Source organism: Myiozetetes cayanensis, unplaced genomic scaffold (genome assembly GCF_022539395.1).
Source record: "Myiozetetes cayanensis isolate MyiCay16 unplaced genomic scaffold, myiCay2020 scf30, whole genome shotgun sequence".
In the NCBI taxonomy this organism is placed as follows: Eukaryota; Metazoa; Chordata; class Aves; order Passeriformes; family Tyrannidae; genus Myiozetetes; species Myiozetetes cayanensis.
The window spans coordinates 1,633,740-1,756,049 of NW_026087522.1; the positions used below are offsets into that span (position 1 = coordinate 1,633,740).

The following is a 122,310-nucleotide window of genomic DNA, read 5'->3' on the forward strand; positions in this document are numbered from 1 at the left end:
TTTAAGTGTTAATTCTTCAGGTTGGAGGGCAGTGGTAACAGTGAACAGGGCTTTTAAATCCCAAACCAGACCCATTCATTCAGCACCCCTGGAATACTGAGCACTTCAGAGAGTAGAAACATGGAATCATGGAATGGTTCGGGTTGGAAGGGGCCTCAAAGCTCATCTCATGTCCCTGGGCAGGGACACCTTCCTCTAGACCAGGTTGCTCAGAGCTCCATCCAACCTTGGCCTTCTCAACCCACTGCAACTTCACTCCCTTCTCCAGATTGCAGCCACCCCATTCCTTGGGTTTTTATGGCACCTGGAAAATGAGTCCCTGCCCTCTGCCTTTCCATGGCACCGTGAAAACCCAGGAAAAGCTGCAGGGAACCAGCAAACATGATCCTCTTGCCCCTTATCCCCGTGGTTCACATTTCTGGGGGTGCTCTGGGCTCCTGAGTGGTCTGGTTTAGGGTTGCCCTCAGCCCTGTTCCCTCTGGCAGCACAGGCTCTCTGCAGGAACGGGCACATCACGGGGCTGGCACCTTGAGGGGAGCACAGAACTGCCCTGTCCCCTCCTGCAAGGACAAGGGACACAGGGAGGAGGCTTCAGGGAGTGCTGCAGTCTGCTCAGTCACGCTGCAGGGGCAGGGATTGCTTCCCCTGAAGCCTGGAACAATCAGTGCTGAGTCTTGTGATGGGGATAAAAGGGATCTTTCGGAGCAGTTTGGAGTAAATACGCTCTGGAACTGGAGAGCAAACAGGGTGAGCTGCAGTGCCAGGCCTTGGCTGGTCGTGGCAAACCCCTCAGCTCCTCTGGGGTGGCTGCTTGGCTTGGCCTGGAAGCACCCCAAGCCTCCAGACCCGTCCTAGGACAGGTGTGCCAGTGATAAACAGATGTTACATCTCTGCCCAGCACGGATTTATCCACAGAACCACAGAATATCCTGAGCTGGAAGGGGCACACGAGGACCACTGAAGTCCTTGTCCTGTTGTACAAAACTCTACTGCAGAGATTAAATCCAGAAAATGGCACAAAATTAAACTGGGGGGAGGTAAAAATGACATTTATGTGTCTTTCCCCAGGCAAAGTTGGGAGGGGTTTGCTTTGGTGTTCCCTGAGGGCCGGGACAAGGAACATTCCCAGGTTGAGCTGATGGGTTGTGGAGTTAAATTGATGACTTGTAGAGTTAAATTGATGACTTGTAGAGTTAAATTGATGGCTTGTAGAGTTAAATTGATGAATTTTAGAGTTAAACAGCCCTTGGTGGGGCTGGAGTGGGGTTGGGGTGAAGAGGGGACACTTGGGCAGTGCTGGGGATGTTCCTCCCAGAGGACCAGGCCAGGACTGGATCTGCCCAGGAGGAGGAGGGAACTCCTCTCCCACAGCTGCCAACCCCTGCCAGAGCCAGAGGATATTATGACATGTTGAGTAACAAAAGCAGCAGGATTTCCCAGCTAATAGTTTACGTTGAGGGCTCCTAAAGCATCCTGCTTTCCCAGCCCCTGTCCCAACATAGCCACGGAATAAGAATGTGCCACTTGGCCTGGGCTGCTGGGAGGAAGTAGTTAAAGGTCATAGCACCTTCCTGTGATTTAATCTCGTGGCAGGAGCAGCAGGAGAGGAAAGTCCTGCTGCCTCTGCCTCACAGCTGAGCTGCTGAAGGCACTGCCAAGCTCTGGGATTGCAGCTCCAGCCGTGGAAAGCACCAGGCTGGCTGGGATGTGCCCCTGCTGTCCCGTTAGGCTGGCGCTGATTTAAGCTGGAGTGTGGCTGGTTGGGCCATCACTGCTGTGCTCCCTTTAAACCTCCAGCCCAGCCCTGCTGGGCTGTGCTCACGCTGAGCCAAAGCCTGGTCCTTTTGTGCTTGAAGTGCAGCACAAACTTTGACCTCAGCTGACCTCCCCTGGCTGCTCCACAGGCCGGAGCTGAGAGTTGGGAAAGGAGTTTGGATGCGAGCTCTCATTTCCCTCTTCCTTCCCCTCCTCCACCTGCAGGTTATTCTCTTCTCTGCTCCCGTGGAAAAATGTCACAGTGACCTTAAAGGCTTAAAATAAGTTCCCCAGCGGCCTTTCAGGCAGCAAATGTGGGGCTGCTCCTCTTTTTCCCAGCTCTTTCTCCCTGGGAAGGTGTTCCCTGGTACAGAGAGGTGCCAGCTCTGCTGTGCCAGCCCCTGCTCGTGGGGCTGTGCTGGCTCTGCCTTCCCCCCTCCATGGAGGATCATTCCTGGGATCACTGCTCTCACAGGGCTGGGAAAACGGATCAGCACAATTTCCTGGCTCCTCCTTGAGCGAGGAATACGTGCTCAGGGCTGCTGCAAGAGGAAAATGAAGCTTTGGGGAGCCAGGCTCACACCAGGGGGAAGCACAAGGTCCTCACTTGGGATTTAATGCGTGGCCAGCTCGGGGGTGACAACTGTGTGTCCCTAAGGATCTGTCCCGAGGGAATATGTGCGTGCCTCAGGCTTGGAGGGACTGGCTGCTCCCTCTTGTGGTCCCCTGGAAAGGCTGTGCATGGAGGGGAAGGGAGAGGGACAAGAGGGGATGGAGCCTCAGGGATGGGTCCGTTCCCAGTCTGGGATCCTGGCTGGGGATGGGCAGCACCTGCTGGTAGAAAGAGCAATCATTTTTCTTCCTGAAGCTCCAGAAACTTGGATTCTTTAGTGGAGAGTAAAACACACCCTTAAGCCAATTAGTACAGCCCTTAGCTCCTGGGTTTTACCTTCTTCCCAATCCACCAGGATAACACCAAACCCACTCTGCTTATACCCCCACCTTCCAGCGCTGCAGCAGCTCTGGATGGATTTGGAACTGACCTGGTTGATCCTGATTTTTTGGCTCATCAGAGCCTGGCCAGGGGACTGTGGGAGCAGGTTTAGGACAATTAAATCAGATTTTTGGTGTTTGTGATCCACTCTCGCATCACAGGCACAGCATCTCCACATCCAAGAGATTTTTTTAGCTGCAGTGACAGCAAGGCTGGTCTTGATCTCAGAGTTCTCTTCCCAACCTTAACAACCTCATGGTGACCTGTACATTTTGCACTGCCAGGCTGAGTTTTTTTTTCATTTTTAAACAAAAACGAGGGGGCTTCAAAAACTCCCGATTCCCTCGGTTTTGTCTCTGGGGCCGCCCTCGCCTTGTTGAATTTGCTCCTTGCCGGGGTGGGGTAACGAGGGTGTGCCTCTGGTGCAGATACTACAACAAGCTGGTGAGGAGCCTGCTGGAGTGCGACGAGGACACCGTGAGCACCATCAAGGACAGCCTGATGGAGAAGATCGGGCCCAACATGGCCAGCCTCTTCCACCTGCTGCAGGCCGACCACTGCGCCCAGGGCCACCCCCGCGCCGACCTCAGCAGGAGGAGGATCTCGGAGCCCCAGAAGCTCAAGCTCTACTTCAGGAACCTGCGAGGTGAGGGCTCGGCCCCGGCCCACGCCAAGCGCAGCTCGGCCGAGAGCGCGTGACGGCCGCCCCGGGCGGGGGCTCCGAGGGGGATGCCAAGCACTACCAAAGCTCCAGAGAGAATGCACCCGGGCCCAAGTGCACTGTAGCTTGTTCTAAACACACCCAGGGACCCGGGGTTAGGTTTAGTCCTTGGTGTTTTCTGTCCCTTTTCCCCCAGCCCCTCGGTGGGTCAGCGTTCGGTGTCTCGGCTTTTCCCGCCGGTAAAATGTCTCCACCTCGTTTTCTTCCCACCCCCCAAAAAAAAAAAAAAAAAATGATGTCCCAAAAGGTCTCGGTCTTAAGTGGTCAGGCCTTCAGACACCAAACCCTAAACGTACTGTAGTGCTGACACCACTGGAGTCTGAAGATCTGGGCCCCTGTCTGAGCTGGGGCGACAAGAGATGCACTAAAATCCGCTGCACACCCCTAAAGGTGCCAGAGGAGTTCGTGTTATGAATCTGTGCTGGCCATGGACGAATATGAATGTCATGTTCCTGGTCTCTTATCGTGTCCTGCAGTCCTAACCACTCTGTTAAAACCCCCCTGGCTTTACCAAACTGGCCGTGGGTGAGCTCAGTCACCGTGACCTGGCACCACGGGGCAAACTGAGTTAAAACCAACCCCCCCCTTCCCACCACCATCACCACCACCCCCCAAAAATCAGGAAAGGGACGTTTTGTACCCCAGACGTGATCAAAAGAGGTGCCAGCCTGAGGCTGAAGCTGGTCAGGAGGTTCCATAATCTTGCATTGTATTTAAAAGCTAACATCTATGTACTGTATTTAACTGTCTAAAGCTTTAAAAGAAAACCTAACAGAAACAAACCCTGTCTTAAGACTAGAGTATTAAAGGTCTTGCTCTAACTGTGGTATAAATAGTTTTAAAATCTGTCATGTACTGTACATAAATTCCATGAGAGTCTGCTTGAAAGGAGCAGAATATAATAACTTTATTGCCTAAACTTAGTTTTGTAATTTAGCTCTTTCTTTTCTTGTTCTTTTTTTTATTTCTCTTTTTGCTTTTCCTGGAAACAGTGTCTCTGTCATATTTAAGAGCTCTACTCCGTGGCCTTTTTTAATAATGGAAGAGGGGGAAAAAAATGGTTTAGGATGGGAATTGCAGGGCCAGAAACAAGCTTTTCACGGCTAAAATGGAGGGGGAAAAAAAACCCCAAACCCTAAAACAAAGCGGAGTTCAGCCTGGCCAGTCCTATCCCCTCTCCCAGAGCTGCTGTGAGACACCCTCACACCCGAGCGACTGCTGGGGGAGCTGCTGTAGGAATCACCAGGTGCTTTGGGATAAAACTGCCCTCAGAACGCTGATTTCTAGGGAAAGGCAGGGGAAAAAAAATCCTGCAATTCTCTGAGGTGAAGCTGAGGGCACAGGGACTCACGCCCTGGGAGCTGCCTTTGCTCCCATCCTCCTCCTCAGCAGGCTCTGGGAAGAGGAGCAGAGGGTCCCGTGCTGGGGGTCACCCCCAAAACCCACTCCCAAGTCACCTATCCAGGTTCTGGTGAGCCAAAAAAAAAGCAGGATCACCCAGGCCAGGTCCAAATCCATCCCCTCAGAGTCCCTCTGCAGAGTGGATGACTCTTCCTCAGCTGCTCAGCGAGCTAATAAAGGAGGGATCTATTTTCCTTTTCGAAACCTAAAGCAATATAACTTTTTGTTTGTTTGTTTTGGTTTGTTTTTTCTTTTTAATAAAAAAAAAAGAAAAACAACAACAACAACAAAAACCCAAACCATGAAGCCTTTAAACAATAACTTGCTGCTAATATATTGAAACCAGATGCAGTGGCAGCGTTTCTGATGTTGCTGTCTTCGTTCAGTGTAGCCCAAAAGTGCTGTCAGAAAATTGGAAGCAGCAAACAAACAAATAAACAAAAAACAACAACAACAAAAATGTTGCTGACGGTAGAGGGTTGTTCTTTTAATTTTTATTTTGAATTGTAGGGCGAGGAAGATGCAATATTGCTCCTTCTTCGGGCAGTCAGGGATAGAGAGGCCAACGAGAAGAAGTTTTGCAAGGTGGAAAAAAAAAAAACCAAAGGCTCCTCGAAGATCCCGACCCTAAAAGTTGGTGGGGGAAGAGAAGGGGTCGATCTGGAACTTCGATGCCAGGCTGTGGGATTCCCACCCCCACGGCATCATCACAGCTGACACTGCCCTGCTGGGAGACAGGGAATTCTCCCTGGGAGGGGGGAAATAATTCCAAGAAAAGGTTCAAACAACCCCCTGGGGGGCTGTGCTGGTGCTCCAGAGCTCCTAGAGGGGCTTCCCAAAACCTCTCCCACCCGGGACACCTGGCAGCCACCCCCTTCCGTGGGGATGTTCCTCGTGGAAACATGTTGTTCCTTCCCCATTCCCTAGGAAACCCCAGAAAAGGTGGATAAAGCCAATTTGGGGCTGGGGATGAGCGTGAGATCCATCCCCTCCCTCCTTCCCCCCAAATCTGATGTTTTCTGGGGGGGTCAGTCACGACGAAATTCCTCTCTCCCGGCAGCGATTTCGACTCGTGCCCTTAACAGGGGTGGGAAGAACGAGTAGGAAAATCATCCCCACCCCGAGCAGGCTTAGGGGTCACCTTGCCCAACCAACCTCGGCCTAAGCTGGGCTCTTAAACTCGAGCTTAACCAGGGGAGGGCTCCTGGAGGTGGTGGAGGAGCCTCCCTTGCCCTGGCAGCGGAGTTTGGGATGAGGTGGGAGAGATTCACACCCCAGGGGCAGCGATGCTCGATCTCGAGTCCAGCAATTTCACTGCTTCGCCTCTGGGGCTTTGTGTTTGTTTTTTTTTGTTTGTTTAATCTCATGGTTTTGATGGCAAAGTGAGTTTTTGGGTTTGTGTTTATTATTTTTATTTTATTTTATTCTTCTCTCGGGGGCGGGGAGGGGCTTCTCTAGAAACGTTTGCATGAGTCTCGTTGTGATTTGTTTGCACTTTAGAAGGTTTTCGTGCCATTATAAATTTGCCTTTTATTGTATTTATAATTTAAAGATGCCTAGAAGGGGAGAGAGACTTTGGGTTCTTCGTTTTGGTTTTGTTTTGGTTTATTTTGTTTTCTTTTTTTTGCTGAGTACTGGAATAAACAGTGAGCATATCTGGTATATGTCATTATTTATTGTTTAAATTACATTTTTAAAGCTCAGTGTGTTCATATAAAAGGTTATTTGAGACATATCATAGTAATGAGAAAGATGCAAGTTATTTTCTTTGCTTATTTTTATAATTAAAGATGCATAACATAATGAGGCCTATGTTGGATTTTTCTTCTGCAATGAAATAAAATGTCAAATTTAAGGGTTTGTAGTGTCTGAGTCTTTCATTAAACCCGACTGTGAACTGGTTCTGGTACCACCAGCAAGAAAGATGTTGGACTTACCTCAGATGAGCCTCCATAAATCTTATATAAAGATTTATTAAATATCCTCTGGTGTTAATAATGATGTTGATAAATGATGATAATCAATGATGATGTTGATAAACCCCAGTGCTAACGAAGCTCTGGAGATTGGCAGTGGCCTGACCTTGTAATGGTAATTTATTTACCCCCATAATTCATGCAGAATTCATGGACACCACTGCAGGAAGAAGAAAACACATTGATTTCTTATTTGGTGTACATGTGCATTTCAGTCAGGAAAACTCTGATTTCCAGTGGAAGATCAAAAATGAAGTTTAATAATACCAGAGGAAGTTAATCCTGACTTAGTGCTCCCAAAGCTGCTGCAAAGTTTACAAATCACTTCCCCCATTAAACAACATTTGTCAAAGAGACCCAAAGAACAAATATTAGAAACACAATTGGATTAATGTAGGATCTCTCACATTCATCTCTCTTGCAGCAGAGAGATTTTGCTGAACCCCCCCCTTATCTCAGCCAGGGAGAGGTTGGAGAACCTTGGGCAGAAAATACCTGGGAGAGACACAGGAGTTTTATTCCAGACACCAGCTGGAAAAACCAGTAAAACCTGTATGAGCTCATGTGGGGGGAATGCCATTATTTTCACACAGACAGGATTTTTTTCTCCCTCCTTTTTTTTCTTTTTTTTTCCCTCTTTGGTTTTTATTTTTAAGCAGAGTGAAACTCCAGCATAACCCAGGATGATCCTTGTTACCTGCCCCTTCCCAATTCCCCCTCCAGCCTTTCCCCTGCTCTGGATGGGCTGATTTGAGTCCAAACACACAAACCCACACTGGCCCTACTGGTTATTTTGAGAGAAAAATCTTTTTTTTTTATGGAGAATACTGTTCCCTGTATTCTCCAGCTGGGAGAAAATCCCACTTGCTTCCATTGGATTTCCTTCAGGGCTATTTTTCAGCTGCGGGCTTGGAGGGGTTTGTGCTTGCAAAAACAAATCCCCTGCTCTCTCCTGGCTGGGCTGTTTGGCTTGGAGGAACCAACCAGCTCCATAAAATCATCAGCCATCCCCAGCTTGGGGCCCAAACCCCAGCAGGGCTCTGCTCTCCCGTGGGGAATTCCGAGTGTCCCATCCAGCAGGAAAGAGCCCAGCTATTTAGTTCGGTTGGTTATAATTAATCCTGGAACCTTTTTTCAGAACTTAAATAAATAAATAAATAAATAAATAAATAAATAAATAAATAAAGGCCTATTTTCTGAGCTGTTTTTTTGCTGAAGTGCCTCACATGTTGTTTCTTAGAATCCCTTGGAATCATCTCCACGATTTCCATGGGGATGAGGAGGCGTCCGGTTGGTCCTCCAGGTGCCTTCCAACCCAAACCTTTCCATGAAAATCAAGAAAATCCAATTAATGTGAGCAGGCAGAGAAGAGCACAGATGTTTCCTTGGGTAAATTGTGCTCGGTGTGACCTCAAGTTTCCACCAGCACCACTCAGCTCCCTGCCCCAAAAACCTTCCTGCCGGAGCATCCACGAGTCTTTCCTGCCTGAGGGGAATCTTTCCTTCCTCTGGGCGAAGCCACTGCCCTCAGGAGGAAGGAAGGAGGAGGCTGAGAGTCCTGGATGAGGCTCCAGACACCTCCTGGAGAGGTGGAGCTGCCACTGGTGAGTCAAACACATCCCAAACGACGCAGGAGCGTTTTCCTCCTCGTCACCGGGGTGGTGGGAATGGCCAGCCCATCCCTGATCCCACTGACACAGGACATCAGGAAGGGCCATCCCAGCCCCGTTCCCGCTCTCACAGGACAGCAGGAATGGCCATCCCAGTCCTGCTGGCACAGGATTGTTTGATGGGGCTGAAGAGGGCAGAGGTTTTGTCGCTGCATCGGAGGAAAGGGCAGATCCACCCGGAGCTGCATTCCCAGGTCAAGGAGCAAACTTCCCTTAAGGGTGGGTAGTGGTACTTCTGGCCTTAAAAATGAGCTTACCAGAAGGCCAGTGTTGGTGTTCTTTTTTCCTCTGGGCTGGGCAGGAGTTCTGCCCTGCTCCCAGCACTGTGTGCCTTCGTTCTTCCCAGGGCCGGATTTGGGAGCTGAGCTCACCCACCCTTCACTAATCAGAGTCCAGTGCCAGGGACCTTTGCTGGAAGCCCTCAGTGCTCCAGGGAACATCAGCATCCAGAGGAATATTCCTCAAACACCTGGGATTTTCCTTTTGGGGTTGCTCAGGTCATTGAAAAAGCAGCTGGACACCACGGGGACAATCCCAGCCCCAAACATCACCCCTTTGTCCAGCCCAGCGGGTCAGAGCCATCACCACAGCCCATTTATCTGGAACTGAGTTCCCAGGAGCATCTGGCTGTGACAGCTTCCACATTTCACATCCAGGAACAGCCAAAAATGTCACTTTAGTGCCATAAAAATCCTGCATGTGTCAGTGCCCGGCTCAGCTTTACCACCTCCCACTCAGGATTCACAGAATCCTGGGATGGTTTGGGTAGGAAGGGACATTAAACTCTTCCCATTCCACCCCCTGCCACGGGCAGGGACACCTTCCACCAGCCCAGGTTGCTCCAACCTGGCCTTGGACACTCCCAGGGATGGAGCAGCCACAGCTTCTCTGGGCAACCTGTGCCAGGGCCTCCCCATCCTCCCAGGGAAGGATTTCTCCCTAATATATCCCATTTTCTCCTTAATATCCCACCTAAACCTACTGCCTTTCAGTTTAAAGCCATTTTGCTCAGGGTTCCATCTGCCATCCAAACAGCAAACAACCCTCTGCTCAGATATTTCTTCTAGAAACAGCTCCTCTATTTCCCTTATATCCTGCATTTCCAGGAATTTGCTCAGCAGGCACCAACAAAAGCCTGGGAGCAGCACACCCCATGGAGATTTTTTCAGTTGGGTGAATAATACAGTGATTTTCCCAAATTCCAAGTGCTCTGGCTGCCTGTCACGGTCCCTCACCGAGGCTGCAAATGTTGTTTTAATGCTGTAACAAGTTTCCCTCGCATCCCATTCGTCGCCCCACCTGGAATTCCCACCTGGCTGGGCTGCTGGGAACGGGCTTAGAGCATCGCCCCCCGCCAGGATTTCTGCCCCGCAGGATTTCTCAGGCAGCTCCGGGGCTGCCAGGAAGTGATTAAGAAAGCAAAGGAAACAAAAGCAAGCCCAAAAAAAGCCCCGATGCCGCTCCCTCTTCCCCCCACGGCGATTACTCAGGGTCCCCTTGGAAGCCGCTCTGGCGTCAAAGGATGGCACCTGAAAAAGGGGGGAATCGCCCGGATCCCAGCCCGGATTGCAGGAATTGCCTTGATCCCAGGAGACAGGGATCAAACCAGGAAGGGCTGGGGGTGATTTGGGGCAGAGCCTCTGCCGACCCCTGTGAGCTTTGCTCAGTCACAGGGACCCCAGTGCAGCCCCATCTCCCCCCTGTGCTCCCCAGTGCTGCTACTGGGATGGCACTGGGGGCTGCCAGAAACACCCAGCTGGGCCATAACACCCCCCTCCCCAAAAAAAAAGAGCTTGGGATGCTTCAAAGCTCGTCCTGACCAGCCAGGGTTGGACTCACCCCTCCCCAAAAAAAAACCCACCCTCCAGTGTCGCAAAAACTCCGCGTTTGGAGCAACCCAAAGGTTGGTTTCTCCCAGTCCTCCCAAAAAGCTGGATTGATTATCTGCTCCCCTCCCTGCTCTGCTCCTCCTGGAAGCTTTCAGTGTGTTCTCAGCTGGTCCCTTCGCCCCCAGGCAGGGGCACAGCCCAACATCACCCCGGGCTGGCCCCCCCTCCAGCTCCCAGTGCTGCTGGCAGAGCTCTAAAGATAGATCCCAGCAGAGATTATCAGCCCTCCTGTATTAATAGGAGGCAGCTGCTTCTTGAAAGTGGCTTTTAAATAAAGAGAGAGAAACTTTGGTGTATTTTTAAAAGCCTTTTAAGTGAGGAGAGCTCCCCCTGGGGGTCTGTGGGGTTGTCCTGGGGTTTTCCACACTGACATTCCCCCCCAGACCCTCAGCCCACGGTGGCAGGAGCCAGCTGTGCAGATGCTGACCTCACATCTGGGCAGCTTGGCACAGGCAGGGCCTGCTGGGAGAGGTGCCCAAGGTGTGTTTTTACTTCTAAACCCCAAAAAACAGGGCAAAATCTATTGCTGTGCCATGAAAACCAGCCAGGGAGAGCAAGAAGCGCTGTTCCCTGTGGAAATAGAGGCAGGGTGGGTGAAAACACCGGGATTTGTGCCTGGGGAAGGAGGAGTGGGGCGTGGGCACGGCCCACAGCCTGATGGAATCTCATCCATCTCCATCGGGGACAGGGAGACCAAGTGTGGGGCTGGGATTGGGATAATCCCTCTCTCCCAGGCACCAGGGGGACGTTCCCAACCCTCAACACACACACACAACCCACACACTCGTGTGCTGAAGGAGGTTATTCCTCTTGGCAGCCCTTCAGCTGGAAGCGGAAAATCCTGTGGCACTCGGCAGGAGTTTTTGTTTTTATTTTTTTTTTAGATTAAACTCCTCAAAAAAAAAAAAAAAAAAAAAAAAAAGAAAGAGAAGAAAAGGACGTCACAACCCCCAGAACCGAAAGGGGGCTGCTCTGGGTGACCTCCAGTTGCTGCTGCACGTCTCCCAGCCCTGCTCAGGAAGTTGCTCACAGCCAGTTTATGTGTTTTAAGGGTGGGGAGATTGACAAATCGGAAATCTAGGACGTGTAATAGCTGATAACAGATGATGCATTTCCCCCTGCCCCGTGAATTATTTGGGGCTGGTTGTTGTTTGAGCGTTGCCGTGCCTGGGATTGCAGCGTGAGGCGTCCGCGGGTGACATCAGAGGGGCAGAAAATTCAGCAATTCTCCTGTTTTTAGGGCCTATTGAAGCCAGATATTTTAAGTTACGTTTTGGGGACGGTGTCCAAGAGATCTCTCTTCAATCTAAATAAACATCTCCTACTTAAAAACAACCAAAAAAAAAAAACCAAACCCCAAAACAAAACAAACCAAAAGCAAACCAAAGCAAAGCCCAAACCCAACAGATGTGGCCGGAGTTCCAAAGCAGAAATTAAACCCCCAAGCACATCTGCCAGTCCCTGGCCTTGCTGTGCACCCTGGAAAAACCAGGAGCACAGAACAACTGGAGCAGGGCTGGATCCCTGGAAACCACGGAGCAGCTGCTGCTGGGGATGCAGGGAGAGAAAGGGGTGCAGGAGGAAACCCTCCTTTTTTTTTTTTTTTTTTTTTTTTTAAGTGAGGATGGTGCAGTTTGGGGTTCAGAGAGGTGGGACTGAAGAGTGGGGGTCTTTAAAAAAAAAAAAAAAACAAACTTCGGAAAGGTTTTATGGGCCCAGATTTTTCCTGTATATCTGAGTCTGGGATGCTCCAACCCTGACAGCAGGAGATATGGCAGCCCCTTATCCCGCTGGGAATGTTTGGGAGCCTCAGGAGAAGCTGGAAGGGCATCTCCAGCTCATCTCCCTGCCAGGTGTTGGGCTGGATTTTTTTTCCTTTCCCGATTATGTCGTTTCCAGCAGCTCTTGTGCCACCTGCTGACCGAGGGCTCCCTCCACATCCAGCACCCCTCGCCTTCCAGAGGGTGGAATGAGGTCAGAACATCCAGGGATGGGATCACAGGATGTTCCAGGCTGGAAAAGGCCTTTAAATCACCGAACACAAACCCGTTGGATTCCCTCCTTCCCATGGGAAAAGCTCGGGAAGGAGCAGTTGCCTCCTTAAAGCACTGACGGACAAGTACAGAGAACGCGATTTTATTGAGTCCCAATCCATCCCCTCCATCTACCAGCGCCGGGGTGGACACTGAATTATTCATGACGCTCCACCAAAATAATCCCGCCTAAAAATAAAACTCCCCTGCTTCGCTTTTAACCCCCAGCAGTATTTTTATCTGCCGGGTGTGACGCGGCAAAGCCCTAAAAACCCGCGGGGTTCCTGCCCCGCAGCCGTCACTGCCCCGCTGCTCTGGAATTGCGGCGATGAGGGAGCTCAGAGGGGAGGGATTTTCGCACCTTTTCACTCCTCAGCTTTGGAATTCGGAGGAGAAGCGAAGCTGCACATCTCGGCTGTCCAAGCAGAGGGCACTGCTGGCTCACGATTCGAGCCAGGGGTTTAAGTCGATCCTAAAGTCCTTCTGGAGCAGCAAACCCCTGCTGAGAAACCACCTTTCCACTTCATCCCCCTGATCCCAACAGGTCCCCAAAATACCAGGAGTAATAGGTTAAAAATGGTGCTAAAGCCCCGTTGAAGAGAAGAGAAGAGTGACAAAGAGCACCAGAACACCCAGCAGGGCCGTGGCTCCATCCCAGAGCCACAAAGCAGGTTCTCCATGAAAGCTTCCCCAAGTTTAATTTCATATTTTCATTTTTTTAATATATATTTTCATGCCACGGGTTCTGAAACAAAACACATTTTCCTTCTTTTTTCTCCTCCCTATGATTATTAGAGAGCCTTGGAGAGGGAATCTGCTCCCCTCACCCTCCTGCAGTTCACCCTCTGCCACCACTTCCATTTTCCCTGCCTCTTGTTTTGTTTCGCTGATGAAAAAGGACAGAAAGCAGCTAGGGGGAAAAAGCAGAGGATGTAGAAAACCCTTTTAAGTTTAGTTTCATCTGCATCAAAGCATTCACCAGCTCCTCAGAGGTGTCTGCTCTGTGCTTGCAACACCTCCTGCATCCAGCTCGCTCACTGCTCCCCTTATTCCCATTATATCCCAGTTATTCCCAGAGTAAATATTCTCGTTATTTGAGCACTTTAAAAACACTTTAAGAACAAAACCTCCTGGCAGGACAGGAGTCCTGGAGGAGGGGAGGAGGGGGGGGCTGGCAGGCAGAATCGGGTTTCCAGGGCTTCGGATGCTCATCCGACATCTCATCGGGATCTTGATGCATCCCAGAAATCAGATACCCCGCCACAGAAATCCCGCCGGTGGCTGGGAGCAGTGGCTTTCTCCTGATTTCCCCTAACCCGGTTAGCAGGAGCAGTAATGTCCCCGCCGAGCTGTAACGACATTAACTCCCCTCTCCCAGAGATGCCGCTGATTGATGCGGGCTCGCCACTGATCCTCTCAGTCTCCCTCCCGGGAATTCCCCAGGGGCAGCTCCCTGCCAAAATGTGTCCATCCCCTGCGCAGCAGGAAGGGTCTGAGCCCTCCTGGGTGCCTGGAAAAGCTCCGGGACACAGGGCAGGGAGCAGAGCTGAGGCTCTGGGCAGCAGGTTTAGGCAGGGGAGAAGCTGTGGGGGTGATTTAGGAGCCTCATCCAGGCCTCTGGGTGCCAGGAGGGTTGGGTGAGACCCAGGATGATCACTAATCTGAATTAATTCTTTCGTTTTATTCATTAACAATTTATCTATTCTATAATATATTGTTCTATATCATTGGGATGTTATAGATTATTGAGATATTAAAATATAGACTATAATAATTATTAATTAATGGTAAGTGTAATTAGTAGAAAATCATTATATAAAGACTCGAAAATAATAAGCTAAACCAATCCTGCCCCTCTCCCAGCTACTAAAATCCATTTCCCTTCGCTCTCCCACACAACCCACCCCGCACCGGTCCCTCCGCAGGTCCTGAGAGCCAAATCCAGCCCTCCCCATTAATCTCGGAGTCATTAGGGGCGGATAAATGTACTTACCCCAATTCCTTCCTGCTCGTCTCGATCGCAGCCAAGCATTTCGCGTCGGCGCCGCCGCCTCCCGCCGGCGACGAGGTGTAAAGTTACCGCCTGTTTGCCCCTGCCTTTCGGTGCTCCCAGCCCCAAACGAGCCGTTTAGACGTGGCAATGAATCCAGCCGGGAATTGGGAAGGCGCTTGGGAGGGTGGGACGCAGCCCCGGGCTTGGAGGAGGTGATTTGGTTATATAATAATACCCTAAGAAATCAAATGCAGTAATATATAGAAAAAAAATAAGTAACGTGCCAAAATACTTAAAATAATAATTATTATAAATAACAATGTGCTCCCCCAAACAGCCCAGTTAACACTTTTTTGAAGGACTTCACTTGAAGTGAAGGGAAAACCCGTGTTCCAGTGCTGGGATTCCTGATCCTGGGCTGGAGGGTCCTCCTGGCATTTCCTCCTTCATCTGGGGCTCAATTTTTAAGCACTTGGGTGAGAAAGGAAAGCCCCAACCCGGGCTTTGCAGGGTTTCCAATAGGGTTTGTTGTGTTTCAGGCCGTGGTTTGTCAGGGAGGGAAATGCCAGGGAACACCGGGAAGGGCCCTGTGGGCAGGAGGCTCCAGCCCGGGCTGCTTTCACGAGCTGCAGGGTCTCCTCTGCAGGATTGGGAATTTTGGGGTCTGGACAGCAAGTGCAACAACCCAAAAAAGGTCAAAAAAGCCATCTTGGAGGAGAGTGGGTGCTCTCCAGGAGGGAAGAACCTCCTGATCAGGGCCTGGGCTTTCCCCACTGAAGGGATCCCATGGATGCTGAAGGGATGCTGCACCTCGAGCCCGTGTGTTCCACAGGAATCAGGGCCCACCTGTGGAGCTCTGAACCACGGAATCACTGAGGCTGGAAAAGACCTCTGGGATCATCGAGTCCAAGCTGTGACCCAACCCCACCTTGTCACCCAGCCCATGGCACTGATGCCACATCCAGGCCCTGCTTAAACCCCTCCAGGGACGGGGACTCCACCCCCTCCCTGGGCAGCCCCTTCCAGTGTCTGATCACTCCCTCCGGAACGAGTTTCCTCCTAAAAGCAGCGCTTCTGAGCCCTTTCCTCGCCGAGCCACTGTATTTATTTTCCCTGCCGTCGCAGCCCCTCACTTCCTTGCCTGCTTTTGGGTGGTTTATTTATTCAGCCCCAACCTCCCCTCCCCTCCCAGCCCGGTTTGGCTATTTCGGTGCTGCGGGAGATGCCGACCCAGCCCAGACACAAACGAGCCCGGCTCTGTCAGGGCTGTCAGCAAACACCAGCGCCTGAGGCCGGCCAGGAATTTTAATTGAAATCGCCGGTCCCCGGGGCTCAGATAAGGCCCGGCATCACCCCACGGGGGACCGCGACCCCAGCCCACTCCCCAAACTCACGAGGGGTGCCCTGGTACCCACTCCACGCCCTGGCACGGGTGTGCCGGCTCAGTGCCCGCCCGCCAAGGCGGCACTGGGACATCCTGGGAGGGAAGTGGGGCCCGGAGCTGTCCCCACGTCGCGAGGGCTCCTCCGGCATCCCCCCCTCCATCGCCCGCAGGAGCTTGGTGGTCTGCGCTCTTTATCAGCCCTTATCTCCCGAAGCCGCTCGCTAATGTGACCTTAATGGAGCTAAATCGACTCGATTTGTTTTATTGCGGCTTAGCCCAAACCCCAACAGCCCTTCCCAGCCCCAACCCCCCTCACCCCCTTCCCGCTTCCCTTGTTTTGGAAACACGCAGGGAAGGAGCTCGACGGGGGGGGCAGCGCATGGGGAGCCGGAGCATCCCGGGCTGCAGGGAGAGCCATCAGGGGGACTGTCCCTCCTTCCCCTGCTCCCCGCGACCCCCGGGGACCCCCCCGAGCCCGGTGGGCCGGCGGGGGTCGGGGGTGGTGCCCGGCCCGGCGGCTGCGGGAGGGTCCGAGGCGGGAGCGGCGTTGGGAGCGCTCGGTGGCTCCGGCACCCCCGCGCCCCCCGGCCCCGGGAGATGCTGCCCACCCCCTTCTCGGTGAAGGACATCCTCAACCTGGAGCGGCCGGAGGGTCCCCGCACCCCCTCCGGTGCCCGCAGCGCCCGCAGCCCCGACGGGGAGGACGAGCCGCAACCGCGTGAGTGACCCTCGGGGCCGGGGGGCGGCGGGGTGGGAGGGACCCCACTAAAAAGAGAGACAGAAAGACCAGGGGGACCCCAGGGAGCTGCTTTCGTTCCCCTGGAGCGGAAAACCGAGGGCAGCGCAGCCGCTCGTTGCATCCTCGCACGGCCGCTCCCGGTGGTCCCCGCCGCGGGCCACGGCCAGTTTCCTCCTTTCCCCTCCCTTTTCCCCCTTTTTTTCTATATGATATGTTTTTGGGGGGGGTTCTTCAGGGGATTTTCCGGACATCCCGATGATCCCCGGCGCCCCAGCGCATCCCCTGTGCGCCCCCGGCGCTCCGGCTGCCCCGGGGGAACGGAACGGCCCGGGAGGTGAATACAGCTGGGAGGGGTTGGATATAGGATAGAACTGGGGCTTTTCCTGCCCCAAATCGCCCACCACCACTGTTTTCGATGATAAACTTGCCCCCGTGTCGATGCTCCGTGAATTGTCCCCGCTGGGAGCACCGAGGCGTCCCCGAGAATGCTCCGGAGCGGTCCCCGAGAGCGGATCGGACGTGTCCCACTTCTCCCCGCTGCTAAAATCCCGCAAAGCTTCCTTGCCTCGTGTTTCCATAATTCCCGGCGGCTGCGGAGTGGAGGAACGGGGAAACCAGTAGGAGCGGAGCGGGAGCACTGGGAGGCACTGGGATACAGGGGGAGAGAGGGGGAGAGGAACCCGCGGAGGGCTCTGCCCGCTATCTCACCTGCATTCAGAGCCCTCCGACACCCCATTTCCCAGCAGAATCCCCTGGAATTCCCGGAGGAATGCTGTGCCTTCTGGGGAACGCGAGCGCATCCCAAGAGCCGGGAAGCAGCTGCCGGGAATGATCCCGGCTGTTCGTGTGCCACGCGAAATCCCAGCAGATCCAAAAAAACCCCCAGCCATCGACTCCTTCGTGTCTTCTCTCAGAGTCAACAATTTTCCCTCCTTCATTCCCAGCCCCTTCGGGTTTTTTTTTTTGGTTTTGCTTGAATTCGCAGGGATGTGGGATCCCTCTTTCCCTGGATCCTGGAGGTCTGGTTTCCATCCCTCCTGTGCCCCGCTTTCCCTGTACCCCTCAGGCTGGAGCTGCCCAGGCTGGCAGTCCCAAAAATATCCCCAGGCATCCTTAGGAGGCACCAAAAGGAGCCATTATCCAGAATTAAATTATTAAAATTAATCTATCAAAATTAAAATTAATCTATCAAAATTAAAATTAATCTATCAAAAAAAAAGGAGGGGGGGAATTTCCTTAAATTACCCTTAACCATCACAGGGAAATTCATATTAACTTATCGACTATCAATCTCAAATGTATCAATTTATTAATTCATCAGTTTATCAACTATCAGCCTTTAATGTATTAATTTATCAATTTATTGATTTGTCAACTATCAGCCTTATATTTATCGACTACCACCCGTGAATTTGTTAATTCATTGATCTATCAACCTTAAATTTATTAATTTCTTAATTTATCAACTATCAGCCTTAAACATATCAGCCATCAAACTTAAAGTTATTGATTTATTAATTTATCCCCTATCAGCCCCACTTCAATTTATCCCCAAGGGAATAAAGCGAAGTGGGGCTGATAGGGAATAAATTAATAAATTCCATGGAACAGGGATGAATTTGGGTCTCACTTCGCCGTGTTTTTTTGCTTCGTTGCAGGGAAATGTTCGCTCACCCCCCCCTCGGAGGGCGAGGAGAAGAAAAGCCCCCCCTGCCCCCTCCCCAGGCAGCGGCAGAGGAGGAAGCCGCGCGTTTTGTTCTCCCAGGCGCAGGTTTTCCAGCTGGAGCAGCGGTTCCAGCGGCAGAAATACCTGTCGGCCCCGGAGAGGGAGGAGCTGGCGCGGCTGCTCCAGCTCAGCTCCACCCAGGTGAAGATCTGGTTCCAGAACCGGCGCTACAAGAGCAAGCGGCAGCGGCAGGACAAATCCCTGGAATTGGCTGCCCACCCGCCTCCCCCTCGCAGGGTGGCGGTGCCGGTGCTGGTGAGGGATGGCAAACCCTGCCTGGGGCGTTCCCAGCCTTTTCCAGCCTTTCCCGGCCCTTATTCCTACGGCTCCTGCTGCAGCCCCTACGGGGCCGCCTTTGGGGCGGGGTACCCCGCGGTGCCCCCCGGTGCCACCCCCGGCAGCTCGGGCATGGCCAGCCCTGCTCGGGACCCCCCCTCAGCCCCTCGGGTGGCACTCAGGGCTGGCAGGTGGAGGTGAGGACCAGCCGGGAATCCCTCTCCTTCCAGACAGCAGCCGAATTCCAAAGGATTCCCATCAGCCCGGCATCCTTTCAGCACGGGGGGGAAGAGCTTGGGAAAAGCTCCCTGAAAGGCTTGGGAGAGAGGGGGACGCTGCCACCCCAGCACTGAGACTTTGGGGAGCCGAGGACTGAGGGCATTCTGTATTATTTATTATTAAAGCAAAGAGTTTGGAGTTTGGACCCTTCCAGCTCCCAGAGGATTCGCTCCTCTGGGATGCTCCATCAGGAGGGTGTGAGCAGTGGTTTTCTTCCTAAGGACAGCTGGAGAACACACGTCACTGTGCTTTTTTTATGGACAGCATTTAACTCTCTGAGCTCCTCGAATCTTCTGAAATATATTTCTGATTTATGTGTCTTAATATCTCCCAGCACAGCTGTCCAATTCTGTCTTTATTATTATTATTATATATTATATATATTTATATATTATTATAAAATCTCCCCCTCTCCACCCCTGCCCCTGTTCCAGGCTGTTCCCCCCCTCTTCCCACCTCATTCCCAACGGCTCCTTATCCTCCCAGCATTTGGCAAAAAAAGACTTGCAGGAGGCCATTAAGCTTTTATCTGCAATCCCACTCAGCCCCATCACTCCAGCAGTTCCCTCACTTCCCAAATGGGACCTCCCTGACATCCAGATCAAACCACAGAATCCCTGCCAGGGAGATAACTCCTCTTCCAGCTGCTCCGAGGCTTTGGAGCACATGGAGCCCCTGGAAATGCCTGGATCCTGCCCCTTCTCCTCCCCTTCATCCATCCACACTCACTCAGGGGTATCTCCCACTGTCAGCTGGATCTTGGGGCTCTGTCCCAGGACTCCACAGGGTCCTTGCACTGGGAATTGCAGCTGGCACTGGGAAAAGCCCTGGCAAACAGCAGCATCCCAGGGCAGGGGCTTCTCCTGCAAGTCTGAGGGGTTTTCCAAGGAGCTTCAGCAGCAGAATGAGGCAAATCACAGGAAACTCCCCCAAATCAGCACAGAAATCAAGGAAGGAAATTGCTTCCTTCACCAGCTCAGGATGAAAAGGTCTGGAAATGGGAATAATGAGTATGGAGGGAGTGTTTGGACAACTCTCTCAGGCTCGTGGTGGGATGGTTGGGGCTGTCCTGTGCAGGGTCAGGAGCTGCACTGCAGGATCCCTTTGGATCCAACGAAACAGCTCAGGACATTCTGGGAAGGCACCCTTTATTCCCCTGCATTATGGGTTGGGAAATGATAAAGTAGAATGAAATTATGCCTCTGGAAGGAAGGGAATTGCCTGTGGGAAGAGGGGCCCTTCTGCTGGGTCTGGAGCCTGGAATAGCTGTGGATGGACAATGGGATGAGTTCCTGCAGGTGCAGCCTAAGCTGGGCAGGGGAAGGGGCTCTGCAATGGGAAAACTGCCCCCCAAATCCAGCAGGGACCCTTTGGAACACCCCCACCCCCAGCAGCACCTTTCCCAACTCCTAATTCTCTCTCCAGAATCCCAGTTTGGGGGTTGGAGAGTCACAATAAAACTCTTGGGCTCCAGTTCCTCCGTAAATCTTCCCAAATTTCCTTTCTCTGACTGAATGATTGAAGCTGTTGAGGTTTTCCAAGCAATACAGGGGGATGTTTTCCAAGCCAGCAGGTTGAAAAAGGAGGGGAAAAAAGGGCAGGATAAAGCAGAGTTTGGGACACGTTTGCACAACCTGCTCTGGGCTTTGGGCTGCTGTAACCAAACACCCTCCTATAAAATCAACAAAGTCCTCAGGGGACTGCAAGGAAATCTATTGTTTCCCTTTTTAAGGTTTTAAAAAAATACAAAACATGCCCAGGCTTTTCAGCTGAGGGAAAAAGCTGGGCTTGGGCAAAGGTTTTGGGAATAAAAGAGTTGACCAGTGCTCATTCCACCAGAAAAAGGAGTCTGGAGAGCTATGGGAGGTCACAATATATTGAGATATATTGATATATTCCAGACAGAAACTCTGGAAGAGCACCTGCAAATAAAGGAGATCATCGGGAAAACAAATCTGTTATAACACTCGTGGGTTTTCTTGGATTTGGGAAGGGCTTTGATCCCAAAACTCCCATCCCTCTCCTGGTCATAAAAGCAAGGAGGGTGATTTGGCAGGGGGAGGTTGAGGGATCCCTGGGGAAGGATTCGTGTCCGGAGCAAGAGGGAGAAGCCAAGAGCCAAAACTCCGCCGGGAGCCAAGACACGAGGGAAGGGCGTAGACTCCGCCGGGGCTCTCCAATCAGCCCCGGGAGGCTTGGCTGCCTCCAGGATAAATCCAGGGCCGGGAGGGTGGGAAGCTCTGGGCAGGGACTGCAGGAGGAGGAGGAAGAGGAGGATGAGCTCCGGGGCGCTCCCGGGAAGGAGGGAGAGCTCACCCAGCAGCGCCCCGGCAGCGATGAGCTGGACCCCCCCGGCCCCCCAGCAGCCCATCCCGATCTCCTCCAGGCCCAGGACATCCTTCCTCATCCAAGACATCCTCTGGGATGGGGCGGAGCGAGGAGCGCGGCTGGACAGGGGCAGGAGCAGAGGGTTTGGCAGCCCCGGGAATGCGGAGATGGGAGCGGCCCCGGCGGAGGGCAGGGAGGGGAACTCGGCCCCCGGGAACAAGCCCAGGAGCCCCCACCCCACGGGAGCATCCCACGGCACGGGGACACCCCGGGAAGTGGACACAGGTAAGGGCTGGGAGCTCCTGGTGGAGCCGGCTGGCTGGGAATGGGCCAGGGAATGGATCGGGAATGTCTGTGCTGGGATCAGAGAATGGATCAGGAATGTCTGTGCTGGGAGCAGGGAATGGATCAGGAATGTCTGTGCTGGGATCAGGGAATGGATCAGGAATGTCTGTGCTGGGAGCAGGGAATGGATCAGGAGTGTCTGTGCCTGGGTCAGCCCAGGGGCAGGATCCAGCCCTGGCTGCTGGAGCTTGGATCAAACACCCCCAGAGCATCCAAGCCCTGGCAGGGGGAGAGGAGGGGATTTAGTGACTGGGAAAACCTTTCTCCAGGTGCCTCAAACAACTCCAAGGTCTGAACCTGCCTAAAAATGATGTTTAAAAACTCCCAGTCGATGCATTTCTACAATACCTCAGGAAATAAATTCCTTTTTAACGCAGAAGATCCCAGAAAAGGTGCCATGGGGACAAAGCTGCAGATCCAAACATCCCAAAACCCAAGTTTTTGTGCCTGGTGTCCCTGTCCCTGCAGCAGCACGAGCCCATCCAGGGCTGGGGGGGGACACTCAGCCTTTCCCTGCCCAAATTGGCTGAGCTAAAACAGCCAAAAAAGCAATTTTGAACTCCCTGGTGACCAGGTCCTGCTCCCTCCAACAGCCCCTGCCAGGGGAATTTTGGCTTTGCATTTCGATTCTATTAAAAGAAGTTTCTGCATAAAAGCAAGTTCAGAGACAGCCCCTGGGCTGATTAATGAAAAAAAAAAATCACTAAAAGCCACCCCACATCTCCCAGGAAGTGTAAATGAGCCCAGCTCTGGAATTCCAGGGGGACAACCAGGATTTACACCAGCTGGGAGCTGTTCTTTCTACCTCGAGCATTATATTCCCACCTTAAGAAAATACACTAAAAAAATAACCAAAGGCCAAAAACCCTGGCTTGTTTCCATCTTGACAATGCACAGAAAGGAATTAAACTGCACAAATAAAGTGAATTGAGAGGCTTTAAGAGCTCCAGGTGACGCTTCCCAGGAGCTCAGCACCTTCCTGGGCCATGACTCCGGTGATCCACGAGGAATAGTCTGGAGGCAAACACTGGGATCCAGGGCCAGCCCTGCAGTTTTGAGGTGGAAAGCCAGGCCTGAAGGTTTAAAACTGCCTGGGAGTTGAGGGGTAGAAAAGGGAGGGATTGATTTTTCAGTCTGCTCCGAGCTGCTCTGATTCCCCACTCCTGAGCCATCCTCTGGAGCCTGAGGGCTTGTTTTCTTTGGGAATCAGGATTGTCCTGTGGGCACAGGAGGATATTAAAAAAAAAAAAAAAAACAAACCTGAAAATATGAATTCTGCAGTCAAAATCTCAAGAGGCTTTGATACCACACAGGACATAACAGAGGCTTGGGGGTCTGGGGAGAACCTCCAGCAGCACTGAAAAGTATCCCTTTCTGGGGATATGATTCCATCCTATCCTTGTCCTATTCCTAGTCCTATTCCTTGTCCTATCCCTATTTCTTTCCCTATCCCTATCTTGTCCCCAATCCTATCCAATTCCATCCTATCCTGCCCTATCCCTATCCCACCCTACCCTACCCTATCCTTTCCCTATTCCTATCCCATTCCTACCCCTACCCCGCCCCATCCTCCCCATTCCTTGAGTTTCTGGGATGAACTGGCACGAGTCAAACCTCTCTGGCTCAGGAACACACAAACCTCCCTTCCCCGTGACTCCCAAACCCCCTCGTTGAACAAACCAACCAAATCAACCCAAACATCAACCCCTCTGCTCTCAGGTGGGGGGGAAACGAAGGATTTTGGGGGTAACTGTTGATTCTCTCCACAGATTCCACAGTGGAGAGTTACCTGGCGGGGTGTGACCCCCCTTTGCCCACATCCCCTCGCCCCCCCAAGCCCCCCAAGCGCTCCCGGGCCGCCTTCTCCCACAGCCAGGTGATCGAGCTGGAGAGGAAATTCAGCCACCAGAAGTACCTGTCAGCCCCGGAGAGAGCCCACCTGGCCAAGAACCTGCAGCTCACCGAGACCCAGGTGAAGATCTGGTTCCAGAACCGCAGGTACAAGACCAAGAGGAAACAGGTGATGGCCCGGCCGGACTCTGCCCTGGGGGGGCACAAAGGGGCAGAGCTGCCGGGGGCATCGCTGCTGGCCCTCAGGGCAGCCTGGCCCTACCTGCCCTGCCTCTACTACCTGCATGGCTGGAGCCCCTCCTGGTAGCAGCAGCTTTTCTTTCCTTTTTTTTTCTTTTTTTTTTTTGGTGGTTTTGTTTTTTTTTTTAAGCAGAAAACATAATTTTTTTCGCTTTAAATCCCGGGCGTGGTCGTGTCGCCCTTTCTAAGCGCTGATTAGGGGAGGGATTCTCAGTAACGGTGTCTTCTGCACAAACCTCTTGTCACTGACTGTAAAAAAAGCCAAACCAAACCAAACAAACAAAAAAAAAGAAGCCAAAAAAGCCCAAGGTTTTAAGTGTTTGAGCATGAAATTAAAGCATTTTGTTCATCCTGTTTTATTGCAGCTCTGGCTGCCCCATCCCTGGAGGTGTCCAAGGGCCAGCTTGGAGCAACCTGTGCTAGTGGAAGGTGTCCCTGCCCGTGGTAGGAGGTGGAATGGGGTGGTTTAAGGCCCAGTCCAAGCCAAACCATTCCAGGATTCCCAAATCTGCAGCTTTCAGGGGCAGAAAGGGCTGGTCCAGCCCCACAGAGAGACAGCAACTGCCCCTCTCTGCCCCTCCTACCCCCCCTTTGCCAACCACCTGCTGCAAACTGCTGGTGCTGGGCTGGATGAGCTAAAAACCAGGCTTAAAAATGATTAAAAAAGCCCCCCAAATCGCCTTTCTGCCGTCAATAGCACAATTACAATAACCTTAGAGCTGCCCTGTGCCCCGGGGAAGCTCCACAGGGCCGTGAGAAGCCAGAGCAGGGACGGGGACAATGGGGCACTGACAGATGAGTTTTGCATATCCGGGTGTTGGCCCTGCTGGAACATTCCCTGCCTAAAGCAGCAGCAGCAGCAGTTCCAGGAGTTCAGCTCTCCCAGCAGCTGTTTGAATTGAAACAGAATTCCCTGTTTTCAGGTGAAACCTGGGGGTCGGAACCCCACGGGCTTTATGGCCCCTTCCAACCCCAAACCCTTCCAGGGTTATGAGAATCATTCCCAATTCAAGAGGATGATCCCACAAGTCATTTTTAGGGAATCAACTCCTATTTGCACTACCAAAAAAACCCAAATATTTTTATTTTTTAACTTAAAACTCCACCAATTCCATGGGAAAAAATAGAACCTTCTGAAATGAAAACCCAAGGAGGTTTCTTCCCCTGTGAACACCTCCAAAAAAACATTCCTACAGTGCCCCCTTTTTTTTTTTTTTTTTTCCATCAGGGAATTAATAATAATCTCAGTGCTCCTCCTGCAGCAGGGAAATACAGACAATTAAATGACTTTGAGAAACTGCTTGGATTTGTCCCTTTTCAGAGGGTTTTTTTGGGAACTTCTCTGGATCTTGCAGCTCCCAGAGCAAAGGCAAAACTGCTGGGGGGTGGTGGGAGGCAAAATTCCAGGGAAGGGAGTCGAGGGAGAGGAGAGAACACACAAACTGGAGCCCTTTGCAGGAGATACCAATTTTCTCTTGCTATCAAAGCTTCTCTCCGAGTTTGGAGGACACTCAGTGGCTTCCTAATTGCCTCAAAGTAACTCTTAATATCTCCAGATAACATTTTCCTCCCTGCTGCTGCCTGGGTTTTTAGGGGTGGAAGGACATCTCCCCTCTGCTGTTGCAATGTTTCAAACCCTGCTCTTTTATCCACTTACCCACTCCTTGGGACAACAAAAAAGCTCTTTATGGCCTCAAAGCCGGGCACAAGCACCCCCCTGAGAGCACCTCCCGCAGGATTCCCACACCCAGAGCCTTGGGACGCTGCTTAAATCGATGATGTTTGCACTAAATCCACCGGACAACAGCCCTGAGCATCCCCTGGAGGGGGATCCCCGTGTCCTTTGCACAGGCAGGGATGGGAACCTTACACTGGGAAGGGCTCGCCTGGGCTGGGAAAAACGAGATGCAAGCTCTGAAAATGAGATAGAAACCGAAAATCAGATGTAAACTGAATTTCTTGGATGCTTCTTTGGGAAAATGCTTGTGTCAGAGCTCTTTTTTTTATTATTTCTTTTCTCCTCGTGCTCCAGATCCCAACTGCTCCCCCCAAAACTTCGCTGCTCCAGTGCAAATAGTTGCTATTTTTGTATGTATTTTTTTTTAAATACTGTTTTATCTGATGCTGTTTTATTACCCTTTGGAATAAAGAGAGCAGAATGTTGGCTCAAAAACCTCTGAGTGTTTTTATCTCTGTGGTTTTTTTATCTTGGGTTTTGGGGTTTCTTTTCCCCTCCCCCAGCACCATCTCAGGTGGTTCTGCAGGTGGAAAACCATCACCCATCCCTAATTTGAGGTGCTCAGCCCCCAAATCCTGCCCCATCCCTCATCCAGTGCCCTCTGATCCTATTCCAATCCTATTCCAATCCTATTCCAATCCTATTCCAATCCTATTTCCCACCCCTCGGGCACGACACAGGTGAATATTTCCCAAAAAGGAAGAGCTTAGAAGTGAAGTATTTTCTTCATCACCCCCAAAATTGATTATAAATGCCAAAATTTCAGCACAAATCCCAGTGGTCCCCAGGGTTTTGCACCACAAGGACCGGTCCCAGTTGTTCCTGCTCCTGCCTCCCAGTCCTAAAATCCCAGTCAGGGCCATTTGGGCTCTTTGGGATCATAATAAGGGGAATTTATTCTGGGAGCTGCTCCTGGCAGCTCTTCCCAAGTGGAAAGGGAGTTGGAATCGCTGCCACCGTTCCCAGTTTAATTTATTACCATTAATATATATAATAGATATTTTATATATATATATCTCCCTTTCTATATTATAAATTATTGGTATGATTGTTGACTTATTAATAATGTATCATTAATACAATTATTATAACTTTATGGTGATTTATTGTTAATATAATGAATCCTATAGGTTTATTACGTTTTATTATAATAAATAAGTTTAAAATATTTTAAGAGAAAGAAAAACCAAAGCAGGTATCAAATGAGGGGTTTGCATCCCAAAATTCCCAGCGTCAAGTGGGGTTTTTTTTGTGGATACAAGACACGCTTCCAGTTGGTTTTTTTTTATTTTTTTTTTTTTATTTTTTTTTTATTTATCCCCAAGCACAAAAAGCGAGGGGGCTGAACCGTTCGGGGGCACATCAATCCCAGCTCGGGGCGAGCCCGTGGCAGGAGCTTCCCGGCCACAAATACCCCTCTTGATTAATAGAGGAGAGGAAAACGCCACCCCGGAGCTGCGGGGACGTGGAGTTTTAATGGGCATTAACGAGGCAGAACCGCTGTTTGTCCCCCCCTCCAGAGTGGGAACAGAAACAGTCGGTTTAATATCTGTCAATTAGTGTCGCGCTCCGCCGCCAGCGCATCCATCAGGATTAAAGAGTGTCCACAACGCCGCCCGCTGCCAAATCGCTGCGTTAAAGCTCGGAAAGAAAGGTAGGGAAATAAAGCAAAATAAAATAAACTAAAAAAAAGAGAGGGAGAAAGAAGGCTGACAGCGGATAATGTAACTGTTGACTAACATTTGCATGCAATAAAACCGCATTCTTGGCAGGGAAACGGGGGGGTTGGAGCCAAGGAAAAGCTCCTGCTGGACCCACGCGGGGTTTGAAACGCCGAGCGGTGGGAACAGCCGAGCAGGGAGTTCAGGAGGGGGTGGGAAAGGCAAGGACAGCCCCGTGCCCGCAGTAAAGGGGAGGTTTCTTGGAGAGGAGAGCGGGAAAACTCTCGGCGAGGAGCGCTGGGATGAGCCCTTGGGGATGCGTGGATGCTTCCCGAGGAGGGGGAGAGCGAAGCCAAAAGGACGCCCTTTTTGTGGCTCTCCAGAGCCCACTTTGATCGAGCGTTTGCTGCAGGGAGAGCTGAATCCCTCTGGTTCTCCTGCTGCCCCGGGGGAGTTGGGCTCTCCCTCTGCCCCCAGAGCTGGCAGGGACAGCAAGGACACGAGGGAGGCTCCCAGTGCCGCGGGACATTCCCACTGGATGGTGCTGGAGCAGGGGAGGACCAGCAGAGGCAGTGGGGGAGGATGCTCACAGGGCTGGAGTTGTGGGTTTCTTTTTTTCCCAGTGCTGTTCCCACTGAGGGCTTTTCCCAGCACTAATTTTTAGGATTTCCAAGAGGTGCCAGCCTTGCACCGTCTCCCCCAGCAATTCCTTCCATCCAGAGCCTTTGGGGACAACCAGAATTCCAGAAAAGCAGGTGGTGTCACCTCAGAGCGAGGCCTGTCCCCCTTTGACCACACAACCCCTCCCGAGCCTCCCAGAGGGACATTCCAAGATTTTAAGGGTGTTTCCAACACAGTTTGATTTTCCACCCTGTGCAGGGAACAGGTTTGGGTCACCCAAACCTGGCAGGGCTGGGTCAGGGACCTCAGGGGAGGGGAAAGGCATCCTGTCCTGAGGAAGGGATCCCATCCTGAGAAAGGGATCCCATCCTGAGAAAGGAATCCCATCCTGAGAAATGGATCCCATCCTGAGAAAGGGATCCCATCCTGAGAAAGGGACCTTTTCCTAAGGAAGGGATCCCATCCTGAGGAAGGAACACTCCTGAGAAAGGGACCCTGTCCTGGGGAAGGGATCTTGTCCCAGGAAAGGAACGCTCTCCCAGGGAAGTGACCCCGTCCTGCAGAGCCCCTGCTACTGAGAGGAGGTAAAATCAGGGATCTTTGCTCTCTGGAAAAGCCTCCCAAGGTACTTTTCCACCATCCCTGGGCCTCCCAGCCCAGCCCAGCCCCGGGGTCCTGCTCAGAGCAGCCCGGAAAGCGAAGGGATCAGCCCAATCCCTCTGCAAACACGGCCTGGGTGGAGCTCCCAGGGCTCCTCAGCACTCCCAGCAGAACAAATGGCTCCGTTCCCCGGGAAAAGGCACCGGCTGGGCTCTCCCAAAGCCATTTTTCATTCTCCTGGGGGATGGCAGCGCTCCTGGAGCGGGGATTTGGAGGGTTTGCAAAGAGCAGGGGAACCCTGGGGTACACCCAGAGCAGCTTCCCCTGCAGGAGCGTGTCCAGGGGCTCTGCAACATATATTATTATATATTATTTATTTATTACAGAACTCATTTTTAACATAGATTATTATATATTATTTATTTCTTTATTATAGAACCAATTTTTAATGTATATTATTATATGTCATTTATTTATTTATCCTAGAACTCATTTCTAACATAGATTATTACATATAATTTTTTATAGAACTCATTTTTACACATATTATTATATAGAATTGATTTATTTATCTATTATTATAGAACTCATTTTTAGCATAGATTATCATATATCATTTATCTATTTATTATTATAGAACTAATTTTTTACATTTATTACTATATTTTATTGATTTATTACAGAGCTCATTTTTAACATATATATAATTAATTACTTATTTATTAATTGTAGAGCTCCTTTTTACATATATGACTATATTTTATTTATTTATTTAGTTAGTTAGTTAGTTAGTTATTCTAGAACTCATTTTCTTCGGGGCACCAAAATCTACTCATTTTTCACCCATTTTCTCCCCCCCTTGTTTCCACCCCCTCCACCAACAACCTCTGGGTGCCAATTAAAAAAAAAAAAAAAAGCCCAATATTTCCCTTTCCTCCCTGCTGAGCTTTTTTTGCTGGGTGTCAACAGCACCTCAACCCTCCTCACCCTCTATTTGTGCTACTGAAAGGAGGAATTACTGCACTATTTATATATATATTTATATATAACTCCTCTCCTTTGCAAAGCAGCCCCGGGGACATCAATCCCCGAAGGTTTTTTCTCCTTCCCACTTGCTGAAAACACCTCAGGGGCAGAGCTTTAAAGCAAATAAAATAATAGGAAGTTGAAAATGGAGCTGATGGATGTGCTGGATGGGTTCGAGGGTTGGGGCAGGGCTGTGGATCTGCAGCCCTGAGAAGGATTTTTGGAGGGTTCAGCCTCCTCCCAGCAGCTACAAAGGGATTTTTTTGTTGTTGTTGTGCAAATCAAAGGTGAAAAGGAAAACGGGAGGAAATCCTGGCTCTCCTCTTCCCACCAAAAATGTTCATGTTGAGGCCTCTGAGCTGGAAGCAGAACAGGGGGTGAGTGAAGTGAAGCAAAACGATGCTGTGAGGGTGGAGATGATGTATTAGAATGGGGGATTTCCTTAATTCCAGGCCCAAAATGCCCCAAATTGGCACCGTTTCAGGCTGGAATTCCACCCAGCTCCTCCCCAGGCTGGACTTGGCCACGCCAGGACACTCCAGGACAGCTTTACACCTGCAGAAAACACTTACCTGCTCCCCAAACAGATGGCTGGCCTGTTGAAAGGAATTAAATCCCGTGGCTAAATGCAAATGTTTTTATTGCCTTTGTGGCCAATTGTGGCGAGAGTTGAGACAGAGGGGGGAAGGTGTGGCCGGAAAAACCTTTCCCTCCACGGGCTGTGTCGTGTCCTCCAAGGCAAACAGGCAGCTTCAATGAAATTTGGGGAGGGAAAAAGGTGAGATGTTTGTCTTCATGTTCCTTTCCCCCACCCCATGCTTTTAGAGCAGAAACAATATTTGAGGAGAAACAAAAGATAACGATCGGATGCGGTGAACAAACACGGCCCAGATCCTGGATTAACCAAGTGGCTCCCAAATCCCAGCTCCAGGCTTGTGGTGGCACAGGGAGGGCACCCACATCCCACCCTGGGGGCACCCCCTGCAGGGTCCTGGATCCCTGGAAGCGTCCAAGGCCAGGTTGGAGCACCCTGGGATAGTGGAAGGTGTGGAATCAGATCACCTTTAAGGTCCTTTCCCACCCAAACCATTCCAGCATTCCATGATTTCTCCCTCCAAGCCATCACAGTTACCACTTAATTCTTTCCCCTTCCCTTCTTCTGCTTGTCTTGTTCACTTGCAGACCCCCCCAGGAATAAACACCAGGTGGGAATTTTTTTCACTGCAAGGAATCCTGCAAGTTTAAGGAGTCACCAGGGTCTCTACCACAACTAAATCACATTAAAAACACCCCCCCCAAGAGATATTTACACAACAATCTGTCCTGGTGCCAGAGGAACCATCAGTGTCAATTAGAAAACGGGATTCATTCCCAGGGCAGAGACACCACCCAGCCCCGAGGGGACAGAGGTGTCACAGCTCTTGGAAGGGCCACAGGCCAAGGGGTGGCACCTCCAGCAGCTCATTCCTCCTCCTGGCCATCCCCAAAGTTTCATCAAGAATTCCTCAGCAGGATCTTGGGGGGGTTCTTACAGGTCCTTTTCCTCTCTAATCCCTCTTTTTTCCTCCTTCTCACCTCTAATAATCCTGCCAGAACCTCTTGGTCCTGCCTGAGAAATCAGACTTTGAATAGATAAAAAAAAAACCCACCAAACTTGGGCCAAAAAATAACCCCCAAAAAGATGAGGAATTCCTGCTTATGCACCTGTTCCAGCCTTAGGAATGCTGTGGTACAAAGGAGGCTGCTCAGGCACCACAAATCCCTGGGAGGAACCAGGAGTGTTTCCCACCTGGAGCTGAAACATTCCCCCCACAATGGAGATCTCATCATTTCCATGTTCTGGTTAAAATTCCCATTTTTCCCCCTTTAAAGCCCACCATAAGGACCCCCCCACTGGCCCCAAGGAGAGGTTTTATCCCTCAGATTCTCAGGATGCTGCTCAGCCCAGTTCCCAGGGAACTCCTCCTCCCTCAGCACTGAAACCGCACCAAGAAATGTGGTTTATTTTCCCTTTCTATTCAAGTCTTCTGGGGTTTTCCCTTCAAATTCTGCGGGAAAACAAGTGAAACCTCAGCAACTGCAGCTCCTCAGGGCCTTCACTTTATCCAAGAGAGAAGTGGGGAAAAGAAAACCTGCGATTTGGGAATTCCCTGAACAAGCCACAAGTCTGCGGGTTCGGTTTGGGAATCCCAGCAGCGATTCCTTGCCAGGAGCAGGACCGTGTTCCAAAACTCTCCAGCGGCTCCTAGAGGAGGGTGAGCCCTTCAGGGGAGAGTTGGCAGCTCCTGCCAGGCTGGAAAACCCCTCCCTTCCCGAAGGATTTTCCTCCTCCGCTGATGACGCGAGGGATGGAGGAGCTGAGCCTGCCAAGTGCTCGGGCAACACTAGAAGGCACCATTCCCTCAGGGATCAACCTGCCACCCCCTCAGCTCCCAAGGAAAACCAACCCCCGCCTCAAAACACGAGCCCAGCAGCACAAAAATCAGGATATTTTATTTCCTCGAGCTCCAGTGATACAACTGTAGCAGCATTTCACAAAAAAAAAAGAAAAAAAAAAAAACTCCTGCATTGTTAAATACGCCTCGAAGAGAGAACACTTTTTCTCTTTTTGCAAAAAGAAACAAAACACAAAAAAAAAACCCCCAAACAACAACAATAAACAATACAACTTAAGAACTGCCAAGTTCCTCGTCCTCCTCCCCCTTAAATAACGAGTGATGTGCGTTTTTTTTTCTGGCAGAGGAAGAAGCAGCAGCAGCAGCACGGGTTTCACAGACCACAGGCTGAAAGAAAACGTCAGGCTCAAAAAGCTCAGCTTTCAAATGCAAAAAGAAGGGAGGAAGGGGGATCCAGCCTCAGGAAAAGAGACCTCTGGAATTATTATTACACCAGCTGGGCTGGTTTTGTGGGATAGGCAGAAAGGCAGGGAGAGCTTGATAAATGTCCAGGTGCTCCTTATCCATTCCCAGCTTGAGGAAGAGCAAATTCCGCGCCCTCCCCCACCCCAAAAATGGGGTTTAATTAATAACTATTTGTTGATAATTATTAATTATTCATGCTCAACACTCAGGAGGTTCCCATGCTCTCCCCTCCCCAAGGAGATGCTCAGCTGGCCAAAAAAAAAAAAAAAAAAAAACCACTTCAACCAACATCCCAACTTCTCCACAGGCAAATCCAGGCTCTGTGTCCCAGCACTCCAAGCAGGAGCTGAGGCTCTCCCAGGACACCAAAGGTGAAGGCAGAAATATTCAAGCAGCAGCCAGAGGAAGGGGATGATGCAGGAGGGACCAACCACTCCACGTTTGGCTCCTGAACTGGCACTAAAAGCCGCCAATCACCCACATGATGCTACAATTTGCCTCTTTAGCACTCCAGTGACCCCAAAACCTCATCTCCACGGAAACACTCAGTGCAAAACCAGGGGCCTCGAGCTGAACTTCTCCACTTTTAAGACACAGGGTGAGTTTGACACAGTGATTAGTTCAGTTTAAGGCCAAAAAAAAAAAATAAAGCATCGTCAAGAAAAGCTATTTTCACCACCAGTGGTTCATTTACACAAGGCACAGAGAGGAGCTCTTGGATTTACCTTCTCCCCAAAAAAAACCCAAAACAACAGAGCAGAGAGGGATTAGATGGGGTTAGTGTCATCCCAAGGAACACAACTGGCTGGTGGGACGCTCCAGGGGCACATCCCAGTCCTAAAGCTGCTCCCAAAGCCACATCCCAGGGTGCAGAGCAGGGCAGTGATGCTGCAGCTGGCAGGGCAAGTCCCAGAGAGGGTGGAGATGGACCAGCTGGTGCCCTGTAACCTCTATTTACACATCCAGGCTCCTCAAATCCCTCCTGGATCACCCAAGGGGCGGATTTGGGCTTGGAAGAGCCTTTCCCAGGAGGAGCAGGGCACACAGGGAGGCTGCCACAAAGCCCAGCATTCCCAGAGCTGGAAAAACCAAACCCAGGGCACGAGGAACCTCCCCAGGGTGGGGTTTTCTCCCCCTCCCCAACAGAGATGAGCAGCAGATCCTCATCAAACACGGGCTGAGAGGTGGCTTTGGTTCTTCCCCAAGGTTTCTGCTGCTGGTTTGGAGCTGCCAGGATGTGACCCCTGAGACTCAGGGTTCAAACTGTAAACAGAAGCTCCAGGTTCCCCACTCCTTTTCCCAGGAGCAGAGCAGCTCCATGCACCCACCTGGAGCCCAGGGTGGCTGCTGGCAGCAGGGTCAGGGCTTTAGTGAGAAAACTGGGAATAAATTAAGGGAGGATGAAGGTTGTTCAGCTGTCAACACGCCGTAAAAAATGTACCTTTAAAAATAAAGAGCGTCTGCAAAATAAGTACTTTAGAAATCTGCATCTTAAGAGTCTCCTTGTAAAAAAAAAAAAAAAATGGAATCGAGTTTTCCCTTTCAAACCCCCCTCAACCCCAACAAAGTGACCAGGTATTTTGGGGTGCTCCCCCCCAAAATTCCTTCTCTCCCCCATCCCAATGAGTCTCAAGGGGTCACCAAGTACCTGAGGCCCAAGTGAGAATCCAGGCCACCATTTGGGGGTTAAATGCTATAAAATTAAAGCCAATCTGGCTATAAAAATAAATGCTTTTGTTGTCTTCCTCGCACAGGATGGAAGAAATCAGCCCTTTTTTTTTTTTTTAAACAGCTTCACATCCAGCTGTAATAGCTTTTTAAAGAACAACCCAAATGCTTCCATAGAAAAATAAAGGATAAACATTATCCACCTCTTTTATATTTCTATAAAAGTTCTGTGACAGGATTAAAAAAAAAAAAAAAGAACAACAAACAAAAACCAACCCACCCAGCTCAGGTTTGCACAACCCGAGGAAAGGAGTCGACTACACCTTCAAACCTTACCCAGAGAAAAAAAAAAAGAGCAGTTTGCCATTTCCACTCCTCCAAAAATAAAGTTATTAAATATATATATATATATTATTATAAGTCTTTATAAACTTCTTGTTTTAAAGCCACGGGGACCTCCCCTGGGGGATGGGAATCCTCCAGAAACCCGGGCGTGTCCCCTCAGCGGGATGTGCGTCCCAGAGCTGGCTGTGGTGGTGGATGGGGACACACAGAAGGGACACACTGAGGCTCCTGGTCAACCTTCACAAGGATGTTCTCTTCTCCAGCTTGTGCTTTGTGAGGAAGTACTTGAAGAACTCGTACACCGACCAGGCGATGGCCGTCGAGGGCATCTGGTAGATGACGCGGGCCTGCACCCCCCTGAAGAAGCCCGGGAGCCCCCCCAGCCTGTAGACGGTCCTGAAGGCGTTCACCATGCCCGAGAGGTGCCCGCTGATGTTGAGGGAGCTCAGGGCCGTGTTCTCCTGCGTGTTCAGGAGGGTCTTGCAGACGTCCAGGGGGGTGGTGGCGGCGGCGGCCACGGCGCCCGCCACGGCCCCGGCCACGATGTGGGAGCGCGGGTTGTACTCGCGGCGGGGGTTGATGTGCTCCTGCATGAACTCGTAGGTGATGAAGTGGATGGCCTGGAAGGGCACGTTCATGGTCAGCTGGGTGGTGTAGCTGCGGTAGAAGGCCCCGAAGCCCTCGGTCCTCTGCACGGTCCTCACGCAGGACAGCACCGACTTGTACGGGGAGTTGAACATCTGCATGCGCTGCTTCACCACTGGCAGGGCGGGCGTGGGGGGAAAAGAGAGGGCTGTGAGCTCAAACAGAGCTGTGCTGCTCGTCTCAGAGCCCAGACTGAGCCCAGCTCCAGCCACAACCACCCCGACACAGCCTCGCCCTCCGCGGCCAAACTGAGCCACCCAGAGCCAACATCTTCCACACCCCCCAAACTGAGCCACCCAGAGCCACCATCTCCTTCCACACCCCCCAAACTGAGCCACCACCTCCTTCCACACCCCCCAAACTGAGCCACCCAGAGCCAACATCTTCCACACTCCCAAACTGAGCCACCACCTCCTTCCACACCCCCCAAACTGAGCCACCATCTCCTTCCATATCCCCCAAACTCAGCCACCATCTCCTTCCACACCCCCCAAACTCAGCCACCATCTCCTTCCACACCCCCAAATTGAGCCACCATCTCCTTCCACACCCCCCAAACTGAGCCACCACCTCCTTCCACACCCCCCAAACTGAGCCACCCAGAGCCACCATCTCCTTCCACACTCCCAAACTGAGCCACCATCTCCTTCCACACCCCCAAATCGAGCCACCATCTCCTTCCACACCCCCCAAACCGAGCTACTATCTCCTTCCACACCCCCCAAACTGAGTCACCCACACCCAACACCTCCTTCCAAGCCCAAACTGAGCCCCCCAAACTGCCCAGTGCCCCCAAAAATCTCAACACAGTGAGGGAAGCAGGTCAGAGCTCAGCCCCAGCTCTGCACTCCCACGGGCTAATGAACTCCTCTCCTCCAGCTTAATTAATGACCCTTTAGTTCTAGGCAGAAAGGCATTAAGCCAGACTGATGAAGACCCTCAGTGCACAAACACTGGCACACCAAGAGGACAAGGGCAGAAAAGTGAATTAATAACTGTCCCTCACCTGGGAAGTGGAACAGACCTACCTCCAGCCCCACTGACTGGAGCAACTTCCACTCACTCCAGCAAAAGGCCAATTAATTTACTTCATTTCATCAGGGTATAATTAAAAGGATTTGATACGCCAGAGATTTCTTCCCTCAGAAAAACCTGACTCTGGGCCAGCTCAGGAGTGCACTGAGTAGCTGCAGGCCAGATAATTGTCATTTTAGCTGCATTTTACACTGGGAGCCCTCATTTCACTGAGTCCTCTTCAAGCCAGACTTCACCCACCCAGGGAGACACACAGAGAGTCCCTCTGGCTGCTGCACTTGTGCTACAACCACGACAGGAGCTCGGCTTGGTCAGTCCAGAGCTTCAGGAAAAGCAAAACCCACCCCCAAGAAGAAGGGATGGCCCAGGGGGGGTGTCCTGGGTGCTGCCCCAGGCCCAGGGGGTGCAGCCCTGCCCTTCCCAGGGATTTACCTTCGGCAGGGTTCATCACGGCGTCGTGGAGCAGCGTGGCCACGCTCCCAGCTATTCCTGCAAGGCAAGAGCAGCCTTGAGAAAGGGCAGCAGGGCTTGCCCAGGCACTGCCACCCGTGGAGGCAGCTGTGGGAAGCACCCAGTGCCACTGCAGTGACCCCCAGGGACAGGGGAAGCCACCCAGAGCAGCCCCAGGGACACCAGGATCCACTCACAGCCACTATTCCCAACAAATCCCAGGGTTTTGTCCACACCACAACCCCCCTTCCCCAGTGACTGAGACATGAGCAATGTTTGCAACCACCTCAGCACATCCATAATTAGGCCTTTTTTCAGCCCTTTACTCAGCCTGGGTTTAAAACATTAATTGCCCACATTCTGCCAAATCCAACCAGCCATGAAGGATCCTGCAGTTGGCTCCAGGAAGGGCCTCTCCAGCCACACCTTCCCCTTTGATCTGGGTTCCCCACCTCAAATTCCCTCTTGCCCAAATGACTTTTGGTCATTTCTCATTAACCCAGAGCTCCAGTTTTTTTTTTTCCTGCTGGTACCAAAAGCCTGTAGCTACTTGAAAGGCAACCATGGGAAGCCCATTCCTGGCAAGAGGCAGCAAGAAGGAAGATATTCCATTCCCTGAACTCTGGAAGAGAGACCTGCCAAGCGCTCCCAGAATCCCAGGACACGACAGGGGTGTCAGAAGAACGAGGTGACCACCGAGAAGGGCTCAACCCAGGGGCAGGTGCCACCTCTGCCCACCTGCAAAGCTGGCCTTTGCCTCCTGCCTGGAGCAGATATTCCAGGGGCAGAGCACGGGGAAGCAAGAGAAGGACAGGCTGATAGAACCCACAAGCAGGGTGAGAGGGGTGACAAACCTCCCCCCTCCCAAAATACCATTGGCCAGGTGGCTGTTTCCTCCCTGCTGCAGGGTGTCACTGAGGGACTTTTTCATTTTCTCATAGCAGGCAAAGTACATGGCGTGGGCGGGGCCAGCCCCCAGCATGGTGACATTAATCCCACGTAACGGCCTCCAGAGCCCCTCAGTGAGGACAATCCTCTTCAGGGCTTCGTACACGCTCCTGTACTGGGCTTTGGGGTCCGGCTGCAAGCTCTGCATCCTTGTCTGCAACAAAGCACACGGAGGGAGAGGCCTTGGTTACCCGGCTTGCAGGCACGAAATCTGAGAGCTCAGAGACTTCCCAGAGCTTTTGGGGGTCAGTTGGGTCCCCCACGCCAAGGCCAGGGCGCTGCTGATGCCACCAGATCAAGTCCACGCTCCCGTTGCGACACCAGGGGGAGGGAATGTGTGACCTCTGCTCCTGTTTATCCATGGAAAGCCCAAGGAATCAAGCTGGCGTGGTTGTTCCGAGTGAAGAAATAACACAAGTTAGGTCTGTAATTGCCTCTTGCTTCACAACACCCCTGACTCTGCCCCGGCTTGCCTGCCCTGCAGTGGCTCAGCAGCTTGTGACGCTCCTTTGGGCAACAGGGTTCCTAGAAGGGCAACCTGAGGGAGCTGGGAATGCACAGGAACCCCCTCCCAGGAGGGGATAAAGGCAGAGCCAGAGGGTGACAATGTCCCCCAGCAGCCTGGAGGGTCCTCCACCCCATTTCCCCCACTCCAGTAAATCCTGACATTGAGATGCCCAAAAGTCCTTCCCACTGCGACACTGGAAGGGGCTGCCCTGGAGGAGGAGGAGGAAGAGGAGGTGGAGATCCCACCCCCTGGAGGTGTCCAAGGAAGGGCAGGACATGGCACTTGGTGCCAAGGGGCACAGTTTGGGCTGGACGCTCTGGGAGGGCTCTTGTGGCCGATCCACCCCCGTCCCACCGAAACCAGATGAAGGGATACGGCCCTTGGTGCAGCCCTCACACCTGGAAACGCAAACACTGGGCTCCTGGGAAAGCCACAGCCACGGGAAAAGGGTGCTCAGCCACCTGCAGCTCCGTGCACTGGATGATTTTTCCAAGGAGAAGCTGGGGAACTGCAGCAGGAGGTGACGGGGGGGATCCCTGCAGCTCAGCTGGCCAGGCAGGAGGTCACTAAAATCCACCTCAGGTTTGAACTCTCGAGTCTCTAAAACCCACCCCAGGCACTAGAAAGCAACAAGCACTTTCACCCACACCCTGGGAGATCAAGGAAGGGATCAGAGCCGAGTTCAGGACTTTAACCCAGGATAATAAACCCAAGGTGGGTTTACACGAGGCCAAGCCAAGCAAATGGCTGTGTCTGCAGCAAACACTCTGAAACAAAATCCCCCAGGAATTCTCTGCAGAGGGCAGCCAGTGGAATTCCAGACTCCAGCATCAGCTGGCACTCATGAAAGGCATCACCCCACAGCAGGGAATTTGGCAGCCTCCAGCAAAGCTTCCTGTTCCACAGCCCTGGATCCTGTGAACAGCACTGCAAATAAACCCAAAGGCTCCCCAAAAACACTCCTGGGAAGGCAGCAAAGCACTGAGCATCCACCAAGCCATGGATGCTCCTCCTCCTCCTCAGGAAGGGCTGGATTTTTGTGGTGCCCTTGGGGGAAAATCCCCACTGTCAGCATGACTCAGCAGGACCCACCTCTTCCAAGCTGCTTCCACCTGGGATTTGGGCTGGAGTTTTGATTTCTCTGCCAGTTTTGACTTGAAGGCATCGCTGTGAGCCAGCAGGTCCCAGTCTGTCACTGGGATGCCCGGGAAGCAGCAAACACCAGTTCTATCTGGGGGTTTGTTGGGAATTAACCCCAGGTATTTCCACCCCCACTTCAGCCCAGGACCTCCCTGTACCTGCTAAAACCCCACAGAGCCACAGGAAAAAAATCAATTTACAGGCACCCCATGCCCCAGCCTGGTCAGGAGCAGGGCAGGTTTTCATGGGGCAGGGATGTCACATGGGGATAAATATCAATTTAATTTTTGGGGTGAGCTGAGCCACCCTAAAGGGGTTTTCAAAACTCACACCACAGCCCAGAGCAACCCACACACAGGCTGCAGTTTGAATCACCACCAGCACAGCCTGGCCTGCAGCTGGAGCTGTGGAAGAAACAGGACAAACAGCCCAAGGAGAAGCCCAAAACCAGGATTTGACAGGCAAAGAACCCAAAGAGTGGCCAAAGCCAGGATTAAACAGGATGAGCAGCCCAAGGAGCAGGCAAAGGCAGAGCTGGGAGGTGAGAAGGAGCTGCACTTTATCAGGTGTGAAGGCTGAGGATCTGCCCTTGCCCTCCCCAGCTCCTGTCACCTATCTGAAGCCAACAAGCCGCCCCAGGAGCCTCACCCCCTGATAACCAGCCAAGAAATACTTCTCCACCTACTTAAATTAATCCTCCTTGCATAAGGCAGGAGTGCACAGGCAACCAACCACAAGAACCCTGGTAGTCCTGCTTTCCAGCTTGGGCATTAAAAAAACACCAAAAAACCAAACACCTACCACCCAAAAGTGCCAGGTTGTGGGTTCACCCAGTGACCTGCTGTTTTTCTTTCTTCCCTCTTTTTTTTTTCCCCTCTCTCCTCCTGAACACAACACGCTTTTTCCGAGTTCACGTGACGGGAGCAGCCTAACAAAGGCTCAGAGAACACAATATGCCTTCACCAGGAAATCAGCAGCGTTTCTGCAGCAGATCCCTGCTGGCTGGAGAAGGCACCAGCTCCAAATCCCCCCTCATTTTCAGGGGGTTTTTATCAGCTGGAACAGCTGCCAGCTGAGCTTGTGGCACCCAGTTGTGGGTGGAAACACCCACGGGAGGGTCAGTCAAACAGGTCATCTGTGACTTTTGCAGCGCCTCAAACGCCATCTCTGAGCTGGAACAAGAAGAGCTGCTCCTCACCTGGGGTGGGGATGCAGAACCTGCCACCACCAAAAGCCTAAATAACCACAGAGCCCAAAGAAACCGGGGTCACACAGCTCCCTGCTGGGCTCTCAGGACCTTAGGGACAGGCAGGGAAGCTCCAAAGTGTGACTGAGCCACTGAAATCCTCAATCCTCACCCCATCCCCTCCCAACGAGCCCTGAGCTCGTCCTCCATCCCCTTTCTGGCATGGAGGGAGATGTTCCTCCCAACCTTCACCCCAGCAGGTCTGGGACAGCACAGAACCTCCTGTACCTGCTGTCAGCACCACACACACGGGAAAAGTCAGCTTCCAGACATCCTGTGCCCCCAGCTGGGTCAGGAGCAGGTCAGGCTCTCCTGGAGAAGCAGCTTTTTGTCCCCAGTGCCACTGCAAGAAGGGAGGTTCCAGCCCTGCAACGCCTCCAGCTTCTCCCTGAGCTCTGTCCCATCACCAATTACAGTTCCCAGGGGTGGACAACTTTCCTCACATCCTCCAGGGGTGTTTTCACATCCTGTGGGGAACCAGCACCAGCAGAGAAATCACCCCATGGATGATCCTCCCCAAACTCCCCTGCGGAGCCCTCGACACGCTGATCTCCCTCCAGTCAATCTGCAGATGGATCAGCCTTCCCAGGACAGCTTCTTGCAGCAGCTCCAAGCAAAACAAGGCCCAGCACTGTGAGAAACACCATCAGCACCCAGCTGAAAATCCCAAATCCCAGCCAGGGTGGCAACACCCCCGGTGTGTTAAGGGGGCAAAGACAAGAGGCTTACGGGGGTAGGCGAGGCTGGAGCTCCTCAGGCTTTACCTGAGGGTAAAAAAGATGCCATTTACCATTCAACATTTTATCCAATGGTGGAAAAATGGAGTCAATTCAGATGGGATACCGGGGAGAAATTCCTCCCTGCGAGGGTGGGGAGGGGCTGGGATGGAATTCCCAGAGCACCCGTGGCTGCCCTATCCCTGGAAGTGCCACCTGGGATAGTGGAAGGCGTCCCTGCCCATGGAATGGGATGGTTTAAGGTCCCTTCCCACCCACACCACTCCAGGATTCCATGACTCTCCCACCAAATTCCACCGTTTCCAGTTTCCAAGCAGAGGAAATGACTTGCTGGAACCAAAACATTCCCTTTTCCCAGCACGCCTCTCCCTGCAACATCCAACAACCCCCAACCTCCTCCAGACCCTGCTCTGCCATCCCCAAGCCCAGGAACTGTTTTCCACTCACTCCCATCACAAACAGAAAAGCCCTTTTTGGGGTCAAAAAGAAAAGAAAAAGCCATTTTTAAGGGTCGGATCTCACCTTTTCTCCCCAGAGCAGATGGACAGAGCAGCAGTGGGAGCAGGACCCAAGCCTGGAGCTCAGGGTTTTAGTGCCTCACACACACACACAGAGACCTTGGCCGCGCTCCACGGGAGTTTTCCCGCAGCCAGAGCATTTTTATCTGCTCCCAAACACTCCAAGGCACTTTGCTGAGCTGGATGACTCCCAGCCCAGGGCACAGCCAGGGAATTCACAGCCCAGTGCAATCAGGGCTTTGCTTTTCCTCCAAAGCACCTCCTGCTTCAGGAAACGGGGCATCACTTTCGTTTTCTCCCTGCCCTTTCCCCCCCCACCCCCGCAGAGGAAATGCCCTCAAACAGCTTCTTAATTTCCCAAACAGCTCCACAGCCCACTCAAACAGCTCCATAATCCCTCAAACAGCTCCACAGCTCGGCAGGGATGGGGCAGAAAACCCCGGTTTTGTTTGGTGTGAATCGCTGGTGCCACACTCAGAGTGTGTCCCCTCCCTGTCACAACCCAAATTTACCAGCAGGGCCAGACCCAGAGGGATAACACAGAAATAAAAAAAAAAAAAGAAAACAGGGAATATTTTCCTTTGGGTGCTTAGCACTGCAGTGCCCCAAAGCCAAGGCAATTCCTCTCCTCTGCTCTTTCTACTCTTTCAGGGAGCTCTGCGTGGAGAAGAGGAGGAATTAGAGCATCTTCTTGTCTTTCCTGCTGAACACCAGGGATCCATCCACACCAGCACAACACAGGGGGTTTGGTTTTTCCCCAATCTTTCCTCTTTTTTAAGGGCCCAAGAGCAGCAAGCTGGCAGCCCAAGCTGGCAGGGCAGAGGGGGGAATCCCCTTGCTGACGCTTCCTCCCCCACGCTGGGAAGCTTTCCCTGGCAGACTTATCCACACTCCCACCTTTCCCGCACCCCAACATCCCTTGAAACAGTTCCCCCTCTGGGATCCCGACAGTTTTACCCCGCACCCCAAAACCGCCTGGACACTCCTGCCTGTCCTGCTGCACCCCAACACCCCTTACACACTCCCCACCCCTCTTCTTGCACCTCCAACAACCCCTCTGCACCCCCATTTACGCACTCCCTGCACCCCAACGCTGCTCGCACCCCAAACAACCCGCTGCCCCCCGGCACCCCACGCGTGTTCTCCCAGACCCCCATACACGCACCTCCGGAGCATCCTGGACCCCCAGACCCCCCCGCACATCCCTGGTACCCCCCGACTCCATCGCCGGTACCCCGGGCGGGCACCCCCGGAGCATCCCGGGCACCCCCGGAGCATCCCGGGGCACCCCGGCACCCACATTCCCGCTACACCCCGGGCACCCCCGCGGATGCCCCCGCGTCCCCCGCCCCAGCAGGCACCTTGACCGAGTCCACGGGGTACATGACCGTGTGCTCCATGATTCCCGCCACCGCCCCGGCCACCATGTGCGTGCCGAGCGCGGCGCCGCTGGGCAGGCTCTCGTACTCGTCCCCCTCTGCCACGGCGGGGCCGGGGGGCGGCCCCGGCCCCGGGGGCGCTGCGGGGGCGCAGCTCAGCTCCATGTGCGGGGGGAAAAGGGGGGGGGACACAACGCGGGGCCGCGGCGGGGCCGGGCGGGCACAGGGACCGCGCGGAGCCCCCGCCCCGCTTTAAAGCCGCGCCCCGCCCCGCCCCGCCGCGCTCATTGGCTGCTTTTCCTGCACGTCACGAGACTGGCAGCGGAAAGGACGAATGGTAAAGAGAGCTGGCGGAATGAAGAGTAACGATTGGCTGAGCGGTTGGGAGGGGCGGGCTCGGTGAGGGGACGCGCGGTCCTAGAGCCCGGCTGCGGGTTGGCTCGGGGAGGGCGCGGGAATTGCGCTGGAATTGCGCTGGAATTGCGCGGGAATTGCGCGGAAGATGCGGCGCCCCGGCTCCGAAGAGTGCTTTGGGGTGGAAAACGCGCTGTCAAAAGCGTGGGGGATATAGGCGTGGTGTCCTCAGGAGGAAAGAAAGTCATGAAATGGAATGATAAATAAAGGTCGTAAATAAAAATAATAAATAAATAAAACAAAATAATAAGTAAATAAAGATCACAAATAAAAATAATAAATAAGTAAAAATAATAAATAAAATAATGATAAATAAAATAAAGCCATAAATAAATAAAATGAAATAATCATTGACAATAAAAAAAATAAGTTTGACCCTCTCAGAGAGCAGGAGGCAAAGTCTTTGTGGCCCAGGGCGCTGGGAACGGCCCTGACTTTACTTCATTCCTCCTCAAAGGATTATTTGGAATTCGACCTTGCAGGGAAGGAGGTGTTTGTGGCATGAACTGGAATCAAGGTTAACCATTTCCACGATAATGCAAAGCAATTTATTGCTGAGTGAACTTTGGGGAGGAAGCAAAACCATCCTCAGAGCCCAGAAATAAAGCAGGAAAGTGAAGTCCCTTTGACAGCACGCAATTTAACCCAAGAATTGCTAAACCTCCCCTTCCTCTCCCCCTGGCAGAAGGCACGGGATTATCACACCTCTGTTTCTTCCTAAGGAGACTAAATCTGTGCTGCTGACACTGCTGGCACCGTGTTTCCCAGCCCAGGTGACATTTTGGAGCAGCAGAGCTGTGTCCCCACCTGTAACCCCGGCAGACAGCTCGCCCCGTGCCTGCCACACACGAATCAGAAGTGGCCACAAGAAACTTCCCCTCCTGTGACTCAAGGAAATGCCTGAAATAAAACTCGCAGGGGGAGCGTTTTCCACTATTGCTCCACCGAGTTTTTATCTGGGTTTTCTACTCCAGAAGCAAGAATCAAAGGCACTAAATCTCCTCCCCTGTGACAGGGCAGGGAGGGGGAATTAAAGTGTCACTTACCCTAATGAGCCCTTTCCCCTGCAGCCTGAGGTCCTGCTCCCTGATAATGCCGTGAATCAGTGTGGAATTGGTGCTGCTTCCAGATAGGAACAGGTTATATTTTAACCCTGGAGCAGTGCCATGAGGAATCCTTTCTGCTCCCGCTGCCAGGGCAGCTCCTCCAGCTGCAGGTGCCCAAGAGAAAGCCCAGATTGAGGGTTTTCCCTGTGTTCATGGAGAAGGGATGAAATTATTTGTTGTTTGTGTGAGGAAAGCGAGGCAGAGAGGCTGCTGTGGGCTGTGGGTTTGCTGTGTTTTGTGTTTTCAGGAGAAGGGACAGCTCTGTGTGTCTTGGATGGTTCCCTGCCACCCCAACCTGGCAAAAGGGAGTCGTGGACAGAGTGAACTCAGCTTCATCTACAAAACCTTCCCTTTGAAACGCTCCTGTGTGCTGATTCCCTGGGTGTGCCCTTCCCAGGGCACCAGCCCTGCTCGGTGAATCCCATCCTGGAGATCCCTGGGCAGCCCCGGCACGGCACAGACGTGAAGTGAAGACACCGGTGGAAGGCTCCTGCTTCCATCAGTCCCTGCCCACAGCAGGTGCCCATCCCCTGGAGCATCTGCCTGGCACCCACAGCTGATTACAGGGCCCTGGGCTGGCTTATCGTGGTCCCTGCTGGGTCAGGAGCTGCAGGACCCACCGGCTGCACCCCCCCAGATAAGGCAGGAGGGGCCAGCTGGGAGGTGGGCACAGGACCTGGGGCTTATCTGCACCCCCACCCACCGGCATACATTTGAATTCTCCCCCTTCCCCCCCACTTTTCAAACCTACAAGTCCTCTGACACCTTGCTGGAGTTTTATCCTTCCCACGAGGTGCCAAATTGTGAGACAATTTCATTTTAATTGACGGATTCGGCAGCAGATAATTGTGTTTTTATGTCCCTGGGAGGGTGGGCAGGCCCTGGCACAGGTTGGCCAGAGAAGCTGTGGCTGCCCCTGGATCCCTGGAAGTGTCCAAGGCCAGGCTGGAGCACCCTGGACCAGTGGAAGGTGGCCCTGCCCACGGCAGGGGGTGGGATGAGATGGTCTTTAAGTTCCCTTCCAACCCAAATCTCTCTGGGATTCCACGATTTTTAAATGTGGAAAGGAAAAGGCACCAACCAGTTTATGGCCTGGTAGAAAGCCTTTAGGAGAGGGATCAGAACAAATGAACAAATAGATGTGGCTAATATGTTTTTAATCTCATTTGCAGAACAACCAGCCTGAATTTTATACCCCCACAGCCATTATTTTTATTTCTATTTTTTTTTTTGCAAGCTTTGGTGCCAGATCCTTTTGCCGGAGAAAAGAACGGTTTTCATGTGGCAACTGCACATGCCAGGGCACAATTCCCCATCCCACATGGCCCTTCCCACCATATCCCAACCTCATCCTTCCTCAGAGACGCTCAAGGCCTCAAAATACAATTTAAACAGCGAGTTTGGACCTCACTCCCAGAAGCATCCTGAGCTCTGAGGCAGCATCAGCCTCAAGAGATGCCCTGGAAAAGGATCCTCTGGCACCAGCCTGGGTTTTCCTGCCCATCTGGCTGCAATTTGGGATGCTCCTGGGAATGGAGAGCCACGGGGAAACATCATCTGCTTGGAAAGCTGATGCATTCTGGTTATTTTTTTCTCTCCAGCTCAGCAAACCCCAGGAAAGCAAACAAACAAGCCTGTTTTGCCTTCGGGGTGGAGTGACCCACTTATGGGAACACCAGCACGGGGCACCCCCCGGTTTGGAGGTGCTGGAAAATGGAGGAAACATTAATTAGAGCAGGGATTAATTTGGGGGGTCAAAAGCAGGGAAGCCCATTGGGATTAACCGACCTGACTGTTTTTTAGGAGGAGGTGGCAGAGCAGGATCATTCCCAGCTTTGAAACACATTCCTGCCTCCTTTTTGCCATGAATCACCCAGGAGTTGGTTTCACAGCCAGGGCACGGGGTTGATGCCAGGGAGGGCCATCAGCAAGGAAAATTAGGGAGAACTGAGCCCTGCTGGGGCTCCAGAGGGGGTTTATTCCATCCCCAAAACAGCCCAAATGGGAAACCCCAGCACTGCAGCTCCACCAAAGCCACCCAAACAGCTCCTTTTATGCAAGCTCCGAGGTGAAGGTGTGGACTCCAGGAATTTGGCCTCTGGGTTTTATTTCAGTGCTCACATAATCTGACCTAATTTACCATTCCCGGGCTCGCTGGATTCGTGGGACGGGGAGAGGCGATGCCCAGTGTGTGTAATTAAACCTGCTTTGGGATTATTTCCTGGACCAAACTTATTTATTTTATTTTTTTATTTTTTTCCCATCTCCAACTTGCCTTTCTGGTTTGAAGCCCTGAGGAAACAATGGGAAGGCGCAGCACATGCTGGTGGTGCTCCCAGGGTGGACTGGTGGCACTGGGCAGAGCGGGCTGGGAGGAATCCTGGGTTTGGGAATGGGTGTCCTTTTGTTTTATGGCTTTGTTTCTAGCAGTCAGGAAAGATTAGACCCAGAAAAGAGGGGAACTGGGTGATTTTGCAGTCCCTTCCGACCCAAACCGTTCCAGGATTCCAGGATCCTGCTCTGCCACTGCCCCCTCGCACGGCCTTGGTCAAATTGTTCAGTGGTGATGGGCTTCACCACTTCTCGTGGGCAAATAAACGTGATTAAAAGAGGAAAAAGAGGCTGGAACGAGGGCTCTGCAGACGGAGCTGGGACCACTGTGCAGGCAGAGAATTAAAACCAGCTTTATCCACCCTAAAGCCAGAGCTCGGGGAGGGGGGGGGTGTGGGGGGGGGTGGGTTTAGAGTGGGAATCGAGGCCTTTTAGCAAATAATCACAGAAACACGCAGAGGAAAGGCCAGCTGGGAGGCACAGCCCGGCTTTGCCACGTCCCCCCAGCCGCAGCCGGGGCCGTTCCCCGCCATCAGCAGCGGCAGCCGCGGCCGCTCCCGTATCGGAGCATCCCGGTGCCCGCCGATAGCGGGCAGGGCGCGGTGCTCCCCCGAGATAGGGACCACCACCACCACCCCACACACGCACACCTCGCCCGGCCCCTCCGGAGCGTCCCAGGGGTGCATTCCCCTCGGGATTCCCAAAATCCCGCTCTGCGTCCTTCCTGGTTTAATCCCGGATTCCTCCGGAGCGCGCAGGGGATAAACCTTCCTCCCGTGCTACCTCGGAGCATCCCGGCCGCGGTCCGGCAGCCCCTGGGGAAGGTTTTACTCCCGCTGGTGACAGCGTGGATGACGGAACGAAAAAATTCCCCCCAGCCCCTCCCTTTTTCCCCCGGAGCGGAGCGCGGGCAGCTGGAAATAATTAACACCCAAAAACAACGCGCGCATTCCTGCCCGGCTTCCACCCTCTGCCAGCGAGGAGGTTTAGCAGGAGCTCCCAACTTTTCCCTGTTTTCCAACGTTTTTGACCCCCCAGCCCAGCCAGGGAAGGGCTCTGGGGACAAAAAACCAGGCACCTCCCAGGGCAGGGAGAGGGGAGGTCCCTGCAACCCCTACCCAGCTTTTCCAGGAGCTTATTCCCGTTATTTTCCATTATCATTGCCAGGATAAGCTTTCCCTGTCCTCCGAAGGAATCCGTGTGGGCACAAGCTGTGCTGCCACTCAGTGGCAACACACTGAAGGGGTTCCCCTTTGGCCCGAGGATTTCCAGGCAAGGAGAGGCTTTTCCTTTGTTTATTTTTAATCCAAATAATTGATTTATTCCTTATTTAATAAATGTTTGTATGTTTATTCCACCTGCTGCAGCATCACCGTATATTTATAATGACATATTCCGAAATATTGTTGTTTTTATGGCTATAAATTGCTTTTTCTGTGCTTGTGCGGTGGGTTTATATTCATATATACACGTGTGTTTTTTATATATTTATATTGGGTTTACATTTATATATTTTGTAATATTTATATATTAATATTAATATATTATTTATATTAGAAATAATTATATTAAATAAAATTAAAATTAAATAAAATAAAATAATTAATATATTATTGATATTATAAATAATTAGTATATTATTAAATATATTATATATGATAAATGATATAATAATTTATATAATATATTATATTATTAATTATATTATACATATGTATTTTCTATATATTTATATTTAATATAGGGGCTATATTTATACATTTTAAATTTATATATTTATATTTCCACGCTGGTTTTATGGCCGTAAATTCCCATTTCCACGCTTAAATCCCTGTTTTTTACCGATTTTTACTCGTTTTTTTCCCCCAGGAGCCCCTTGGCCACGCCCCCTCAGTGACCACGCCCCGGGTGTGTCCATCGAGGCCACGCCCCCGGGGAATCCCTTTCCCATTCCCGGGGTGACGTCACCGCGCTTGTGCGTCACGTCCGGCCGCGCACCCGGAAGTGGCGCCGGGGAGGTGTCGGTTGCCATGGAAGGGCCCGGGAGGTGACGTGGAGAGGGAAAAACACCGGGAATGGGGGTGGGATTGGGAATGGGGACGGGAACGGGGGCGGGAAAGGGGCTGGGAGCGGGAATGGAGGTGGGAATGGGAATGGGGGGGGTGGGAATGGGATGGGAACGGGAATGGGGGGTGGGAATGGAATTCCTTCCCGGTATCCCACCGAACCCTCATGGTGCTCCAGCGCTCTCATCATCTGGTCCTGTCTGGTCCCGTAGATCCCTGAATTCCCTGTCCTGGGGAGCCCCGAACTGACCCCACGTGCAGCAGCGCTGGGGGGAGGGGGAAGATCCCATCCCGTCCCATCCCATCCCATCCCGTGGGATCTGCCCAGGGAATCACCCCGGCGTGTCTGTCCCGCAGGGCGGAGGCGGCTCCGGGCCCGAAGGATGCGCCGTGTCCCGCCGGGCTCACGGGCTGAGTGAGCCCCGAGCGCTGCCCTGCCCTGCCCCGATCCCAGGATGGGCCGGTGAGAATCCCGCGGGACCTGCCTGGGGTGGCTCCGGAGAGAATTCAGGGCTGGGAGTTGGGGAATCCCGTGGAAATATATAGAAATAGATGGAAAAATATAGACATATATGGGAAAATATAGATATATATAAAGACACATCTATATATATGTATATGTTAACCCTGCAGTGTCAGTTAGCTGTGCTACCACAGGGGCTCTGGGAGAGGCAAAGCCCCAGCTCTGCACAGCACAGCGCTGCGTGAAGATGTGTTGGATATAACATTTTATCAGTTAAGTCAGCCTGGGGCATTTTCCTGCCAGTTAACAGCAGCCTAAAAAGCAGGAAAAAGCGATGGTGAAAACCTGGAAGAGCCGCTGTAGGAGCTGAACGAGAGGGCGGAGGCCGAGGGGTTGCAAACCAAGCAGAGCTGAAGTCGCTGCCATCCGCAGAAGGGACCCCTGAGGCTGCCAGCTCAGGAATCCCAGGGAGAACTGACAGGTTGTCCCTTTTTTTTTTTTTTTGGCACCTGCAGGCTCAGCGTGTCGTGCCTGCTGCCGGCCTCGTGGCACTTCAGCCTGGCCCCCGTGGGGTGCGGGCGGCTCCCGCTGCCCTCGCCGCGCCAGCTGCTGCTGGCGGGGGCCGCGGCCCTGGCGCTGCTCTACTGCTCCCTGCTCCTGCTGCGCTCCCGCTACGCCCGCACAGCGACCTTCCACAGGTGAGCAATCCACACCCCGTGGCCTTCCTTCCACAGGTGAGCAGTCCCCGTGGCGTGGCATCCCTCCCACGGGTGAGCGGTGCCCGCGTCCGGAGCGAGAGCGCGGGGGTTGTGCTGCGGGATGTCGTCATTTGGTTCCTGATTGTGTCGGTGCCTTTGGCTGTTTGGAGGTTGTTTCTTGGTTTGAGCGGGCTTGGAGTGAGTGTTTAGTGAGTGGAATATGGAATATATTGTATGGAATATAATATATGGAATATATTGTATGGAATATATTGTATATTGTATATTATGTGTCATAGGTAATATATAATAGATAATATCTAATAGATAAAATGTGTTTTAATGTATAATACAATAATATGTACTATATATATACTATATATTTATACTATATATAGTATATATATAGTATATATATACTATATATATACTATATATAGTGCATAAGTAATGTATATGACATAATATTAATATTATGTATTCATAGATAATACACAATAGATAATATTAATAGACAAAATATACTTTAATGTATAATATAATGCAATAATATATGCTATATATATTAATATAGTATATAAGTAATGTATATTAATATAGTATATAACTAATGTATATGACACAATGTTAATATGTATTAATAGATAATATACAATAGGTAATATATAATAGATAAAATGTGTTTTAGTGAATAACATAATACAATAATATGTGCTATATATTAATGTAGTATATAACTAATGTATATGACATAATATTAATATTATGTATTAATAGATAATATACAATAGATAATATGTAATAAAGTATGTTTTAATGTATAATATAATACAATAATATATGCTATGTATTAATGTAGTATATAAGTAATGTATATGACATAATGGTAATATTATGTATTAATAGATAATATACAATAGATAACATATAATAGATAAAATATATTTTAATGTATAATACATTAATATATGCACTATATAATGTAAGTGATGGATACTATATATTAATATTATGTGTTAACACATAATGTACGTAGATAATACATAATAGGTTAAATATATTTTAATGTATTCACACATAATACATATTTTCTCTGTAAACTCTGTGATTCCTCTGATGGAAACTGCTGCCCTGGAGTAATTCCCAGTTTTTCCCAGGTACCTTGCCCGGGTGACGGACACAGAAGCCACGGACACGGCCAACCCCAACCTGAACTATGGCATTGTGGTGGACTGTGGCAGCAGCGGCTCCAGGATCTTTGTGTACTGCTGGCCACGGCACAACGGGAACCCCCACGACCTGCTGGACATCAGGCAGATGAGGGACAAGAACAGGAAACCCGTGGTGATGAAAATCAAGCCAGGTACTGGAAAGAAATTCAGTTTATTGGGGTTTTCTACCGAGTTGCCTCTCCTGATTTCTGCTTCTCAGCCCTCACAGGGGCTGGAGGAAGGAGAGTTGCAGGTTTCTTGGGGTTTGGTTTGCTGAGGGTTTTGTTGAGCTTTCAAACCTGAAACAGGGCCGTGGGGAAGAGGTTCCTGCATGGACAGGCCACCTGCTGGTTCAGTTATCGTTTAACTTTATTCCTTTTTATTGAGTGAATTAAAAAATTGGCTTCCTGTAAAGCTGTTTGAACCAGTGATATAAATAATCACAGAAAAAGGTATTATATCTCTATTATTATGTTGTTTAGAGGATGATTAGGGGTGAGTTTCATTTCCTACAGTTGATTTCCCACATTTGACTTGGGGTTTTCACACCGAGCTTGGGCTTTTCATGGATTATACATTTCCCTGCCTACTGGTGCTCAAGATTTCCCAGAGAACGCCCCTAAACTCGAGTTGCTCTCCCTTTCCACGTGGATATTTTTTGCCCCCCAGGCATCTCCGAGTTTGCCAGCTCTCCCGAGAAGGTCAGTGATTACATCTCGCCGCTGCTGAGCTTCGCTGCCGAGCACGTGCCGCGTGCCAAGCACAAGGAGACCCCCCTGTACATCCTCTGCACCGCAGGGATGAGGATCCTGCCAGAGAGGTGGGCTCCTGCCTCATTTTTTTAGGGTTTAGGAGCAGCAATCCTGCTGGCTCTGGCTGGTTTTAACCCTTCCCCCATCGGGATTTTGCAGCCAGCAAAAGGCCATACTCGAAGACCTGCTGACGGATATCCCCGTGCAGTTCGACTTCCTGTTCTCTGACTCGCATGCAGAGGTGATTTCAGGCAAGCAGGAAGGTAAGTGAGCTTTCCCAAGGTTGCCTTTGAAATCTTTACTGCTTTCAAGGTACAACTTGAATAGTTTGGTTGCTTTTTTTCAATTTTGCTTTGCTTGGGAGGCCTTTTTTCCTCAGTAGCAACATATGGAGCGTGGAGCTGCTCAGCTGCTGGGCTCTTCTGACTTGTCTAAATGTTTTCTGATGAACAGTGAAAATAACTTGGCTGGGCTTAGCAGGAATTTAATCCGTTTTTCTCAGGGAGGGAGAAGGAGAAAGCACAAAATTCTTGATGGAAAAAGCTTTGCAGGGTGGAATGATTTCTATGGGAGAGATATTGATGAGAGAGATTTAAGCTCACTGAGAGCTTAAAATCACTTTAAAAGCCAACATGTTTAATTTCTTTTAAAACTGAGACATCAGACTATCTTAGACACATTCAATTAAGATTATTATCACAGCCTTGGAGAGAAGGCTCAGAGTAACCTGTCAGGAATTAAAGATTTCTCAGGAATGTTTAACTTCTAGGTGTTGTATAAAATAAAATGTGAGCAGCAATATAACTTATATAGGGAAAAAAACCTCTTTGCTTTTAAGTTGATATTCCAGCTATTCCTGTAATATCCTGACACCTTTCCTTGTACATGCAGGAGTCTATGCCTGGATTGGCATCAACTTTGTCCTGGGAAGGTTTGAACACACAGATGATGGTGAGTGTCTGAACTGTGAGGGGGGGTGGAGTTTGGGGGGGGACTTGAGGTCAAGCCCTGTGCTTTAGGGGGTGATCTTTTGGCCAGGGGTTGGGGACTGGGGTGTTTTCAGACAGGTGGTGATTTTTGAGGCAGCTGTTTGTCCCTGGGGTGTTCCCAGCCAGCTGTTTGTCCCCGCTCCACGTGCGGGTGCCGCGTCGCCGCCGTTCCCACACGCGCATCTTCCCCGCCCTCCCTCCGAGCGGCTGCCCAGCAGCAGCTCCATCTTTAGCCCCTCCCCAGCTGTTTTCTCCCTGTTCCCTGCAGAGGAGGAGGCCATGGTGGAGGTGCACATCCCGGGCAGCGAGCACCAGGAGTCCATATTCCGTAAGAGGACTGTGGGTATCCTGGACATGGGCGGAGTGTCCACCCAGATCGCGTACGAAGTCCCTAAAACTGTAAGCTTTGCCTCCTCACAGCAGGTTATTATCTGTGCAACTTTCCTCTTTGCCTTTGGAGTTATTTTAATGCATATTCCTCTTTTGTTTTCTTCGTTTTTTGAGTCCTCCATCCCATCCCATTCCCAAAGGGAATCCCAGAGGCCGTGACAGGAGTCCTGCACCAGCTAAGAACTCATTTGTGTTTTGTTCACCCTTCCATTCCCATAATCTGCCACTAATTTGGGAGTTTTATTCTTTGTGTGTGTGTGTGTGTGCATGCTTAGTTTTAAATCTGTTAGGCAGTAAAAAACTGTTATTCTGGAGCTCAGGAACCAAAAATAATGTGGTGGCTCTTATGTAAAACTTACATAAGAGTGACTTTGTCCTTCAGGTTGTGTTGGGAGAAACTGAATTATCAGGACCTGGGGGTGACAGGTTTGTTTAAATATCACCTACACCCTCAGCACAGTTCAGCTCTTGCAGGAGGCAAATTGCTTTGTTACAAGTCTTAAATAGAGTGTGAATTGCTCCAGCTCTGCTGAGTTCCAAGAAATTCCTGAATTTTTGAGGTTGAACCTCCCGTTAAATGAATTGAGAGTTAAAAAGTGACAGCAGCATAAAAGCCCCATGTTTTGGCTCTCAGTGCACTGTTGTAATGATCTGTATATTGATTTTTGTAAGTCTCCCTGTGAAATGATTCATGTTTACAGGTTTTAATAACTACAGAGAGGTGGTGTAACAAAGGACTGGGGCTGTTGAATATTTAGATCCAGAGCAGATTGCCCCAGTCAGAGATGAACTGGCTCTGTCTGAACATAAACTGCTATAAAATGGGTGTTCTGGTCCTTAAACCTGTCCTGGCAATCAATGCAAAGGGGGACTCACTCCGGGGTGGGAACACTGAGTTTAGTGGCCACACCACACATTTTTTTCACGGGATAAGATACTTCAGGGTCTGTGGGAGCTGTTGCTGCTCTTTGGGGTTCCTTGAGTGTCAGGAGTGCCAGCTCTCTGCAATTCACATTTTGCTTTCCCTGTGAAGCAGAGGGTTTTGTGCAAATGATGTGGGAGATGATCAGCCCTGAGGAAAAGCCTGGGAATACTGGGGTTGTGAAGGGTTGTCCAGCCTTGGGGCAGTCCCCGTGCCTGGAAGGGTTAAAAAATGTGTGGATGTGGCACAGTGGGGACAATGCTTAGTGGTGAACATGGTTGATGATCTTAAAGGTCTTTTCCCACCTTAATTCCCTGGGATTCCATGCTGACCTGTGAGGAGCAGAACAGATGAGTGAGGGGTGAAGTTAAAAGGTGTCCAGGACACCCAGTTGTCCAGAGAACTCCTTTTAGGTCCTGGCTTTCGTCCTGTCCACCCCTAATCTTGGCGCTTGTGTTGCTGCAGGAGGAGGTGGCCAAGAACCTCCTGGCAGAATTCAACCTGGGCTGTGATGCCCACCAGACCGAGCACGTGTACAGGGTCTACGTGGCCACATTCCTTGGGTTTGGAGGGAATGCAGCCCGGCAGAGATACGAGGACAGCCTGTTTGCCAGCATGGTGCTTAAAAACAGGTACCTGGGGGGGATTGACCCAGAGGAGCTGTGGCTGCCCCATCCCTGGAAGCGTCCAAGGCCAGCTTGGAGCAACCTGGGCTAATGGAAGTGGGCAGGGGGTGGCACTGGATGATTTTAAGGTCCCTCCCAACCCAAACCATCCTGGGATGAGGGTTCTGTGCTGTCACCCCCTCAGTGACACAACGCTGAGGTGTTGTCACTGATGGGGGGGTTTGGTTGGTGCTGTTGGGTCTCAGAGCTCCACCTTTCTGACCTGCTCTTTGCCCTTTTCCACAGACTGCTGGGCAGACAGACTGGCCTGAGCTCGGAGTCCCCGTTGCTGGATCCCTGCCTGCCCCTGGATGCTCAGGATGAGATCCAGCAGAATGGGCAGACCCTGCACTTGCGGGGAACGGGGGATTTCCATCTGTGCCGGGAGCTGATCCAGCCCTTCATGAACAAGACCAACGAGACCCAGACCTCCCTGAACGGGGTCTACCAGCCCGCTGTGCACTTCCAGAACAGCGAATTCTATGGGTTCTCCGAGTTCTACTACTGCACAGAGGACGTGTTGAGGATGGGAGGAGATTACAATGCTGCTAAATTCGCTAAAGCTGCCAAGGTACAATGTGCTTGGTGGCATTTTCACCTTTTGGAGGCCAGAAGCATTGTTGAAATGTTTATTTTCTTCACCTTTTTTTTTTTTTGTTTTATTTGTTTCCCCCGCAGGATTATTGTGCCACTAAGTGGTCTGTCCTCCGGGAGCGCTTCGACCGTGGTCTCTACGCCTCTCACGCCGATCTGCACAGGCTGAAGTGAGTGTTTGTGTTTGCCCAGCCAAAATCCCTCCTGCAGAGCTGCCGGGCCAGCCATTCAGGGCGATAAATCACCTCAAGTGGCGATAATGCCTTCAAAAAGCCCTGATAATTGCGGGGCTGATTGTGCTCCCCGGTGCCCTGGGGCGGTGTAACTGCTGGCCTGAGCTTATCCCGCTGTTCCCGACCTCATCCCGCTGTTCCGACCTCATCCCGCTGTTCCCGACCTCATCCCGCTGTTCCCGACCTCATCCCCCTCTCCCTGCTGCAGGTACCAGTGCTTCAAGTCAGCCTGGATGTATGAGGTGTTCCACAGTGGCTTCTCCTTCCCTGTGAGTTACAGCAACCTGAAAACAGCCCTGCAGGTTTATGACAAGGAGGTGCAGTGGACCCTGGGGGCCATTCTGTACCGAACACGCTTCCTCCCCTTAAGGTACCTCTTCCTTCCCTCCAATGCCTGGGAAGAGCCCTTTGGGTGGGAGTTCTGGGGTCGGGAAGAGCATGGTGGTACCTCAAATGGTGCTTTATAAACCCTGTTTTGTTAAAATGGGCTCTGATTCCCGTGGTGAGAGAAGTTCTACGTGGAATTTCACCCTCACCCACCCGAGTTATTCCCGTTTGTCCCTTTGCTGCTTTCCAGAGACATCCAGCAGGAAAACTTCCGTGGAAGTCACTCCCACTGGAGGAGCTTCTCCTTTGTTTACAACCACTACCTGTTCTTTGCCTGTTTCCTGGTCGTCCTGCTCTCCATCCTGCTCTACCTGCTCCGGCTCCGGCGCATCCACAGGCGGATGCTCCGCAACGGCTCCTCTCCCTCCCTCTGGATCGAGGAAGGCCTCCCCCCACAGAAGATGGCAGGGCCCTTATGAGGTGCTGGGATGGAGAGAGGCTGTTTTGTTTTGTTTTGTTTTGTTTTGTTTTTTTTCCTCGGACTTGTTACAAAAAGAAGCCATTTTTTGCCTCAGGGTTCCTCCCTTTTTTTTGTCCCTCGAAACCATGGGAGAAGCGGAAGGCCCAGTGTGGGAAAACGGGGCCACGTGGCTTGGGCTCAGCAGACAATCCCTGCCAAAAACCACTCGGATTTGACTATTGCACTTTTGTGTGTGGTGGGACGAGCTCAGGCTTGTTGTCAGCACCTGAAGAGCAGCAGCTGCAGCTCCAGGGCAGAGTGAATGTGAGTCCTCCCCCTCCCGGGTGAGGAAATCCCAGGATGAGCGAGGACTTTTCCAGGCTTGGCTTCTCAATCCTGAGTCTCAGTCGAAGAAAAGGAAGTGCAGGGTTTTCAGGAGCAGAAAGAAAACCCCCTTTTAGGACAATTTCCTCTGATTTTTTCCCCTTCTGGGTTCAGTCCTGTGATGGAGAAGGAAAGCCTCTCGCACCCAAAGCTGTGCTTCCAAAAAAAAAAACACCAAAAAACTGCTTCAATCAGTTCTGTTCCATTGTGACAGTTCCCCCTCCTTGTCTTGGAAGCTTTATCCTCATGGTGGCACGAGCCACTGCTTTTTAATCCTTTATTTCTGTTCCTTAATCATGCAGAAATCTCCCAGAGACTCCAGGAAGGGGAAAGAGAACTGGAAAAACCTTTCGTTCTGTGCACAGTGTCTTTCTTTTTCTGAGTCCTCTGATCTGTTAATTTATATTTTATTTAAAAACCGTTGATTTTACTTGAAAGCAAATTTGTCCCTGATTAAAAGTGGGATTTATATGAGCCTTTGGTGTGGGGGTATTTTATTGCACAGTGTCACTTTTGCATCCAACTCCCTTCTCTGTAACAGGTGGGAATATGCTGGAAAATGTGATATTTTTATTATTAGAGAACTAGGTATGTTGATATATATTTTATCATACTTAACCTGTAAATCTGGATACTTTGAACTGGTTTATTCTCCTTTCAACAGGCTTTTGGAAATTTAGGCTTGAGCTGAACTGCCCTTAAATTTGGGTGTTAAACTCCCTGCTCTTTCCATGCAGTGTCTGTGTGGGAGCCAGAAGGGTGACCTGGATTTGTGGTGGAATTTTGGAGTGGAATCTTTAACTGAAGGTTCGGGGCTGACAAAAGAGCACCTTCCTTTTGTAAGGGATGTTTTTGTAGCTGGAAAACCAAAGCATTTGTAGGATGGGGCAGGGGATCTGGGAGAGGAGGACTAAGTTTGTGGCATCTCCTGAGGAGAAAACAAACCCCCTATTATCCTTGGAGCTCTTTTTTTGGGCTCTTACACGTGTCCCTCTGCTCTTTGTTGGGGTGGTTTTGTGTGGGGGAAGCCTTGAGCAGGGGCACCTCGTCCTGGTCCCATTGTTTGGGCCATTGTTGCTACCAAATAACGCATGAAGCTGATTGAGGGCTGGGCTGATCCTGGGGAGGACCTTGCTGTGTCCCTGTCCCCAGGGTGGCTGTGCAGGGACCTGCTCCTGGGGCAGGCTGGAAGCGGTGCTGGGGATTTTTTGGGACTGGGTTAGTGGTGTCTTCATAAATACTGGGTGATCCTTCCTAAATGCTTCCTAAATACTCGTGGATCCTTCCCAAATACTGGGTGATGCTTCCCAAATGCTTTCTAAACACTGGGTGATCCCACCAACGTGAAAGGTGTGAATGAAATGGTGGGATCAGGCACAAGAGGCCGTGAAGCATCTTCTAGGTGGCTGTTTCCCCCCTGCTGCATCCCACCTCACAATCCCAGGAGATTTAGGGTTGGGAGGGCCCTCTGGGGATCGCCCAGCCCAACCCCCCTGCCCAGGTGACACAGGGACATGTCCAGGTGGGGTTGGGGTGTCTCCAGAGAGGGGAGACTCCACACCCTCCCCGGGCAGCTGTTCCACCTTCATGGAGAGAAGTTCTGCCTCCTGGTGAGGTGGAACTCGTGGGGGTTCACATTTATGGGCGTCACTCCTTGTGCTGTCACTGGGCAGAGTCTGGGACCATCCCCTGACACCCCCTGGAGATGCTGATGTGGATTGATGGGAGACATTTGTATGGCTGTTTGAGATGTTTCCGTGGATTGATGGGATCCCCTCTCAGATGAGACATTTCTGTGGATTGATTCAAGGACTCAGGTTCAGTTCCTCCTCTCTTCTTCCCTTTCTCTTGGATGTGGCTTTCCCAAAGTAAATCCTGAGGGAGTGGAGGGGAGGCCAGATCCCTGCAGGGCCTGAAGCCCTTTCCCTGGCTCTGGATCCCTGGCAGAGCTGGGCTTTAGGAGGGGGACTCTTGCCATCTAGTGGGAAAGGATGGGACCTCCAGGACCTCTGTTATCCCTCAGGATAAGGCAAAATGCCACCCTCTCTCCCAGATTTTTAGTGCTTGATGCAGGATTAGCTCCTCCTGCTTTCCCCCAGTGTTGTCACTGCCTCCAGCTGCCTTTCTCCCTCTTTTCCTTCCTGAAAATCCCACTCTTTTCGTATTTTTAGGAGCAAAACTCAGTTTCCATTGTTGTGTGCTCGTCTCCTGGATGGCTGAGCTGCACAGAGGGAATCTGTCAGGAATCTTCCCTGGAGGGTTGAGGAGGGAAATACAAGGAAGGTTATGAGCCTTTCAGGAGGTGGGGTTAATGAGAGGGTTCCCAGAAAAGCTATGGCTGCCCCATCCCTGGAAATGGGATGTCCAAGGCCAGGTTGGAGCAACCTGGGCTAGTGGAAGGTGTCCCTTCCCGTGGCAGAGGCTGGAATTAGATGAGCTTTAAGGTCCCTTCCAACCCAAACCATTCCATGATTTTTAAGTTGTAGAAATTCCCACGAGGATTAAACACAGGTAAATCAGTTTATTGCTTTTGTTTGTTTGTTTTGAGGGAACCACGGACCTACTCCTCCAAAATTCCTGGGGCTTTTTAACCACCTGGGCCTCTGGAATTCCACATTGCAGGAGCTTCCCACTGGAGCCAAGTGGTGTGAGAAGTGCCACGTGCCAGTGACACCTTTCCAGAGCCCTGGGGGGGTCCTTCCTGCAGCTCTAGGGGTGTCACCAGGTTATCCCCTGGCATCACCAGGTTATCTCTGCATGGAACAACTTTTATGGATCTTGGCTTATCCACTCCAGACCCTTCGAAAGGTCAGGTCATCCCTGTGGCTCCAGAGAGTCTCCAGGGTGCAAACACGAGGTCTGGGCAGGCAATGAGCCTTCCCCTCTTGAAAGGAGTGCAAATTGGAGGGGGGAGATTATGGAAGCAAACAGGCTGTACCTCATTTTGGGGAGCACGGAGCGTGACTGGGGCTCCTGGGTCAGAGCCGGTCGGGACTTGCCCCCGTGGCAAAAGGTGTGTCCTCCAGGCAGAGATGCAGAAGAAACCAGGTGGGAAGGGATGTGACCTGGAATGTGTGTGGGCAGGAGGTGGGTCCAGCTGGAGCTGGGACCTGGACAGGGATTTGGGGGGGAAATAACCCCGTGTGGAGTCACTAGGGGCTGAAAACGGGGGGCCTGCTGTCATGATTCAGGCTCAGGGACATGCCAAGTGGCTCCCCTGGCTGCCTGTCTGTGTGGTCAGACAGTGCCCATCCAGCCTGGGCAGCACTTTATCCCCTGTGTGGCTTTTTCTCTGCGATTTTGAGAAGTTTTCCAGTGCATTCTTTTTTGTATTTTTTCCCCCTTCGGTCTTAACCAGCTGCAGGATGAAGGGGGCAGCAAATCCAGCCTTTTTACCTCGAGGAGCTTCGCTGGATTCCTGCTGAATGTCTCACTTTATGCAAGCAGGGAGCTCTTCCATCAGCTGGAAGCCTCCACGGCATTATCCTCACCCGACCCGGGCCCTCAGCTCAGCATTCCTGGGCCGGGCTCTCCTGTAGCTCCATGCCCTGCCCAGCAGACACTCACACATTCCTTCCCCTGGCCCAGCTCCTTCCAGCTTCCTGTCAGTCTGGGATGGCTCTAGGGAGCTTTTCTGGGACACCTTTTTTGCCCCCCATGATGTCCCTGAGCCAGGTGAGTCCGGCTAGATCCGCCCTCTGGAAGCTGCTCAGGATGCTGATTCCAGGTGTTCCTCCTCTTTCCCAAGCATTCCTGGTGCTGGAAGGGACTCTTAAATCCCATCCATTTCCACCCCCTGGAAGCCCAGAGTGGTTTGGGTGGGAAGAGACCTTAAAATCAAGTCATTCCAGCCCCTTCCACACCTCCCACTGGCCCAGGTTGCTCCAAGCTGGCCTTGGACACTTCCAGGGATGGGGCAGCCACAGCTTCTTTGGGAATTCCATCCCAGCCCCCTTGGAATTCCTTCCACATATCCAATCTATTCCCTTTAATGCTGGTGCATCTGCCCCATCAGGGCCAGAGCAGCTGGAACTCGGAGCAAAACCTGCTTTTCCTGGGGCTGGGAAGGTGGAGTTGGGCTCTGAGCAGGAAGCAGGAATTCCCTGGCGTGGGTGAATTGTGGTTGGGAAGGGATGGAAAAGCTGGGAGAGGTCTGACAATCCTCTTCTTGCAGGATTTGGTGTTGCAGCGCTGGAAATGCATCCAGAGATGTGCATTCAGCCCTGGAATTTTTCAGCAGAATTAACAGAGCTGAGGTGAGATTGGTGTGCAGGACTAACCCAGAAGGGTATTTTTAGGCAGCAGCCTTGTGCTAGGGAAGGGCTTGCTAGAAAATCCCACAAAAATAGGAATACACTGGAACAAATGGGGATATTCCTTCCAAAGTTACCTTTTGGGAACGCTGTTCTTTCCATGCCCATCGACTCCCTGCTGAAGGTGGATTCAAACACCCAAGGTGAGAGAAGTTGGGGCAATACTTGGGAATTTGGGAAATGCTGACGCTTCAGGTTGTGCAAAACTGGGTGAGAAGACAAAATGTCAAGGTTTTCTCTGTGCCAGAGACTCCAAACCTGCCCTTTCCCTGTGATTTTCACACAGCAAATGGAAGTGAGTGGAATTGTTAGGACACATCCAAATCCTGGTTGAGCAGGATAGTGCTGAAAAAAGAAAACCTCCTCTAGCTGAAAAGGTTGCAGAAGTTTACAGAACGATTCCTAAGTGGCTCAGCTGCTGTTGGTTGGTGGAAGAACTGATGGAACCAGCTCAGAGCTTCCCTGCTCCCTGTTCCCAACCACAGATCCCGGGAATTCTCTGGCAGGGGACTTTGGGGGGGTGGTTTTTCCATGAGAAGTTATTTTTAACTGTGTGGTTGGTGCTCAGGAAGTCAAGGAGCAGAGAGCAACTGCAGGTCCAGGTGGTTTTTGGGTGCTTTGGAGTTTTAGGAATACTGAGCAGCTGGAAAAAGGATGCTGAGGGGTTAAAGGTGGAGACACCTTGGATAGCTGGGAATGGGCTGCTGCAAACTCCCCAAACCCTAAAAAAGGGTGTAAATCTGAAGACGCTGTGTAGATTTTTAGCACGAAATCATCTTGGGGGTGCTTAAATAATAATGCAAACAATGATGTCACCAGAGTGGGGTTCACCAGCGGTGGCGATAAAATCCCCAATTATCCCTTTCCTAGGAGCATCCTGGGGAAAACATTAACATTCCCAACTCCCTTTCCCGGCAGCTCTGCCTGGATTTGCTCCCCCCTCCTCCCCTTTATCCCTGCTCTGCCTGCGCTCGGATTTCAGGACGAGCCCGTGATTTCACCGCTGGAGCCGCTGGAGGGGCCGGCTCTTGGGAGGGGTTTGCTCGAGTAACTGCGCTCAAATTGGCCAGGAAGAGGCAGCTCCTCGCAGCATTTTTCCCTGGCTGCGGGATATTTTCCAGCGCAGAGGGGACCACCGAGCCCGGCGGGGAGAGCTCCATATGAAGCAGGACGGGGCAGAGGTTCCCCCCAGCACAGCCGACCACTAATTCCCAGGTAAATCCAACCCTCGGAGCCACAGCTTGCTGTTATTTCTACGGATTTGAAGGGGGCTGATTGATTAATTTAAGCATTTCTAACTCTCTTGCTCCGGGGCTGAAAGTTTGATTTCCCTTCTTATTTTTCTTTATTTTTTTTAATTTATTTTAATGTGGTTTTTTTTAAGCCATAACAGGCTTGGGGGGGGGTGGGAAACAAAATAGATATTTCTTCTAATTCCTGTCCCCTGAGAGTGGATTTGGCAGGGCTGGGATGGCACAGATGATACTCAGCGTCACTTTTTAAAGATGTTGTGGTTTTTCTCCCCTCTTTGCGTGTTCAGATAAAATGAAACAAAACAAACAACCACAAAAAGATGTGTTGCAAAAACTGCCTTGCAAGCCCAGGCGGTGCTGGGTTTTTTTCTGCGATATTCCTCAAATGTGCTGAATTTAGAGCGCAGAGCTCCAGCACATGCCATCACCATTGTGTAAATGTTACCCGGCTAAACCGGGCAGGCAGTTTGAATTCTCCTCTCTCAACAGCTCCGCTCTTTCCGAGGGGAAAAAAAGCTCCAGTGCAGATGTTTCCCATTGGCAGAAGGTGCAAAATATGTCCTTAATTAAAGCACTTCGCTGTCATGGCTTGGGATTCACAGCCCCTTGCAAAGCAGCTCTCAGGCTCCCAGCAGCTTTATTTTTAAGCTGTTTTCTAGTGCAGGGATCGTGGTGGTTTCCAGGAGAACCCCGGGGATGTGCAGGGATATCCACCTGGGAAGCTGCACCACAGAAATGTGGGACGTTTCATCCAGCCCGGGCTGGGTCCTGATCCTTCCCAAAACTACTCCGCTTTTTCTCCGACTGATTTTTGTTGTTTAACTCAACGGATGTTACTACGTGCAGATTGAAAAAAAAAAAAGAGATCTAAAGATAGTTTAGAGCGCTACAGAGAAAGCTCCCGGTTCAGAAGTGTGGGAGTGTAGCAGGAAAACTCTTTATCCTCTCTGGGATCAGCTCTTGGAGATGCCACTGCAGTGCTCTCACATTTGTCCCGAGCACAGGCTGGGGGAAAAAAAAAAAAAAATCGCTTTTAGGCTTCCTCCTCCCCAGTTTTTCCTCTGGATTGAACCATCCGCGGAGGTGGAATTTCCTTGGTTGGAAGGTAGAGAGCAGTTAAAGGAGTTTAAGTGGGATATGAGCACGACCTGAGACACCCCACACACACACCCCTTGCCCGTGGGGTGTTGCTGCAGGAGGGAATTCCGTGTGTTCCAAGGGTAGGATGGTGCTGGGAAGCATCCCCAAAAATGGGTTTAACTAATTAATGTGGTGTTTAATACTTAATAAGTTGATGAGGCTCGAAATCGCTCCCCAGAATGCCTTCCCGGTAACGAGCTCTGGGGTTTTTATCCACTGATTGACTCCCAAGTTCATTGTCTTTACTTCACCGCCAGCTCCCCTCCTGTTCCTGGCTTTGATATTTATTTCAGCCCTTCATCCTTCCTCCTCCTGAACAGTTTCACGCCATTCCCGGGGCAGTTTTACCACCAGAGCTCCCGGGACTGGGGAGGTTTGGGATGATTTCCCAGCTCAGTGGGGTTTGCAGAGCCCTCTCTGAGGCCACGCGTGGGGGGCAGAGCGGTGTTTGCCGTGACCCTCCGCCAAAAAAACACCCTCCGAGGAGGAAAAGTACCGCTCCTAATCCCCTGTGATGCCAGGGGGAGTTTGTTATCCCAAGGGATGTCCCGCAGGAATAACAGCACGCTGGGTTGGAGTCGGTCTGTCCCGCTGGGGGATTAGGGTGCATTAATTAAGACAGCATCACCCAGGGGGTGAGGAATGATCTCCTCCCGCCCGGGGAGATGTTCAAATCCACCTGCAAAGCTCCATTAAAAAATTATTAAAAAAAAAAAGATCTAAATCCTTGGTTGTTCAGACCATTTACAGGGAAAGAGCCTGGTTTAGAAATCTGGGAGTGTAATAGGAAAACTATTTATCACCTCTATAAGGATATTTTTATCCCTATAAGGATGTATTTATTTCTATAAGGTTGTATTTATCTCTCTCAGGATGTATTTCTCTCTGTAAGGGGATATTTATCTCCCTAAGGATATATATTTATCTCCCTAAGGATACTCTCCTTCTTGGAGGATATTTGGGAGTTGCTAATGCTCCTCAGACTTAGATGATGTAGATGTTTTTCTGGTTCTTTGAGTGTGTGCCAGCAGTGGATTTTAATGTAGGGTCTTCATTAATGAAGTAATTCTGTGTGTCATGAACTGTGTGTTTGATGGAAAGAGAATTGAATCATATATATATATATATATTTATATTTGCCATTGCTTGGACATCATAATTACATTTTAATTGAAGAGTTTATGCTGCTCAGATCAAAAAAAAAAAAAAATTCACTTTTTCTGTTTGACTCTCTTGGAAGTGCATTTGGGAATTGGAGAATCCCAGACTGGTTTGGGTTGGAAGGATCCACATCCCTCCTCATCTTCCCTCTCCCACAGATTTATTGCCATTGGTCGGTGCATCTGGTCCTTTAGGGCTCAGGGTTTTTTTGAGGGTGTGAACAAGAAGGGATTTTAATCCAGGGGGGATTTAATCCCTGGAAGGTGCCCGTGGCAGGGCTGAGTCTCTTGGAATGATGGGAGAAGGCACCCAAGCTCTTATCCGAGAGAGTGCTGGGCTCTTTATTCATTTCAGGAATCCTGGAGAGTTTCCCAGCGGGAATTGCTCCCACGGGGGTGGGAAATCTCGTTCTTCCCATGCCAGGCTGTGCTCAGGGAGTGAGCTCTGGGCACTGGAGTGTGGAGCTGGGAATGCAGGGCTGAGGATTCCCAGTTTCAAGCCGCTGAACACCAACTGTCTGGTGCTCCTGGCCCCGGGCCAGAGGGATAATTGTCCCATCCTCCGAGGCATTCCTGGATCTCCAGGCACAAAGGACTCCACTCCAGCCCGGCTCTTTGTTGTCTGGGTGAGGATGTTGCTGGTTCTGTCTGAGCTGCTCTATTGTTTGGGTGATCTGGTGGAGTTAAAAAGGGATTTTTTGGCTGGTAGGAGCCAGATTTTCATTCAGGAGGTGAATGAATGGGCTCTTTGGGTTCACCTGGTGGAGTTCCCTAGGAAGGAAAAGCTCAGGATTATGAGCTTTTGGGGGTTTATAAAAGGAGGGAGAGGGACCCAAGCCTGGAGCCCTGCAAAGGGCTGAGTCAGCATCCATCAAGAATGTGCCTTAAAGCCTTCAATGACACCTCAATGAGGTGATGGAACATCATCTTACAGCCTGGAGTACAGGATGGAGACCTGGAGTATTTCCTGGCTCCTCCACTGACTTTATTCCATAGGTTTTTAATGTTCTGTCTTGGATTCTTTTGAATGAAACATGTGCAGACCTTGGTCACAGCAGCAGAGCAGTGGGTTTGCTTAAATATTTTCCATGTTAAGTTTTGTTGCTGAGGCTGATCTGCTGCCTCCATAAGTGTGTGTGTGTGCAGCTGGCTCCTGTCTGACCCTGCCCCTGCTCTTGAAACGCTCCAAGTGAGCCTGTGGTTGAATCAGCAGCAATGGTTTTGGTTGGTACTGGTGCTGAAAAACATCTTGGAGCTGAGGAGGGAGATTTTAGGAGGAGCCAGGGGAGAATAAATCCTGGATTTGCTTGGCTGTTGTGCTGTGGAGGGAAAGAAGTGGTGTAAAATTTGCTTTATCAATGCTCTGGACCAGTCCTGTGTGACTGCTGGTCTGGGATCCCAGTGAGAGCTGACCTGGATGGTTTGGATCACAGAGCATTCCATCATGGAATGGTTTGGGTGGGAAGGGACCTTAAAGCTCATCCTGTTCCACCCCCTGCCACAGGGACACCTTCCACCAGCCCAGGTTGCTCCAAGGCCCATCCAACCTGGCCTTGGACACTTCCAGGGATGGGGAGCCCACAGGCAGGAGATGCCCAAGCCTCTCCCATGCCAGAACTCCCAGTTATCCCCCTGTGTCCACTCTTGAGATCCCATTTCAGTGCTGCAGCCTTGGGAGGCTCCCCTGGATGCTGCTGAAGTTTGTACCTGGGTGGCTGCTCCTTGTGGAAATACCAGAACGTTCCTGTGCCCAAATCCCTCTGGATTCAGCTTTTCCTGACAACGTGCCTGGCTCTGAACAGTCTCCCTTGAGCACCTCCCCAAACAGGAGCTGTGGGAATGGAAGGTTTTTCTTTCTGGGGCCCTGCAGACACTGTGAAGGCTTTGTCAGCTGGGCAGGGACTGTTTGGAATGCAGATGGTGACATGGCCCGAAGGAAAAGCTGTGTGCTGCCTCCTGAAGCATTCCCTGCTGCCCTGATCTCCTGGGGAATTCCTCCAGGATGCACTTCTGCAGGTGGAAAAGGGTTTGTGATTGGGTTTGCAGTGCCTCCCCCTGGAGGAGCCCCCTCCTGATCCTGGTGTGACCCAAGTCCTTTTCCCTCCTGAAGGTTTGGGAATGTGCTCCTTCTCACAGGCTTGTTAAAATGCCTTTTTGCTGCTCCGGTTTCCCCCCTATGGATCAGGGAATCTTTCCCTCCCTGTCTTCCTCCCCAGGGTTTCTTCAGTTCTGTGCTGAACTGTGGGTTTTCTTAGTCCCAACTCGGGATATTCCACCGTTCCCAAGTCCCTAAGCTTTTAGGGAACAAAAGCAAACCCTCCTGCAGTTTCCTCTTGGCAGTCCTGACTCAGCCAGGCTTTGCCAAGAGGCAGAATTACACCCACAATCTCCCCCACAACCTCAATTAGTGTCTTGCCTGGCTAATCTCCCTGTCAATTAAAACAACCTGGAAGTCTGCTGCCACCTTCCCCTCCCTTCCAGCTGCTCCTGGAGCACGGCATCTCCCAGTGCTGGGACTTTTGGAAAGGCTCTGGCACCTGGCAGTGCTGTGTCTGCTCCACTAATTAACACCTGAGGGAGCGCAGCTCTCAGCTGGGAACCATCACACCCCTGCCCCCAACGGTTCCCCCAAATTGTTGTGTCTCTTGGCTCACGTCCTTGAGTGAAATGACTCGAGGGAAAGTGGAGTTCAGGGCTTTTTAGCTGCTCCTTGGCCCCCCTGATCCCGAGGGACGCCCCCTCACCCGGGGCTGACACCGGGCACTGTTTGCCTTGGCACCAGAGATGGGTGAAACCTGCTGCTTCATTTGCTGTTTGTTCATCCTTTCCCCTCCTCTACCCTGTAAAATATTCTGCTTTAGTTTACACTGAGCTTTCTGGAGGCTCACAAACAAACCCAAACTGTGGCCCAGAGGGGAATTTGGCGTGTTCTGTTAATGAGGTCAATGTGCCACCTTATCTCTGGAGGGACTTCAGGGCTCCACTGGGAGGTTACTCACCAGCTTATCTGCCCTTTTCCTTCCCAAATATCCTTCACGAGGCTGCAGGGCCATCCAGCTGCTCCAGAAGGTCCCAGAAATATAAATACAAATTATATATATATATATATAAACAGAGCTCTGTGCTCTGATGCACGAGGGACAACCCTGGGAAAGCTTTCTTAGGACTTATTTAGGAACCCAACTGTGAGTTTTTGGCTAAACCAGGGCCCTGCTGCTCCTCACCTTGTTTTTTTGGAGGAGAAATTGTCACAGCCCCAGCTCAGTTTTTGATTAGTGCTGTTACAAATACTGGTTATGCAGTAGCAAGGAACAACAACCACAGCAGATGAAGCAGATCAAAACAGATGTTTTAAAGATGAAAACCAAAAAACCAGCTTTTCCTGAGGAGCCACGAGGCTTGTGGTTGTGCTGGGCTGGAAGCTGAACACCTCCCCTTTTGGGGTTTTCCCCTATAAGTAAAGTATGTCCCGATCTGAGGGGATTACTGGAAGTTTTTATACATCCATGACAATCGCTCTGCCCTCCTGTGTTCATCCCTTGGGCTGAAAAATTTTGCTGCATCTTCTCCCCCTCTCCCCCTCTTTGCCCCCATATCCTGATTTATTAGACCTGTTGCAAAGTCTCCTCTTGCTTTTCCCTGCTATCCAGTGCTGGATTTTTAACCCACTGTGCTTCTATTTAATTTACCTACTCCTTGGGCAGATTCCTTTCATTCCCAAAGCATTCCAGCCCCGATTGACACACAGGGGAAACTGAGGCACAGCCCTGGCCCTGACCTGTCTGGGGTCACTGCTGGAGCTGAGATTTGGACTCACAGCTCTGGAATTTTGGGCTACTTGCCCAGGATTTCTGATCCACCTCCCCACCAAGGGCTGGTTGATGTATTTTGCCGTGTCTTTTGTGTCAGGATGTGACTTCCTGGTCGTGGTTTGTCTTTTTTTTCTTTAGGGATAGCTCAGACCTAGCAAGAATTCCGGCGGGTTTTAGTTTCGAGACATCTGGTTGTGCAGCCAAGTCTCCCCCTCTTTCCCCCCTTGAGTGGTTGCCAGGAAATAATGGGAGCTTTGGAGGTCTGGGGAGGCTTTTCCCACTGTTCATTGCTTCATTTGGAAACTATGGAATCCTCACCACCCCCCCTGCATCCACTCCACGTGTGCTCCTTGACCGCTCCACGTGCCTGGATGGAGGCTGGGGAGGGCAGCAGTGGGAAGGAGGCAGGAAAAGACCAGGATTTGAACCCCTGCAGGGGGCCTGGATGCAGTTCCTCCCGGGGAGAAGTTGCCTGTTAGCACCTTAAATGACTGGGCTCATTTAAGGATGACAGTATAAGTGCCTCTCCAGACTTAGCAAGCAAAAACTGGAGGAGTTATCCACTGTTCCACGGGACATGATTATCCAAGGCTTCTGCCAAGTGTCCACTAACATGCTGATTTTCTACACATGAAACTGGGACGTGCAGGAGCAGAAATAAGTCTTTTATCATACTGGGAAAAGCAGGCTTCAGTATAAATCCCTCCCTGCCTCCCATGTCATAATATATTTCCTTCCCCTTCTGTTTTTCTGCTGTTTTAAGGGGTGGGTTTGGCTTCTTTATTGAAGGAGCTGTGGGAGATAAAATAGTTCAGTTGTGTCCCGGTAGGATTTGAAACAAGGTTTCCTGCAAGTTGCTGGAGCCACCGAACTTCTGGATTTGCAGAGAAAGAGGAAAATCAACTGCTGGCGCTTCCAACCCACAGAATTTTACCCTGGGAAAAATGGATTTTTCAGCTGAAACTCTTTGGCAAGCTGAGCTAAACTTACAAATTATTTGAATAGGAGTGGGTTTGGGGTGGGTTTTTTTCCGGTTTGTTTGTCCACCCCACAAGAAATAATTGACAAATAATTTACTTTGGACTTCCGCTGGGTTGGACACGGTCTCTTCCTTCCCTTAACCCCCCAAGAGATATAAGGGTTATATCACCAGCAAGCCTCACTCAAACTCTTTCATTTCCTTCCAGAACAGCCACAACAGCACCTACCTGCCCTGCCTGGGTTGGGCTCTGAGGGCTGTGAGCACTGACAATGGGAAGAGCCCGTGCTTTCCCCCACAACCACTCGTGTCTCCTCCTCGCGCTGCTCCTCGCCTGGCCGAGCTTCGCTCAGTACGAGCACTGGCCCTACCTCCCCGGCTACCCTGAGCCCCCTCCCCAGGTGTACCAGCCCCCCCAGAGACCGCCCAGCGTGCCCAAAATCCAGCTGAGGCTGGCGGGGCAGAAGAGGAAGCACAACGAGGGCAGGGTGGAGGTGTTCTACGGCGGCGAGTGGGGCACCGTGTGCGACGACGACTTCTCCATCCACGCCGCCCACGTGGCCTGCAGGGAGCTGGGCTACGTGGAGGCCGTGTCCTGGCTGCCCAGCTCCAAGTATGGCAAAGGAGAAGGTAAAGGAGGGGCTCCAAGAGCCGCTGGGGGTGTTCCCTGAGCATCCTCCGAGCCTCGGAGGGGTCGGTGCGGTTGAAGGCGCTGTGGATTGCTTTGTGGTCTCGGGGGCAGTTTGGGGGTGAAGGAAATGGTGAAAGGTTATGATGAAGGGACACTTAAGGTGGGGAAGGGTCTGGAGGGGCCATACTGAGGGTGCTTGGTCTGTCCAGCTAGAGGAGACTGAGGGGTCAGCAGCACCCAGGGAATGGCTGGAGCTGTGTCAGGGCAGGCTCAGGGTGGATCTCAGGGAAAGGTTCTTCCCCAAGAGGGTGGTTGGCACTGAACAGGCTCCCCAGGGCAGTGGGCACAGCCCCAAGGCTGCCAGAGCTCCAGAAGGGTTTGGATGATCCCCTCAGGGGCAGGGTGGGATGCTCCTCCTCAGCTGCAGCCAGGGCTGTTGATTCACAGATGGTTCTTCTCCCTATTCACAATTCCGTTGCCTTGCAGCGACTCAAACAGGGCCTCTCAACGCTCCTTCCTCCTTTTTCCCTCTGAGCACTCTAAACACACTACCTGGCTGATGTTATCCAAGCTTTTCTTTTCCCTGTCAGCCTCTCCAGAGCACCCTGCATGGTGTTCTGCAGTGCAGACTGGTCTGTAGCTCCAAAGGGGTCTGCACACCTCATATCCTATACAGGATTATGTTGGGAATAATCATCTTGGATGCTCTCAGGCTGTGGGGGAAAGCTCTTCATCCCCACCCCAAATTGTGCATTATGGAATCGTGGAGGGTTTTGGGTTGGAAGGGACCTTCAGGATCATCCAGTTGTTCCATGGGCACGAGCTGAATTTTGGAGGTGACACCTGCTGAGTTTTGTCTGTTCTTCTTAGAAGGGAGTTCTGAGGGGCCTGATTTTTAAGAAGACATAATTTATTTATATATAAATATATATCTATGCACTGCACACACACTTTTTGCTGGAGGGAAAATGGTAATTACAGGCTGGAAGCCGGACCTGGCATTTCATTTTCCAAGAGCACCCCGATAACAGCAGGTTCCAATCAACAGGGGCTTGCTGAAGACAGAAGCAGAAATTTGCTTTGCAGAAGCCGAGGCATTTGAGCAAACCCTGAGCTGCTCCTGCAGGGGATTTGATGAGGGGTGGTTTGATGAGTGTGATTAGAGGGGGCTAATCAGCCAAATCAAGGGATCTGGTGACACTGTGTGCCCAGAGCTGTCCTCAGGGCAGGGCAGTGAGCAGGGGGGGCTGGTGGTGGGTGTTCCCACGTGGAAAAGGGAAGGGGAAAGCTCTACCCAGGTTTATTTTAGCAGAAATCACAGCCAAAGCCCAGCAGCTTCCCCTGCTTTCAGCACCACCCAGGTTTACCCTCTTTGTGAGTCTCAGCTCTGTTTTCTTTGCCCTGCAGGGAAAATTTGGCTGGACAATGTGCACTGCACTGGCAAGGAGACCACCCTGGCAGCTTGTACTTCCAATGGCTGGGGAGTGAGTGACTGCAAACACACCGAGGACGTGGGAGTGGTCTGCAGTGAAAAGAGAATCCCTGGCTTCAAGTTTGACAACTCACTGATTAATCAAATCGAGGTAAAAAACGCTTAAAAAACCGTGAGCTGCTGATCCAGAGCCTCCTGGGGAACAGGGTTACGAGTTTATCACCTATTTATCACCTATTTTATCTCCTGTTTGTCCCAGCTGAGCTGGGTGGTTAAAGCAAATTCATGGCAGTGCTCCTGGGAGGTGCAAAATTCAGTTCCCAATTTCATCCAGTCAGAATATCATAGATATATATATAGATATATATATAAAATAAGAATTTTTAAGGGGGTTTCTAGTGTAAGAATAAGGGTAAATGATAAATAAGTCGTGATAAATCGCTCCAAGTTCCACAATCAATTTTCAAAATGGAAAAACTGGATTATTGTGTTCGGAAGAAATTATTTAGAGAGGCAAAGTGTGTTCTGTGCACAGAGATTCTGTAGGTTTATAGTATTAAACTGCTGAATTTTCTTTCCCCCTGGTGCTTCCCCCTTGCTACTGGGACCAGTTTGGAGCTCTCTGTCATAACAGGGGGTCAGCAATAGGGTTGGGTTTGGAGGTGAGCAGGATTTACAGCCGTGGCTTGGAATGGGTGGATTTACAGGAAAAAAAATATCCAGATGTTTTTTGCACATTTTGACTCAGCAGTGATGAAGAAACCGTGATAACAGTGTGGAAATATTTGTGGGAATGGGGGATTAGTGGTGGAAGGAAGTCGTGGGTTGGTCACAGTGGGGAAGGTTCTGGGCTGGGGTGGGGTCAGAGTAGGGGGCTGAGGGTGAGACTTGGGGGAAATGACAGACCCTAAGGGCTTGAATCAAACCCCAAGGGTGATTCCTGCAGGATAAGGAGCTGGGGGAATGCTGGGCTGAGCTCTGCAAAGATAAAATAAGGTGGCATTTTTCCTTCAGCTTTTCGGGCTGGAAGGGGCTTGTGGTGACCCAGCCTCGTTTGGGGTGCTCTGCTGCTTCACCTTGTGAACTGACCTTGGCCAAAAATTCATCCAAAGAGCCCAGAACCTCAGTCAGAGCCTCTGTGAAGCAGACAGGGAATGCAGGATGCGTGGTTTCCATGGATTTGTTGAGATGTGAACTGAGGGACCCGGCCTTGCCTGGACCAGCATTCCGTGGAAGGCAGAGGTGCAGGTACAGGATATGAGAGATTAAATTCTCTTCCTTGCCTTGACCTTGCTTCCCCTGGCTGGGCAGGGGATCCCAGGCTGCCTCCATCAATGGCACTGTTGTTTCCCAGGGAATGAGGTGGGATCATGGAACACCAGCCATGGCTTTGGCAGGCTTGTCCTTTCCCCAAAGCCACAGTGAATCCTCCCCAAAAAAAAAAACCTTGGAAGAAAAGCTGCTTCAGTGTCTAGACTGGAGGTCACTTCACTCTGAGCTGCTTCACATATTAATCATGGGAGCCCTGGAGGGCTCTGCCTTTCCATGAGCTCAGCACTGCAGTGTGGATGAGCTGCTGCTCATCCCTGGGCACAGCACTGGGTAAGGATGAGAAGGAAAAATGAATCATGAGCTTGAAGGGGTTTGTGCAGCAGAAGCTTTGGTTCAGCAGCAGGAGAAGTAGATGTGAGCCAGAGGAATAACTGTATTTTTAAGTGCCTGCTCTAAGCAGGTGGTAAAAGTGGTGTGTGTTTTTCTGGGCAGGGGCTGCTCTCACCCCCAGCTTCTCCCCTGCCTGCTTCCAACTCCCAGAGGGTGGGTTTAGGTGGGATATTTGGAAGAAATTGTTCCCTGTGAGGGCTGGGATGGAACTCCCAGAGAAGCTGTGGATCCCTGGAAGTGTCCAAGGCCAGGTTGGAGCAACCTGGTGCAGTGGAAGGTGTTCCTGCCCGTGGCAGGGGGTGGAATGGGACGATCTCTAAGGTCCCTCCCAACCCAAACCATTCTGGAATTCTCTCTCTGCCTGACTTTCAGGAGCAAATTCCTCCCCCACTGTTGCTCCCACTCTGCAAAACCAGGCTGGTTTTGTTTCCCTCTCCCTGCAGGATGAGTGGCAGCTGAAGGGCTCTTTCTCTGCTGCCTTCCTTGCAGCAGGATCAAGGCTAAAGGTGACCTGCTGAAATTTTTAGGATGCCACTGGGGAAGAAGCTTCCTCTCAGTCACAGCTGGCTGTCAAATATTTCAACCCTTTCCCCCCCCCCTCCTCTCTGAGCTTTCCTCCTCTTAATCTCCTCTTTATCTCCTCTGTGACACACTTGGAGCCCGGGATGACTCACAGGGTGACTCACAGGGGTCAGAACCCCCCGAACCAGGCGGGTCAAAAGCCTCCTGTGAAGCCAAGTTGAAAGTCTTTGCCCCTTTCCCTGGGAGTTCTGCCCCTGTCATACCTCACATTCATCAGGGCAAACATCACCACCACCTTGGGAGCTGCTGGGTTCCTCAGCCTGCAGCCCAGAGCTCCTGCAGTGATGTTTGCTGTCTGGAATGAGAGCAGGGGGGTGATGGAGGGGGGCCTGACATTTTCTCTGAGCAGCAATTCCGTGGTCAGGGCTCTCCCCCAGCTCAGCCATTGCACTGACAGAGCTAAACCAGCACGACCCCACTGAGATTCCCAGTGGAATCTGTTCCAGTTTGGGCTTCAGCAGAGGTTAAAAACCAGGCTCTGCTCAAAATAGGCCTGGCTGGAGGTGCTGCACCGGGTTGAGGCGTGGAATTCCACCTAAGGATTCCCAAATGGACCTGACTGTTTGCAGGCTGGTGGGATACAGGCAGTGGATTAACAGGAGCAAGGCTTGACTTTGGGAACCCTGTTACCAGAGGGAACAGCTGGAGCTGTGCAGAAAGAGGGATATTGGGAAAAGGTTTTCCACCTTGGACACTCCCAGGGATGGGACAACCTGTGCCAGGGTCTCCCCACCCTCCCAGGGAGGAATTTCATCCCACTATCCCATCTGAACCTACCCTCTGTTCCATTCCCCCTTGTCCTGTCCCTCCAGACCCTTCTTTTAGGTCTCCCCCATCCTTCTTTTAGCTCCCTTCAGGTCCTGGAAGGCCCCAGTTTGGTCACTCCAAAGCTTCTCTTCTCCAGGCTGAGCAATCCCAATTCCCTCAGCCTTTCCTTGTCATTTAAATCCCCTTCAGTTCAAATTCCCTGGGGCTACCAGAGATTTAATGTGGAAAACCAGCACCTTTAAGGCAACATCTGAATTCATTTTGAGGGGGTTCCAGCTCAGGGGGGGGCTCTGCAAATTGACATTTTGCTCAACTCTGCCCTTGCTTCTCCAAACCTGCCAGGCAGGGAGTTCACACTCTCTTAAAAGCAGCTGGAGAGCCCTTGAGCAGAGTTTATTTTTACTGGACACTCTCCATGCCTCCCCTTCCCAGAAAAAGCTGCAGATAAGTGGTGTAGGCTGAGGTTTTCCACCCCCATAAATCACTTTGGCTCCTCGATGGTCGTGCTCGGGCAGATCTTTTCCTGTCCCAGCTCATATTTTGGGGGTTATGTCACATCTCTTCCTGTCCCTGAGCCTTTCCATTCCCTCTGCTGTTGGGAAGGGGCAGTGCCTGATCCCTTCTCCTGTGACAGACCTTTAGCTCAGTGGCTGCTCTGGGGGTTCTGAGCCAGGAGAGATTTGGGTTTGGGCAGCCCTGGTGGGGAGGGGGAGACATCAGGTGCATTTATTTCACAGAGAGGCTTTTCCCCCTCCTGCTCCTGGAAGTTTGTAGACTAAATAATCAGGCAGTTTCTCATTAATGTGGGGCTATTTTTTTATTATTATTATTATTATTATTATTATTATTATTATTGTTATTATTATTATTGTTATTATTATTACAAAGAGCAGGATAAATCAGTGCAGAAGCACCTCCTGGCTGCTCCTCTCCCCAGTGCCTGGGCAGCACAGCCCTGCCTTCAGGTTCCTTCATCCCCTGCCAAAGCCTGGGGTGTAAATGTGTGCACAGCCCCCAAGTGTTTCCCTGAGCCTTTGCAGGATGCCAGGAGCCCTGAAATCAGATGGTTTAACGTGTGTTCCCAAAGCTGGGAGCAGGGAATGCCAGCCCTGCTTTTCCAAACAGGACATTTAGTCCCTCTGTGTTATCCAAGCTCAGCCCAGACCCACCTGTGACTCCCTTCCTGGGCTGTGCAGCAATTTGAAGACCACAGTAACTCAGTCCCACCTTAATGTATTTTCTTAAATGAATGCACCAGAGGTATTTTATTTAATGTATTCCCCCAAAACATCCTTAACAAAATATTTGTTGTCCGCCTTCTTCCTCTGTGTGCACCCACACGGCCTTCAAATAGGGCACACTCTAAATATATCGAATTTCTGCAGCTTTTGGAGGTTCACAAATAGCTCTGGTACCTGAGACCAGCCCAGGGCTCTGGTCAGACAGTGGCCAGACGAGGTCTGGCTGAACACACCGGGCTTGTGCTGCTATTTCTGGCCTTCATTTCCCTTCTGGGTGTATGTGAAGCATGAAAAAAAACACAAACCCTCACTTCAAAGCCCAGTGGCTCCAAGGCTCTGGTTCTGCCAGGTTAGGAGTGGATTGAACCATCCCTGGAAGTGTCCAAGGCCAGGCTGGAGCAACCTGGGCTGGTGGAAGGTGGCAGGGGGTGGAACTGGGGGAGCTTTAAGGTCCCTTCCGAGCTAATCCATTCCATGATCCTGAGTTTTCATCTCAGCCCTGGGCTGTTTGTCCTGTAGCTCTCAGAAATGTTGGACCATAAAAGGTTTATTTGCCTGTTTGTTATGACAACAGTGTTTTAAAACACTGCATTTCTTTCAGTCAGGCAGGGCTTCTTTCCCCTTGGTGTAAATGTTTGATTCTCTAAACATAAACTCAAGTGCAACAGGAATTCTGCTACCCAGATGGGTCTTTAGCATCTCTTTGCTCCTGAGAAATGTTAATTAAGCTGATTTTTGGGACAATCCACCTGTGTTTTAGTGCTGTGATTGGAAGGTGAGTGTGACAATTTGTACCTGCATCCCTAGGGGGGTGTTCTGTGATGCTTTGTTGCGCCTCAGGGTGCTGTGAGCACACTCAGAGGAGGGTTTGGGTCGGGAGGGACCCCAAAGACCATTTCTCTGTTACAATATTTAACTCATCCCAAGGCCAGAGTGTGATGGTTTAGTTGACAAGGTGGGTGGTGATCCTGGAGGTCTTTCGCAACCTGGTTCTGTGTTCCTGGTGTTCTTCTGTCCTGCTCTCTGGTGCTCAGGCAATAAACTCTCCCAGCTTGCAGTGTCTGATCCAGATTGTCCTTCGACCAGAGTGGGAATGGGGAGTGCCAAAGCTCTGCCCCTTGGGACACCCTCAGAGCCAGAGCAGGTCCTGCCCCAAACTGAGCCTCCAGAGGCTCTCCAGGGCTCAGTGCTCCTGCTCTGCTCCCTCATCCCTTTCCTTTCCCTGCGCTGCTCCATCCCTTTTGCCTTGGCAGTGAGGAGCCTTTCCCAGCTCAGCCTTATGTCATCTCTAAATCTGCCCTGTGTTGATGCCTCCTGGCCCCTAATCCTGAGCTGCACTCCCAGTCCTGGCCCTTTTGTGCTGCTCTGCCCCGGGACAAAACTGCTGGCAGCCCCATCCCCTCCTCCCGTTCCCAGGGGATCGATGTCCTGCAGGGTTTGAGCTGCAGCTTCTCCCTCCCACTGTTTATCCATCAGCTGGTGACTCAGGGGCTCAGCTCCAGATGTCTGAACCCAAACAGATTCCACCCATTCCCATGTGTGTGCAGGGGGATAACTCCAACAGGAGTCATTTTTGGGGGAAAAAAACTCTGTGGGGTTGAGATTTTGGGAGGTTTAAATGCGTGAGAAAGGCTGGGATGAGCAGAACCTGCCTGGGAAGATTTGGTGTTGTGTTAACTGAGGGGAAAAAAATCAATTTATAGCCTGAGTTGCAGCCTTATTTCTCGGTGTTTGGAAGCCAAGGAGTCCTGGAGCTCTGCTGTCAGTGAAAAACTCTGTTGTAAATGTATTTTTTATTGAAGGGGCAGCAGGACAGGTCAGGCCTAAGGAGGGAAAGAGCAGTTTGAGGGGATGGTGGGGAGTCTTAAGGCAGGAGAGCTGTAAATATGGGCTTGTCAGAGACAGAGAAGTGTGGCTTCCAGGAGCTGGTGATTCAGCACCAGGGCAGTGTCTGCAGCCTCGTGGAGCTGCACTCGCATTTCTAGGAATGGGATCTTCTCCCTGGATTGATTCCTGGGCATCCTCGGGGCTCCTGCAGAAGGAGAGGATAGCTCAGGGTCTGGGCAAGGAGAAGGACTCAAACACCCTGGGTTCAGTCCTGTCCCCACAAAACCCAGGGGCAGAAGGTGAAAACAAATATTATGAAAGTTGCGCCGGGTTCTGCCCTCGGATCCGAAGCCGTGGGGGGAGCGTTTGGTTCAGAGGGTGGAAACAAAAGCCGTTTGAGGCTCCTGTGAAAACTTTCCGAGCCTGGAATCCTTTTGTGAGGGCTCCAAAACAACCCCTTTTTTTCTCTGGGCTGTCTCTGGGGGTTGCTGAGGCTCTCAGAGGCAGCGGTTTCATAACCGAGCGGGGAGCTCTGCCCAGCTGCTCTGGGAATTCCATCCCAGCCCCTCCCCACCCTCCCAGGGAGGAATTTCTCCCCAGTATCCCACCTAACCCTGCCCTCTGGCAGTGGGAAGCCATTCCCTGTGTCCTGTCCCTCCAGTGCCATCCCTCCCCATCCCACCTTTGCTTTCCTGGAGCGTTATTCTTTAACCCCCAGCTCCCTCCTGCTCTCAGGGAGGTTTCCCTGTTGCAGCTTTTCCTCTCCACGTGTCCATCAGGGGCATTTCAGGAGCCTGCTTTAGCTATTAAGCGTTGTTTGCTGCTGATTTTCCTCTGGAACCTGTTTTCCCCATCAGCCCAGCCGCTCCACACGTTGGTGCTGGGAGATGAAACCTTCCTGCCTGCATTTGCATTATTGAACGGTCCCAGCGTAACAAAACCTCTCCAGTGAAAGGAAATCGTTCACATCTCAAGGAGTTACTGGGGGAAAAAGCTCCTGGCAGCCCTTTCTCCCTGACAAACCCGCAGTTTTGATCCTTTGTTCTTTCATTTTCCAACATAAAGCTGAGCTCTGCAGTGCCTTGAATTCCTCTCAGAGGTTTTGCTCTGGGTGCAAACCCTGGAGCTGCTCTATCAGTAACTCTCTGCTCTAAACCAGCTCTGGGAGTGGAAAAGGAGACTGGTTGGGGGTTGGTTTTGCTCTCAGACAGATCATGAAAATGCCACTGTGGTCTGCTAGACCTGTCTGGAGATGAATACCCTCCAGGGAATGAATTATGCCTTATTTCTTGCTAGTTTGCTCTTTTTTTCCCCCCCTTTCTTGGCAAATACAGCCCAAAAAACACGACAAAGGAGTTGGATTCACTGAGCAGGGTCCCAGGTCGGAGCAGGATTTCTCTTTTGTGTCTGTGTCAGCACCTCTGGGGGAAGGGAGGGGTGTTGTGGCACCTTTGCAGCAGATCCTGGGGTGTCACGTTGGCCCTGAGAGCGTTTTCTCAAACCAGGGAGCAAGAAATTCTGTTTGCACCTTGTTTTTTCACCGCTGTAAAACGACCAGCAAAGGGCAGCTGATCACTCAGGGGAAAAGACAAGCCCAGACATCGAGCCTGGATATGGGAAATGCAGGAATTTTGAGTCCTAGGGGAGGTCACAGGTACCCCAGCAGGTCAGGGCACCCCGGGGTGCTCTTGCAGTGGCCAGAGCTCTTCTGGAAAAACATGGAACAGCCTGTTTTCACTGGTGGAAAACTCCCTCTCCCACTTTCTCAGCTGTCAGTGCACATTTCCTCCTCGGTTCCTGCCTTTTCATGTGCTTTTCCAGCGTAATTTGAAGCTTTGGCTCTCTGGCCTCTGGGTTAATCCTTTTTATTAAAAACACTTTTAGACCTTCAGCACTCAAAGCTGGCTCCAAGTGGATTTAAGGCTTTGATTGCTCCTTGATTTCCCGGGGAAGAAACCAGAGCAAGGTGGAGGGAGCAGGAAAACAAGGTTCTCCCTGACAGCTCTGGGCTGGAGCTCCAGGTAAAACACACTCTTGTCCACCAAGTGAAAAACTGGGAACATTTCTCAAATTGCAGCAGGGGAAAAGCCAGCTCCAGGTTTTGGAACCCAGCCTGGGGAGGCCTTGAATGCCCCGAGGCTCCAACACCTTCCTGGCAGCACGTAGTCAAAACCCAGGAATATTTGAGGAGGAACTGCCAAATCCAGGAGGATTCAGCCTTGCAAATGGATTTCTCAGGCTGCACAGGAGCTGGTTCGAATTTACCCTCACATCAGACCCTTTCAGCGCCTTGAAGGGTCTCAGATGTAACAAATTTGGGTGTCACAGGGGTTGTTTTTTCCTTCTTGAGGGCTGCAAGGGCTTTCAAAATTGCAGCCCAGGCTGGGAAGCCTGCATGGGTAGCACTGAGCTGCCCAAATCAAATCCCAGTGTCCTGTTTTCCGGAGTTTCTGGGGGTGTTTTGTGGATGGTCCAGCTGGGATGTGCTGGAGGATCAACTCCAAAAGGAGGAATCGGTGATTGTTGTGAAACTGGGTGGTAAATAATACAAACATTTTATAGCTATATAAATATTTTAGATAAATACTATATATATATATAAATATTTATATATTAAGAACAAAAACAGAAAGGGGGGAGGGGGGAAATAAGGAAAAGGAAGACTTGAGTGAGTGGCTTGGGCAGAGCTGTGGGTGAGGAGATGCCAGACCCTTTCCCTGCCCCATTCCCTGCTCCAGGCAGTTTTTTTCCCCTTCCCTGGGCTCTCTTTGCTGCATCAGCAGCTGGTGAAGCATCTGGGGAATGGATGAGCCACGTCATTTGCAGGACTCAGCACGTCCTGCTGTGACCTCCTGGCCTCCACCAGCCCTGGGAGCTGCTGATCCAGAGGCTCGTGGCCCTTTAAAGCTCCGGGCATTTTTTTCCTTTTCCAAGTGATTGAATCGCAGGGAAGGGAGGATTCTTCAGTCCTGATGTAACCCTGAGCCAGACCCACGTGGGTTTGTGCATATTTGACAATTCAGGGCTCCTGGAATGGGCTTTATCCATTTTTCAGTAGCTCTCTTGCCCTGGCCACAGCGGATATTTTCCAGCCAGGCTCCTCTCTGGGCTCGGGGCCCTGCAGGGCTGCTTTGTGCCCTCACTTTTAGGGCTCCACATGTGAAATCCATTCCACCCCCAAGTCCTGCCTCAGCTGGAGGAGGAACCAGAGAAATGCTGGTGTCAGCACAGTGGAATCCCACATTCCACATGAGCTCCGTGAAAACCCCAAAGTTTTCCCTTCCAGGCTCCCAGTTTCCTGCATGTCCCTGGATGATTCCATCTTTAAGATGGCCCTGAGAAAGCTGAGCTTATTTTCACAGCAGCTGGGACTAAATTCAGGTCACTGTGCTGCCGAAACCAGCACTGGGAGGATGGACAAGTGCTTAAGTCCATCCTTAAGTGACAAAGGAGATTCGTTAAGTGGCTACTTATAAAATAAAGTTGGGTTTTGGGGGGTTTGTTTTTAATGAGAAAGAGCATCCTTTGTTTCATGAAATCCCAGGATGGTTTGGGCTGGAAAGTCTGAATCCCTCTGGCAGTTTGAATCCATTCCCCCTCGTCCCGTCCCGAAGCAAAGAGAATCTTTGCTTCCCTGTTGTCCCTCCCTGCACAGCCCACCCTGAAGCTCCACCAGCAGTTTCCCCCCCCAGTCCAGGGTGACTCCTGTGTGTTTTGTGCCTGCAGAACATGAACATCCAGGTGGAGGACATCAGGATCAGGGCCATCCTGGCCACCTACCGCAAGCGGGTCCCCGTCACCGAGGGCTACGTGGAGGTGAAGGATGAGGGCACCTGGAAGCAGATCTGTGACAAGCACTGGACCATGAAGAACTCCCGGGTCGTCTGTGGCATGTTTGGCTTCCCCAGCGAGAGGAAATACAACACCAACGTGTACAAGTAAGAGCAGGGCTCGGGCTGAGCCACAAACACCTCCCTGGGATCGCTCACAAGGGCAGATTGTCAAGAGCAGACCTCAGGCCTGAGGTGGAGAAACCTCCAGCTGCTTCGTTCCTCCACGTGGTGCTTTCCTTCTGTGTAGGTGGTTGAAATGGCAAGATTTTCCTCGTGGCAGGCAGGGGAGAGGGGTTTGATCCTCAGCCCCAGGATCAGCTGGAGTGCTGGATGTCGGGTCTGGAATGGGAGATGGGGGCAGTTGGCCCAAGGGGTGCTTCTGTTTTTTAATTCCAGCCCTAGGGTAGGCATTTCCTCCCCCAGTGATGGCTGTGTGTGCAGGGCAGGGATGTGAATGAGCTGCTCACTGACTGCCCCAGTAAACCCATCAGCTGTGAGAAAATCATGGAATGGTTTGGGTTGGAGGGGATGTCAAACACCATCTTGTTCCACCCCTTGCCATGGACAGGGACACCTCCCACTAGCCCAGGTTGCTCCAACCTGGCCTTGGACACTTCCAGGGATCCAGGGGCAGCCACAGCTTCTCTGGGTAACCTGTGCCAGGGCCTCCCCACCCTCACAGGGAAGGATTCCTTCCCAATATCCCATCTCAAGTGCTCTCTGTCAGTTTGAAGCCATTGCCCCTTGTCCTGTCACTCCAGGCTCTTGCAAATAGTCTCATTCCAGCTGCTCATCCCATCCTCCTGCAGAAAGCCAGCCCTAGGATCAGTTCTGGGTGTGCTGGAAGCTCCAGTCAGGTCATGTCAGAATAAAATGAGCCTTTCTTGTCCTTCATTGCCCTGGTTCCTCCTTCCCACCACTTCCTGCTCTCAAACCCCTCAGGACGTGTTTTTATCCCAGGCTGGAATTGCTGCCACTCATCTCCAGCTTTGCCCATTAAATCAGCTCTGAGCCAAGTGCTGAAAACACCCCTGGTGCCTCCATCCTGCTCTTCCCAAAGTTCCTCCTGCCTGTGCATCCCAGGTGGTGCTGGTGGAGGGACTCAGTGTGGAGCAGTTGTGACCTCAGCGCTGCTTTTTCCTCCTGTATTTGTAGATGCCTTTAAAATGAAGAAACCAGTGACCCACAGGGAGGCTGTTTTGTTTTCCAGGGCTTCAAGCTGAAAGGTTTGGGCTGCATTTCCTCTTCCTTGGAAGTCAGGAGCTCTGCTCTCTTTTTTTTTTGCTGTCACTGCTTCAGCTTCTGTCACCAGGCATGCTTCTTCCCACTCTTGTTCCCTAGGAAAAAAAAAACACACCACCCTAAAGCAGGTGCAAAACAGTTCAGATGAGATTCTGTCTCCTCTCTTTTCTACACTTGTAGGGTAGGAAAAGCATCCACTGGGTGAGGGGAGAGCAGGATTCTCCAGGCAGGAGCTGTGGTTTTCCTGCCTGCTCCTTTTGGCCTGTGGAACTGCTGTTTCTGAAAGCTCTTCCCCCTCCCCTGGACCTGCCTGGCCACGTTTCAGTTCTTTTATTAGCAAAATCCCAAACCATCGGGGCTGGAAGAGTGGAAAGCCACGCCAGGAGTCTGAAATCAGGAATCCAAGAGGAATTTTGTTCTCAGGATTCCCAGGGAGATGAACAGTGAGTTAATAATTGCTCCCAGGCAGGCTCAGACACCAGTTTGAGGAGGGTTTGCTTCCATCAGTCCCTCGAGCTCATCCCTGAGATTCCCACCCCCTGCAGCGGAGCAGGAGCGAGGGATAAATCACCCCTAAGAAAGACAAAGTCGATTTTTTTTCTTTTTTCCTGCTTCCAGTTGTGCTGCTTCCAAGAAAAGCATTAACTTGAGCAGCTGGAGCCATCTGCCTCCAATAAAAGGGTGCTTGGTGCTTGTCCTGTCCCTTGCACACACAGAGATGGAAAATCTGAGGCAGGGCTGTCCAGCATCAATCCAGCAGTGCTGCAAATCCCACTGCTTGGAGCTGGGAATTTGCTGGTGCTTCCAAATCCTCAGGCTTGGAGATCTGCTACTGAAGGCCCCCCAATGCCTCTTTGCTTGTTTTCAGGCTCCTGCACCCACAGATATTTTGGAGAGCACATTGAATGCTATCCCAGGGTGGAAGGAGGATGGGAGGGCGTTTTATTGGGGCTTGTGGAACGTTGGCAGCTGGACAGTTTTGTTTGTTAGCAGAGTGCAAAAGCTGGATTCTTCCCTGGGGCATTGGCCCTTGTGTTGCTGGCAGATCCACTGTGTAAAATCAGTGTTAGGGGTCACCTGGGTGGGCAGGGAAACCTCCCAGTTCTGGGCTGGGAACGGCACAGGTTGACCTTTGCTTCATGGGCAAGGTGCTGGGATGATGAGCCTGGGCCAGGAGAGATCTGCTCCCTGCTTGTCCCTGTTGTTCTGGAGAGGGAAGGGCTCATCCTGGCTGGTCCCTGGAGCTGAACCCCCTCTCCACGAGAGTGTGACCCCTCAGAAACATTCCCCTCCTTCCTCAGGCTTTGCTCTCTCTGATTTGTGAATCCCCTGCTCCCCAGAGTGGATCCTTCCCCCAGAGGTGGGCTGGGAGCAGATTTCTGCTGGGCAAGGCTTGGAGTGCCCCTTCCCACATCCCCCCCCCCCAAAATCCCACTCCCCCCAAAGTCCAGCCCTGCCTGCTGAGCTTGCAGATCCCCTGCTCCTGCACAATGGTGGGAGGTGAAACGATTTGCAGATGGATCTTGCTCGAAAGAAAACAACTTAGTTCATCGTTGTCCCAGTGCCAGGGTTTTATTCCTGAATGTAACTCGGCCTCTGGAGCTGACAGCACGATTTATGGTAGGAAATGAAACCCATCTCAGCGTTGTTTCCCTCTTCTTGTTCATTCTTCAGAGTGGTTTCAGATAGGGGCTGCTGTTCACTCCTCCTCCCGGTTCCTGCTCTGGCTGGGAAAGCAGAGCAGAGTTTAATGGGTTTTGCTGATGGAGAGAGGAGAGATTTGGCATCAGGAGGCAGAAAGATGGACCTGATGCCTTTTTAAGCTTTAAAGCTTTGTGATTTGTCAGAGGAATGGCTGGAAGAGCTCAACAGCTCCAGGGTACTCTGTCCAGTGTCAGTGCAAACAGCACCTCCCAGTTCAACCAGCCTGCCCCTGGCCCTGCACAGACACCCCAAAATCCCACCCTGTCCCTCAGAGCGTTGTCCAAACACTCCCTGAGCTCTGGCAGCCCTGGGGCTGTGACCAGTTCCCTTGGGAACCTATTCCAGTGCCTGAACACCCTCTGGATAAAGGATCCTTCCCCAACATCCAACCTACCCTGCCCTCTCTTACCCAGCCAGGCTCCTTTAGCCAACCCTCAGCCACTTCCCACAGCCCTTGGGCTTCACCTGTGCTTTGTTTCACAGCTTTCATGGGATAAAAGTCCATCTCCCCTCACCAGTAGGGATGGTTTGAAGTCCAGCTTGACCTGGAACTGGCTGGGCTCTCCCAGCCAGACTGTTCACTGCCACCTCTGACCTTGCTCTTGGCTCCCACCAAGGGGTTTGCACCCTTTCTGTGTTTAAAAACTGAAAGACAGCAATGCCTGTAAAGATCATCTGTATTCTGCTTTTTTTATATATATATATATATATATATTCTGTCAGGGGAAAACTGAGGTGGGGTTTTATTTCTTCCCAGCCTACTGAGGGCTGCTAATACCAACCAGATGTTGATGCCTCATGAAATTTCCAGGATGAGGTCATTGTTTGCTATTCTAAGGCATCCCCATCATTATTTCTCCAAGACAGGCTGTTTCTTGTCTGCTTTGGAGTTCATGGAGCTCCCTGGGCCTGTCTGTGGAGGGTGAAAATACTCCTTCAGGTGGCTGGTGCTTTGTGCCTCCCTGGTTTCGGGGGTTTATTTTCTAGATTCTTGTTCTCTGTTCCCATTTCCCATCCCTTTTGCCTCGACTCAGGGTCCCCTGACAGCTTCTGCTTTGTGTTCACAGCCACTTTTGCCCCCCAGGACAGGCAGGATGTCAGCCCTGCTCCATCCCTTCCAGCCTGACACCATGAGTTGCAGTTGCACCTCCATCTCCAGCCTGGCTGTGTCCATCCCCAGCCTCAGCCCAGGGAAGTTTGGCTCCAGAAGGGATTAGTCAGTGGCTGTGAGCCTGGAGAAGTGCTGAGCTGGTCAGCAGAGCTCAGTGAGCAGGAGGGGAGAGGAGAGTCCCTCAAAATCTCTGTGACCCTGCGAATCAGCCCCTGTTGGGGTGGGGGATAAAAACCTCGACCTGGCCACTCGAATCCCAAACCAACCCCCTCTGAAAGGCTCTTTGGCCCTTCCCAGTGCCCTCAGTCCCACAGGGACCTTCTGCAGTTCCCCAGAACTGGTGCTTTTCCTCCCAGAAGTTCCACCCACCCGTTTGTCACAGCCCATCCTCAGATCCCGGGGAGCCCACGGGGATCCCAAAAAGCCACGTTGGGATCCCAGCAGGGCGTTGGCTCCTCTGTGCCTTGCCTGTGTTTTTAACCTCTCCCACCTCCCCTCTGAGGATGATCTGATCCATATTTTGTGTCTCCTTGACTTTTAGCTCTGGTGAAAGTCAGGATGGAGCTGGATTCCTTCCCTTCCCGGTTTATCACACGTGTGCCCCTTTCCTCCTCAGGAGTGCCTGGAGCAGCTCCAGGCAGCTTGGGAGCGAGAAGCAGGAGCTGCTGCCAAGCTCCTCTGCTGTGAACATGTCAGCAAGGGAACTGCTCCTGCTCTCGGAAATTGCTTTCAGGGTCAGGCTTGTTAACACCGAGAGGAGCTGCAGAGCCCTGTTTTGGTTTTTTTTTCCCAATCTGCCAATTCCCAGCTGGAAGCAGCAGAGAGAGAGGATTTTGGGGGCTCTCCAGGCCAAACTCACCCTTGGTTATTTGCACAGGCCCTGTTTGTTCACTGCAGTTTGAACGAGCTGAGCCCTGTGTGATGCTGTGGCTGCACCTTTGATTCATGTTCTGACCTTTAGCTTTTGCAGGTGGCCTGTTTGCTCCCAGGTGGTTGGACTTGATGACCTTGGAGGTCTTTTCCAACCTTAATGATTCCATGATTCTAAGTGCCACCTTAACGAAGAGTCCTGTGTGTGAATGGATCAGCCTCCAAACAACTCCTGCTCCATCCCAGCTTTATTTCAGCCTCCAAACAACTGCTCCATCCCAGCTTTATTTCAGCCTCCAAACAACTGCTCCATCCCAGCTTTATTTCAGCCTCCAAACAACTGCTCCATCCCAGTTTTATTTCAGCCTCCAAACAATTCCTGTTCCATCCCCGCTTTATTTCTAGACATTTTCCCCCAAAAAACACCGCCCCATCAGTGCAGTTTTTATGGATTTTCCCCGTCCTCTTGTACCCCTTCCAGGATGTTTGCCAGCAGGAGGAAGCAGCACTACTGGCCCTACTCCATGGACTGCAGTGGGAACGAGGCTCACATCTCCAGCTGCAAACTGGGGAGCCACCTCACCGTGGATGCGGAGAAGAACGTGACGTGTGAGAACGGGATGCCCGCGGTCGTCAGCTGCGTCCCTGGCCGTGCCTTCGCCCCCAGCAGCCACAGCGGCTTCCGAAAAGCCTTCAGGCAGGAGGTGAGCAGGGAGAAAACCCAGCCTGTCCCAAAATCCCAGCGTGGTTTGGGTTGGAAGGCGCCTTAAAGGTCGTCCAATCCCACCCCACTGCCGTGGGCAGGGACGCCTCCCTCTAGGCCAGGTTGTTACAGCCTTGGACACTTCCACAGCTTCTCTGGGGATTCCATCCCAGTCCCTCCCCACTCTCACAGGGAGGAATTTCTCCCTAATATCCCATCTAAGCCTCTGTGAGTTTGAGCAGGAACACCCTGGGGGTGTTAACTCTCCACCATCAACTCCTCCACTGTAGGACCTGAACACCTCGTGCCATCGTCCCCTCTGAGTATTCCCACCTCCCTGCAAGCCCAGCTAACCCCTATCCCAAGAAACTCCTGCTTCCTTGACTCCTTTGCCAGCCTCTGGAAGGTGGGAGCTGGCAAAGCTGGGAGCAAGGAGTGAGAAAATCCCCGGGTCACGTTCCTGTTGGAGCTGCTCTGTCCGAGCCAGTTGAACTGGTGCCCAGTCGCTGCCGGGCTTTGCTGTTCCACAGCCACTGGAATCCTGCTGGGTTGATTTTCCCTGAGGAGGGACGAGGGAAATCAGTTGGCATTTCCTCTACCTCTGCAAGGAAATGCCCTGGGAGACTGGGAAAACACGGCCTGCAGGAAGGTTGGGGAGCTGTGTTTGTTTAGTCTAGCGAGGAGAGGGCTGTAAAAATCCTGGGATATGCAAAAAGTGTTGTAAAACAACCCTGGAGCTGCTTGTGCTCAGGGTCAGGGGGGTGACTGAATAGGAAAGAACAGCTTAACGTGCAGCAAACATGGCTTAGTGGATGCCAAGGGAAATTTTCCAGCTGCAGCCTTAGGACACAGGGCTGATTTTAGGGAGTCTGGAGGCCCTAAATGCTGGGTCAGGGGGCTTTTCCAAGGGTGCTGTGGGTGGGGTTGGAGCTGCATCCCCCAGCCCTGGATATGTGTGGATTTAGGAGGGTCTCTGGGCTCTTCTTAGGTGTCAGCACCTCCCAAAACCGCTGTGGTGGGAATAGTGCAATCCCTGCCTGGATCCCAGGCCCTTCCCTGCACGAGAGCTTGCAGGATTTAGACCTGAAAGGTGAAAGGTCTTGTAAATCATTACTAATCTCCCGAGCCACACACGCTGCCAAGTCATTCCTTAAGCCTTTGTTTGGGCTTTGCATGTCCCCTGTGTGACCCCAGCCCGCTTCCAGGCAGGAAAAGTTAAGGATTTCTTGGTGTTCCCAAAGCTTCAGCTCCGCTGCCACCGCCACAACCCAGCTCTCAGGTGACACACCCGTGCACACCGTGAGTGCTTGCAGGTAGAGGTTCACTCCCACCCTGTGTCTTCCAGCAACCACTGGTGAGGCTGAAAGGAGGAGCCAACACGGGCGAGGGGCGAGTGGAAGTGCTGAAAAACGGGGAGTGGGGGACGGTTTGCGACGACAACTGGAACCTGGTGTCGGCCAGCGTGGTGTGCCGCGAGCTGGGCTTTGGCAGCGCCAAGGAGGCCATCACAGGAGCGAGGCTTGGCCAAGGTAAGACCTCCAGGGGCTGCTGGGGCCTTGTCCACCTCCAACACCCCCTTAGGATATGAGACAGGGCGTGTTTTTGCTGGATATTTGCTTTGAGGGCCAGAAGTTTCTCCTCTGACCTTAACGAGTCTCTTGAGTCCAGACTGGAATATGTGACTTAAAAAGGTGTTCAAGATTCCTTGAAAGAAGTTTGGGGATGATGATGCTTAACCTTTGCTCAGACAGCTGTTCCAGGAATGAATTCTTCATTATCACATCTGTTGCTCTAAGACTCCCTTTGAGTCCTCTAGAACCACATCATGGTGTCATGCATTACTAGAAGGTTCCTGGCAAAAATGAGTCCTGGATCCAGACTTCAAACGCTCCAATTTAAACCAGAACAGTAATTTATGGAGTCATTTATACGCCCATTATAAATAGAAGGGCATTTGAACAGCTCAGAGCCAGGCTTGGGTTTGGATTTCCTGCATCTGGGAGCTGGTTTAAATCCCAAAAAGTGGGAAATGGCAACTCGAAGGCGAACTTACACCCTCTGAAACCACCTGGGCATTCCCACACCTTGCTCCTGTGGCGGGAAAAGGAGAGCAAATGACACCAAACCCTTACTGTGAGAATAAAGGAAAGGGTGAATCTTCTTTGGAGACTTGGAGAAGGGGAGGGAAGGAAACAACACGTGGTGTCCCGAGTCTGGAGAGCTTTAAAACGTGACCTGTCCGCTGGGTTTGCCAAAACCCTTCTTGTGGTGGGATGAAATCTGCTGGTGTGCTTAACTGCATGGAGGAAACAGCTTAATCATGGCTGTGGGGAGGGAAGGAGAGGCTGCCACGTGAGGGAGGAGAGCGTGGAACGCTCCGTTCCCTGCTGTCTCCCGCAGCCTGGAAACTCTCGGCAGCGGCCGATTCCCACGGGCTTCCCTTTCTCTTCCCGCTCAGCCCCGGCCATCCATCAGTGCTCCCTGTCAGAAGTGTCCTCTGGGATGGCTGAGCTCCCCCCAGCAGTGGGATCATCCCGTTGTGGGAGGAAAAGGAGCTCTTTTGGCCCAAACTCCCCTCCAGGCTCCAGCTGCGGTGACTCTCCCAGTTAACTCCACATCCGTGGTTACACTTGGGTTTGTTCCAGCTGCATCCCGGGGAATTTGGGTGTTGTGAGGCTGCTTTGAAGGACCAGCCTCATCTTGGATGCCACTTGTGCTCCCAGATTATTCCCATTTGCCTCCCAGCACCTCCCTGCAGTATGGAATGGTTGATATTCGCTCCTGTGCTGGAGCCCACACCACCTGGTCCAGATTTATTTCAGTGGCTCCTCATCCATCCCTGTGGTTTTCTGCTTTATTGTCCCAGCAAACGTGTCCATGTCCCAGTTAAATGTCAGGGCTTGACTGGGAGCGGATTCCAGCGCACAGACCCAGCCAAAAGGTCATAATTTGTGAATTCCTACAGCTGAAGTTTGTAAATTATGTAACAGCGGAAACTTGGCTTTTTTCTGGGGCTCTTGCCTGCTGGAGTCCCGGAGAACACTGCAAAGAATTCAACAGTGAAAACACTTAATAACCATATTGCAGCTTTTTGGTTTATTTTCACACGAAATCGGTGGCTTTTTCTTCCAGGTGTTTCGAATGCTGGAGGGCCCCAGCGTGGCATCTGCTGTGGGGCATTTCCTCAACACAGGCAGACATTAAGGGACCCTTTTTCCCTTCTTTTTCCCCCGCCAGGGATGGGCCCGATCCACCTGAACGAAATCGACTGCACGGGCTTTGAGAAGTCGGTCACGGACTGCAAGTTCAACACGGAGTCCCAGGGCTGCAACCACGAGGAAGACGCTGCCGTGAGGTGCAACGTGCCAGCCATGGGCTTCCAGAACCAGGTGAGAGAGAGAAGCCGAGCGATCTGGGTGCCAGGGAATGTGGGATGGGGGTTTCCAGGCTGGGGCATCCCCTGCCAGTGCACAGCGCTGGGAAGGAATCCTTTTCACCCAAGCCATAAGGGTTTTACCCTCGGTGTCGTGTCAGGAGGGAAAATGAAGGTGATGCTCCCTTTTCAGGCCAAGCTTTGAGCTCCTCTGAGCGTGGCAGAGGCTTATAAATGAAGAAAGCAATGATGGAAGGACAGGGCTTGGAGCAGCCTGCTCTGGTGGGAGGTGTCCCAGTCTGTGACAGGGACTGGAATGAGATGATTTTTAAGGTCCCTTCCAACCCAACCATTCCACGACTCTGTGATAGCTGCACGAACCTGCACCGGGTTCCCCTGAGCAAGCGCTCCTTGCAGAGGTCTAAAGGAGCAGGGAAGGGGAGTTTTCACAGGGAATGTGTTATTCCTGCAGCTGCTCCAGGGCTTGGCCTAACTATCCCCTGCCCTGGGTGGGAGGTGACCCCAAACCACATCAATGCCCAAACTGATGATGATCCCCGTGCGAGCTCGGGGACCCCGAGCCCCGAGGAGCCCCCGGGGTGCTGTCCCACGTGCCCTGGTGGGTGGGGTGTGTGTGCAGTGGCCTCACTGCCCCGTGGGTGTCTGTGCCCTGCAGCTGCGCCTGAGCGGAGGCCGCAACCCCTACGAGGGCAGGGTGGAGGTCCTGGCCGAGCGCAACGGCACCCTGAGGTGGGGCACGGTCTGCAGCGACAACTGGGGCACCGTGGAGGCCATGGTGGTGTGCAGGCAGCTGGGGCTGGGCTTCGCCAGCCACGCCTTCCAGGTGAGCCCCTGAGCCCTCCCCCGCCCGGGTTTTGGGGGTCTGGGGGTGGGGTTGGGGATGCTGGAGGAGGGAGGAGGGAGGTTTATCCAAAAAACACCAGATGTAGCACTCGGCTTCCAGGCACGAGCTGGAGGGACCCTGAGGGTTAAAGCTCGTTGCACAAGAGCCACGAGGAGGGAGGTTTGGAGCAGAAGGAGCTGCTGTAGCTCTGGGTAGAGCTGTTGTTTTCCTCCTGCTCCCAGCTCAGGTTTCCCGGGAAGCCTCGCTCCCTGATCCCTGCTTGGGCTGGTGGCCACGTGCAGTCTCTGATCTCTCCCTGGAGTGTGGAAGCCAAGTTCAAACTGGTGTCAAATCCCTTGGGTTTTGCCCCTGTGGTTACTCCAGGGTGATGTGTGCCCCCCCTGAGCAGTGGGGCTGGACTCACTTTGTACTCCTTGCTCCTCTCATGCCAAATGCCCTAAACCCTCCCTGACCAAGACTGACACTTAATTTTTTCCCCATCCCTGGAAGTGTCCAAGGCCAGGTTGGGCAGGGCTTGGAACAACCTGGGCTAATGGAAAGTGTCCCTGCCCTCGGCAAGGGTGGGTAGAACAAGATCTTAAAGAGATCTTTAGGATCCCCTCCCACCCAGCCCATGGCACACACTGGGCTCACGAGCAGATTCCAACCAATTCAACCCCTACCCACGGCCAGGGAGGGGATCTGCCGGTCCCCAGGGGACACCCCAGGGTTGGAAACCCAGCAGGAAGGATTCCCCTGCACAAACTGGCTCCTCCAGCTGCTTCTCCCCCCGTGGCAGATCCCAGGAGCTGAGAACACCCACGTCCCCGAGCGCCGGCCCTGCCGACCGCCTGGCTCTGTTGACACAGCCCCGAGAGTCCAGCGGGGAACAAGACATTTTTTCCTTTAGCTGAGGCTGCTGGAATTCCGAACAGAAAAGGCCCTTATGCTGCCCCAGCTCCAGGAGCATAAAGCCCCAGTGTGCAGAACAGGGCAGGCTGTGTGTGCAGCGCTGCACGCAGGGCTCCCAAACAGCCTCTTGCCGTGGAAGCCACGGCACAGATGGGTTTTCTCTGCCTGCAAACGTGCTGCTGCTTTTTGATCTGATCTGATTTGGGGTTTTTTTTGAGTTCTTTCTTCCTCCCCACCTTCTCCCAAGCTGCGCCATGGCAACTTTGTTGGGGTGTGAGTTTGTGAGTTAATTGGCGTTTCCCGTGGGTTTTGTATAACGGGGTGATGAAGAGGAGCAGTGAGCAAGGAACTTCATCAGGAACTGGAGTGACAGGACACAGGGTGGCTTCCCACTGCAAGAGGGCAGGGTTAGGTGGCATATTGGGATGAAATTCCTCCCTGTGAGAGTAGGGAGGCCCTGGAGAGGATTTACCAGAGGAACTGTGGCTGCCCCATCCCTGGAAGTGTCCAAGGCCAGGCTGGAGCAACCTGGGCTAGTGGAAAGTGTCCCTGCCCGTGGCAGGGGGTGGAACAGGGTGATTTTAAGGTCCATTCCAACCCAAACCAGTCTGGGATTCTGTGATCTCTGAGTCCTCCTTAACACCAAGAGATGCTGCCCCTGGGTCAGCAGATCCTGTTAGTCCTGATACTCCTCAAATTCCTTCTTCCCACTGGCATTTCCAGCATGGCTGTAGCTCTGCCTTCCCCCCCACCTTGTGCAAGCAGAACCTCTGGCATTGCTCGTGGCCCTCCCAAGTGCCCAGATGTCCCAAGGCAGATGTGGTTTAAATGCTGGGCACCTCTCCCAGAGGCACAGCCCCGATGACTTCCAAGAGCCCCGGGATGAACTCGTCAGCTGGACGGGCAGAGCAGGGTGGAATTAAAAACAAGGGGGAGATTTAAACCAGCTCAGAACCGAGGAGAAACATTTGCTGAATGCTGCTGAGATGTTTAGGGCGGGGAACAGGGGACTGGGGTTAAAATCTGGGTTGATCAGCCTTCTGCTTCCCTGAGTTCACCGGCGAGATCCTCCTCCTGCACACCGTGGGCTCTTGGGCTGACCTTCCCTGGAGGGAGTCACAGGGGGATAAATACTCCTCAAGGAGCCCCACTGAACGCTGAGGAGTGTGTGAAATGCCCTCTTTTGTGCCTTTCTGCCCAGGAAACCTGGTACTGGCACGGGGACGTGAGCGCTGACAGCGTGGTGATGAGCGGGGTCAAGTGCTCGGGGACGGAGATGTCGCTGGCGCACTGCCGGCACGACGGAGCCCACGTGTCCTGCCCCAGGGGAGGGGGCAGGTTTGGAGCCGGGGTGTCCTGCTCAGAGAGTGAGTAACATGGGTTTTGCTGCGTCTGGCCACAGGGGTCTGCCCTGAGATTCCCGGAGGGAACGGGGTGAGCTGTGCTGTTCCTTGGATATGGCAAAGCGGTGGTGAATTCTTACAGCCTGGAGAAGCTGTGGCTGCTCCATCCCTGGAAGTGTCCAAGGCCGGGTTGGAGCAACCTGGGCTAGTGGAAGGTGTCCCTGCCCGTGGTAGGGGGTGGCACTGGGTGGTTTTAAAGCCCCTTCCAACCCATGCCCATGGCAGGGGAGTGGGTATTAATGAGCCTAAAGTCCTTTCCAACCCAAACCATTTGATGATTCCATGACTCAAACTGCTGCTGCTGAGGCTGAGGAGTGCAGCGGGAGGAAGGGGCTGACCTTCCCCTCTGGCAGATCCTTGTGGGGTGTCTTTAGCCCATTTAACCCCTTCCTTCCTCTCCCCCAGCTGCCCCCGACCTGGTGCTGAACGCGGAGCTGGTGGAGCAGACAGCCTACCTGGAGGACAGGCCCATGTTCATGCTGCAGTGTGCCCTGGAGGAGAACTGCCTGGCCAGCTCTGCCGCCAACACCTCCATCACCTCGGGGTACCGGCGCCTGCTGCGCTTCTCCTCCCAGATCCACAACAACGGCCAGTCCGACTTCCGCCCCAAGAACGGCCGCCACGCCTGGGTCTGGCACGACTGCCACCGGTGGGTGCCTCAGATGGGGCCTCCCCCCACCCCTTTCTGCTGCCCAGGGCGCTGTCCTGCCGTGGGAGCACGGGGAGGAGGTGCTGGAGGTGTGGGGTGGGGTGTGGGGGGGTCACTGTCACCCTCTGAGAGCAGAGAAGCCACCAGTCGGGATTAGAGTTGAGAAGTGGGGTATAAACGAGGCAAGTGTGGAGCTTTCCTTGGGAGAGGCGTCTGGGCAAGGGCACTGTGTCCGTGCCACGTCCCTGGAAGTGTCCAGGGCCAGGTTGGACAGGGCTTGGAGCAACCTGGTCCAGTGGGAGGTGTCCCTGCCCATGGCAGGGGTGGAACAAAATGAGCTTTAAGGTCCCTTCCCACCCAGATCAGGCTGGGATTCCGTGATCTCTGAATCCCCCTCAACTCTGGCTGGTGCAGGGTTGATTTTTCTCTCCTTGGGGGTAAAAGGGAGCGAAGCAACTCAGTGCACAGCTCTTGTCCTGCCCCTGGTGTAAGAAAATTCTCCAATCTGAGAGTTCCTTGTAGTCTTTATAAAGAGCTGAGTGAGGGGATGAGGGGGCGCTTGGAGCAATCTGGGAGAGCCCTTGGAAGTGAGGTGAGACTGGGAAAGGACGAGGGAAAGGCCACGAGCCGTCTGTGCTTCCAAACTGGATCCTGTTTAGGTGGAGGAGGAGGAGGAGGATGAACTCAATTCCTCTTCAATCTTTCCAGCCTGTAAACAGCAGAATGTAAACACCCCTCTGAGTGGTTCAGACATAGTTCAGAATCTGAGTCAGACTTGGGAGCCTCCAGCTCTGAGCAGAGGCAGCCAAACCTGCCCCAAATCAACAGCCCTGCCCCTCTGCTTTGCCAGTGCCTCCCTCCAGCACTGCGAGCTCCTGTTTGGGTGCCTTTGGATGTGGAAGCAGGACAAAAATGGGAAAGACCCGGAGCAGGGAGTGAGAAGTGATTCACTTCTGGCAGATGGGAATTTATGGATTTTTTTTTTTTTTTTTTTTAAGGCAGGATGAGGTAAAAAGGAAAAACTTCCTCCCTCTCCTTCCTTGCTTCTCCTTTATCTGTAAATCCACGTGCAATTATGGTGATGGGAAGTTTTTAAGCCTTGATTATTTTTTACAGCTGGAAAGGAGAGGATTTATGCACATTTTTCCCCTCTTCTTTTATTAATTTTTTTTGTTTTAATTCTTAAGCAATTGGCTCTGAATTAGGGCTGTCTCAGCACCCCCAGTTGTTCTCCTCTTCCCAACGTGCTCATGCTCCTGATTCCAGGACTGGGATCCAATCCAGGTGTTGCATCAGCATGACCACACTTGTGTGCCCAGCCCTGGCCACGTGGAGCCCACAGCTGGGCTTCAGGCAGGTATTTCTGCCCAATTCCTGCTCTCCAAACCCCATGGACTCCACCTGGCCTGAGGCACAGCCCTCATTTTCGCTGAACCTGCTGTGGGGGCATCCAAAATGTTCCTGAAGTCCAGCATCACCCAAACCCCGCTGGGGACCAACTTTGGTGGTCAGGGATCCACAGTGGGCTCTCTCCTCGCTTTTTGCTGTGCCCAGCAGTGCTGGAATGTCCCCAGTTTAAATTGAGGAAACATCCTGTGGGAGCCCAGCGAGGCAAACTGGGCCCATCTTTGTTTTCTGCCAATTAATTCACCTTCTGCTTCTTGAACAATTACTAAAGGAGAGCAGGCAAGGGCTGGGCTGGGCACACCCAGCTCTGCATGGAATATTCCTTCTTCTGGTAAATGCCAGGGCTGCTACAGGTGATGACTTGGGGGTGTTTTGTGGTTTTTTTTTAACCTTCATGCCATTATAAAACACTGTGATCCCAAAAAAACTGGGGCAAGGCTTTTCCCTGGAACAGCTTTAGCACTTTTAGGAGTTCAAGGCCAGGATGGCTGGGGCTTGGAGCAGCCTGGAATAGTGGAAGGTGGAATGGTCTCATCCCATTCCAAGGGATGGGGGTGGAATGGGATGAGTTTTAAGGTCTCTGCCAACCCAAACCATTCCGTGATTCCATGTAAATAAATAATTCCATGTAAATAAATACCCAGGAGCCAGCATGAAAGCAGGGATGGGTGATGGTGCCAGACAGGATTATCCCCAGGGGAATATTCCCTGGCTGTGGTTTCTCCCACTCCACCTCCTGCAGCCCTTTCAACCTGGGAACTAAGGGGCTGTTTGCCCTTGAATTTCTGTTTAATTCCATTTATAAGGATAATTCTCCCTGTCTATGACCCTCAGGCACTACCACAGCATGGAGGTTTTCACCCACTACGATCTCCTGAACCTCAACGGGACCAAGGTGGCCGAGGGACACAAAGCCAGCTTCTGCCTGGAAGACACGGAATGTGAAGCAGGTGTGTGTGCCAGAGCCCTGGGAGCTGGGAATTCATTCCTGTCCCTCAGGGCTTCCAAAGGGCTAAATGGAGGCCTGGCAGGAGCCAGAAACCAGCCCTGACGGGGTGGATCCCTGCCAATGGAGGAATTCCAAAATGTGCCTCCAGGTGACGAGGTTGGGAGGTGGCAGCTCCCTCTTTTGTGCTACATCTCATCCCAAACACTGCACCGCTGTCCCTGGGAGCTGGGAACACCTGGGAATTCCTGAGGGAATCACCCAGCCCGCCTTGCCGTGGGTGTAACACTTGGCTCCTGGCACTTTTCCCCCCTCAGACGTGCAGAAGCAGTACGAGTGTGCCAACTTTGGGGAGCAGGGGATCACGGTGGGCTGCTGGGACGTGTATCGGCACGACATCGACTGCCAGTGGATCGACATCACCGACGTCCCACCCGGAGATTACCTTTTCCAGGTAAGGAAAAGAGGGCTGGAGAGCACTCCTGTTGCTGTTATCTCACCCGTTCTGATAAGATGTTTATTTGTACACCTCCTGCTTCTGTGAGGGTGGGGAGGGGCTGGGATGGAATTCCCAGAGGAGCTGTGGCTGCCCCATCCCTGGGAGTGTCCAAGGCCAGGCTGGAGCAACCTGGGCTGGTGGAAGGTGTCCCTGCCCACGGCAAGGAGGTAGAACTGGATGATTTTAAGGCGCCTTCCAGCCCAAACCATCCTGGATTCCGTGTCTGACCTGGCTTTAACCAAGCAGTTCCCATTTCCCCGCACCGCGAATTATTTTTTTTCCATTATAAAAACCTCAAGTTGTAACAAAACAGCTGACTCCACGTCCCCTCCAGCCCACCTTTTTTAAACAACCCCACCCCGGGCCTCTCTCCCCGCCCTCCCCAGGTCGTCATCAACCCCAACTACGAGGTTGCCGAGTCGGATTATTCCAACAACGTGATGAAGTGCCGGAGCCGCTACGACGGGCAGCGCATCTGGATGTACAACTGCCACATAGGTGAGACCCTGCCGGCCTCGGGCCAGGCTTAAACCCCTCAGCTCCGGCCTAACAGGAGGAAAATGCTCCAGCTGCACCAAGAAATGAGTGGTTTTCCCTCCCCAGGAAAGCTCCAGTGCAATCCAAGTGCCTGTGTAGGTCCAGCACTGAAACCTCTTGGGTACTTTATAAATGCTTTAAATTTTGTGTATATATATATATATATTTATGTTTAAAAAATTATTTAAATATATATATGTATATAAAAATATTTTTTTTTATTTTTAGAAATGTTTAATTTTATTTTTTAGAATTTTAGCAGTGTTTTAAATTTCGTATTTTTGAACTTTTATAAATATTTTATAAATTTTGGGGTTTTTTTTAATGTTATGTTTAAATTTTAACTTTTAAGATTTTTATAAACGTTTCTATTTTTTAAAATAAAATTTATAAATTCTTTCTTTTTAATTTTATCAATGTTTTAAATCTTGTATTTTTAATTTTTATAAACGTTTTATTTTTGGTGGGATTTTTTTTTTAAATTTTAGAAATGTGATAATTAAAAAAAATTCTAGAAATGGTTTTTAAATTTTAGAAATGTTTTAAATTTTATAATTTTAATTTTTATAAATGCTTTAATTTTTTTTTAATTTTATAAATGGCTTAAATTTTCTTTTTTTTTTTAACATTTCTAAATACTTTTAACAGCTTTATTTTTTAACCAACCAAGCAGTGAATTTGGCTAATTCGCAGCTTTAATCTTCCGAACCCATCAAGGACTAAACCTGGGGCCTCCTGGCTGTTTTGGTCATGGTAAAACTCAATTAAAATTCAAATTTAATTATCCCAGGAGAATCTTCGAGCCCTCCTTCTCGCAGCTCTTTGTGCCCTGAGCCTCCTCTGCCCGCCCTGCTCACCCTGTGCCCCCTTTGTGCCCCCTTTGTGCCCTTTCAGGTGGTTCCTTCAGCGACGAAACGGAGCAGAAGTTCGACCACTTCAGCGGACTCACAAATAACAAAGTGTCCACCCGGTGATGGGACCCCCCCCTCCCCACTATTTAAAGAAGGCAGGACCCCTGCCTCGCTCCTTCCCAAACCACTGCACCACCAGGAAATCAAGGAAACAGCCCGGCTCCGAATCTCCAGGTGAATTATCTCCTGCAGCCGCCTTCGCTCCCCGCCTTCGGTGCTCTCACCTCCTCCAGCCCCGGAGCATCCAACCGTGCCTTCCCCCTTCCAACCTCCCCCTAAAAGGTTCCTCCCTCCCTCACAGCCACCTTTTAGGGTGCCAACGACCCCAAAAAGTGGCTCCACCCTTCGTTCTCCAAGGCATTCATTTGGTATCTTAAAAGCCCCTTTTCGACTCCAGCTTGGACGCCCCAAACGTTTGTGCTGCTGTTTCTTCTCCTCCCTCCTCCTCCTCCTCGGCACTGCCACGACTCCAGCTCAGCAAAGAAATACAAGGAAAGGTAAAAAAAAAACCAAACAAAACAAAAAAGCAAAAAGGAGCAGCTTTTTTTTTTTTCCAAGCAGAACAGTGTAAAGCATAATTTAATACTGCAGTGAAACTCTCGGGTCCAACAGTCCTCTGGAAGCGGAGCAGAACAGATTCCAACAGACCATCGGAGCTCCCTGGAGCTCCCCCCGCCTCGGACACCCAGAACTTCGCAGATTCCCGCTGGACTGTGAATTCCCACCCCAAAATTCCACACCCACCCAGCTCTCGCCTCCCAGGCTGGATGCTCCCTCTCTTTTCCTCAAAGGATGAATTAAGTTTTAAGGCATTGTCTCCTGGCCTTTCCTTACAGAGGGAATTCCTGGCTCTCCTCCCCAGGGATCTGTCCCAGCCCCACTGGAAATTCATGGTGCTACCCCGTGCTCCTCTGTTTGTTTGAGGACACACCCTGCTGCACATCTCCAGGCACAGCTACTTGAATAAAAACGTTTTGACCCAGAAAAAATACACAAAACCAAAAAGAACCCCCCAAAAAATGGTTTAAATGCCATTTGTGGATTTCTACTCCATGAAAGCTCACAATTCCTGGTACTTTAGTGTTGGGTTTTTTTTATCTTTTTTTCCCTCTGTATGGAAGACTTTTACAAGCAGCTGAATTTTAGAGCTGACCAGGGGATTAATCCACAGGGGATTAGAAGTGGCTGCCAAACTTGTGCTCCCCAAAACCTACCTCACAGGGGTGTTGTGAGGCTTAAAGGACGCAGAATTATCTTGCCAATGCCATTCACGGCCTGGCAAAGGTTTTTTTTTTAGCCTCCTCTGGGTTGAAAAAATTCCATCTTTTCCCTCCAGATCTGTAGCACAAGCAGAGCCTGGGATGTGGGGGATGCTCTGCTGCCACACCAAAGGGTTTTTAAGCCCCTCAAAAAAAAAAAGGGCTCTGGGCCCACCAGAACAGGCAAGTTCTGCTTTTTCCTTTTCCTAAGGAGCACACGACAACTTCTCCTTGCTTAACAGGGCAACTTCAGGCTGTGTAAATATGGGGGGGAAAAAAAAACCCCACCCCCTAAACTCACTTGCATCCACTGCCTGGCAGTTTTATGGGATATCTCAACAATAACATCACAACCAGGTAAACACTGAACAGCTTTTGTAACTCCTGTTCTTCTCCCCCCCGCCAACCCCAGCTGGAATTTTGGCCAACCAAACACAATTCCCTTACTCTTAATGACTAATTTTTAATTTTTTTTTTTTTTTTTCTCTCCCAAACCCAGAGGAGGCTTTTCTGGAAAGCCTCAGGGAGGAGTAACTGGTGCTTGGAAAACAAAGAGTCCCCCGAGGAGGGGGCTCAAAAAATCCCATTAACACTAAACTCCCCCCTCTCCTTCCCAACTTTAGGAGGATGGTGCTGACCCCAAGGAGAACCCCCCCAACTCCCTGCTCCACATGCAGTTGAACAGCACAGCCATGCTCATCTTTACAGCATTTTTTTGGGTGGGGGGGTTGAGGGGTGGGGGGGACCAAGAGGTGGTTTTTATTCCTGCTGGTCCGATGCTTCCTGCTGGAAAACTTCAGTTCCTGAGCCTTCCTGCTGCCTGTGCCTCCAGCCCAGGGCGTGGGACACGAGTCTCCTGGCCACGGCCGTGTCCGTCTGGGGCCGCTCCTTCCCGAGCTGGAGGAGTTCTGGGAAAAACAGGGGGAGAAAAAGGATCAGCTCAGGGCTGACCCTCTTTCCTCAGCTCCTCCACACAATCCATCTAACTAACTCCCTGTTTTCCTTTGGAAAGGTCTTTTCTGAGGGAGAAAATCGTTCCTCCCACTTTCTCCTCCGGGGAACTGCTTCCCAAACCATTCCTGGCAAAGTTCCTCTCAGTTTATGCCTGCACAGCAAAGTTTGATTTTGATTTGAAGTAATCAAAGCAGAGTTTGATTTTCATTTTAACTCATCAAAGCCAGCAGCCTAAATCCTCAGAAACCAGGAAGAAAGGAAGAGTCCCTTCTAAATCCTCAGAAACCAGGAAAAAAAGGAAGAATCCTTCCTAAATCCTCAGAAACCAGGAAAAAAAGGAAGAGTCCTTTCTATATCCTCAGAAACCAGGGGGAAAAAAAAATAATCTGCATTTTAAATAATATCTCGGTATTCCAGGTGCTTTGGGACCTCCATTTTTTGCTAGGCACCTGACTTGTTACAGAATGGAAGGGATGAATATTCCAAAATTTGACCCAAGAATCTGGGATTTGGGAATCACCTAAAGCTTTATCAGCAACTGTTTGCAGAGTTATTACCCAGACAGCAAGGGGGGCTTGGCTTGGTTCTTTGTTTGTTGTTTTTTTTTTCAGAAGTTTTGTTAATAAAGTTTAAAAAACAAAACAAAACAAATAAAGAGACACTGTCAGCCAATTAAAATCCAAATTTCCACGTGGCAAAATTCAATTTAAACCAAATGCAGACATGAAGTTCTGACGTTCCCCGGGAGGAGTTTATAACCTGATTCACAATGAAGGGGAGACTGCAGAGAAATCTCATTTTTTGGACGTGTCCTTCGAATCCAGAAGTTCTTAAAAGCTCAGGAACTCATGGCTGTGACAGTGTCCCTTTAGAGCATTAATATTGGAATTGTTTCCACTGCAGTGAACTGGCAAATAACGGGAGTTGGACATTCCAAGTCTCTGCTGCTAAAAAAAAAAAAAAAGTTCCTGGCATTTCTTTACTGCAAATAGAAGTGATCACAATCTGATTTTTGAGGCGATGAAAAATCAGTAAAACAATGTTAATGGCTCAGCTTAACCAGTTTTTGGTCTCCTTCACCTGATGCTGAATAAAATGATTCCAACCACGAGGTGGAACTGGCGTTGGGTTTTTGTCTCAGCTGGGCAGGGAAGAGGGAAGAGAAACTTCCTGGGAATGTTTATGGCATTTGCCTTCAAAATTCCCACAAATCAGCAAATAACACACACACAAAAAACCCCCATTAAATCTGAATATCAGCAAAATGCAACCCTGCAATGCCAATAAAGCCCTAAAAAAAGCATCAGACAAAATATGTAATTCCTCATTTAACTTGTCATCTTGGAGCATTTGTTTTATACATGGCTGGGAAAGCAAGGAATATGATATTAAATTAAGTGTAATATTAAATATAGTAAATATAAAATTAATAATAGTATTAATAATTAATAATAATAATTCCATTTCAGAATGGAAAAAGGTAACATAAAAAACATGAAGTGAGGAAAAAAGGGGGGAAGGGAAAAAGAAAAGGGAAAAAAAAAGAAAAAGGTGAAAAATTAATAAAGAAAAGCAAAGTAAAAATGTAAAATAAAGTAAAATGAAGTATAATAAAGCAAAATGAAATAAAATAAGTAAAGTAAAGCAAAATAAAGGAAAACAAAGGAAAAAAAAAGAGAAAAGGAAAAAAGTGAAAAGTAAAAAAAGATTTAAAAAAAAAAGTAAATAATGTAAAAAAAGGTAAATTTAAAACCCCCATAAAAATATAACCAAAAAACACCATTTAAAAATAATAATAATAATTTCAAAATAATTTCAAAAATTACACAAAAATTAGCACAGAAACATTAAAAAGAACACACCAATCTTAGCTATAAAAATAAATAATCTGAATTTTTAAACCTTGTCTTACTTGGTCGCTGCAGGGCCCTGAGCTTGGACTGTTTCGAGGCGTGGATCAGGGGTCGGATCTTTAAACAGGGGTAACGTCGGCCCAGGGCTTGAGATGCTGCAAAGAACCATCAAAACATCAGGGCATAAAAAAACCCACCCAAGAAAATATCAATGTGCTCTTTAAAAAATGGCCTTTGTCGTTAGCAGATAAATCCCAGCAAAAGCCCAGGGGCTGTTGGGATCCACGTGTGCCAGATGGGAACCTCTCCAGGGCCTCAGGGTGGGGTGTTTGTCCCTAAAAAAAGGTCAGTTTTCCCAAAATTTTGGTGCCACCGCACTCCTGAGGTCCCTGGGAGGTCACTGAGTGTTTGCAGGAATTTTGTCCAGTTACAGGAGGAAAAACACGATGGAAAACCATCAATTTCCAGGAGAGCAGCACCACATTAAGAGGTGTCCTGATTATCATCCAAGCCACTTAAAAACCTGCTGCTCTGGCAAGGCAGAGTTTCCACACCCCACCACAGCAATTCCAGCTTCCCGAGCCTCAAAATCCTTCCCAGCTGGAAGAGAACAGGAAGGAAAATCACGAACCACCCACAAATATACCTGTGGAAGGGCTGGAGAAGATTCCCAGGGCGTGTGTGTCATCCACCCACTGGATTTTGAAACCACTCTCGCTGAAAGGAAATGGAATATTAATTAATATATAGAAAAATGAACCCACAATAGAACCCATCAGCCCCCTGGAGCTACCAGAGCCTCCTCTGAGGCTCAGAAATGGTGTAAGACACCAAGGTGAAACTAAAACTCGGGGTTAATCCAGTTCTGTTGCAGATTCTGGTGTGGATGCTGCTCCTGCTGAGCTCAGGGAGGTACTCACTGGAAATCTGAGAACATTTCCATCAGATCCTCCGTTTTCAGGGATGAGGGGAAGTCGTAGATCTCGGTGACGTGGCCAAAATCCCCCTCGCTGACCTGGGCCTTGCCGTAGCTGGAATAGTCCACGCTGATCCTCTCGATGCTGATGTCCTTCACCGTCAAATTCCCCACAATCTGAGGAGATTCAGGAGGAATAATTACCAAACAATCCGCAGGGTTTCCCTTCAAAACCCAGCCCTCAGCTCGGCCGCTGCAAAGCGCTCTCTGCACCAGGGCAGGCCCAGCACAGGGACCCTCCTTCCCCTCGGCCGCCAGTTTTTACCCCACCAAAATTTGTCTCTCCCCACGCCAAACTCTACCTCTGCCATGAGCTCTGCAGTGCAGTCGTCCTCCAGGCTGCTCTGCTCCTGCCTGCTCCCCCTCTCCTCTCTGTCACCCGCAGACAAGCGCAGCTCCCTCCACAGCGCATCGGACACATCCGAGGGCTCTTCCTCCTCCTCCTCCTCCTCCAGGGGCACCTTCCCACCGCCAGCATCCCCCCAGTGCTCCCCCTGCTCCTCAGGAGCTGATGGGTCACCACCAGCCACCAGCCCAGCTGCAGCCAGAGGCTCCCTCCGGGCTTCCAGGGGGTTCTGGGTGGCACTTGGGCGCTCCCGATCTTGGCTTTCCGGCGCGGAGAAATTCGCGGGGACCTTGCCCTGCTCTTGGGGTGCTGACAGGTTCCCGCTGCTCTCCAGGCTCTTGGCAGCAGCAGCATTGCCCTTATCTTGGTTTTCCAGCCCCAGGGACTCGGCCACAGCCGGGTCTGGGCAGCAGCTGCCACCACGACTTTCCGGCAGGGAGGTTTTCCCGCTCTCCAGCACTCCGGAATCCCGGCTGGTTTGGTCTCCGTCTCGCAGGAATTCGCTGCCTTCTGCTACAACAGCGTTGTCATGCCTCAGATCCTGCTCTTCTGCCTTGGAAGGTGGGTGTTTACTGTGCCCAGAAGAAAAGGAATCAGAGCAGTCTTTATCCCGACTTTCCTGCTCAGAGGAATCGTTGCTATTCCCTAAGGACGGGACGTTTGTACCGCACGGAGGACGCTCAGCGTGGGAGCCAGCGTCAGTTTTTCCCGAAAAACTTCCTTCACCGGGCTCCTGCTGCTTTCCTAGAGCCACAGGGACACCCCCTGGGCCTTCTTCAGACTTGCCCAGCTCCTCCCGGGCGTCCCCCGTGGAATTTTTGGGGCAGATTTCATCTCCTTGCGCCGCATCCCCTCCGGCTTCTCCGGGGCTGTCCCGCTCCCTCCAGTTCGCCTTCTTCCTCACCACCTTGGGCACGTACAGGGCTTTGTCTGGCTTCCTCCTGGGGGGCCTGCTGATCCTGCCAGAGCCCACACAGGCCCGGGAGGTGTCCCCATGGATGTCCCCTCCGTGCCTGGGCCGTGTCCCTCGGCCCCCCCGGCCCCAGGGCTGCGCAGGGCGGTGGGGCCGGGGCGGGTTGGGGCCAGGTTTTTGGTCACTGGTCTCGTTGGGCAGCCTGGGAGCAAAGGGAAAGGTGAGATGTGAGCAGGGGAACACGAAACAACACCCAGGGAAAAGGAGGGAAAAGCAGCTAATCCAACATGGGAAGTCAGCACGCAGGGAAAAATTCCGCTCGTTCCTGAAGGACTGGAAGATGCTGCTGGTAAAGGAGACCCCGTGGAGAAACACCACAGAAACTCAGCCCCTCTCAATGGAACTGGATGAGCTTTAAGGTCCCTTCCAAGCCAAACCATTCCAGGATTCCTGTAAGCTCCCACAAAGCCCCCACCAGCCACAGGCAAAGCACCACCACACACCAACCCCACCAACCTCACGGCCGAGTGGCAGATGACCGTCCTCCTCCTCCAGCCTTCCCCCACCGAGAAGCTGCTCAGCAAATCCATGTTCTCCACGGTCCGATGGATCAGGTACCTGAGGCGACTGGACAGAGGGGGGAACAGGAGCACTCTGGAAACAGAGAGAGAGGCATCAGGGCATCAGCAACTTGCAGGAAGGAAAAGGATGGGGATGAAGCAAAAACGCAACCACCTCTCTCCCAGGTTACTCCCAGTCCAGGGCTTAAAGTGGAGCCCAAAAGCCACACAGGACTTTATGAAAAGAGCCCAAATCCCTTCTCTTTCCCAGATATGGAGCCAGACACACTTTATTTGCATGCAGCACAGGGCAGCTGGGAATGCCTGATCCCAGGTCTTGGCCTGAGACTCTCCTTCCTGCCTGTATCCATGGGGGAAAGGCTGGTTAGGGTTGGGTTCCCATTCCTCCCAGTCCGAGTGTGCTCCAAAAACCAGCAGTAAAATAAAACACGAATGGATAAATCAACAACTCCATTTCGCTGCATTCAGAAGGTCTGCTCCCATTTCAGTCCCCTCCCCGGGTGCTTGACAACTGCACAGGTGATTTCCCTGCCAAAGCTTTCTAAAACAAAGGCAGCGAAACAAATATTTAAAGGTCAGCACAAGCTGGCAGGGAGCTGAACTGAGCAATCCCACCCCTGCTCCTGCCCAGCAGCCTCTTTTTCAGGCCATCTCAAGGGCTTCAAAGGTCGCTGGATCAGGGGGTAGGTCGGGGTAAACCCAGGGTGTAAGAGCCACCAGCATCCACAAGGGCTCTGCCCGAAGGAGGAGGGCACATGGCAGATCCTACACTGATCCCCGGCCCTCAGGGAAGTTCTGAGCCAGATAAACCTTGGAGCCAGGCTGCAAACGCTGCTGCTTTCACCCCAGAAAATGCAAAACACCAGACAAGAGCCACTGCCCCCGGAGGGACACCCGCCCTCGCCCAGGGCAGGCAGAGGGTGGCAGGGAGCGGGTCAGGTCACACCTGTGGTGCTGCCCCTGCTCCATGAAGTGCTCCAGCTCCTCGGAGATCCTGCCCACGAACTCATCCTCGTTGGGGGACAGGAACACGCCGTCCATGGGGCGCAGCGCCAGCGTGGCAGCGGTGGGGAAGGGGGGGGAGTCCTGGGGAGGGACAGGGACACGTGGAGGGGCGGCCACCCCCAGGGGTGTCCAGCACCCCCTGCAAACCTCACCCACCCTCTGTGCCGCCGCATTAACCCACCTGCAGCCCCGGCTCCCACTCGCCCCGTGCGCCCCCCGAAACCTCTGTGCACCCCCAGCACCCCACCCTGCTCTGTTCACCTCATCACCCCCCTTCCCTGTGCGCCTCCCCACCCTCTCCTTTCCCCGGCAACCCCAGCGCCCCATCCCGCACCCTGTACACCCTTTGCACCCCCGACACACCCGTGCACCCCTGCCCTCCCCGTGCCCCCCAGCACCCACCGCTGCCCCCCAAACCTTTCCCCAGCGCCACGTGCTGCCTCCTGCCCCCATCACCCCACTCCTGCACCCCTATCACCCCACTCCTGCCCCCCATCACCTCCATCCCCGCATCCCCCGAGCTCCCTCCCACCCTCCCCGGTCTCCCCGTGACCCCGGGCTCCCCGGCCCCCAAGCCGGGCTCCCCCGCCGCTCTCACCGCCAGGCCGGGCCGGAGCAGCGGATGCCGGTGCGGCGCCTGCGCTCGATCCCGGCTCCTCCCGCTCCATCCAGGCTCCTCCCGCTCCATCCAGGCTCCTCCCGCTCCATCCAGGCTCCTCCCGCTCCATCCAGGCTCCTCCTGCTCCATCCAGGCTCCTCCCGCTCCATCCAGGCTCCTCCCGCTCCATCCAGGCTCCTCCCGCCGGGCATCGCTGCCCCGCACCGCCCCGGGACGGGATGGATGCTCTGGGGATGGACGGGATGGATGCTCTGGGGATGGGCGGGATGAACGCAATTCCAGCTGGGATGCGGAGCGGTGGACGCAACTCCAAATCGTCTGCACCGCCCGACCACCCGCACGTGGTTCATTCCCACAACCTCCCTGCCTGCCGGCCCCCCAGACCTCGAAGATCATCCTCTCCCCCCACCCCCATCTGCTGACTTCCATGTGGATTTGATGCTTTCCCCCCTTTCTTTTGCAAATACCACGTTACTCAGGCTCCTCTGCTCCCTGCCCGAAAAAAAAAACCCCTACCTGTCTTCACTACCTGTCCCCAGTTCACCCGTGGCAAATCCAGAGCTCCAGGAAGCGACCTGGTTTCCCTGGGATTACAGGGCAGGAACAGGGATAGCAACAACAGGCACGAGTCCTGACTCAATCCCTGCTCCAGGATCAGCCCCAGGTAGGAATAACTTCACTCACCTCTGCAACACAGGTAGGGATGGAAGGAGGAGGAGGAGGAGGAGGAGGAAGAAGAGTGGAACTGCAGAGGAGACCTGTGCAGGAAATCAGCAGGGAAAAAAGAGCCCCATTCTAAAGCCAGATAAACGAGGGGTGTCTTTGCCCCAGTCCCACCAGTCTGGAGCTGTTGTTTCCCAGTCTGGCCACAGGAATGTCTGTAACTTCTTCCATAACCTGGAAGTTTTTGGCTTAGCTTTGCCACCACCTTGTCTCTCCTTTGGTGCCAGGAAGGTGCCAGCAGCCTGGTGAGCTGCCAAGCCACAGGTGAGAGGGGCAGGTAAAGGTAACAGTAGTTAAATACAGACAATAACTGGACAAAAGAAAGGGATTTTTTCCTTTGCAGGTTCACCTGCAACTCACGAGAGACAAGAGAGACGCATCGAGCTCTTTGTTTTTCCCCAGTCCCTTTACATGCAGTCACGGATTAAGGCCCAGAACTTTGCCACAGGCATCAGTAAACTCTTCCAAAACAGGCACAGTAGTGCCTTGGGAATAGCTGGGCACTCCAATTCCCTCTTGCCACCAAGCCAGGAGTCCCCAGGTACCACACAACACTCTGCTTTTAGTGTGGGAAATTATAAATATTACAGCAATGCCCAAACTAAATCAGCCATTTGAGGATTTCCAGACGATCGTCCCCACCTCAGGCCAACAATTCCTTCTCTAATTCAGATTGAGAAGCCCCGGGACGGTCTCATTTTGACAGTGGTTGTACACGGACTTGAGCCTTTCCAGTGCTTCCCTAGGAGAATCCAAGCTCCGACCTCGGAGCTGCCTGTGAGCTCCGCTCCCCTCCCACGCCGCTCACGCTGTGGCTGGGCTCTATTTAACAATTACCGTGACTCTGTAATTATCACTTTCTGATTTTCCCCTTTGTTCCCGTTTCCTGGGGAGGGGGAGAGGCTTTTCTGCCGCGCCAGGGAGCTAAAAGATGTCTCGGATCCAAGACGACTGGGAGGGTTTAACCAGGCATGGATCAAAACACCTTCCCAAAGTCACCTGTCACAGCCGGAATGAAATGCTGGGGCTGTTCCTGCCCCCGGTTATCAGACACGAGCTCCCAGAGGCTGATTAGGGAGCACAGGGGAGCAAGGAGGGCTTGTAAGGAGCCTTTGTTATTGAAATGAGGCAGCAAGGGAGGCTGAGCGGATGGATCCTTAATGAAATGAGGGAGGAAGGGAATCAGAGGGAGAATAAAGCACAGGGGGGATGAAACAGTCTAGGAAAAGGAGGATCTGGCTGATGGAAGGTGTGGTGGAGGCACAGCGACCACAGTGGGGTTCTCGCTTTAACATCTGCAAGGCTCAGACTCCCTCGTTCCCAAAGGCTCCGAGCGAACAGCCCAACATCCAGGGAATAAAACACAGTTCATGTCCACCCCAGGCTGCCCCCAGCTGTGCATGCCCCAGCTCAGAGAGGCTGATTCCCACTCCATGGCCAGAGCAGACCCTTGTCCTGCCAAATCCATCCTGCAACACAGACAAGCTGCTCCCAAGCACAGCCCAGGGGCTCCAGGGAAAGTGCCTGTCCAGGCCTGCAGGAGAATCTGCCTTGAGCAACAGGCGCAGTCAGAGATGAGCCAAAGGGAGTTATCCGGGCAAATCCATCCCCTCCTTCCTGCACGGCCCCCTGGGGAAGTGGAGACCATCCCACCGCCCTCCTCCCTTTCCCAGGTCTCAGTGGAAGGCGTTGCTGGTGAGAGGTGGGACCTTCACCAGCGAGATGGCCACGTCACCCCCCACGGGTGTCACCACCGGAGAGGCATCACCGGAGGGTGAGGAGACCTGGGGAACCTTCTCCGAGGAGCCCTCGGTGTCTTCCACCCTCAGAACGGCGTGGGGGAGATGCTGGGGGTAGCTGAGGGTCGCCAGCTCCCTCTGGAAGGCGGTGTCGTGCTGGTAGGACGCCAGCTCGTTGCTGAGGCTCAGCCTCTCCACGGCGCTGCCGGGGCAGCCGCAGCCCAGGAGGGCGGCGAAAGCCCTGCGGAAATCCGCGTTGAAGGCGTAGATGATGGGGTTGAGGGAGGAGTTGGCCCACCCAAGCCAGACAAAGGTGTTGAAGACGCTCTGGCCCACGCAAGGAGGCTCTCCAGGCTCGCAGAAGGGCACCACGCAGTTGAGCACGAAGAAGGGCAGCCAGCAGCAGACAAAGACGCCCATGATGACGGAGAGGGTCTTGAGGACCTTGGTCTCCTTCTTGAAGGAGCTCTTCAGGGAGGCTTCCCGAGGGCTGTGGCAGCTCTGGGTGTGCCCCCTGGCCCTCTCCAGGGAGGAGATCCTGCGGATCTGGCGCCGGGCGATGCAGAAGATGCGGGTGTAGGTCACCAGCATGACGGCAACGGGGATGTAGAAGCTGAAGAGGGACGAGGAGATGGCGTAGGTCCTGTTGAGCCTGGAATCACAGCTCTCCTCCTCCCTGGAGATGTTAAAGCCTGGCTGCTGTTGGCCGAGGAGCCTGTGGTCCCTGTGCCACTGGAGCTGCACGGGGATGAAGGAGATGAGGAGGGACAGCAGCCAAGCCACCCCGATCATGACGAAGGCCACGCGCTGCGTCATCCTCCCCTCGTAGCGGAAGGGGCTGGAAATGGCCCAGTAGCGCTCCACGCTGATGATGCACAGGTTGAGGATGGAGGCTGTGGAGCACATGATGTCAAAGGCCACCCACACATCACAGAAAGCCCCCCCAAAGGGCCAGAACCCCACCAGGTCGGTGGCAGCCCTCCAGGGCATCACCAGCACAGCCACGAGCAGGTCGGACACTGCCAGGGAGACGACGAAGGAATTGGTGACCTTGGAGCGCAGGTGCCTGAACTTGAGCACGGCCACACACACCAGGGTGTTCCCCAGGAGCGTGGAGAGGATGAGGAGGAGGAGTAAGGCAGCTGTCACCACACGGAAGGACAGCTTGGAGCTGCTTTCCTCTGCCCAGCTGGTGTCATTGGTCACGTCCTGCCCCTCTCCTCCCACCGAGGAGTAAAACCCATCCATGGGTACCTTTTTTCCCAGTCCCTAGAGAGGCTCCACAGCTGTTGCAGGTCCCCACCAGCATCCAAACCCCATTCTTACTGCTCCACGGACATCTCAGAAGCACCAGCTGCACTCCAGCTCTCACACCCAGCTCAGGGAGAAGCGTTGGAAGCTCTCACTCCTTCCCAGGTCTCCTGCTGCCAGCGTGGCGTTCGGATTTTCCCTCTTGCCTCCCAGCCCGCTCTCTCCTTTCCCTGCTGCTCCCAGGGAGCTGGCACTCACCTCTGGGAGCTGGAAAGGCTCTGCTGCAAACCTTCCTCCCTCTCAGCTCCTCTTCATCTCCTGGTGATCCTGTGCCTGCTGCAGAATCCCAGCCCTTCCGTGGCCAGGCTGGGACTTGCTGCCAGAAGCCAGAGGGAATCTGAGCTCTCTCTGCTCGTGCAGATGGACCCTCCCTGCTCACAGACCCGGCTGCTCTTCCCTCTGGTGCTTAATTGCCTCTGGATTTCGCTCAGGTGGGATGTGTCTCTGTCCCTGTGAGCTCCGGAGAACCCGTGGTGGACAGGGAGAGTTGCCTGGGAATGAGACCAGATGATTGAAGGGGTAAAATGACATTCAAGAGGGATTTGAGGATCATCAGTGCAAATCAGCACAGAAATTTGGAGTGATCTCTGAATAAAAGGCACCTAAAATCACTGCACAGGCCAAGGGCTCTGCAAGACTCTCCTTTCTTGCCTTAGGAGGAAAACCACAGGATTAGGAGCCAGGTGGGACCTAGTAAGGCACAGTTTAGCCCTGGAACCAAGCACTTTGTAGCTAAAGCTGCTCTGCAGGAGAAAGGGCTCATTTGATCAAGAAATGTCCTTTGATCAAGAAATGTCCTTCCTGAGGCACTCCCTTGAGTGCTGGCTCTGTGAGAGCTGCTTAAACGGGGACCTGCTGCCGAGAGAAGCCTCGCTGGTGACCTGGCCAAGGTGGGAAGGGGCAGCCCAAGGTTTGCAGATGACCCTGGACAGGCAGGGAGGCAGCTCAGCATTGATTCCCCTCCTCATTCAGTAATTCCCTCCCAGCGTGGCCGTGCCCAGTCGATGCCCTGGGCATCTGCCTGTCCCTCCCGCGCTCCCGGAGGGAGCAGCGGCCAAACCACACTCAGGCAGCTCTGCTGCACTTGGATTCCATCCCCTGACCCCTCGACCCTGGAGTCTGCACGAGCCCGGAGGGAGCAGGAGCTGCCCAGGAGCGATTCCCAAACAAGGGCGCGATTATTCCCTGGAAGACGCAGCCCCCCCAGCTCGCTCCCAAAGCAAACACGGCGCTCGGGTGTCCGCGGCGCTCGCTGCCAGCACGTCACGGCATTTACTCGCCGGGGTTTTGTTTAATTAAGCCTCATTAGTTCCACCGTCTGCAGCCCGCGCCTGCCAAAGGGGCCGATCCCGGGCAGAGCGGCTAGGTGGCACCAGGAGCCGGCTCATGGATCAGCGCCTTCCCGTGGGAATTCTGGGGCGGAATTCCTCCCGAGCGTTTCGTCGGAACAGGCACGGAGCTGTGTCAGGGCAGGGTCGGGTTGGATCTCAGGGAGAGATTCCCCCCCAGAGGGTGGCCGGGCACTGAACAGGCTCCCCAGGGTTTGGTCACGGCTCCAAAGCTGCCAGAGCTCCAGGAGGGTTGGATGATCCTCTCAGGGACAGGCTGGGATTGTTGGATCAATGATCCTTGTGGGTCCCTTCCAGCTCAGGCTATTCCATGATTCCATGCCTGCACCAACCCCCAGGGATGCACTGTCCTCTGGGCCCCAAAGGGCATTTTCCTCCTAATCCCTGCACTGGGCACAACGATTTTTGGGATCTCCAGGGTAGGAGGCACAAGTAACAGGGCACTCCCAGTGCTCTCCAAGCCAGCAGCCAAGGCAGCTGACCTGGCACACAGCAGAGGTTTGGAGTGGGAGCTCCTGGCACATTTAGTTGGCACCTGGGAAGCCAGGAGGCATTCCAGGAAATCATTCCTCGAGACACAAGGAGGAAGCTCCTCCTCCTTAGGAGCTCCCAAATATAGAACCGTAACACTGCTAAAGGTTGGGAAACACCTTCAGGACCATCAGGTCCAACTGTGAACTCAGCACTGCCAAGGCCACCACTAAATCATGTCCCCAAGTGCCACATCCAACCCTTTCCATGGATTATCCAATCTAAACCTCCCCTGGCACAACGTGAGGCCGCCCATCTAAGGAAGGCCCTCACACACAACTTGGGCTGGAGCAGAATTCCAGAGCTGGGCTGGTGGGGGAAGGTGGGATGGGAAGGGATCCAATTTATTAACCCAATTCCTGAGCATCTTGGAGTGCACCTAATGCAGAAATCACTGCTAATTCTGCTGTCACAGGCAAACAAACACAGGCTCGTGTTCACAGACAACTCCTCTGCCTGCAGGATCAAATCTTCTCTACAGATAAAACTGTTCACTGCTTTATATCATAATAAACAGTTGCTACATTTCCTTCCCTAAGCAGCTATTTTTTTTTTCTAAGACTCAAGTTAAGTACTATTTTAAACAGCACTCCAATATGATAATATTCCAGTTTGGTGGCAATTCAGCTCTAGGTTTTTATATTTAATTTCCTCACCCAGCACGACGCTGCCCTCGATTTCCTTCCCCTGCTGTCTCACCAAAATACATTTAAAATTCTCCATTCAGCCATCTTGATTACATCCCACTTTGCATCAAAGGAAGAAAATTAACCAGCCACTTGAAATCAAGCAGCAGCTGCTCGGGTTTAACTCCTAAATGCCTCTTCCAGCATGGCAGGCACAGGCAGATGCACCACAGAATCCCAGGAGAGTGGTTATTCCTGCAGGAATGCCTTTGGACTGGCAGAGAAGGGACAAGTCCTGAGAGCAGGGGAGAAATGAGGGATTTTAAAAGCAAAGCTCCAGGTCTGAAGCCAGACCCGAGGCCTGTAAAAAAAAAAACAAACCATGGGAGATCTTGAGAGCCCAACATGCCAGCTCAGGTCAAAGCTGAGCCAGAGGAAACAGGATTAACAGCCTGGAAATTCCAAGCTTCCTTCAGGAATTGTGGTGTCGGAGGGAAGGAGGAGTAATTTGGTTTTACAGGTGCAGCAGCACAGCTGGAACAGGGAAAGCACAGAGGGAACAGGGAAGCAAAGAGGGCCCCACTGGCACTCTGGTTCCTCCCCTCCCCTTTATTTACAAGTAGGCAGAAACACAGAGGTTTTTCTCCTGTTTACTTCCAAAGGAAAGGAATACAGAGTTTCAAGTCATTTTACATAATTCCATGTACAGCCTGGGTGAACTGTGAGCTGGATCCAGGACACCTTCCCTGGCAGAGCCTGCACTCGTGAACAAAGTGACATCGGAGCCCCAGCCAAGGGAGCACCCTGGGGACACCTGCCACCTCCATCCCTGTCCTCTGGGGCTGAAGCTGGGTGGCCAATAAATAACTGAAGGGATGTGGGAATTCCAGCCCTAGTTCCCATTTCCCCCCCCAGGCTGCCATCCCCAGGGCTCAGGACACGGAGCCCGGGACAAGAGGCAGCGTGGGAGTGGCGATGGGGATACATTCCGAGTCAGGGAGAGGTGCAGGGAGAGGAGGGCTGGCTGTCCCTTGAGCAAGCAGCCAGTCCCTCCCCTGCCACACACACAGAGAGCCCAGGGAAGAGCACATTCCCCCTCCTGGAAGTTCAGCTGTTCAGGGATCAGGATTCCTGCTCTTCCACGTGCACACACGAGGGACAAAAAAGTGACCTGCAAAAGAGGAGGGGTTTCGCAGCCCCCAAACCAGCTGCAGTTGGTGTGCTCGGGGTGGGGGGTTTTGTGCATCAAAAACATTCAGAGAGTTTTGGGTTGGGGCTTTCTGGCAACAGAGAACCTTGTGGGATTGCAATAGCGAGGCTGAAGGCAAAGGCAAGGCTGTTCCACGAAGCTGTGCTCTCCCAGGGGGGGAACAGTGCATCCCTGCTCCCAAATCACTCCGTGAGAACCCCAAGCACAGCCCCCCTGCAGCTCCCAAGGAGTTTTGCTAACAGGGGAGATACAAAAAACAGCTCGAATTTCAAGTAAGAGCAAGCAGAAAGTTGGATGAGCAGTAACCCCCAGCCTTTGACAGAGCCTGAAACTCCTTCACTGGAATCTTTTGCAGGTCTCCCTTTTAAGGCCTTAATGTCGTTACAGAAAAGAGGAATTCTTTTGTCTTGTGCTTGCAATTGCTGCCCTCCAGGAGGAGCAGCACCCAAATCTCCTACAAATGTAACAGTTATAGTGTTTAGTTGTCCACGACCGTGCAAAGATACACACAGGGAGGGGGAGAACTATCACCAGGTGTTCTAAGCTCGTTGCAGGTACGTCAAGGTCAGGATTTATGTGCCAAGTGTTCCAAACCACCACACAAAACAGCCAAATGTTGAGCAACTGCAACACTGCTGCAACTCAGAACCTCAACATCAGCCACAGCAAAGGAAGAAAAATAAAAATAAAATAAAAGAAAAAAAGTAAAAGAAAAATGAGCACTGTTATGGACACAGAGGAGTTTTATCTTCACTGGAATTGTATTCCCAGGAGGGAAGACTGGATGTCAGAGCGACTTGGGGTCACCAGTCGGATTGAGACCAGTGCAGATGTTGGCACAGAGATGACAAACACCAGCTGGGGCCAGTTCCAGAGTGGATTGTCATGGCAGGAGATCCTGTTGCTGAGCAAAGTGATATCCATGGAGAGGAAGAGAGAGTGAGCCCTCTCCTTAGAAGTTCTAGTCATGAGTTAAGGAACCTTAAGACAACTTCCCAAACAGCAGCAACAGGATTCTGTTGGGTCTTCAGAGATTCAGTCCCAGAGCTGTTTTGGGTTCAGAGGAAGCAGATGCAGCCTTTTGTGCCAAATCTGTGAAGAAAATTGCAACAGAGAGAGGTCAGGTTTCATCAACCACAGCCACAACCAGCAAATAAAATTCCAGAGTGTCCCGGCGCTTCACTACTCTGCATTCTCTTGGAAACATCTCTGATAAGGGATGCTCTGAAAATTGGGATTATCAGCTGCCCAAACAGGAAGAAAACTACCTGGACAGTCCTGTGTAATTGTTCATCAACAGATTCCTGAAAGGAATTGAAAATGGAAGCCTATGCCAGACAGATCCAGGGACAGTGCAGCACGCAGCCACCCTTACCTCCATCACAGACTGTCAGCTTCTCCAGTTCAGCCTCCAGCTCGGCATCAGAAATGGGGGGATTCAGCACCTTCTGGGGAACAGGAGGCAGATCCACAGGCTCCTTGGTCGAGTCCTGGAGGAGACTGTCCAGCTCCTTCTCCAGCTCCTCGGTGTCCATCTCTGCTGGTGAAAGAAAACACTCAGCTCCAAGAAGAATTAAGTGACACCTTCCCAGCACAGGTAGAAACCCGAGTGAAACATAGATATTATTGCTCCCATCCCTTGCTACTCATGAGGAACTTCCTGTGCTTCCTCTAAAGGTCTGAAAATCCGGTGCTGATTTCAGGGGAAAAGGATTTCTCCCATCAGAAAAACCTCTGCACTGAAGCCAAGGAGCATTGGCACATCTCAGCAGAGACAAACAAGCTGCAGCAACACACAGGCCAGAGGAAAAAGCTCATCACTTCAAAAAAACAAAGCAGCAGCCGCTCTAAAAATAGAGTTAAGTCAACATTACACAACTCAAAGAGCTGAAATCCAGCAGCAACTGGAGGCTACAAGGGTTTGGAGAGGCCCAAATCCCAATCTGCAGGGAAAGGATGAGAGCAGGGAAGGGAGGAGCAAAGGGTGAGAACCCCAGGACATACCCAGGCCATTGATCCCCACTCCAGCCAGAGTCTGGGCTACTTCATCTTGAGTGTCACAGAGCTGAGGAAAAACACACAGAGTTGGGTGTGGAATTTAAACCTCTCTCTTACCGAACCTGCCTTTGCCAAAAGCAGAAATAACAGGAAGAATTAAAGAGCTGACTTAAAAGCAGCATGAAGTCACAATTTGAGCTGACACTGCTAAAAAAATAAATTAATCCTTTGCTGTTTTTTTCACACCAGTTTATGCAGACAGATTCATTTTCATTCACTCAGAATTAACTCCTCTCCTTTCCCTTACTGAACTGCAGAAGATGATGGGTCAGGCAGCTGGTTTATGCTCGTAGCTGCATTCCAGCTTCCAAAGGTTTGACTTATATTCCTTTTTTAACACACCTAAACATTTTTCTAGGAAGGGTGTGTGCTTGCCCAATATTGCTGAGCAAAAAAGAAAACCCACAAGAAATGCACAGATTTAATGTAAACATATAAAACCAAACCCACAGCTATCTGCAAACCTCTTCTTGCTGATCTTTGAGATCAGAATTAAGTCAGTTTGCTTTGGTGACAGAAACAGCACCGGAAGCCTCAGCATAAATATTTGGGTTTAATTAATTCACAGGTTTGCTGTGAACATCCACTCATTTGTTCCTTTAAGCTGTGCTGTTATTCCAGTACCTCCTGTATCTGATCCACCAGGTTCTCTGCCCTCTCCACAGTCACATCCTTCATGGACAGCTTCAGAGCTCCCACACCAGCCTGGTAGGCATTAAACACCTAGAAATCAAAACACAAAAGAGGAGAAAGATGCACCTTGCTAACAAAGAGCAAACAAGAAGCTTCTCCCCACACCCTTTAGAGAAACACCAAGCAGAGAACGGAGCCAGGAGCGGGATCAACCAGGGGGAGACCCCGGGAATAAAATCCCACCCCTCAGACACAGGAAGCTGCCATGAGTGAGAAGAGTGAGAAGCACAAGACCAAAGGACCACAGTACCATCTGGTCAGTCTGGGAGGCATAGATCCGATCCAGGATTCCCTGCACTGCATCCAGCTTGGAGTGCAGCTCCTCGATGCGCCGCTCCGTCCTCCGCTTGGACTTCAGACACCTCAGGGCCTGGGGACACGAGGGACACACCCTTGGGTCACAAACCAAACACAGCTGCACTTGTTAGGACATGTTTACACACAAATCTGAAGAGGCTTCAATTCCCTGAGCTTATTCCCACCATGAGAAAACTGGGATGAAGCTCTAAAAGGTGGGGGGACAAACAAGTGTCCTCCTCGCACTCAGGCATTCCTGGATCACTTGGGTTGCTCAGAGGCAGGGGAGTCTTGGATTCCTGCTTTGGAAAGGTCAGGCCATAGAAAATGTGCCAGTTGGCATCTGCAACTCAGCTCAGATTCCTGGCTGATGACGTTCCCTTCAAAAAAAAAAAGGATTTTCGTGTTGATTTAAAAAAAAAAAAAAGGCATTTGGAGCATGTTGCATCATACTGAAAGGACAGCAGGAAAAAAAGCAGAGGAGGATTGTGAAATATGTATTTGTGTTGGTGCAAATTTTGTTCAGAAATCGCCGTGGTTTGCGAAGAAAAAAAATTAACTGCCAAATAAAAAAAATATATTAAAGGAGAAAAGGGCGAGGAGTTGGACTTTGATGATCTAAGTGGGTCCCTTTCAACTCAGGATATTGAGTGAAAGTGTCATAAAAAACCCAGCAATCCCTGAGGCACACAAGACAACTGCTGCTTTGAAGAGTTATTTCCATTTCCCTTCACTCTGGATAAATATGTCCTTATCCTCACCTTAAGGAGGCTTCAGAACCACCACTCCAACCCCCAGAGTCCAACCCTGGTCATTATCTGCAGTTATGGACCAGCTCCAAGGACAATTCCCTCGCAGTCCCACTCACCAATTGCTTTTTCCCAGCTCTACAAGCACTCCGGGCGTCCTCTTTACACCTGGAAGATGCAAAGAAGGAAAAGAAACTCATTCCTTTGCCAGCAGGGATTTTACAAACCAGAAACCACCCCCTGTGCCTTGCCCTGATCCTGAGCTGACCAGTAAGGGTGCACTTGGGATACAACCACCCTTAAATCGCTGCTGATTCCCAGGAGGGGTCCTTGAACGCATTCCAAATCTTTGCAAGCATTCCTCACACCTTGTTTTCGTGGGCACAGGGAACAAAGACTGGGAAAGCTGCCCTACCACACGGCTGGGACACGGACAGGCAAAAGAACAAACACAGAGAAAGCGGCCTCGTTCTAATTATGCCACAAAGTTCCACATCACACAAGACGCTGTTTCCCACCACCCTTCCCCAGAATTACTTCTCTGCTTCCTGGGAAAGGGACTCCACCTTCTGTGACAGCAGCTGCTCGCTCTGCATCAGCTGGTACACCCCGATGTCCACGTCGTTCATCGGGGAGACCTTGGCGTGGAGGCCTCGGGCAAACTTCACGATCTGCAAAGAGAACCACAGGCTTGAGCCACCTGCTCCCAAAATACCTTCACTTGGAAGGAAGGAAGGAAGGAAAAGATGCTTTCACACTCCCAGTTTAAGCCTTGCTGTGGAGCGATGGAGATGCCCCAGCCAGCACAGGGTCTGATGTTAAAGCAGACGGGATCAAGTAACATCGGCGTGAAAGCAAAAAAGGCTTCGTGGAACACCCTGAGGATTTAAAGCTGTGCTGGGGCTCTGGAAGGGGATGGGAATGTCACAGCCCTTCCAAGGACTTCAGGACACTGCAGGGGGAACGTGCCATGTCAGAGCTGAGAGTGCCTGTATCTGACAGAAAAACCTTTTCACACAGAATGGAATTCCATGCTGATTGCAGTGGCATGGAACGATTTTACTCTGGATAACCCAGAAGAGCCAACCTGCAGGCAGACCTAAGAACTTTTTAGCTCTTAAATTAAAGAAGAAATATTAAAAAATCGTTTGCAGAACCCATCACACAAGAATGAGGATCTCCCCTCACCTACAACCCCGTTAACAACTCTGGGGTACACGGAATTTACCCCTTCCAGACAAAGAACGCCCACGTTTCACCGAGGAAGTTTTCTGTCCAGGCAGATGGAATGCAAGACAGGGGTTATACCACCCAAAAGCAGTCACCTTGACCCTGTACCTTCTCTCCATTCTGTTCCAGGATCGTGACCCTCTTCTCCTTCTGCAGCTGGAGCAGCAGCAAGTAGAAGGTCCTTTCATCTGGGCACACACCGGCACAGAGGGACTGGAGCTCCGAGAGGGCCACGACGGGGTGAGAGGAGAGCGCAGAGTTCTGATAGAGGCGATAAACTTCCTCTGCCTTCTCCTGCAAGGAAAGCAGGGATACAGCTCCCACTGCTCCTCCCACACACACTGGAGGTGAAAACCTGGACAGTTCCATCTAACCCTGCCCTCTGGCAGTGGGAAGCCATTCCCTGTGTCCTCTCCCTCCATCCCTTGTCCCAGGTCCCTCTCCAGCTCTCTGGAGCCACTTTAGGCACTGGAAGGGGCTCTCAGGTCTCCCTGGAGCCTTCCCTTCTCCTCCCTCCAGCCTGGCTCCAGAGCAGAGGGGCTCCAGCCTTTGGATCATCTTCACTGTGTTACTTTGAAACAGCATCTACAGATCTAAATCACTTCTAATCCCCAAATTACCCCATCCACCTCCCTCCAGGCTTTTCAGCACCTCAGGGGCACAAGTGAAGATCCACCCAGCTCCTTCCCAGCACATAAAACGACTCCTGGTTTTCCTGGAGATGCGATGCCCTCGGCAACACTCACCTGAAGCAGCTCCACGTAAATCAGAACCTCCTCTTCCTCAGGAATTTTGCTGTCCCCCAGGACGCTGGAGAGAGTCCACTTGAGGGGCTTCAGGATGAAAACTCCCACACCCCAGGAGATCCAGCTGCTGTCCACGCTGGCCATGAAGTCTGACTCCCTCTGGAGCTTCCCACGTCTGAGGAGAAGATATTCACGTGGAGCTGAACACAGCCAGTCTAAACTGTCCCTTCTGAAATCTCTCCAAGCCATCACTCCCTGGGCTACAATTTCACAACACAAAACACCTGGATGCAAACACCAGTTTGTCACATTCCCAGTGCCAGGGGCAGCTGGGGCACCACAGCAGCAGCAGGGTGAGCTCCTCTGACTCCCTGCCAAGGTTTTGCCTCGCAAATTCCCCCGTCCAGCCTGACTCCTGGAATGGTTTGGGTGGGAAGGGAGCTGAAAGATCAGCCAAGTCCCACCCCGTGCCCTCCCGTTCTGGGGCTTCTCAGCTTTGTCCCTGCATCCCCCAGATCCAGCCAGGAGCAGCCTCGTCCCACGTGTCATGGAATCATGGAATCCAGGAATGGTTTGGCTTGGAAGCACCTTAAAGCTCATCTCATTCCACCTCCTGCCATGGGCAGGGACACCTTCCACTACACCAGGTCGCTCCAACCTGGCCTTGGGAGCTTCCAGGGATCCAGGAGCAGCCCCAGCTCCTCTGGGCAACCTGTGCCAGGGCCTCACAGGGCAGAACTCCCGACATCCACACCGGCACAGGGATCCCTCCCTACCCGCATCCACCTCTCCCTACGCCCCCCCTTCTCCCCCCCACAACCCCCCGACCCCCTTTACCTGAGCAGCTCCCTGAGGACCGTGCCCAGCCCCAGCGGGACGCTGCCCCGCCGCTCGAAGCCGTTCTGCAGCTCCCTGAGGCAGGTCCTCACCGCGCCCCTGCCGCGGCCGCGGGCCAGCACCAGCCCGACCCAGAAGGCCATCTTGCTGTCCCACTCGGTGCTGTTCACCTCGCGGCTCTGCTTGAAGGCCGAGAACAGGAAGGCCATGCGCTCGTCGTCGCTGTCCCACTCCGGGGGCAGGTCGCCGGCCGGGGCCGGCCCGGGGGGGGCCCCCCCGGGGCTGCACATCTACGCGAGCCCCCGGCTCCGGCCGCGGCCTCCGCCCGGCCCGGCCGCCCGCCCGCCTCAGGGGAGCCGCGCACGGCGCCTGCGCGGGGGCAGCACCACCCCCGCGGCGGGGCTTGGTACGGCCCGCGCTGTTCCCGGCTCCCCCCCGCAAAGGGAGCGGTGGTACGGCCCGGGTAAAAAAACCACCCCCGGTACCCCAGGGGAGGGGCTTGGTGTGACGTCATGCGTGACGTCACGAGTGGTGTCATGTGTGATGTCACCGCGGGTGGTGGGGCACTTCTGCAGGGACTGCTTGGGAATATAGAGATATATATATATATGTATATGTATCTAGTCACAGTATTATAATAACAATCGTTTCTGTTGCTCATTATTATTGTTGTTATTATTATTGTCTCCATATATAATATATTAATTATATATTAATATATAATATATTAATATATTAACATATAATATATATAATCTATATATTATATATAATATTTATAGATAATTTATTATATAGATAATATATAGACATATATAAAAATAGATACTATATTAATATATGTTAATATATTAATATATTATATATTAATATATTAATACATTAATATATAATCTATATATTATCTATATATTATATATAATATTAATAGATAAAATATTATATAGATAATATATAGGCATATATATAAAATAGATAATATATTAATATATGTTAATATATAATATAGATAATATATATATAATATATATTCTCTATATACATATATATACCTATTACCTATTATATATCTATATTTCTTCAGTGAGCTGGGCTCACACCTGGGCAGTCACCACCTGAACCCTCGCCAGGATGCATGGGGTAGGGACCCATCCAGCCCTCAGGACACCCAGGATGGAACTTTCTTCACCCTGTGCCTTGATGAGGGGTTTTTCCAAGGCTGCTGAGCCG

At 51.7% G+C, this 122,310-nt stretch overlaps 9 protein-coding genes across 12 annotated transcripts in view; 5 read left to right on the top strand and 4 right to left on the bottom strand.

Moving 5' to 3' along the window:
* Positions 1-6,707, top strand: part of STC1 (stanniocalcin 1) — an 11,957-nt gene extending 5,250 nt beyond the window's left edge. The window contains 1 exon segment of the mRNA XM_050325842.1: positions 3,178-6,707. Coding sequence (XP_050181799.1) covers positions 3,178-3,448 — 271 coding nt within the window. The 3' untranslated portion in view covers positions 3,449-6,707.
* A 9,706-nt stretch (positions 6,708-16,413) lies between these two features.
* On the top strand, positions 16,414-18,758 carry NKX2-6 (NK2 homeobox 6). The gene is made up of 2 exons (XM_050325594.1): positions 16,414-16,534; positions 18,214-18,758. Exons 1-2 carry the CDS (start codon positions 16,414-16,416, stop codon positions 18,756-18,758), a joined length of 666 nt encoding a protein of 221 aa, XP_050181551.1.
* A 2,573-nt stretch (positions 18,759-21,331) lies between these two features.
* NKX3-1 (NK3 homeobox 1) lies at positions 21,332-23,667 on the top strand. The gene is made up of 2 exons (XM_050325595.1): positions 21,332-21,449; positions 23,279-23,667. The coding sequence occupies exons 1-2, from the start codon at positions 21,332-21,334 to the stop codon at positions 23,665-23,667; spliced, it is 507 nt and encodes a 168-aa protein (XP_050181552.1).
* An 8,006-nt stretch (positions 23,668-31,673) lies between these two features.
* Positions 31,674-42,893, bottom strand: SLC25A37 (solute carrier family 25 member 37). 2 transcript variants are annotated; one of them, XM_050325843.1, is made up of 4 exons: positions 42,709-42,893; positions 37,124-37,352; positions 36,233-36,289; positions 31,674-34,880 (listed from the first exon to the last, which is right to left on the bottom strand). In XM_050325843.1, the coding sequence occupies exons 1-4, from the start codon at positions 42,889-42,891 to the stop codon at positions 34,360-34,362; spliced, it is 990 nt and encodes a 329-aa protein (XP_050181800.1). In that variant the 5' UTR covers positions 42,892-42,893; the 3' UTR covers positions 31,674-34,359. The 2 variants fall into 2 exon arrangements, with proteins under 2 accessions (XP_050181800.1, XP_050181801.1); XM_050325844.1 differs by lacking the exon at positions 36,233-36,289.
* A 5,599-nt stretch (positions 42,894-48,492) lies between these two features.
* ENTPD4 (ectonucleoside triphosphate diphosphohydrolase 4) lies at positions 48,493-57,205 on the top strand. Of its 2 annotated transcripts, none has more exons than XM_050325835.1 (13): positions 48,493-48,624; positions 49,001-49,106; positions 49,622-49,804; positions 50,962-51,167; positions 51,685-51,835; positions 51,927-52,030; positions 52,659-52,718; positions 53,025-53,179; positions 54,534-54,700; positions 54,980-55,304; positions 55,412-55,497; positions 55,769-55,930; positions 56,138-57,205. In XM_050325835.1, exons 2-13 carry the CDS (start codon positions 49,099-49,101, stop codon positions 56,364-56,366), a joined length of 1,836 nt encoding a protein of 611 aa, XP_050181792.1. In that variant the 5' UTR covers positions 48,493-48,624; positions 49,001-49,098; the 3' UTR covers positions 56,367-57,205. The 2 variants fall into 2 exon arrangements, with proteins under 2 accessions (XP_050181792.1, XP_050181793.1); XM_050325836.1 differs by having other exon boundaries at positions 48,500-48,624; positions 53,025-53,155.
* A 4,964-nt stretch (positions 57,206-62,169) lies between these two features.
* Positions 62,170-99,045, top strand: LOXL2 (lysyl oxidase like 2). Its single transcript, XM_050325831.1, has 14 exons — positions 62,170-62,259; positions 69,597-70,018; positions 71,427-71,602; positions 81,258-81,469; positions 86,773-86,995; positions 88,340-88,523; positions 90,232-90,383; positions 91,044-91,211; positions 93,325-93,490; positions 93,932-94,175; positions 96,417-96,532; positions 96,846-96,982; positions 97,414-97,525; positions 98,459-99,045. The coding sequence occupies exons 2-14, from the start codon at positions 69,661-69,663 to the stop codon at positions 98,536-98,538; spliced, it is 2,328 nt and encodes a 775-aa protein (XP_050181788.1). The 5' UTR covers positions 62,170-62,259; positions 69,597-69,660; the 3' UTR covers positions 98,539-99,045.
* A 63-nt stretch (positions 99,046-99,108) lies between these two features.
* Positions 99,109-107,069, bottom strand: R3HCC1 (R3H domain and coiled-coil containing 1). 2 transcript variants are annotated; one of them, XM_050325833.1, is made up of 8 exons: positions 106,961-107,069; positions 106,304-106,443; positions 105,293-105,430; positions 103,820-104,978; positions 103,462-103,634; positions 103,188-103,258; positions 102,591-102,696; positions 99,109-100,642 (listed from the first exon to the last, which is right to left on the bottom strand). In XM_050325833.1, exons 1-8 carry the CDS (start codon positions 107,048-107,050, stop codon positions 100,531-100,533), a joined length of 1,989 nt encoding a protein of 662 aa, XP_050181790.1. In that variant the 5' UTR covers positions 107,051-107,069; the 3' UTR covers positions 99,109-100,530. The 2 variants fall into 2 exon arrangements, with proteins under 2 accessions (XP_050181790.1, XP_050181789.1); XM_050325832.1 differs by having other exon boundaries at positions 99,118-100,642; positions 102,601-102,696.
* A 2,311-nt stretch (positions 107,070-109,380) lies between these two features.
* Positions 109,381-110,691, bottom strand: LOC126645315 (D(1) dopamine receptor-like). The gene has a single exon (XM_050325596.1). The coding sequence runs from the start codon at positions 110,689-110,691 to the stop codon at positions 109,381-109,383; it is 1,311 nt and encodes a 436-aa protein (XP_050181553.1).
* A 3,203-nt stretch (positions 110,692-113,894) lies between these two features.
* On the bottom strand, positions 113,895-121,447 carry CHMP7 (charged multivesicular body protein 7). Its single transcript, XM_050325839.1, has 10 exons — positions 121,081-121,447; positions 120,244-120,418; positions 119,606-119,791; positions 118,805-118,938; positions 118,387-118,435; positions 117,472-117,591; positions 117,153-117,251; positions 116,475-116,535; positions 115,846-116,007; positions 113,895-115,562 (listed from the first exon to the last, which is right to left on the bottom strand). Exons 1-10 carry the CDS (start codon positions 121,368-121,370, stop codon positions 115,498-115,500), a joined length of 1,341 nt encoding a protein of 446 aa, XP_050181796.1. The 5' UTR covers positions 121,371-121,447; the 3' UTR covers positions 113,895-115,497.
* Between the last annotated feature and the right edge of the window lie 863 nt (positions 121,448-122,310).

What these genes read in the sequence shown, in the direction of transcription:
- NKX2-6 (XM_050325594.1), top strand. Translation starts at nt 16,414, where the DNA reads ATGCTGCCCACCCCCTTCTCGGTGAAGGACATCCTCAACCTGGAGCGG. An exon ending in GGAGGACGAGCCGCAACCGC is followed by an intron (nt 16,535 to 18,213) that starts GTGAGTGACCCT and finishes GCTTCGTTGCAG; the next exon opens with GGAAATGTTCGCTCACCCCC.
- NKX3-1 (XM_050325595.1), top strand. Translation starts at nt 21,332, where the DNA reads ATGGGAGCGGCCCCGGCGGAGGGCAGGGAGGGGAACTCGGCCCCCGGG. An exon ending in ACCCCGGGAAGTGGACACAG is followed by an intron (nt 21,450 to 23,278) that starts GTAAGGGCTGGG and finishes TTCTCTCCACAG; the next exon opens with ATTCCACAGTGGAGAGTTAC.
- SLC25A37 (XM_050325843.1), bottom strand. Translation starts at nt 42,891, where the DNA reads ATGGAGCTGAGCTGCGCCCCCGCAGCGCCCCCGGGGCCGGGGCCGCCC. An exon ending in ACCCCGTGGACTCGGTCAAG is followed by an intron (nt 37,353 to 42,708) that starts GTGCCTGCTGGG and finishes GCTTTGTTGCAG; the next exon opens with ACAAGGATGCAGAGCTTGCA. An exon ending in AAACAGCCACCTGGCCAATG is followed by an intron (nt 36,290 to 37,123) that starts GTATTTTGGGAG and finishes CTTGCCTTGCAG; the next exon opens with GAATAGCTGGGAGCGTGGCC.
- ENTPD4 (XM_050325835.1), top strand. An exon ending in AATTCGCTAAAGCTGCCAAG is followed by an intron (nt 55,305 to 55,411) that starts GTACAATGTGCT and finishes TTTCCCCCGCAG; the next exon opens with GATTATTGTGCCACTAAGTG. An exon ending in ACACGCTTCCTCCCCTTAAG is followed by an intron (nt 55,931 to 56,137) that starts GTACCTCTTCCT and finishes GCTGCTTTCCAG; the next exon opens with AGACATCCAGCAGGAAAACT.
- LOXL2 (XM_050325831.1), top strand. Translation starts at nt 69,661, where the DNA reads ATGGGAAGAGCCCGTGCTTTCCCCCACAACCACTCGTGTCTCCTCCTC. An exon ending in CAAGTATGGCAAAGGAGAAG is followed by an intron (nt 70,019 to 71,426) that starts GTAAAGGAGGGG and finishes TTTGCCCTGCAG; the next exon opens with GGAAAATTTGGCTGGACAAT. An exon ending in CGGGGTGTCCTGCTCAGAGA is followed by an intron (nt 93,491 to 93,931) that starts GTGAGTAACATG and finishes CCTCTCCCCCAG; the next exon opens with CTGCCCCCGACCTGGTGCTG.
- R3HCC1 (XM_050325832.1), bottom strand. Translation starts at nt 107,050, where the DNA reads ATGGAGCGGGAGGAGCCTGGATGGAGCGGGAGGAGCCGGGATCGAGCG. An exon ending in CTTCTCCAGCCCTTCCACAG is followed by an intron (nt 102,697 to 103,187) that starts GTATATTTGTGG and finishes GGTTCTTTGCAG; the next exon opens with CATCTCAAGCCCTGGGCCGA. An exon ending in CAGGGCCCTGCAGCGACCAA is followed by an intron (nt 100,643 to 102,600) that starts GTAAGACAAGGT and finishes TGTTTTTCCCAG; the next exon opens with AACTCCTCCAGCTCGGGAAG.
- LOC126645315 (XM_050325596.1), bottom strand. Translation starts at nt 110,691, where the DNA reads ATGGATGGGTTTTACTCCTCGGTGGGAGGAGAGGGGCAGGACGTGACC.
- CHMP7 (XM_050325839.1), bottom strand. Translation starts at nt 121,370, where the DNA reads ATGTGCAGCCCCGGGGGGGCCCCCCCCGGGCCGGCCCCGGCCGGCGAC. An exon ending in GAGCTGGGAAAAAGCAATTG is followed by an intron (nt 117,592 to 118,386) that starts GTGAGTGGGACT and finishes TCGTGTCCCCAG; the next exon opens with GCCCTGAGGTGTCTGAAGTC. An exon ending in GCTGACAGTCTGTGATGGAG is followed by an intron (nt 115,563 to 115,845) that starts GTAAGGGTGGCT and finishes TTTTCTTCACAG; the next exon opens with ATTTGGCACAAAAGGCTGCA.